General features: G+C 35.0%; 5 protein-coding genes across 8 annotated transcripts in view; 2 read left to right on the top strand and 3 right to left on the bottom strand.

The window, feature by feature from the left end:
• LOC125059618 (peroxisomal membrane protein PEX13) overlaps nt 1–1,287 on the top strand; it is a 5,396-nt gene extending 4,109 nt beyond the window's left edge. The window contains exon 6 of the mRNA XM_047664113.1: nt 1,008–1,287. Coding sequence (XP_047520069.1) covers nt 1,008–1,157 — 150 coding nt within the window. The 3' untranslated portion in view covers nt 1,158–1,287. The remainder of the gene's footprint in view (nt 1–1,007) is intronic.
• A 2,695-nt stretch (nt 1,288–3,982) lies between these two features.
• LOC125059620 (40S ribosomal protein S7) lies at nt 3,983–6,683 on the bottom strand. Of its 2 annotated transcripts, none has more exons than XM_047664114.1 (5): nt 6,571–6,683; nt 6,033–6,194; nt 5,594–5,778; nt 4,647–4,794; nt 3,983–4,086 (listed from the first exon to the last, which is right to left on the bottom strand). In XM_047664114.1, exons 2-5 carry the CDS (start codon nt 6,192–6,194, stop codon nt 4,009–4,011), a joined length of 573 nt encoding a protein of 190 aa, XP_047520070.1. In that variant the 5' UTR covers nt 6,571–6,683; the 3' UTR covers nt 3,983–4,008. The 2 variants fall into 2 exon arrangements, with proteins under 2 accessions (XP_047520070.1, XP_047520071.1); XM_047664115.1 differs by lacking the exon at nt 6,571–6,683 and adding an exon at nt 6,516–6,540.
• A 1,707-nt stretch (nt 6,684–8,390) lies between these two features.
• On the top strand, nt 8,391–24,247 carry LOC125059654 (UDP-glucose 4-epimerase). Of its 2 annotated transcripts, none has more exons than XM_047664169.1 (8): nt 8,391–8,567; nt 18,885–19,007; nt 19,703–19,823; nt 20,296–20,409; nt 21,573–21,752; nt 22,694–22,807; nt 23,129–23,300; nt 23,658–24,247. In XM_047664169.1, the coding sequence occupies exons 2-8, from the start codon at nt 18,889–18,891 to the stop codon at nt 23,888–23,890; spliced, it is 1,053 nt and encodes a 350-aa protein (XP_047520125.1). In that variant the 5' UTR covers nt 8,391–8,567; nt 18,885–18,888; the 3' UTR covers nt 23,891–24,247. The 2 variants fall into 2 exon arrangements, with proteins under 2 accessions (XP_047520125.1, XP_047520124.1); XM_047664168.1 differs by lacking the exon at nt 8,391–8,567 and adding an exon at nt 14,365–14,493.
• A 7,102-nt stretch (nt 24,248–31,349) lies between these two features.
• Nucleotides 31,350–36,810, bottom strand: LOC125059735 (longitudinals lacking protein-like). Its single transcript, XM_047664280.1, has 5 exons — nt 36,641–36,810; nt 36,283–36,402; nt 35,402–35,488; nt 33,885–34,031; nt 31,350–32,485 (listed from the first exon to the last, which is right to left on the bottom strand). The coding sequence occupies exons 2-5, from the start codon at nt 36,376–36,378 to the stop codon at nt 32,429–32,431; spliced, it is 387 nt and encodes a 128-aa protein (XP_047520236.1). The 5' UTR covers nt 36,379–36,402; nt 36,641–36,810; the 3' UTR covers nt 31,350–32,428.
• A 2,593-nt stretch (nt 36,811–39,403) lies between these two features.
• Nucleotides 39,404–72,859, bottom strand: LOC125059631. Of its 2 annotated transcripts, XM_047664136.1 has the most exons (6): nt 72,643–72,859; nt 64,109–64,182; nt 42,764–45,404; nt 42,026–42,653; nt 41,295–41,512; nt 39,404–40,989 (listed from the first exon to the last, which is right to left on the bottom strand). In XM_047664136.1, exons 2-6 carry the CDS (start codon nt 64,164–64,166, stop codon nt 40,734–40,736), a joined length of 3,801 nt encoding a protein of 1,266 aa, XP_047520092.1. In that variant the 5' UTR covers nt 64,167–64,182; nt 72,643–72,859; the 3' UTR covers nt 39,404–40,733. The 2 variants fall into 2 exon arrangements, with proteins under 2 accessions (XP_047520092.1, XP_047520093.1); XM_047664137.1 differs by lacking the exon at nt 64,109–64,182 and having other exon boundaries at nt 72,643–72,858.
• Nucleotides 72,860–129,751: the final 56,892 nt, after the last annotated feature.

The raw sequence follows: 129,751 nt of genomic DNA, 5'->3' as shown, positions 1-129,751 counted from the left end.
TAACTCCATACCTACCTAAGCGCTCAACATTTCAATTATTTAGTTTTTGAGCTCTTCGAGCTCAATAGTACGAATTCTGTGTTATTTTGAGTTCTCCGAGCTCAAAAAGATAGCTTCTTACGCGTTTACGTAAGAAACCCACATTTTGAAAAATCTCACGTGAGATTGGGGGTTGGGGGAGGGGGTTGAATAAAATCTCACGACATCTCACCAGGGGGGAGGGAGGTACAGAAAATTTAAAAAAACACCTCACGTAATTTATGGACGCCCCCTAATGGCTTGAGTACAGATTATTAATATATCAAAACGCATGCATTTCTACTAGCAAATACAATAGAAATTTGTAGTTAATTTTTATCAAAATCAGTTTAAAAAAACTGAAATCATCCAAATTATCAAAACCCCAAATTTCATCTGCATCACCTGGATGGCTGGAAGTCTTCCACAATCCGCGTCACTAGACATTTTTTTTAGAACTAGCGAACTGTGGAATCGACTCCCGGTGGTGGTCTACCCTGGAAGATACGATCTGCATTTGTTTAAAGAAATAGTTATTATACTAAGGCCGGCCGACCCTCTAAAATGGGTGTCTATGGGCTGCGATGACTGCCCTTTTTGGGTGTCCGGTAGCTTTGTTTGCCCCCAATTCTTTTTTTTTTTTTTTTGATTGGACAATTCACACCAATTGACCTAGTGCCATGCTAAGCTGGTGAAGTTTGTGTTATGGGTACTAGGCAACGGATATATGTACATACATATAAATACATATTTAAACACCTAAGACCGAAGAACAACACCAAATGCTCATCACATCGATGTTCGTCTCAGCCGGGGATCGAACCCGGGACCCATGGATTCGCAATCAGGGGTACTAACCACTAGACCAATGACCCGTCGCCGTTTTTTAAAGAGTAATTTCTTTTAAAAAATTATAGAAGACATAAATAATTTAAAACTAACTTGTAATGTCAAAAATTGATGTTTACCTTATTTAAATTCACCAACAGGGCCACCTATGGAATTCCGGTTGGTTAATGGCAACCACAGACAAACAGTTCGCAGGCCTTGTACCAGTGAATTATATCAAAGTTATCAAACCGACTGAAAATACTGAGCCCAAGGAGGATTTGGAGAAATGTTACAAGCAAGAATTGTAGTTTGTAAGCAATATTGTTAATTGTGATAGATTTTTACATTTACAACGGACCTAATGAGACTCTAAGTGAGGAAACTGAGTCCACCAACCACTAACCATCTGACACGACGCAATCAAATGAGTTCTATTTTTACACGCTTTATATTAGCTTCACCTGTATGTATGTATGTAACCGACTCCTTCGGACTTGATTTTGACCCACTTTTAACGGACAGATTTAATTCAAACTTTGCGCACCTGTCAAAGATCGATGACAATGCAATAATCCGAAAAAAATATAGTTTAAAAAAGTAAGTTTGCTCGATAGACGAAAAATATGGCACAGAGCGCCCCACGCTTTTTCACAATAATACCAGTGTTTTTTGTTCATTACCATTTTCAGCCTAAATTAGGAATTATTTTTCACTTATTAGTTTGATGTGCTTTAAAAGCGTGTTTTTTAGTTTTTTTAAACTATATTTATTAAAAAACAAAAGAGGATTGATTATTATATTATTATTCTATATAACGTCTGGGCTATGCTAGTATTTTTTTTTTCAAGAAGAATGAATACATTATGACTATTAACTATTCTAACGACTAAGGGAGAGTTCAAGTATTACGTAACGAATTTTGGGAAGGGGGGGGGGGGGCATTTGTAAAACGTTACGATGCGGAGCGGGGATTGAACTACACGTTATTGTTAATATTATTTTCGACTTACACCACATAATAACTGGAGAGTCACTAGGTGGTCACGAAATGTTTTACTATACTTGGGTACTGAAAAACGTTACGGCAAGTTACATGGGGGAGGGGGGGTCAATAATCTCCAAAAATTGCGTTACGTAATACTTGAACGCTCTCTAAGTATTGGGGTCAATTTATGTTTGGATTGTAAAACACCTTTTGTTTGTGTGATTTATATTATCGGTCGCAGGTCTCGATAAAATTAGATGATAATATTTAAAGTGCATTTCTTTCATGTAGATCTTACATGAATTATAATATTGTCCAAAACGCACGCGCCCGACATAACTATAAGTGTATCTCGTCTTGAACACTGTCAAAGATATCAATCTTCCAAAGTACACTGTTATTTTTTTACTATTATTGTTACATTATTTTTCTTTTTTTGCGTCTGAGGCGCAAACTAACTGTTGTGGTCTCTGGCAGAATGACTAGCGCTGTGGAACACGTCTGCTCCACAGCATAATGCTGAGCCAGGGCCAGTTACAACACACACACACATTACACACTCGAAATGGACCTTATTCCTTTTCTTTCTTTCCGTAATGTTTAGTTATTTTTCTTTTTGATTATTATTATTTTGTGTGTTCCGTTAGGAATGTTGTCTGTCTGTAATTAGATTTGTTTGAATTACAATCTACAATAGGAATTTGAACTTAAATATGTGGAAGAAAATTATATTATATAGCGACACCTACAATTTTTAACTACAACCGGTATGGTTATTCTTACCGCTAAGGATATATACAACATCTTGACACTAGTCACTGGGGCCAGGCTTTGCTCGCCATAACAGCCAAAGCTGTCAAAGCCCTTCAGGCTAAGCCAAGATTTTATTAAGAAATAGGCGAATTTCATGACAATTTGTGTAGATCTATTTGCTGTACTGAGTAAAATTGGACCTTCCCTTTGAGGGATGAGAAAAATTACCTTTCTCCATCTATAAACTATCTATCTAAGGCCAAGACAAACAGCCTCTATATTCATATATAATAACAATAGCCTTTATTTCCAAAACATAATTATGAACATTGAAGTTTTATTTATGTGGATGCTAAAAAAATTACTTTTAACAGTAGGTAAAATACCATGCAACTTAGGGACATGCTTGCATTGTCAGGTTTTGGTTTGTCCACTATTGGACAAAGGTCTTCTCTATCCGGTTCCTCTCGTATTTATTAGTGTCCCAATGAGTAGAATGGGCTAGGAGTGTAAACTTAATGTACTCACCCAATTCGCTAATGTCACAAACCTGGGATTACGTGGTACGAATACTAAGGTTCCAACATTGTGCAAAAGCATATAATACTTATCTATGGAAATAATTATTCTGGCGAATCTGGAAACTAGCAATACATATTATGTAAATAAGGTGTTTAATAAACAAGTAAAATAAAAATAGTTCAATATATTGTTTGGACTAAATAAGTAGATAAGAAAATATATTTAAATGTAATATGGGGAAACCATTAAAGGCGCGATTATGTTATTGTGATACTTTAAATTTTTTGTTAAATGGTGTAATGGTTTTTACAATAAGTTATTCTACTAGTTTTTACATGTTATCTATGGAATTTATTTCGCATTTCCTCACCATCAGTGAGCTCTCTAAAGGGAATGGACTGAAGTTATTAAATAATTTGATATATTGATTTGTTTTATTTTACCAAGTAATTATTTGTTTACCTAAATAGCGGTAGACCAAAAAACCAATCAAAGATACCATCTAGGCATCTAAGCTGAACAGTCTCAGTAAATGTGGCAATTATAAATATGAACATACTATATTTAATTTAATGTGCATATATAGGCTTTGGTTGTATTTTGATTCTTACACAAAAATATCAGAATCAGATGAATTGTCATGTATCATTCTTAAATTTTTAAGATAGAAATGATGGCAATAATTTTAAATACATGTCCAAGAAATTCCATCTTGTTTTCATCAAACTTTCTTATGTATGTAGGGTAAAGTTCGAACTTTTTTCCCCTGGACGCAAACGTCCTTGCATAAACGGTCCACAATTTCTCAAAAAAGATAGTGAAATAAAATGTTAATGTAGTACTTATATATTTATGGGGAAAATAATAAAAATATAGGTTTTAATATTTAATGTAAAAGTTTACAAGTAGGGTTCAGGGAATTCGAATGTTACTTCACGCCCCGTCAGCTTCTTGTATACTGATTGGAAGGTGTCCACCTGTTGGCAAAAAATAAATGTCATTTTCATATAAACTTAACTTAATTTATGTGAATGTTCAAGGTGACGAAGTGTAAATAAATAAATGCCTCCAATATTTATAGAATGTTATGGCACTATTATTCGTATTCAGTGATGACTTTTATTTCCATAATAATAAATTTCGTAATTATGAATTACACATAACATAATAAAGACACTTCATTTACCATGCACGGCAAGAGTCAGCAAATAATGTTCATTAACCAAATATAGACACAAACGAAGGTGAGTTTCAGTTTAATATTTCATTTTAAAAACTGTCTGGAAGAGTGGACTGAGGGTACTATTTATAGCAGTGATGGGTTTTATCAACAAAATTGGCTAAGGGGAGACTGTATCAAGTTGCAATACCAATAAAATAAATTTTTTTCTTGAGACAGGAATATATATATTTAAAGAGGTTTGCTACTAGGCACCTACAATAAAATTTTACATCTAAACACAAAAGACTCAATTAAACACATTAAATGTGCTTACTAACAAATACTAACAAATTTGAATATATGGTTAATACAAACCTTGTGCTCAATGGTGGTCTGCTGGTTTTTGTCTAAGTGCACCTTGATGACTTGAGAGCCGTCCAGCTTGATCCGGATCCTCTTGCCAACAATCTCAGCGGGGAACACTAGATCCTCTAGGATAGCATCATATACTGATGTTAGTGTTCTGAAAAATAATAGTATTCTACTTAATAACAAAGTCACATTTTTTTTCTCCACTTTGTGGCTTAATGGGTAGATGTTAAGAGCATCTAAAATGGTCATGCTTATGAAGAAAATGTACCAATAAAGCAAACAACATATTGTGTATGTCTTGATAAAGTTCATGAGCCTATAAATTCAGTTTTCCTGCCGTTTGGTTTCATATTTCACATAAAATGTATTTTATTTATTAAGAGACTTTCAAATTATAAATAGTAATGTTTTCAATAATAATAATATTCACATGGAACACACAAGACAAGTCTTTATTTTTTTTTAATTTATGTTATTATTATTAATTACTTGATATGTCATGTGGAACATGGTGTCATGGTTGCAGCTCCTTATAAACATTGTGTAAAAAAAAAAGACAATTAAAAAGAGTGGAGGAGAGTTTATTGCCAGTTCTTCTCTCCCATTCTACACCCATGATTTGAAAACTGACAGTAAATGTAAAATTAGAAGCATTAATATGTATTTCTTTGTACTGACGACTCATAAGTGTACATTATGTTACCTATATGATTAAATGATTTTTTTACTTTAGTTTACACAAATTAGTGTAATTACAAATATAATAACAATAAATTAATAATATAATATTAAATAGTGGTTATGCAATGTTACATTTTATATACAGGCTAATTCAAAACGGCAACAGATAAATCTAGCTGGTAAATTACTATAAAAATAATGAATATTGACATGGCATTGAAACTAGACAAAATAAAAATTCTATAGTAGTGTTTTAAAGCTAAACTGACCTAGATCTCGGCCTCTTCTGCTTGTGAGCAACACGAGTCTTGTGGCTGGGCTTGGGCAGGATTTTTCTGTCACCAATGAACACAACATGTTTGCCACTGAATTTCTTTTCAAGCTCACGGACTAAACGGATCTGGATCTTTTGGAAATGCTTCAGCTTGGGCATGGGCACATAGATGATGATTGACTGAAATTTTTAGTTTTTAATTAGCTAGAGAATTAAAAAACAATATTAAATTGATACTATTGTATTCATCATAACGAAAATTGTCATAGTTATTAAATTTAAATAATATACAACTATAAAGCAAATATTTATACCAGGGCAAAGAAACAACTATTATGAATTGTTTACTGTACTGAGATGAAATGAAAATGTACTGTATACTAGACTTTATTTTAGAAACCATTACTTAAGCTTTATAAATGAATGTTACTTACTTTTTTATTGTGTAGTTCAATTTCTTTAGCCTTAGTTATGTGTAACTCCCTAAGTTGAGCCTTGAGGTCCGAATTGGTCTCAAGTTCAACCAGCGCCTGAGAGATCGAAGTCTCAAAGTTGTCGGCTTCGACGCCGCCAGGCTTGATAATCTTCGTACTCATCTGTAAAATTAACCACCATTTAACTATAGCACTCAACACCAGTTTTGAGGTTAAGGTATATATCACTCAGTAAATATTAACACTTGTAAAATTATGTATATTTTACAGCACATAAGATCCAAACCAGAATAACACTAGTTAATTTAATTTAAACTTTTAAATATTGTCACATATTTCTTAACCAAAACAACGTTGAAGGCGACATGAACAGATAGAATTTTATTAGCAAAAGTTATCGGCATAATCTTTACCCTAAATAATAAAATTAATATTTTCAACGACGTTTCAAGAAATTAAGTTAAGAAATTAAGCAATATTTACAATAATTATTCACTAATTTATTATTTTCGTAGAAAATTTGTACAAAAATATCCACCTTGAAGACTGAGCAGGAGTAAAAGAGACAGAAAAACAAAAGTGACAATCTGTCTAAAACAGTAAACTTGTTTTGACATTACGAGGCATACTGCGAACATAGATAAAAAATTTATAAAGAAACTATTTATCGAAGCGATTTCGTTTTTTTTTTAATTTTATGGCGAGCGATTACGTTAAAATATAATATATATCAACATAGATAAAAATTAAAATAAACTTTATAGTGCTTTTCATGAAAGAAGTCCCGCGGTGATTTTTGGAACTAAATTTGACAGGTCGGCAATGTTGTCATTCGTCGATGTTATCAAGTTCGTTTGTTGTGGTAGATTTTTGTGAATTTTTAACAAGCTTAGTGCATTTTAAAGATTGATTACAATGCCAAAAGTTGTAAAAAGTTCGGCTCGAGAAATGATATTAAAGGTGAAAGAGTTCTGTGAAGCGGAACATAAGAATCAAGGTGTTTAAATACCACTAAACAATGTTCGGAAGAGAGTTACCGCCATAACAGGTACTTTTTGGAGTTGCCATTTAATAATTTTTTGCTGTATTGATGGGACTTTGATGATATAAATTCGTTTTTGCGACAAAATTGAACAAATACATAACGTTATTAAACTAGGTAACTGAAATTAAAACATATATTACATAAGCATTATAAACTTAAAGTTATTATTGTTTTTAATTGTTCATAATTTGATTGCAGGTGTGTCGGAGAAAACTGTAACAAGAATTACAAACGAAGGTATAACAGCGGCGTGTACTTCGAAAAAAATTATTACCCAACAATTATGCAATAAAACTCTGAATAAAAAATTGTATTGCTTTTCTTTACCCTATTTTCTCATATTTTCCCTGTAAGTAGGTAGAACACCGCTAATATAAGTAAATAAAAATATACTTTTTACATAACAGAAATATTGTTTCATCGAAGTATGCAGAAAATAATATTATTTGATAAATTACGTCTCCTAAATGTAAATAAAATAGGTAAATTTTTTACTCATAAATGGCAACATTACGTCATGCGATTGCAGCGCCGCGTCTGGGGGACTTCTTTCATGAAAAGGACTATACGTGTGAAATTTACAGTAAAATAAATATTAAAAAAAATGTTCACTCTCTTAATTATCTCTAATAATTGTTGGTTTTTTTTACTTGAGGAGAATACTTAAAGTTTCCACATTGTAACTTTTTGGAAACGAAAGTTAGTAAAAATGCAGTTGTTTGAAAATAATATAATAAGAACATGGGTTTATCTTTTAACTAATTTAATGTGTCTAATATTTAGTCTTATATAAAATAAACTGAGAATTGATAGAATAAACCAAAACTCGTGAGAACATATTTTTACGAAATATAACAATATTCACCATTTTAGCTTACAAGAACTTTTAGCTTGCATAAAATTATTTTATTTCATCCTAATTATAGGATAACTTATATAATATAGTCAATATATGTTAAAACGTGACTAATTCATCTATTGCTATTTATTAAATATGTCTTTGTCTTTAATTAGTTGAGACCTATTGTGAACAGTATGCACTTGTTCTGACTACTATTGTATTCAAGAAGCAAGAAAATTTATACTTCTACTAGCAGTCGACTAGTCTTTGTTTATCCTGGCTAAATTATTTGTTAAGCATGGTAAACCATTGCAAAAGCTGGGAAAACAATAAATTTGCGTTATTACTTGTTGGCATTGACTCTATGATAAGTATAGACTATAGAAGTATAGAGGACTAGAGCTAATTGTCTAATGTCTTGTAGTTTGTCTTAAAAACATATCGCGCACCGGTAAACAAATAATATAATTAATTTATAAATAATACTAAGAATCTCATATTATCTAACACGGTTATCAAGTGTGCAAACCGTTATTTTATTAGTTTGTGATATTATATTTTTGTTCCTCTCAGCCGTTATTTAGCCAATATGTATGCCCTTAAATAGTTAAAAACAGGAATTATATATAGATGAGATCATTATCATTGAGTAAGTAACTGTATATTTTAATTTACCAAGTATTTTATGAATGTACTACAAGAATGGGCTACTAGAATGTTGAGTCCAAATTAATCTATTTGGTGACATCATTTTATTGGTAAAATATTTCTTAAAAATTCCCTAATACTTTTCTGTAGACTTCCCTTATTTTTTATAAAAACCACTTAGGGTACTTTTATTTAATATTCTGTTTTACACCTAATGCTGATTTTCAATATATTGAAGTAGTATGTTTGAGTTTATTTCGAAACTTTATATTTTTCTCTCTATAAGAATTCATTTAAAAAGTTGTCAGTTTTAAACAACATTTTCCTATACAAAATAATTATTAGTATTCTTGAAATATAATCTAGAATGTCAAAGTCACTATGTGCATTTTACAAACTAAATTTTACTTTTTATTTATTAACTTTTTTTTTTTTTTTTTTTAATGAAGCGCATCGTGCAATCAGTCTTCTGACTATGAGCAGATGAGTTGTAGGATGGTTTGCGGGTGGAGATATTCCTCATTAGGAATATCTACCATAATAATATTAGCTCAGTCAATGCGGCTGAGCTCCAAGGTTCTTCGTCTTTTGAGTCGGTTTATATACTCCGGTAGGGTGAGTTGAACAGCTAGGTGGTTAGGATGATATTCCAGCCTAGTCTTGTACTTCTGAGCGTATACTTTTATTTCCTCCTTGACTGTAGGTATGCCTAGGTGTTCATGTACTTCAGCGTTTCTTATGAACCAAGGCGAGTTGCTTATTTGTTTAAGGATGTAGTTTTGTGTTCTTTGAATTTTAGTTTTGTTAGAGTCACATGTAGCTCCCCACAGTTGTATCCCGTAGGTCCACACCGGTTTTATAACAGAATTGTAAATAAGGAGTTTGTTGTCGATGGACAATTTCGAGTTTCTACCCAGTAACCAGTACAGCCTCTTATATTTAATGTTGATCTCACGCCGTTTTGTTTCGATGTGTTTTTGCCATGTCAATCTACGGTCCAAGTGCAGTCCAAGATATTTAACTGTGTCACTCTGAGGCAGTTCCTTTCCTCCTAGGTTTACAGGGGGGCATGTCTTTCTTCGCAGTGTGAATGTCACCTGTACTGATTTGCTAGTGTTTACCCTAATTCTCCACCTATCGAACCAGTTGCTTATTTCATTTAGGCTTCGCTGCAGCTTTAACGTGGCTTCTTCGGGTTGTTTACTTGAAGCTAGGATTGCCGTATCGTCTGCATAGGTTGCAATGTTGACTTCAGAGGTACGCGGTAGATCTGAGGTATATATGGTGTACAGCACTGGGCCAAGTACAGAGCCTTGAGGTACCCCTGCAAGTATATCATGAAAACCTGATGTACAATCCATCTCTTTCACTTGGAATATTCTATCGGTGATATAAGACTCTAGGATTCCATAGAAAGTATGAGGCAGAAGTGACTTGATCTTGCATAAGAGCCCCTTGTGCCATACGCGATCGAATGCTTGTTGAACGTCCAGAAAAGCTGAGGAGCAGTACTCTTTTAGCTCAAGGCTATTGCTTATGAATTTACACACCCTGTGAGTTTGTTCGATAGTGCCATGTTGTGCTCTAAACCCGAATTGGTGATCTGGAATTATAGAATTTTCATGAATAGCTTGCGAGAGCCGTCGTAGTAGTACCTTCTCCAGTACTTTAGAGACGATCGGGAGAAGACTTATAGGTCGGTAAGATGAGACGTCATGTGGCGATTTTCCGGGCTTATGGACCATAATCACCTGAGAGACCTTCCATAGCGCTGGAAAGTATCCAACACTTATAATCCGGTTGAATAGGGTCGTCAAGTAAGTTATAGCCTTACGAGGTAATTCGGAGAGAACCTTTTTGTCAATGAGGTCAAAACCTGGTGCCTTCCTATTCTCCATTTGTAGTATGGTTCTTTGTACCTCCCTTGGTGTTACTATCTTCAAGGGCAAATGCAATTGGAAATCCTGCTGGAGAATGTCATCTATTTCTGCCTCATCCGACCCAGGAGTGGCTTCATTTGGAACAAATACTTTAGCCAAATGGTCAGCAAAAGCATTTGCTTTTTCTAGTTTAGATCTAGCCCACTTGTTTCTATCTAGTCTTATAGGTGGTTTAGGGTTTGTGGGTTGATTCAGATTTTTGCATGCCTTCCAGAGAGAGTAGTCGGTGTCTGTTGTAGCTGTTAACGACATCAGGTTTTCCTCAATAGTAGCATCTAGATTTTCTTTTATAGCCTGTTTAAGGTGTTTAGCGTAGCGGTTTAGTGCTGTTTTATCATCGGGATGACGACTATTATGCCACACTCTACGTAATCTTCTCTTCTCCAGGATCATGTCATGAATTTCGTGGGGTACAGAAAGCTGTCTGGTCTTTTTCTGAGCCATTCCCTCAGAACTCCTCCAGCATGCGTCCTGCACCACTCTCGTAAATGCCAAGACTGCACTATCTATTTCCTCCTTACTCTTTAGTGAAATCCGTAATTGTAGGGCGTCCTCTACGAGGTCACGAAACATTTGCCAATTTGTTCTCCTGTTATACAGTTTTGGTTTCCGTTGGCACTCCAGAATATTGGTACTAATAGTTAATATCACCGGGATGTGAGCTGAAGAACCATCGAGAAAGCCATCAATGTGATAAAACAGTCGTGAGAGACCCTTCATTAAAAAGAAGTCCAGGACATCAGGCAATCTTTCAGGGTCGCTTGGCCAGTGAGTTGGCTCGGGGGTGGAGATTGTTGTTAAGTGGTTTTTATCAACGCATTTTTTAAGTTCTCTACCACGCGTGGTAATCAATCTCGACCCCCACTGCAGATGCTTTGAATTCCAATCTCCACCTGCTATAAAGCGTGGACCCAGACTGTTAATATATGTGGTGAAGTGTTCCTCAGTTATAACGTGCTTTGGAGGACAATAAACCGAGGAGATACAGAAATTCCCATTTTCATCCTGGATATTTATTGAGGTGGCTTGAATGGATTCCGATCGAAATTGTGGAAGTTCATAGTGTTCAATGGAGGATCTAATTATAATAGCTGTGCCTCCATGTGCAGTGCCATCGGGATGATTTGTTGTGTACACATTGTAGTTTTGTACATGTATTTGGCTGTTGGATGTAAGGTGCGCCTCAGAAATAAGCAAGGCATCCAGATTATGCATTTTTAGCAGGATTTCAGCTTCATTTTTCTTAGGCGATAGACCATCTATGTTCCATGTAGCAATTTTGAGTTTATTCATTTTTATGGTAATTTGTTAACTAGTGTAGTCAAGAGCCCCAGAATGGTGCTCATTTGTTGTAGGATTGTATCAATTTTTTGCGATTGTTTTATAAATATTTCCTCAATTCTATTATTCAGTGATTGTTGACTGGCTTCTGGTACAGATTGTTGGTTTGTACCTTGGACTAAATGATTACTTTTAGCCACTTCATTATATCCCTTAGGCGTATTTATTGTGGGTGGGTTCGGGGGTTGGTTTGTAGGTTGGGGGTTTGGGCTTATACCACTATTGGGAGAGCTTGACGTAGGAGCTTTTCTTGCGCTTAGAGACGAGCGCTGTGTTTTTCTGGCTAGAATTTCTTTATATACCTCGCAACCTTTATAATTCGCAGGGTGAGGGCCGAGACATAAGGCACATTTTGCTGGGGTACTGCGGTCCACTTTAGGACAATCTTTGGTTAAGTGTGATTCTGCGCATTTGAGGCATCGACCTGGTCTCATGCAGTAGTTTTTGGTGTGACCATACTGCTGGCATCTTTGACACTGTACTATAGTGGTCCTCTTTTTTGGGTCTTCTATAGTAACAATTTGGTGGAAAATATGTCTGATTTCCTTGGCTGCTTTATTATGCTGACTAGGTTGCAGGTTTACAAAAAAAGTTGAGGTAGGTTTTTTATCAGGCCCAAATCTGGCATTGATAATCTCTCCAACTACTATGTTTCCCGTTTTCTCAAATTCAGCTTTTATAACATGAAGTGGAGTAGTGTGGTGCAAGTTTCTTACTACCAGTCTGTAGTTTCTGTCTTCTTTTCGATTGAATGTATGGCCAATGAGACCCTTCTCTCTTACAGCTGTAATAAGTTTTTTGTAAACATCTATGTCTGCACTCATAATTCTTATTTGTGTTTTGTTTACTATCTTAAACTTGAATGTGGTTCTTTCAGTTGCAGATTCAAGAAATTCCGTCAGTTTATTGACATCTTGGATTCCATATAGTATGATTGGAGGTGGATTGCTGGGCTTCTTTCCTTTGGTTTGGGTAGGTTCTTCAACGAGAGTTAGTCCATCGAACATGTTCGAAGTAGCTACACTTTCGGGGGACTGATTTGAGAGTTTCCTTTTTTTATTCGGCTTTCTATTTACTGGAGCCGTTTGCCATTCAGGCAAGTTGGTGTCGCAGGCTACTTCTTGAGAGCTTTGTGGTTCCTTCTCCTCATTTCTGGTAGGCAGTAAACTCCCAACCGATACACTTCTCTGTCTTATAAACAGGCTTGGATGGAAGGCTTGTTGTACATATTTCTTACTTTGACCAGTAGCATTCACTGTCACGGGGGCCTGGGTACCCACCCTCGTGGGGTCTACGGTAGCCAATTTCACACTTTCAGCTACCTCCATTCTGCATCTTGATGAATTAAACTAGTTAATATTCATTTTAATTAATAATGCAAAATTTGCGGGTAGATTCAAAAGTGTTCACTTTAATGTTCGACTAATATCTTGCGTTTAGACGTATAACAATAGATTATTTTAATAACTTAATAACGAACTCGTAGTGTACAATCACTGATTACAAGATTATGAGCAATTACACACGTAATTCTATAATAAAAGTTTATTGTTGACGGACGCGACGCGACGTTGTTCGTGCGAGTTGTAAGCACGAATACTAATATTTATTTACTAGATATCATATAATCTTTAATTTAATTGTAATAATATAAGTAGGTATGTTATACTACTCTGCTATATCAATTCTATCAGATTACCTAATAGGATTATACTAGCATGATATAAATTTATCTATACTACAAGATTACATTGTAAAGATCATTGACATACACTTGATTAATTAAATTGTGTATTTAGTTTTTTTTATTATTTATTAGTAATAAATAATAATTTATTAAATTATTACTTAAGATGTCATGTGGAACATGGTGTAATGATTGCAGCTCCTTTTGTTGCTCCTCAGCACAAACATTGTGTAAAACAAAAAACTTGGGTATTTAAAAGAGTGGCGGAGAGTTTATTGCCAGTTCTTCTCTTCCGTTCTATGCCCTTGATTTGAGAACTGGGAGTAAAAGTAAAATTATAAGCATTTTATATATATTTCTTTTTTTTGACATTCATAAGTGTACATTGTGTTACCTATATGAATAAAAGTGATTTTTTTACTTTTGACTCATTGCAGCTTATATTTCACGGACAATGAATAATTTTTTACCTATGATCAATTCTGACTTGTAAGCCTAGGGAATCTTCAGGGTTTGTATGTAAAAAGAAAAAATACACAAAGAAACTGGCCAACATGAGTCACTGTGGCTTTGTATGGAAATGATAATCGGACAAACTCACACTTATAAAGTATAGGTTAGTCTCATTTGAAAATGTCTTTAAGGCCATCATAAATAGGAAAATATATTATTATTAAATTTTTATAATTAATCAATGAATATAACTATTCTATTGCATTGAAAATAATGGGATTTCTCTAGAAATACTGATCAGAAAGCTTAATTCCATGCATACAATGTCAGATGCTAGTTCTGATGTATAGGATAGATAGGAAAATGTTATCTTGTATTGCTCGAAACAATACTCAACAACTTGATAACAATAATCTACAAATTATTAGGCTATTAATGGGATAAGGCGATAGCAGTTACACGACGTAAGTCGCCGCCGTCGCTTGTCATTCTGTGGTTAATAAAAAGTTAGTATTTTTTCCTCTATTTAATTTTTTTTTGTGGAAAGTGTCTGTTGTCTACAGCTTTAATTTTTGAGTGAGAAACTTCCATTTTTAAAATTCCATATTTAAATTTTTTAATTTATTGTTAATGAAATAGAGTCTACAGGATAAGGTTATCTCTATGTTTTATGACCCACTATAACAAAAATTTTAATACCTATTTAGCCGATCCGTTTTTCAAGGTCAACACAATATCAATTGACGTAGAAAACTATAACGAAGTGGTTATATGAGATAAACGGGTTATTATTTACAATATATGTACTTTTTTATATGTTTGAATATCAGTTACGGGTTTCATAATATTCATTTCATCTATAATGGCGTTAGTATTATATAATGGGTATATAAAAATTGGATAATTTAATCATTTAGGTAACTTCAGTATCAATTGTGTTAACAAAAATCTTCAGGTAAACGTTGTGTACGTAGCAAGAAACTCGACACTGATGAAATGTTTATTTTATTATTCTTTGTAATACAAGGTTAGCGGTGTTTTAAAAATATATATATATCGTATTACAGTGTAACTAATAATTGTCAAACTATACATTGATAAGTTTTTCCTCTGTCATTCATAGCGAGTTTATTACTCTCGTAGTTAAAGAGTTAACGAATAGTTTACGTTACTAGTACAATAATGTTATTCAAAACTAAACAATATATGTATCTTACAAACGCTAATATTAGATATCTATACGTATATTCTTTTAAACAAGACTAAACGGCGCCGTTTAACTAGCGACCTGAAAGATGTTTAGCCGTAGCGTTTATAATATTATTAAACTGGTTTATAATTATTAACTGGTACAGTCAAAATAAACAAAGTTAAAATAGCTGTTTCTAAATTTGTAAAAATATTAAATTAAATTCATTCACACACCCCTACATATAGTCACACACCCTTACATAAAATCACACTCCCCAACATATTTTCACAACCCTTTACATATAGTCACACACCCACAACCACTCATGCTTTAGTAATATTTTGTTTTGTTTGTTACTTTAGTCATAGTAGTCATCTCTTTGTATATTTTCTATCCGCGATTGAAGGCTGGTGACCTTACCACAGGACTTCTATTGTACCTTTATAGTCATCAGCCTCTGATAAAGAATGTCAATACCTGCAGTGTATAAACCTGTAAAATGCAATATTGTGAAGAGGCAAATAAAGTTTATTATTTTTATATTCAGAAACGAAATTTATCAGTAATCACTCCCGTATGTCGTGGAATCAATGTTCGAGATTTTATAACGTATATGAATTTTTATAACTAGTAGGATTAATATTTATGATGTATATAAATGACGTTTAATCTTTTATCGGTATGGATATCACGTTTTCAATTGAAAATAAACGTAGGTTCGAGTTTCTAGTGAATAAAATACAAGCGCATTTGTTTTGAGGTTTCCTAGTTTGAATTTGACGTTTTTGACATTAGTACAATAGTAAGTCAAAAATAACGTCTGCAAGAATTATGACAGCCGTGGGTCGGAATCTTATCGTAATAGGTTTTTAGGTAATGCCTTTTAAGTATTAAAAGAATTGAATATAGAGAAATTAGTACTTCATTGAAGTAGTTAGTTTGTTTTAAAGTATAAAAGCAGTTTTATATTGAATGTCGACGCTTCAGTGGACGCCGAAATTGTGGCCAATTTATATTATACATTTTTGTTAAATATATAAAATAATTTATTTATTTACAACAATCTTGTCCTAGCGTGTGATTTCACTTATTAGAAATTATTGGGAATACCAGACTAAAGACTATTTACAAAATTAAAAAAAATATATTATAGGGACTAATAGTGCAACCTTCGTCAGTTCAAAGGAAAATAAAAAAGGTTCGTTAACCTATGTAATTCCTTGACTAACGTAATACAGCGAATAATATGTCCCCTCTAAGTTTCTATAGATCAGTGATGCCAACTACATATTGTTCCTCCTAGGACTAACCTCAAATACCCCGAAATATCGATTTTACGAGGTAATATCAAACGTGTGCGTGAAAAATACGTCCACGTAGTATAAAATAGCTGTTATTTCGATCTTGGAGTATTATAGGTTTTTGATATTTCAGTTATATTGTATGGTATGTTTTATTTTAAAGAAAAAACATTTTTTTCTTAAATAAAGTACCCCCTAAAATCCCCTGATTCCGTCTAAATTTGCACTGCACTGCTGTTGTAGTAAGGTCAAAAGATGTATACTAGTTCTATTACTACTAATAGTAGTTATTGTAGAAACATTGGAATACGAAATTATAATGAAAACAAAAGACGCAATGGTTGCAGGCCAACGTTTAATGTGACAAGCACTAGGCAAACAACTATGATAAAGAAATACATCGATTCATCTAATATACAAAATTCTCGTGTCACAATGTTCGTTCCCATACTCCTCCGAAACGGCTCGGCCGATTCTTATGAAATTTTTTATGCATATTCATAAAATCATCCCCTTAAAAGTTAAGTGTGGTCTACCCCTAAATTTTTATTATTTAGACAAAGCTTTGTTTTTATTATTTTATGATACAACATACAACCCTTGATTGGAATCCTTCTACGATCATCAACCCCTATTTTTTATTACAGTAGATAGTTATTTTTTTTGAAATAAAAAAAAAATCCTAGAAAAAGTTTCCATTTTACGGTCCATTTTTAGAACGGATTTTGATAACGTAACACGACCTTTGTAACGATATTTGGTACATGCAGAGATCGGTGAACTGGATTGATAGTTTTAATATCTAATTACAATTATGTAACGAAGTATTCAGGAACGAATCATTTGAATAATCAGGTTTTAATCTTAGCATTAGCTTTTTTTCTGTCTGGTAAGTTTATTAGTTGCCTTTATAGATTTTTTTATGTTATAAATTAGCCCCCGCGAACTTTTATTTCGCTTCAATACTTAGCCTACCCATAGCAACATATTTTACAATTCATTTATATTTATATATAGATTAGGTTACGAATTCTTGCATTTCTTCACTGTTTTTAAAGTTTATTAACATTTGTTCAATAAGTGTTTATATAACATATCAAGTTTCAACATTGATGATTAATATAAAAGAATTGCCAATTCGTAAATATTGTATGTTCAAGTGCAACGCAAGTACATACCAATGTTTATAATACATGTATGTGTAGATAACATAACTCGTAACTTACGAAAATTTATCAATTACGACAAATTTGTAATAATTTGGTATTTTATCGCAGGTTCAATGGAATTTAAACCGTAGGTATTAAATGAGAAGGTTGATTTTTCTATATTTGTTCTATATATCGAATGGGCTTACGTGACACGATCTGAATCAAAGGTACCCTCTATATACACCAGGCAACCCATCATCCCATTTGTCTTTCCTTTCAGCGAACGCGTTTTAACCAAAACTCACCTCTGATAAACGAGCGAGGTCTGGATATCCATAGCTACCCTCACACTGAAATAAATTTTCCTTTAGTTTTTGTAATTTATGATCTCTTCGTGTTTGTTATTAGCCTATAAGTGTTATTAAATCTTCTATTTTAATTTTTCTAATGTACCTATGTATCAGTGTGCTGAGCGTTGGCAAGCTTTTATAATAAGGGGTCGCTTCGTCATAATTTCGTCTTTTGTTTTCATTATAATCTCGTATTTTTCTACTAGCCTATAACTACTCTTAGTAATAATAGAACTAGTATACGTCTTTTGATTCTAATCCCTGAGGTCGTAGGTTCGATCCCCGATTGTACACCAATGGACTTTCTTTCTATGTGCGCATTTAACATTCGCTCGAACGGTGAAGGAAAACATTGTGAGGTAACCGGCTTGCCAAAAAGTCGACAGCGTGTGTCGGGCACAGAGGCTGATCCTACTTACCTAATAGATTGACGAATGATGATACGGAAATCTGAGGCCTAAACTTAACCTAAAGAAAAGTGGTAGCGCTACTGATTTATTTTATACTACTTTTGACCTTACTAAATCGGCAGGGTTGTCACCGCATGGTCAGTCTCGGTGACCGCGAGTACATAGTCTCATTAAACTGGACATTTCTTTTGTTTTAATTAAAAGAAAGCAAAAAACTTTATTACGCATAATAAAAAAGGATGTATATTTAAAAGAGATAACTAGGATTCCGTGTCGTGTGCAGGTATTTTCTTCCATTTGACAATATTAATGATTTAATTGTATGTACTTGCAATTTTATAATTAAACTACTGTTGCATAATAATACTTTCCGTTTCAGCATAGGTTGAGATTGTTAGTGAATGTATAAGGTTTTGAAACGATAGTGAAAATTTTGTTTTAAAGAAAGCGGTTAAAGAAAATAAATGTTTCTAAGTATGAAATTTCGTTTCAGTAAAATGCCAGCGATTCTAGTGACGGGCGGGGCTGGGTACGTGGGCTCACACACCGTGGTCACGCTGTTGGAGCAAGAGGACATTGATATCGTCGTGGTGGATAATCTATGTAATAGTTATCGGTGAGTCTAGTCTTGAACTGAGGTCGTTGAAGGAAGATATCTTGAGGAAACCGGCATGCCTTAGACCCAAATCGACGGCGTGTGTCAGGCCTGATTATCTACTGTTAAGAAGATCACAAAATAGGTGGAGAAATCTCCTGGAGGTCTGGTGGAGGGCCTCAGCCCAGACCTAGATTATAGGGCCACGGTTTACGTTTAAAGGAACAGGAGGCACACCTGATGTTAAGTGATACCGCCGCCCATGGACACACTCACATTTATATAAATATTTACTGTATATTTTGATTAAACTGCAAATTTTAAGATTGTTAGTAAAGATGGTTAATATGTATATTTATCTATCATGACCTGGCGAACCTCGTTACGTAACAGTCAATAAAAGAGCAGATTTATGATTATACATTTCAAAATTATTAATTCAATCTGCGGTTTTAATATTGAGGACGAATCCAAAATCACAAAAATCTTAAATATCGTTGTTGTTAAGTAAAACGGTATAAATGATTGGATGGTGTATCACCAAGTTGTATTTTATATGTCAAACCAATGACATTACTGACAGCTGTCATTGTCATTATATGTCACAGAGCAGCGCCTATTATTGAGGCCACGCATTGGTTCTAGTTTGTGTAAATATACACCGCGGTCATTTGCGCTAAATTAAAATAATATTTGAATATAGAATCTCTTTACAGACATGACAGTGACAAGAAACCAGTCGCACTTCGCAGGATTGAAGAGATGACAGGAAGAACATTACATTTCTACCCAATAGATTTAAGTGACGAGAAAGCGCTGGCCAAAGTTTTTGAAAATGTAGGTATTAAAAACTCTAGTCATTTATAAATCGAGAAACATGATTTACATTTTTATTATCTACATATTTACCTACCAGGATTCGAGAATGGATGGAACGGTTAAAATACAAAACATATTTGAATTTTAATTATTATTGAGGCCAGTTCGATTATTTCCAGTTCGTAATCTCGTAAAATTGAAATAATTGTCAAGTCCGATTACCTATAGTCCATTCTGCACTTACTCACCCTTGATCAAACCTGCAAGTCCTTTTATTTCATCTTCCCATCTCTACAGCATTTCTTCCTTTTCCAGTTTTTGGGTACCAGCTCACAATTTTACTCCACTTCAAGGTGTATCCTGTCCATATCCACTTGTCCTAATACTGTTTGTAATGTCCGCTATCCGCTTGTGTTTTTATAACTTCATTAGGATTTTCTGAATTTGTTAAGGCATAAAGTGCGGCAACTAATATTTTTTCTCATTTTAGCACAAAATCGAATGTGTAATTCACTTCGCAGCGCTAAAAGCGGTCGGCGAATCTGTAGACAAACCACTCGAATACTACCAAGCTAATATTACTGGTACTTGTACCTTGATTGAGGTAAGACAAAACACGATTTCTAGTAGTATATAGTCATCTTTTGGTATATTTAATATATTATACACCACACCATATATTGGACCCCACAGACGTTTTCCTGCATGGTATTTCGAGCGATTAGGATATTAAACAAAGTATGAAAGTACCGACTGCAGCGCCATCTGCCGGGCTGATTTGTGAATCCAAACCATCCACCCAAACGCATACAAAAAAATCATTCAAATCGGTCTAGCCGTTTAAGAGGAGTTCAGTGACTTAAACACGTACAGTAGAATTATATATAATATGTAAGCTATCTTTTAAGTTAGATCAAACTGCACACGTTGCAAATTTGATTGAAATCGGTTAAGTAGTTTAGGCGTCCATAGCGGACAAACAACGTGACGCGTAATTTATATATATTAAGATTATATATTTATTATAATGCAAGTCACTATTCTCTCACAAAGATGGTTAATATGTAAAATGTAATATTGCAAATAAAATGTATTATTTTTTGTCTCGTCAGATACCTACATGGGTTTTTTAATCCTTTTATTTGATAAATACCTTAGCAGTGCAAATATTTCTGTGCGTGTTTTTTAAAGTATTTATTTATATCGTGCTCCTACAGATAACTTTTATATAACAAAATGAAATACATAATAAATTCAAACATTTACGAAACTTAAGAAGGAAAAAATCAATAAAAATTGACGAGATGGTGTGTTGTGTGCTTATTTAGCTTAGGATATACTTAGTACTACCTTTAAGCATATTTCGTGATAGCTCAAAGAATTCAAGGCAAAAACAGTGGTCGTTGTATGTCAGGGAATACAAAACTGAGTTTTTTGCGTAGTTGGTGTTAATGTATAAGGTTCGATGTAGGGAATCAAGTAAACACGTCCATTTCGTATAATATATCGTGTATAATTCAACTTAATAATTAGAGTACATTTCTCTTATAGACTAAAGCGTTACATAAACGTATGTTATTGGTATCTTATTTTATACTTATACATATGTGACAAAGGTAAAACAAAGCATGATTATGAGTCTGGTATAGGCAAGTTGGTTCAGGTAAAGGTTTCCCTGAAGTATATGAATACTAGACAATACTTACCAAGCCAATTAACCACCCAAGGAAGTATTTTATCTATCAGCCTAAAGTTAATTTTTTTCAGGTTATGCGTAAATATAACGTATATAAATTGATATACAGTTCATCCTGTACGGTATATGGGGAACCGCAGAAGTTGCCCTTGGATGAGTCTCACCCAACCGGACAGGGTATATCCAGTCCGTACGGAAGGACCAAATATTTCTGTGAGGAGATTATGAAGGATCTATGTAATAGCGATCAGGTTTGTAGACTAAACTGTAAAGAATATATTGTTTGCCCCGGAACAATTCGTGTATGCGGTGATGTTGTTTCGACTATATATTTGCGTGTTGTTCCCACGAGAATGTAAGTGCGTGCTCCTATTTCACCATGCCTCCTGCTGATAGAGGACAAATCTTTGTTTTTAATTTATTGTATTATTATTTATTACTGAGGATGTCATGTGGTACATAGTGTAATGGTTGCAGCTCCTTAGAAACGTTGTGTAAAACAAAAAACTTGGCAATCAAAAAGAGTGGCGGAGAGTTGCCAGTTCTTCTCTTCCGTTCTACGCCCTTGATTTGAGAAAGTAGATGTAAAATTAGAAGCATTTAATGTATATTTCATTTATGATGTTCATAAGTTAACATTGTTTTACCTATATGAATAAATGATTTTTGACTTTGACTTGACTTGTCAAAAAGCAATATTGGGTAAAACTCCAGCGTGCTTCTTGATAAGCGTTGTTTGAAAGGGGATTCTTTCAAATCTTGGGTTTTCAAATCGATTTCTACTTTCGGTAGTGATATCGAAGTAAAATTTTCCTGACTTTTTTATTTCATAGTGTGACCAGGTCTGCAGATTGATATTTTTAGTTGCTTCCTTGGCAAATCTATTAAAACTTCACTCCGCTGGCTTTGCGACCCAACAAGTGTCTCGGTCTCCGAAACGAGATATTTCCAGCGCTGTGATGTGCCACCTCCAATTGCTGGTTTTCAGCTGCAGTATCTTCTATCTTCTCTCTCTTCTGGTCCTCCTATTAAACATTAGTAGAAAATAATGTTCTATAAAATGTTTTTATTTATAAAATAGTTAAAAATTCCGGTAGAATCAACATTTGGACTCGATAACTAAAAAAAATTGCTACTACCCTCATTTTCATTTGTTTTTTTTTCTTATTTTGATTTTGTTTATCTCTTACAGAAATGGCAAATAATATCTCTCAGATATTTCAACCCAGTTGGAGCACACCCGAGTGGTCGGATTGGTGAAGATCCTGCGGGTATACCAAATAATTTGATGCCTTTTATATCACAGGTAAAAGTTTATCTGTTGATGAATTAGATGAAAAGTGCTGAGTTAATTTTGATAAGTTTTTCATTAATTAAAAGTGAAATTATTGATTTTTTATTGTTATTTATTTTATTAATATTCTATAGATTCTATTGCCTCCAAATTAAAACCTATAGGAGCAAACTTAGGTACATGTACTGTATTTTAAACAATTTTTTGCCGGGAATTGAACCTTATATTTGCATTTATAATTTATAAACAATCTCCAAATAATTTTTTTTTAACCGACTTCGAAAAAAAGTTATCATCGATACGTAATAATAAAAATAATATACGTATTTCCAGGTTGCTGTGGGTCGTTTATCCGAATTGATGGTGTTTGGTGATGATTATCCCACTGTTGACGGGTCCGGGGTTCGAGATTATATTCATGTGCAGGATTTGGCTGTAGGCCATGTCAAGGCTATGCAGTTGTTCCAGAAGGATGGCTTCAGCGGATTTCGAGCTGTTAATTTAGGTTAGTTTTTTTTTTAATTATGGGTTGCCAGGTTAAAATAATGGAGTTATATTTTAGATAACGTGCTTCAAATATCCCTAAGATTCAAAAGTTAATTTATATTAAATTTATGAAACACCAAACCATTATTTAACTAAAATTTTGATAATAGTTGCTATGGCAATTACTAACATATTAAAACAATTAATTACCTCTGGATTCAGTTATTATAAAATGTTTTTAAAGTCCCAAAAGCTCTCGAGTCGATTTCCGAGAAAATATTTGTTTGTCTCTGGAACGGAGATAGCATATTAAGAATAATAGCATATTTGGGAAAATATTACCTGTGCAATAAAGTGTTTGAATTAACTTTTTCAGGTACCGGAACCGGATATTCTGTCCTCCAAATGATTTCCGCTTTCGAAGCGGCATCCGGTCGTAAAATTCCGTATAAAATCGTCAATCGACGTGCTGGGGATATAGCTGCAAATTACGCGGATGTCTCGCTCGCACAAAGCCTTTTGGGCTGGAGCGCGACAAAGACAGTCGATGATATGTGTAGGGATACGTGGAATTGGCAGAGTCGTAACCCTCAAGGGTATAAATGTTAAATTAATGCAGACATAGAGAATAGATATTCTTAGCCAAGAGGGCAAACCACTATTTATATATATAATTCATATTACTCGTTTAAAATAGTATCGCTTTCGAAACTACTTTTTATCATTGTAAGAAAATAAGCAAGAATAATAAATTGGCTTTATTTATATCATTATCACTACTTTATAGACTAGAGGTAGACTTTATTTTTTTAGTACAATGTTATTACTGTTTTAATTTGGATTTTAAAAAAATGCCATTGACAGAAACTGGCTGGCAATAATTGTTTCATACAACCAAACTCTTTGGTGATTAAAAAACACACAATATGCTTATTCCAAATTCAAATTTTTTTTAATTACAATTTTTCGATATGATAGGCACGTGAGAAATTTACATCTTTGAAATGACGACTCATATTTTGAATATAGAATCTATCAAACTAAAGTTCTGTTTGTCTTTGCACACTTTATATATAGCCACGTCTCTTTCTTTCAGAAAAAGATAGAAAGAGACCCACATATTTATAAATTCCAGTGTATTCTCTATGTCTGAAATTGGTTTTATATGTACAAGATTAATATAGCTATTTCCATATAATCGAATAATAATGCTCGCTCACTCTCATATAAAAAAAACTAAGTGTCTCTTTCGTGTAGAATTTAAACAGAAACAATTCTTGGCCCGTATTCTGAAATATGACCCACCTCGAATCTAGTTTTAAGGACATTTTGCTAATATTTAAATTAATTTTGACGTATTGAGCGAGACTATACATTATGTATTTTAGAAAATATTTTATTTATGACCAAAGATATCCAAAGATTCATGGAATGTTATTTATTTTGCATTTATTTACTTATAATTATTATTATTATAATTCAAAGATTATATTGAGTTATCGTTCCTATAAGTTGCCATATTTAATTATTATAAGTAATATCGAAACGACTATTACTTATTTATAGCGAACTATAAACATTAATTAACATTTAGTGTTATCATGTTAATGTCATTAAAGATCCCATAAAATTGCCTTTAGTTTTGAGGGTAGTTTGAGATACGATTCTTAGATTACATCATCTAGCTATTTATATATCAAATTTTAAGTCTAATGTTTCTTACTTATTTACTTATTTACTATTTTATAATGTATGTAAACGCGAAAATCTGATTATATAAAAGAGGGTAGTTTGGAAAAATATTTTTTGCCGTTATTAAATAATGAGGTAGTTAGTATATACAAACATTTTTTTGTTAATTGTGTACTTTTCATAAAAAATAACATATTATTTATTCACACATACCACTTACCAGTTCCTTAATAAAAGGCGTGGGACAAAGAACTGGCAATACTACGTTGCTTTATTCTGTAACTTCCAACGTATATAAATTGCAGGTTATTAATAATTTGTAAATATGAAACGTGATACGTAAAATGTATTTCTTAGCATTTATCTATCATTCCTATTATTTCCATTTTCTTGAAATATTTATTTTGTTATTCGAATATTTTGGGTGGCTATTTTCAATAAATATATGTTACAAGTTTTGTGTTTTAATGTATTCCCCGAGTTTAAATAAAATGTATATTGGTAATACCAAAAACTTGTTTTTCCTATAACAGATACTGGTAATTTTACATAAGCTAAAATTAAAATTGAAATATACAAAATAAACGTTATGAACTTGCTGATTTTTTAAAACACAGCCGTTTTCTTAATTCTCCAACAATGCATAACACTTAGGAACTTATTACAAAGAAACCGAAAAATAATGATCACAAATAAAGCAGACGATCAATTAAATTCATGTCAAGTGCGGATTTAGAAGGCGCGTTTTTTTAAATGCTATGGACCCTAGAATCCAAGTTAGTTATAACAAAGAAATATTTAAATAATATCGATTTTCGTATCGGATTTTATTTGAACCGATTGTCTTTTATGTCTTTTTAATATTGGTAAACCAATGTTTAATAATATCTAAATCGGAAAAAAAAATTGATAATGAGTTGATTAAATTCATTTTTACAAATAAACATAATATATTTTCGATACCTTTGGGTTCATTTGTCGTATAAACCATAACTCGATTTTAGAAGAGACAAAAAACGTTTTTGATTTAGAAAAAATTTAACGTTGTTTAAGAATTTCGACAAAAGTAGATACCTATACCTATTACCTAGACATATGGTTACTTTGAAATTTGGAAATATGGTTACGATAATCTTGAGTTCAAATCGCTGCACAACTGACGTTCCGGGAGCACATAACAGACATGTTAAAAAGCATAGATATTATATGAGATTAGGAATTATCCTTTTTTTAACGTAGGGTAGACCGAGGCGAATCGGATCAAAATAAGAAATGTGTTGATAATTCAAATATCACATTCACATAGAACGCACTCAACCGGCGTTTTGTGTCGCTCCATTTACTGAGCACCTCCGGACAAAAGCAGTATTTCGATCGCGCTTCTGGATCAGTGGCAATATCGCTCGTCAGCCACTCGGTTTTTTGTGTGTGTCGCAATTTGGCGCTCATCTAAGGTTACGTACTTACGTTTTCTTTGTGTCGTATGACGGATTTGTCTTAAAATTTAACTACTTTGGTTTATATTGTTAAGCAAGGTGCTAATATTGAAGAACCAATTCGCTTTTAAGTATAATCTTAGAGGTTATCGTCTAAAATATTTATTTCAAAAGTCTTAATTATGGGGCTAATCGGATAATCCTTAGGGGGCGAATTGGATGATACTTTTAAACTGATTTATTACATGTTTGAGGTTATTGATTCATATTTATTTCATGACCACCGGAGAATGGTGTCAAGAAAAATTAAAGAGGCTGTAAATTAAGTCCAGAACAAAGAGTTGACCTTGCGTAAAGCTGCTGAGAAAAAAAGGACCATTATATATATGTGAATTATGTGCCAATAATTATAATGGATCTTATTATTATATATTTTTACTGATTCCAAAGTTATTTAACACTATTCCTTAAAATTTTGTTTTATTTTGTGCACGATCCGATTCACCCCGAAAGTTGGGGCGAATCGGATATTTTCCTTTTTTTAGTTTTTAATAGCTAATTAAGAGAATATTTATGTATGATTTAAGTTTTCAAATATTTATTTCATAGGTAATTGGTACTTCTTACGATTTTATCAATAAAAATAACATTATATAGCACTTTAGTATGATTTACTCAACCTCAAAGAAAAAGTGATCCGATTCGCCTCGGTCTACTATACTAGGAGGCAAACGGGCAGGAGGCTCACCTGATGTTAAGTGATACTGCCGCCCATGGACACTTAGATTGCCGGAAGGCTCGCAATTGCGTTGCGGGTCTTATAAGAATTGGTACGTTATTAAAGGACCCTAAGTCGAATTGGTTCGACAACACTTCAGTGGGCAGCTGGTTCCACATAGTGGTGGTGCATGGCAAAAACTGCCTTAAAAAGCGCTCTTTCGAAGGGCATCAACGTTCATGCTTTGCGTTGATCAGAAGTGCCTATTGTCTTCTGTTAGAGCGTATTCAGAATACATTTACACGATTTTTATACGGATTTATTGTTATACTTATCCTTTAATTACGACGTTGTTTGTGTTGGATATAACAAGCTAGAAACCAGACGGAAAGTACCTACAGCTAGTCAGAGAATTATTAGTAGGTAAACCTAGTGTTCAAGAACTCACTATATTTGAACCGAATGGCCATTTATTACGAGAAAAACTAACCATATTTGCAGTTAGGGGCAGAAAGAATATGACAAGGCCCTCTTAATAAAGTCGTTGCGTTTGCTTTATACCGTCTTAGTAAATATCGACATTTTATTTCGCAAAAGCGGCATTGAAGGTTCTATGTAAAAATGTAGCATATTATGCCTATTACTTCTATTGTAATAACTATTGAGATTTATATTAATAACTTTAGCTTTGATTTTTATAAATTACTAGCTGGCCTGGCGAACATCGTACCGCCTAACAGTCGATTCTTTATTTTTTTTAAATACTTATTCTGCTATTCGGGACACCGGTCTAGCTAGTAAGATAAAAGAAAAAAAGTTGATAATACAACAAATACATAATGTTAAAAAATTAAAATTTACCTTCCCGGGACCACTCCATTAACATTTGAACTTTATGATATGGTATTAAAGTTCAAATTGACTTTTAAGTATTATTACGAATGTTTTGTATGGGAATATAGAAAAGTGTTGTTTTTAGACTTTTCACTCAATTTTTTTAAATTTTTCTCTCCGTAAGAACCATCCTCGTACTTCAAGGAATATTATAAAAAAAGAATCAGACAAATCGGTCAAGCCGTTCTCATGTTATGTCGTGACAACGGAAAACGGGTTTCATTTTTATATTATATAAGATAAGATAACTAAACGCATTAACTTTAAAGTACAATAGTAATTTGCCATAGACCGTAGAAATAGAGCGCCCAGTAAGAAGCGGCTCTTCTATTTCCAATGCCGATACCAACTTTCATATTGAATTTTTAGATTAATAGGTAAACAGATGTAAAGTTTGGATAGCGTGGTACAAGATCTGAATCTTCTTCTTTTAGTGCCTCTTCAGGTTGTCCGTCAGTCTCTTGAAGCGTGTCTTGTCCTGTACCAGATGCAACTCTTCCTTCTACGAACACGCCGTACCCTGGATTGCCCATTATAATTAATTGAAGGTGGTAGGGGTCATGGCGTAACACGTGGCCCATGTACGCAACTTTCCGTTGTTTAATATCTCAATAATGACTGGATCGCTGTCACTTTTGGAACAGCTATATATAGATATTATAAGCGTATAGTTCCACATACTTCGTTTGGCCGGCGGCTGAAATTGGAACTACCGTCGGCATTTTGAAATGTTAGACAAATTTCTAGGTACGTACAATAAATAATTTAAATATCTACCAAAATCTAATAAAAATCCAACTAAAATGTAATTATTTTTATTCATTGTATTATTAATTACAATGACAATGTTTTAATTATCAAACGGTTTTTGCTAGGTATCTTAAAATGAATAGTACAGGTAACATAAATTGTTTCTAAGTTTGTGTCTCATTTATTACGTTTTTTAGATAATATAGGTACATTTTTTTATTAAGACATTTCAATAAATTAAGCCTGCATGTCTATATAATCTCCTTATAATGGTTCATTTTTATTTACTGGCAATACTAATCCATGACAGCCACGCTCTTACCGGCCAAGAAAAGTATGTGGCACTGTAATTTGAGGTGACGTAATGATCTCTATGTATGTAATCTCGTTAACTTTGTGTTTTGTAGTTGAAATCCCAGAATCAGGTAATAAATAAAAACAAACATTATTTTCATTTTATTATAATCTAAAATTACAAATCTTTCATTACAACTATTCGACGTGTTCATAATCGCTTTCATACTCTGTCTAAATTACAGATTTACATTTATACAACAACTATTTTAACAAGGCAAGGGAATGAAATAAAAGCAATAAAATACTAGTGTTAAGAAATCGTTATTACCGATTCCAGTAACTCAAGCCGTTTTATATTGGATACAGGAGAAACTGACCGCCATTCTAAAACGTAAATACACATTGAATGTCATCTGTCATTTTGACAGCTCGAGTGACGAAATTTCGACGTGACGTTTTAGAATACGAGTACTTATGACATTGCACTCTATGGACACGATTTGTACTAAGTAAAAATACAGTTCATCGCAATGACGAGAAGTATAAAAATAAAAACTTAAAGTAAAGACGTAGTTAATATTACATAGTCTATCAAGAACTATAGACAACTGTCAAACACATATTGTATGTGTGTTACGAATAAACAACTCAATCAGGCGATTGCAAATTCATACAGTATTCGTACGAATTAACTAAAATTTATTGATTTCAGGGAGCGTTCAAGTATTACGTAACGAATTTCGAGAGGGGGGGGGGGTTTATTTGTGGTGGGGATTGAATTACGCGTTAATGTTAATATTATTTTCAACTTTCCAGTACTTTACACCACACAATGGTAACTTTTAGGTTTATAAAAAGTCACTGGGTGGTCACGAAATGTTTTACTATTGGCTAGAGAATAAAGTTACGGCGCAACATGGGGGGGGGGGTCACTAATCTCCAAAAATTGCGTGACGTAATACTTGAACGCTCCTTTATATTTAAAGACCATGTGTTGAGTACATGCTACTGTTAGAGTCAAGCTGAAATTAATAAAGCGTACTGCGTATCTTTAAAATTGAATGAGTGATATCAATACCAACGTATTAACTTGCCTTAGCTAAGCATGCGTCCAAATTCTTAGCCTAGAAGGACTTTGGATAGTTCCTTTTTTTAGTTTGGAAGTTCTGAGGCTCAGGGCTCAGTATGACTCAGTATTAACATAGGGGAATCATAAGGCTAAGTCTGGATTTTAAATTACTATAAAAGCGCTTGAACGCTTTATAAATTTCAGCATTTCTAGTTCAGATGGGTTAGAACGCAAAGTTCTGGTTGTATAACGGCCTCTTATTAAGAAATTAACAATTTGAAAACACTAACTACGCCTGAGAAAATAATATCCCGATTGACTTAATCTTAAACAATAACTAAAAGGCACAGACAAGTTAGAGGTAGAATTGTCATCTGTCAGATTTTGACAGATGACTTTGATTTAGTCAGACTCCGCTCCGAAACTTGTCTCTGAATTTTAGATTTAGAAAGGGATTCGTTTAAATCTGACTTAAAAGTTAATAAATTGCTTCCGCAATTATTATGCATGTTGTTGACAACACTTATTCTAAAGCAGAATTAAGGCTCGGTGTAAACTTTTCTGGTTTAATGAAAACGGTCCAATCCTCGGTTTGATTTGTATAAAAAAAGTTAAAAACCGAATCATAACTGCTATTTGGAATACTTCAAAAAATCAATTACCTTTTGCTTAGGTAAGATCAAATTTGCTTAGGTAGGTCAAATTCGATACAATTAGTGTCAATCGCAAATGACATTTTGCCTGATAGTCTATAGCGTATGGCAACATTGCAAATGACAGTGACAGGGCCATGTATTAAACCAGAATAGTGAATTCCACCAAATTAAGGCAACCATCGGTACAGTGTCAGCGCGCCTCACGATGTGAATATTCTACACTTTGGTTGCGGGTAACTCATTCTAAGGCTTCGGCTAACATAGCTCTAGGCAAGTGTTTATGGTTTTTAAACAAACGTTTCATTTAAACCATATTACTTTATTTATTATAGCTGAATTTTATCGGAAAAATTGGTGCAATTACTATGTAGTGTTTGATTTACAAGAATTTATACAATATCTCACCGAAAGATTTGTACTTGCCAATATTCATTGTTTATACCAATGAACTGTCAATATTTGACATTGACGTTGACATTCGATCGGTCCGGAATGAAAACTAGTAACTTCACACTTGCCCACAGACTTTACCAATCATTGAATACAAAAACGGTAATGTTTACGAAAATATTTTTATATTTAAGTTAGCATTGATGGAACGTAATTCGAGACACCTTATTCACAAAAGAAATAATTCGACCAAATTAAAAATTCCTTATTGCTATGGCAATGCGAAATGGTATAATAACTATTCATAGAAAAAAGTGATTTGACAGATTAGGTATTAGATTAATATAGAAACTTTCAAAACAACAAAAATTTGTATTCGTGATCAAAATAGAAGAAAAAAAAAACTATTTAAGAACTGTCAAACCACATTTTCTCTGAAGCCTTGACATATTTGACAGGTTGAAATAGACAAACTGTGGCCAGTATGGAATTGACATTTATATGAGATGGTGTCAACTATGTTTCATACAAATCTATAACGCAACATTTAATACTTGATAGTCATAAAAAGGCTTGTTACTTGCCCATGTACCGCGCTAAACGTTTTTCGTCACTATTTTCACCTAAAAGTCACTCACTATACGGCGTTAAGTGCCGGAGAGTAATATTAAAAACAATAACGCGAAGTTCAAAACCCCCCTACCTGTAACGAATTGTAACGTTTTACAAGACCCCCCTTCTCCAAAATTCATTACGTAATACTTGAACGCTCTACTGTCAAACTTGTTCAGAGAAAACATATTTTGACAGTTCTTAAACTTAATTTCCTTGGCGTTTGCGACTGGATTTTAAATATCTATCTATGGGTAACCTTTCTAGACCCGGCAATGTTTTATACCATCACGCACCACCGATTTAATTAAATATTCACAATAATCTGTGCAAAAATAACTTTTCTATTTAAACATTCTCACAGCTTTATTGCTAGCATGGGAAATATTTGTGGAACATCGATAGACACTTGCTAAATTTCGTTTTTGACACAATTCTATAAAAATATATGTATGTCTTAAAAAATTAAAATTTAATTATCTAAACTCCATGAATGGACTTCACACACATTTCGAATATAGAAATGTCTATATACGGTTTTTTGGTTATATATATCTGAATGAACACAGTACAATTTATGTGGTCAAGAAATTAGCAAGTGTCCACGCACAGATTTGTGTTTATGTGTGTGTGTTAGCCTTCCCGCTTGATGCTGGGCATCTGTGGAGGCGGCTCAGCTAAACCTTTAACCTGTAATGGATTTCAGATAACATTATTTATTTATTTTATTTTTATTTATTTACCCTTCGTTGCAAATGAAAGAAACACAATACATAAAAATTCTATGGGATGCAACGGGCGGCCTTATCGCTAATAAGCGATCTCTTCCAGGCAACCCTAGTTAAGAGAAAAACTTAAAAAAAATAAAAAAGAAACATGCGTGCGAGAAGTGCAGAATCCTTAATCTAAAGTAATACAAACTAAAAACTTAAAAGCTAATCTTACAAATACATGGACAGCGAATAGTGATGTAAAAGGATTTACATAAGAATTATACAAGTCACGATTGATGAGGATAGGATAAGGTTAAGAAATGATTATATAGAAGAGTTTTAAAAGATGACAGAGAGGTAGCCAATCGTACGGAGTCAGGCAGCGTATTCCACAACTTAATGGCGGAGATCGTAAAAGAATTGCCTAAGAAGGATGAAGTGTGGGATGGAATTTCCAATAAACATCTATTAGAAGAGCGTAACATATAGTTAGAAGGACCTAAGAATTTGAAGTGATTTTTGAGATAAGAAGGGGTTTTCGGATTGAAAAGAATTGAGTATAGAAGTTGAAGAAGATGAGCGTGACGTCTGAATCGAATAGGTAGCCAAATTATATTCCCAAAGCCTCTAATGGCTTCAGCGGGCGACTGTTATCGCTGTCGTAGGTTCGAACCCCGGATGTGCACAAAAACAATATTAAAACAGCACCTTTTCAATACTGCACTTAAATTTTTATTTTTGTAATTTGCCAGTCAAAATAGGCTTTCATGTCCAGAGAAAATAAATTATTATTGCGGAATCAAATCTAAATTTAAAAAACATGTCTTAACAGAACTTGCAACCATTGATTTTAGTTCAGAATACGGATTTTAACGCAGTCAGACAATTCTATGGACTGTTAAACTATACCAAAGTGTGTATTGGGCTATTTAACAGTATGAAAAGAGTCATTAATCTGTATAAAAAAATAATTTATTTAAAAAAACATTACTTAAAATATATTCGTCAAAACGGACAAATATTAGTCCGATGGAGTATATTATCATCAGAGACTGTTTTTGATCAAAATATAATGTTAAAAGAGTTAGCCTAGTGGCTTCAAGCGTGAGATTCTCATCCGAGGAGGCTCAAAAAGTCGACGGCGTGTGTCAGGCACAGGAGGCTGATCACCTACTTGCCTATTTCATTGAAAAATGATCATGAAACAGGTACAGAAATCTGTAACCTGAAAAGGCTGTGCAATTTAAGTTGCACACATTTGATAAATTAATGATTTCAATCACGTCATCCATATTTTTATACAGATTCCTTTAAACAGCTTTCATTGAACTTTACGTATTCTTATTAATATAAATAGCAGCTTATATAATGCTTACCTTAAGCCTCGCGGCTGTCTTAAGGAAGGCGGGCAATTGTTCCTGCGACACATTGACCTCACCGGCATACATAAACTCTAGTATCGCTTGGAGATGGAGATACGATACATCCTTCAGTATTATTATTGGATGCTTTGATGGATTCTCCTGGAAATGTTAACAATTCCTAGTTTTAAGATATTTTAACTTGGTTTAACAACGCACCCACTAAAATACAGACAAAACCGTTTACGACGACATCGTTTAGAACAATATACCGGTTATATTGACCAAAATCAAAGGTCCCGGATGAATTCTATTGTATTAGGTTCTTAATAATGTCATCGGCGGTTACAGCTATCGGTTTTTACTACCAAATATGTGTAGTCCCTTCGATGTCGTTATAACAAATTTTGAAGGTATCAATAGGTTGCGATGAGTGCCCTTTTTGGGCGTGCCGTAGGCGTGCCCCCATATGCTATAAAAAAAATATCACACGCAATCCAAAATGTTCTTAAAACAAATGGTGACTTTCACCAGTATAATACTCGAAACAGAACCAACCAGGCTCCAGAAGAAAAACCACTCCTTATATGGAAATTGTATTCGTTTTTACAACAAACTCCCTAGCGAAATTAGAGAATTATTACTAAATAAATTCAAAGCTCTCGTTAAACGTAAATTAACCAATAAATCTTTTTATTAATTTGACGATTATTTAAATGATCCTAATCCTTGGGATTGATTTGCTCCAGTTCAAACAATTTGTATGACTCAAAACTTAGTGATTAAACAGAGAGTCTGAAAGTTTCTTCCCAGTTCTTCTTGCCTGCTCTACGCCCTTGACTTGCGAACTGGTAGTAGTTCATAAGTGTACTTGTTTACCTATATTTGAAAACTATGTAGGAAGGAAGGAATATATCTATTTTTATATGTTTGTAACTAGATTGTTATATTTCAAATATGTGCTGGAAAAATTCATAAGGAATTTTGTTAAGCATTATTAATTAGCAAATATTTCCGCATGGACACATTACATAATTATTCTAAGTATATAATCCGTACAATAAATACATTTAAATTAATACGGCAAAATGTACAAAAACTTCGGAATTTGAATTGTTTAACATATCTGTAATGATTACAAACGCATATCCTTTGTTATTGGTATAATTCACAAAATTATACATTTATTCAAAACAAAAATGATTGTAATAATTTCCCATTATTGATATGAAAACAGATGCATAGTTGAGACGCAAAATGTATGGAAAAACAAATATGTCTTGAATCAAATTAAGGAATTATTGATAAAGCGAGTTACTAGTTTAACTAACCCAACCAAAAATACACACGTCTGACAAGCCTATAGTCTAATTTGGACCCTTATTGCTCATTAATAAACTAGCAAAACTTATCAAAAATTATATATTCATAGTAGATTCAGCTAATCAAACTTTAGTCAGTTTTCTCTTTAGCTATCTCTTTAACTAGTGACTGTAAGCCACATATAATCATAACAATAGTATAATGCTCACCTCTAATAAACTTTTAAAATAAGGACTACACGCAGACAGGACCATTTTGTGGGCTTTGCATGTTTGTCCCTCGCAAGCTAGTGTTACCTAAAACATATTTTAATTTACAATAGACACTTCTATATATTTATGAATTGCCAGTTTTCTGGCACAGAGTCAGGTCAGAAACTTACCTAATTTAATTTTAAACATATACCTGATAAAACAAAAATTGCTCAAAAATAAAAGAATCATTTGCTTGCCTATGGCATTGAGATATCATTATTTTAGAATTTTACCAATCAAACAGGAAATTTCTCATATTTTTCACAAAAGAATTTGTTCTGTATGTAGATGAGATTTTAAATAAATAATAGTACTTTTGAACAATTTCTTCTCAGAGAATATTTAGATTAAACTTAAGGTTTGATTTTAATATGATTTTCTTGGTTTTTACTTTCTACTAAACATATCTTATTATGTTATTATATAATTATATAATTATTTTAATTGCAATCAAACTGAGTATGAATTCCCAGAAACACAATTAAGAAATCAGAGAAATGGGTAAAATTTATGAAAATAGGACAGAAAATGACAGGTTCAATTCTACTGATTGATTACAGAGAATAAAGTTGAAAGAATTCCGTTACAAATCGCAAAATATTAAAGTATTATTATATTTGTATTTTGTTTACCCGGCTATCTTAAATGTAGTGAAATATTAACTGCATGGTAAATAATAATTGCTTTGAGGCAGAGGCCTTGATATGAGTGAATAGCAGCTATGTTGTGTGCATTTTAATGCTAGGACAACAATGAAAGTAAAATAACATTGTGTGAATTCTATTAATAATTTTGAGAGTACAATCTAAGTCAAGGTAAATAAAAAGTTGACTTACATCAGTAAAGCTTTTCTCGTCTCGTAAATGCCTAAACGATGTCACCATATTTGTTTGGAAATCGTTCCATTTTAGGAAAAATTGTTGGTCCCCCATATTGATTTCGTATTTTCTAAATTACTGCAAAATTAGAAATAGTTATAGCTAAAAATAACATTCGCTTTAAGTTTTAACGACTGTTAGGCCGTACACAAATACAGATGTTATTTAATACATTACATATTCAACGGAAACATAAAATGTACATGATAATCGGTGCAGTATTTCTACGTCACTAATAGAAATGCATTTCTGATTTCATAGGAAATAAGTACAGCTTTTCAAAAGATAAATACAAATTTATCACACGTTTCCTTACCGTAAGAATTATTATCTTTGAAATGTTTATAAATCCAAGGGCGACACGTAACCTTTCACAATTACCACCTCAACTTAAACAACATAAACGATTGCATCTGAAAATAAAGACGCCGTCTGGCATAAATTAGCGACTTCTTTCTATTTCTTCAAATTCCTTCAAATCTTCAGTCATCTATTTGGTGTTGCCATTTTATTATTATAAATTTTAAATATTTGTTATAAGCTAGGTTTATTAAAATTGTATTTATTTTTATCTATAATTTTAGAAAATAAATTTAATATTAATATAAGTTAAAATGATTAACTTATTAAAAGAAAGATAAAAAATCATGAAGAAAATACCACAGATATTTTTCAAATGTAGATCTGTATGCTAAATAGCGACATCTAGTGTTCAGTAGCATAATTTTGTAATGTCCCACAAATTGACATTTATCGTTGCTTTTGTGGAAGTTATAGGTACAATTGGATAGAAATCGTATTTAATTCAATACTGATAACAAATACGTAAAATGCCGACTAATAGCTTTAACTACTACTAATTATAGCTATACTAGAAGCGCTTAAGAATAATTTTGCCACTATATTTTAGTCAGTTAAGTTAATGTGGAGTAAGCAAGTTTTTTCTTGAAACTGGCATAAAGTTGAAGCTGTTGCCATAATATTAAAAAAAAAAAATAAGCAAGTTAGAATAATTTATTATTGTCATTTTTTAACGCTTACGTTGAGCGTAATTTACGTGTCAAGTTTTATTTACGTGATTATACCTCATATAAAACAGTAATCTATCTTAACAGTAACATGTAATTAGCAACAATATTAATAAAATTAAACTTATAAACATAAACTAATAATAATAAAATAATATACATTGAAATAAATAACGAAACTTAACATAAACTAAAATATAACATTAAAAGGAGTCCCTTTAGGCAAGGTTCCGAAGATACTGGCAGCGTTCCCCCTTTGAATTGCTAGACTAATTCTTTGTCCGAGGTAGCTGCCAGATCTTTGGTCTCCTGTGATGTCGACTAACCTTTTTGAAATTTCTTTAAAAAGCCTTAAAGCGCTAGGACCCCACGGACCAAGGGTCTCGACACCGAATGGGACAAAATCATATTCAGAGCCCAGACCCCTGTATTTGCATGCTTTATTTTTTTCAGCCGCTTCACAAGCCGCACCAGCTCTGTAGTTGGTTCCATGTAGATGGGAAGGGGCCAGCGTGTCTGAACAGGTTGCATCCCATACCAGTACCCGACCCATCTTCCATGGAATCAAACTCATACCGTCCGGTCTCTTGCCATCGTCTCTTGCAATACCACTTGGCTCAAGAAGACTTGGCACGTTGACGGTGGCAAGGGAACGGCGTATGATATCGTTAAGTGCGGCACGTCTCGAGAAGCGGCCTGCACTTTTTTGGCATGACAGGCCGTGATGTCCTAACTTGTTGACATCACTGCCACAGGGACATATATGAGGAGCGCAGACCGGAACCCCAAGCCGTAGACAGGTTGCGATTCGAAGCGTGTCAGGCTCAAGAAAAGTTCCTGTATTTGACGATGGGTAAGCGTGAAGCCAGTAGCCGGCCTCATGCGTACCCACGGCCAAAAGCCTAGCACGCGCCGAACCTGTACTACGACTCAAAAGATCGTCAAAAGTCAACTTGCAGTGTAAAACTTGAGCGTAATTATTTATAAATAATAGTTTAAAAAAACTAAAAAACACGCTTTTAAAGCACATCAAACTAAAAAGTGAAAAATAATTCTTAATTTAGGCTGAAAATGCTAATGAACAAAAAATACTGGTATTCTTGTGAAAAAGCGTGCTCTATAGACGAAAAATATGGCACAGAGCTTAGTTTTTTTAAACTATTATTTATTTTTTAATTTTTAGTTTTTTTTTTTTTTTGGATTATTGCATTGTCATCGATCTTTGACAGGTGCGCAAAATTTGAATAAAATCTGTCCGTTTAAAGTGGGTCAAAATCGAGTCCGAAGGAGTCGGTTACATACATACATACAGGTGAAGCATTAACAAAGCGTGTAAAAATACGAAACCATCCCTATTTAGTACACGTTACTGTTATTTTGAATATACTAGAGAATTATTTGACTTCGTCTGATTATATTATACTTTTTAAATTATAAAATTAAACGTTAATCTTGTCCAATTAATTTGTAATTAAACTTAGGTCAACTGTGGTCTGTGAATGAATAGTTTTTACAAGGGATCAATTATTATAATGAGAAAATGATACAAACAACTAAAGCAATACATCTTTATTGTATTATAAATCATAATGTATTTCACAAAACGTCTTAAAAACACTCATATTGCATGAAGAAAGAGAGGCAAAGTGAATTATAGTAAATACGCTTACATAATTAAGTATATAATATTGAATATGTCATGCATCTTGTATATCTTTAACTAGCTACATACTAGGTAATAGTAAATATTAAACACACTACTATCCCAAGGCCAAGCGGTGTTGCCAAAATTCCTTAAATTTACCCTTAATATACGAGATTATTCTAACACATAACATTTAATTTTCGGAACATTATCGAATACTAAATTTTACAGAATAAAAATAAATTACATTATCTATAATTGACAGTAAGCAGGATTGTCATTAATTAAAATTAAAGTGACAATTACATAAATGGATATCATTTTGACATTGAATAAGTACACAGATTATTATTGCTTAAATCTTTGAAGCGAAACACAGAAATATATTAATAATTATTCCTCGGAACATTATCGAATACTAAATTTTACAGAATAAAAATAAATTACATTATCTATAATTGACAGTAAGCAGGATTGTCATTAATTAAAATTAAAGTGACAATTACATAAATGGATATCATTTTGACATTGAATAAGTACACAGATTATTATTGCTTAAATCTTTGAAGCGAAACACAGAAATATATTAATAATTATTCCTTAAACACTACGCTCATAGCTTAGATAATTTTCTGTATATTTGGTATATTATATGCGTTTAATATATTACAAAGCATTTTGGACTTAGGTATATTCTAGCGTATGATTCGTCGATCCACGAAGGAGACTGAAATCCCTAAAACTAAATTATAATTTAAAACTATCGAGTTTTTAACCCACCTAATAATATTGCTGCACCAAAATACTTATTTACTATACAAAAATTAAAAAAATAAATCTTTCAATAACAAAGTAACGAAAAGTTAAAAATTGTCAAAAACATTACTGATGGTTTAAAGTCCACCGAAACTTTGGTTACACAATTATAATAAACACGAGATCCTAACTTCTTAAATAGTTTTAGTCTTTGTTTTAAAAGAAATGCCATAAATTTGAGCAAAATAAAGTTTACTTATTATAAACATTACCGGTTCGCGAACAAAAACCCCGCACAATAGAAACCATAGACCACATAGAACTACCACTAAAACACGGCTACATTATATAATAATTATTTACATTCTGAAAGTAAAGAACGTAGAATATTACGGGGTTTTGGTAAATCGCCGTAGGAACTTACGCTAGAATTGAAAAAGATAGAAAATATTATTAATTAAGACTACATTCCTTAACTCTACTCATTGGTAGGTTGGTTGAACTACGCTTATTCGAAACTGTTTGGTAAGCACAATTAATGACTGACTAGACAGATTTGGGCTTGCAGAATAGGATGGGAAATGAAGAGAGACGACTAGATGGAAATGCAAACGTGTTAGTGTTACTTAAATTTTATAATGTACTTCAAAACTGGCACAACTTCATAACCCAAGGCATTGAGGACGGTATAGATTATAATAAGGCATGTAAAGGCACCCGAAGCGATATTTACGCGGTAGATGGCGTTGAATCGATGTCACTCGTTCGTTGTTTAAAGCATAAGAAATCTAAACGTGTATAATACAGAAATCCTCTTATTCTTATCACACTTATTTGCAAATAAATGAACGTGTTTTTTTTATGTTTAAGAGGACACGGTGCCGCTACTCGCCACTAGGTGGCGCTGTACTCAAGTTGATTTTTAGTCCTCGCGGGGCCAGAATGAGCCTGGCTGGTGTGACGAGGACTAAAGCGTACTCTCATTTGTTGACTCCCAGGAATTTTGCAGCTTCGTCGGCGGATGAGAGCAGTTTATTGATGATGGTCTTGTCCGGAATGCCCAGAAGCTTACCGATGAGGTCGCTCCCGTTTTCGCCTTCGTTTTCCTCGGAGGAGTACTTCCGGGACATGTCCAGTTTGATTTTCTTATCGTAGGGCAGGGAAGGGGGTGAGTTGTTGTTGTTCACGTTGTTTGGGATCTCGTTTCCGGAGCCATCGTCGTCTTGGTAACGGTAACTAAAATGAAAATTACTATTAATTGCTAGAAAATTTGAACTCGTATAACTGATTTTATTGTACAGATCACGATGAAGTATGGCATTATTGGCCGAGAATTACGTCAAATAACAATTTCATATTTGCTTTTAAAAATAATTATTACAGCGTATTAGTTAAAACTGGGGAAATCACTATGAAAACACATCTAAATAAACAAAATTTTGAAAAACTAGTATCAATGAGCTTTAATGTATATTTAAAACTACTTTCCGGCCATTTTGTTAGTGTTCTGACGTCCAAATAAATAAAAATACAGTACTTACCCATTAGAGGCATCGATCGGTGTATCAGGTGGGGTGGTCTCTTCGTCGTCGGTCGCCTCTTCGCGATGCTTCTTGCGGTGACGCAGCATGCTGTGCTTGAGGGTGAAGCGGCGCCTACAGAGGTCGCAGGCGAAAGGTCGTTCCCCGGAGTGTGTGCGCATGTGTCTGCGCAAATCCTCAGCAGACCAGAAACGACGCACGCAGAATGCGCATACCACCTGAAATATAGGTATTATATATTGTTAAGATATAATATAAAATTCTCTATCTTCCTTTAAATTTCTTCTGTTCAAACATTACCTGTCCACATTGTATCCCTAACTTTCGTACTAACTACTAACTGACGTGAGACTGATCTTAAATTATTATGATTCATGTGCACTTTTTACTTTTTATTTTTCATGTATCCTTAAAAACTATATTAATATGTAATATGTATATATTTTTGCACTTTTTGCTCCTCATCTAATTTAATTTTTTTTTCTTTTCTCACAGTGGTTGCCTGGAAGTGATCGCTCGAAAGCGATAAGGCCGCCAGTTTATATTTAATTATGTTAAATTTTTATATTGTAATGCAACAAAGAGTAAATAAATAAAATATAAAATAGCTTGAGTTCTATTTATGATATACGTATTTATTTATATATTCACAAATATTTATAAAATTTTAAAGAATAAGGAAGAACTGTCATGTTTTAGTTAATAAAAGCTGTATAGTAACTTCAACATACCTTTCTGTTGGCATGGTCAGGAAACTTTCCCCTATCATCATCATCAGCGCTTTCGCTTCTATCGCTGGCCGCATCCAAAGCACCCTTAGACACCAACTGCTCGTACTCCACCGTGTGGTTCGTTGACAGGTGCCCCAAAGCCCCATTCCGATCACCAAAAGCCGCTTCACATAGGTGGCATTTGAATACCAGCCCGACATCCGATTCTTCCTCTGGCAGTGGTGATGGAGGCGATTCTCCGCTACCATGGCGTGAAGACATATGCTTCTTCAACGTCTCCATGGAGGAAAATGTGCTGGTAGGACAGGTGGCACATTTGAATGGTCTTTCGGGTACTGCTCTGGTGTCATTCGGTGTTGGGAGTGTGACAGGAATTGGTTCTGCCAAAATAGCCTTAGCCGAGCCTCCGTGTTTTCGCAATAAGTGGCGATCGCAGTTGGATTTAGTTGTGAAGAGGAGAGGACAGTGGGGACATTTGAAGGGCTTTTGGCCCGTGTGGGTGAGGACGTGTCGCCGGAGGGAAGATGACCAGGGGAATTTGCGATGGCAGTAGGGACAAGAGACTCGGTTTGGGGCGAGACTGTAGGCTGATTTTTTCTTTGGTGGCAGATTTGTGTCGGACTCCGATCTGGAATTAATAATACATCATTAGTATATCTAGATTATTATGTATTTGATTTATTATTAATGACTTTGTGAGTTGAGAGCTTTTAAGTTGTATCTATAATGAATACTTACTTGTTTTCATCACTTCCAGAGTTATTGCCCTCACTGGTAGAAGCAACCAGACCTTCTTCATCCTCTTCTTCATCAGAACGCGTTGGAACTACAGCCACATCTTGACTTGACGGGATACCATCTGTTTTCTCCGAAGGTATAGGTAAGGGCTTGTTAATAAGGCTTCCAGCTATTTTTAAATCGAAATCTTTGTTAATTTCTTGCTGCCGCGTCGCCATTAGTATTTCAGCTGCAGCACGATGCGCAGCGGAATGTTCATCTGACTTATCATCCGGTTCCTCATCAATAACTAAAGCGTCCTCCTCGTCTTCTTCGTTATCAGCAACTTCGTCGGAGTCTCTTCTTATGGGGGAGCGGTCTAGTTGTGTTGGTCTTTCAAGGTGTCTAGCCAAAAGGGCGTACTTCACGCGATCAGCTAGATTTTCAGAACCAGGATACGGTGGTGGCGCTCTCGGCGTTGGCCGTCTTACACTCCAGTGTTGCGGATGTTGTTGTTTGACGTGACGTTCCATGTTTGAGCGCAATGTGAAACGAGCGGAGCACTGTGAGCATGAGAATGGGCGTTCAGTGCGGTATCTACGTTGTTTTTGCTTAGGCATTAGAATGCCATTCTTTATAACCATTTTAACGGGATCATTTTGTGGCACACTGTTATGTTGCGGAGATTCAGGGTGGGGAGGGGGTGTAGGCGTTGTGGACAGTTGCAAAGGCTTCTGGTCTTCTTCCTCTGGCTCTTGTTTAGGCTGAATTTCTTGCTCCGTCGAAACGAGTCTTCCGCCAGACATGCTTAAGCCACGAATTATCTCTTTTTGAATACGCTGTTTTATTTCGGCAAGTTCTTGTGAATCAGTTGGGTTGGGAAAGATAGAAGATTGAAGAAAATAAGGGTTTAAAGGGAATGATGGTGGCAAAGGTAGTCCAGGCAAGCCGGGTACTGCACCAGCGTATAATTGAGAGAGCTGCGAGGCATAGTAGGCTGGATCTAACTTCGGTAGAGCAGTTTCAAAGAGTCTTTGCTGAGCCAAAAGGAACCTTGTCTTCTCAAAGGCAGCAGCAGTGGCCGCAGCCGTAGAATCAAACGAAGGCCGCGGTTGAACTTTAGGCTCGTCGTCATCAGCATCTCGTTTCTTCTTGCTTAGGTCAAGAACATCGCAACTATTGTTGTCACTTGTACTCAAGTCAACAGGAGTTTCTTCATTGTAAGTTTCTGATTGTATTTCGTTAGCCTTAAATGTAACATCAGGTGTTCTGAATTCCGGTATTTGTGTCAGTTGACCGATACCTTTCACTTTAATTCTTGGCAATGTTTGGTCGCATTCTCTAGGTGTTAGCGTTGGTGTTTCAGGCAGAGATTTGACTAATGAAGTTACCGGGTGCCTGTCAGCGATAAATGTTGGAGAGTAGTGAGTTAAAGGAGTATCACGACCTGTGGATTCGGTGCGCCTTTCAATATCAGGTGTATGGAATGCAAGAGACCTTTTTACTTCTTCACGTGCAAGCTTCGAATTTACTTCGTCATTATTTGGATCTTCTGAAGGGTGGTATATGATAGACCGCTTCACATCTTCGCGTGTAACCTTGGCATGGCGGTTTCGCAGGTGTCTTTCACAATTTGCTTTAGTTGTGAAGGCATAGTTACAGACGGCACATTCATATGGTCTGTCACCGTTATGTGTCCGCATATGGCGCACCAAAGCTGCTTTATCGAGAGACGCATGAGGACACATATTGCACTGATATGGACCAGGACCAGTTCCGCTTAAGTGAACTCTGTTATGACCCTTCAAGGCTCTAAGATTTGGAAACTTAGCAGGACATAAGCGACATGGAAATTCTCCACGAAGTTTCATACGCCTGAACTCAGCGGCAAAATTATCTTGAGTTTCTTCTGGTTCTCGGTCTTTTGATGCGGTATCTGGGGGAGTGAGTACAGAGCTCTCCAACGCCACTCTTGTTCCTGTTAATCTTTCTAAAAGACTACTTGCAGATGTGACATTTAATATGGATTGAATATCAGCCAAATCCCTTGCAGCATCAATGTGTCTAATGCCATTGGCTAAATGTGCGTCTTCGAACTTCGGAGTAAATCTCTCCATAGGCGGTGTTAAGGTTCCAGGAATACCAAAGGATCTATTTCTTAGATCTAACTTAGCAAAAAAGTCCTCCCGACGGTCTCTCTCTGGACTGGGGATTCTGGTAGACAAGCATGTCTTTCGGTGTATATCCAAAACTTGTAAACAAGGGAAATCTCTGGAGCAAAATTCGCATCTATACAAATTGCGCTCACCAATGTTTCTATTAATATCGGAGAACTTTTTATTTGCAAAATCGCCAAAGCTATATTCATCATAGTTCGTCTTGGCTTCGTCGCCATGAGCGGTGAATCGGTGGATGTCAAAGGCGTTCAGGGAATCAAAGCGTTGAACGCATTTTGGGCATTCAAAGCGCGCTGTCCTCTTATCTAGAGGCATGGGCGATGGTGAAGACGAAGCTGCCCTCTTGCGAGCTCTTCGGCAATCCTCTTCATCGCTCCTGTCCGAGCGGTTATCACTGTCTATACTCATGGTTCTCGTGGTCCGTGTTTCGATCTTCATTTCATCAGCATCAAATTTTGCTTCACTGATGACTTCTGCTTTGATTTCTGTAACAACAAACGAGCCTTTTACAATTGATGTTCAATGTTTGAATACCGCGGGCGGCTTTCATTTTCCTATTCCAAGAAAAGTTGACAATAGATGAGTCAGTCGATTCTGACGAATGTATTAGAACAGAGTTTATTGTTATGGTAGTTCCTGTTATCGTTTAATAGATTAAAAATCGACCTGGTAAGAGGTTTGGATCAATAATTATAAATAAGGTTAAATTTAGCGCGTTTAGTTAAGAATGCTTTAAGCGTGAATCATAGGACCTATTGTCACAAATACGGCAAGGGACACGTCGTTTGAAACTCAAATAGCCTAAGATAAGGAATCGCTCTCAAATAAAATAATCGATACAGCTCATACGTGAAGAAGGATTAAAGAGAGATAATGACAGATAAGTTTTTATTATTATTTATCAATTGTGTGGACTTTGATGTTGTGTCCGTTAAGGTAAATTACTATAGATATAGCGCATACCTATATATGTTATGTCACGAAATGACTTATACTCAGTATCATACATATTATACTACCATACTAGTGAAAGCTCGCTTCGCAAATATAAGCGTCTTTCTTCCAACTTCGATTTTTGACTGGAGTAGAGACTCTAATTAAAGGGCGCTAATTAAAGATTTATGTTGGCACCAGAGCTGGTGCATTCCTCGCTCAACGAATAAGTATCGCAATACAGCGAGAAAATACCCAACATTAAACGTACACTGCCACAGGGACCAAGCTTTTTAAATTTATTTTAATTTTCATTTATAATATAGATTTTAGATTCAGAAATACTGTATGTTCAGAATTTAAACTACGCAGAAGAACTCGCAGGTACCTGCTAGTAGATAATATCCGCAAAGGCGCGGTGTATTGAACGCGGGCGGTGGTTGGTCGGAGAAAAATCAATACCGACAAAGTACAACGTCACATGTAGATAACTTCGTGGAACTTGAAAGGTTTCACGATTTTGTTATATTTCAGTTTAAACTGAAATGACAGTTTTAGTTCCAGAATTTTGTGAATCCCCGAAACCAGACTCATGCGAATCTTCATAGTCATGTTTCACCTTAGACCAGATTAAATAGTATTATATATATTTATAAATTGAATATATAAATGAATATAATTTAACAATTGAACTATGAAACGTTATATCTCTGAGAACAATTTTAAAAAGTCGTTTATTAAGTAATTAATTATCAATATGTACTTTAAAAATTTAGCTTATAAGTAAAATTGTAGATCTTAGAGATTTTATTAATCCTCTTTCGACTATGCTTACATGTTTTTACGGATAAAAATCTATACAACAGACACAAAAATATGGAACCACATTTTCTGTTTTGCAGGAATTCTTTGTTTTTACTATGAAATGGGAATTGTACAAGTAATTCTTTGACATATAACATTTTAGGATTTCGTATAGTATAAACCACGTAAAAACGTTACGGCATATTGCAATGGTATAGGTGTAATATGCATACTATCGTAACAGAACAAGGAAAATGTGATTAAGTCAAAACCCTATTTTCTCATACAAACAAATTGATATAAAATAAGTCGATGAATTTAACACCATTGAAAATTCATTCATATTAGAAAAAAACAACGCGACGCGCGTACTAGTTCCGTAAATTTAAAAGAATACCTACGGCCGAGACGTAATACACACAATATTTTTTCAATATAGAGAATAAGTTCCGACAGTTTTTTACGCCGGCTTTTTCCCTCGGCCTACACCCTCTGTCTTTATTGCCGATGAGTAGATGTATGTCTAAGTGATATCTATATCTTATATTCCATAATTTAAATTTTATTTTTTATTATTTTAAGTATTTTATTAATTTTATATTTTCACAATGGACTTTATACACATATTAATCATTCTAATACGCACACATAAATGTTGTGTGCATTATCAGCTTTATACTTCATGCATGAAGGTGATAAATCCAGTCGAAAATTATTATTAGCCTGAGTGAGTTTTAAATTAATTGTCCTGTCCTGACCTAAAACCACTGGGTTTTCCCATGAATCATACGGACGTCAAAATAATCTCGGTTTTCATTCATGCACGTAGATTTGTGCGTCGCAATTCATGACGGGTTTTTTAATAGAACTATACCTGCAGACGTTTCACCACAACCCCACCTGATGTCGAATGAGATGCGGCCTATTGGGGCATGTAAAGAATTTATTTACACGACAATATAAACACTATTTTTTTTTTTAAAGACAATTCACACCAATTGACCTAGTCCCATGCTAAGCTGGTGAAGCTTGTGTTATGGGTACTAGGCAACGGATACATATTATAGATAGATATACATATAAATACATATTTAAACACCCAAGACCTAAGAACAACACCAAATGCTCATCACATCGATGTTCGCCTCAGCCGGGGATCGAACCCGGGACCCATGGATTCGCAGTCAGGGGTACTAACCACTAGACCAATGAGTCGTCAAATACTTACAGTACTAAGTAAACACGATGTCGAAAAAAAAAATATCAATATACATTAGATACAAAATATTGCTACTATGATCACTCTGCGAACAGGAGATGTCGATAGTGTTGGAGACAGAAGGCAACGGGGATTGTGCAACAGACTGGTTCTAGCCCTTGGTATCGCCAACAACCTTCGCCGTTGCACATATCCCCTATTTAGCTATAGCTAGAACCCATGATGTACTGTTAAAGGAAGGTTGAAGAGGGCAAAGTTACAATCTTTAGCTGTTTTACAAGGAACAACGGTCGGGCGTTCCTTGTATTATTTATTACGTTGTACATTGCGTTTATGTACAACGAAGGGGTGAATTAATTAATTTATTATATATATTATAATATAATCAGTGGCGCTACAACCTCTTTAGGTCTTGACCTCAGATTTCTGAATCTGTTTCATGATATTTTTTTAAATCTAATAGGCAAGTAGGTGATCAGCCTCCAGTGCCTGACACACGCCGTCGAGTTTTTGGGTTCATGACATTTCGGTTTCCTCACGATGTTTTCCTTCGTTCGAGCAAATGTTAAATGCGCACATAGAAAGAAAGTACATTGGTGCACAGCCGGGGATCGAAACTACGACCTCAGGTATGAGAGTCGCACGCTGAAGCCACTAGGCCACACTTATTGGCGTTCCATTGTATTGGTCCTTTGATACAAGTAGATGGTCTCCTATGCCTGACACATTAAGGAGAAATATATTGGTGCATCGCATTTAACTTAAGAACTTATATTACTTTTACTATTAAGTTAAAAAAGAGCTGGGAACCCTGACACAGGTATTTTATTACTTTTCTTTCTAAATTTGTTGTAATTCAATAAAATTAACTGATCTCATTTTCTATAACACCTGACCTGAGTGTTATGTCATGATTATATTTCGAATGAATCTAGAATTAAAATAAGCAGTAAAAACCAACTTAATAAACCATGGGTTTAAATTTAGACCATTCCGTACCAACAGTTTTTTTACGTGTTAAATTACGATTTTTTTCATTGTTGTTCGAAAATAGCTGTCAAATGTAAGGTAAGCCTATTCTCGTCACATATTATATAATATATATAGCGGTTTCTGTAGTCATAGCGTAACGTTTTTTGAACTTCTCAATTCAATGATAGCTAGTAGATCTAGGTAGGTTGTTTCTTAAGCGGGTCATAGACGGACGCACGGCGATCTGCAGTTTCCATACTAAATTCATATTCGCAATACACGGACCGCTCGAGCAGATCCTGAACAAACCGCATATTGCAGTCGGTATCGACTGCAACATGCGGTCCGTCTATGGCCACACTTAAATGTAGATTTATGTTTTGTCGTTTACATTGACCTATGTATATAGTTTTCAATACATAAACAGTGTCATATAACATAGGTTAATGTCAGAATCTTATTAATTGAAAAACAGCTTATTCGCGGAATCCATTTTCGTCGTAAAGGCGATTTAGATACAAACATCCGGTCGGTATTATCGTGTTTCATTTAAGAAATTTCATTACCAAATATTTTTTATGTTACAATACAACGAATTTTAAAGATGTCTTTTTGCTTTGTATTGCTGTCTAGTCTTATCCATAATTGTGAGATCATGGGCTCAATTCCCAGCTGTGTTCCATAAAAAAAGATCTCAAAATCGATTAAATATTATGATAAACATATATCAATGAAATGTCCTCATTATATCATTTGATTTATCATATCTGTTAAAATGGATTATTTTGGAAAAAAATAACGAATAGATAAAGATGATTTTATCAAATGATACATAGATTAATGAGAATCATACTTATATGTGTATAAAAATTACATATTATAAGTCATAGTGAGCAGTGGGTTCAAAGAGGAGGTTGTGAGAAGGATACAAAAGGGAATGCTTAGGTCTATAATCTATTGAGAAGCTTACAAGTAGGATATACGAAGTCTGTAGGTATACTTGGACCAACTTGAGAAGGGACAAGTTAAAAGTACAGTACGACAAGTATGCATGGGGAATGTCATGAAAGTACTAAGTTCTAATGAACAAGTATGCGATTAACCATCGTTTAGGGCTGAGGCCGGTTTCCTCACGATGTTTTCTTTCACCGTTCTAGCGAATGTTAAATGCGCACATATATATATAGAAAGTACACTTAAACAAAAAACTTGGCGATTAAAAATAGTGGCGGAGAGTTTATTGCCAGTGCTTTTCTTCCGTTCTACGCCCTTGATTTGGGAACTGGGGGTAAATGTAAAATTAGAAGCATATAATATGTATTTCTTTTTGACGTTAATAAGTATACATTATGTTACCTAAATGACGGCACGGGGGTTCGAACCTACGACCTCAGGAATAAGAGACGCACGCTGAAGCCACTAGGCCAACACTGCTCTCGACTTAAGTCGTAGTAGATTATACAAAATTGATATAATTAAGAAAATTAATAAAAATTGTTAACAAATTCTTACATTTTCTTTGAAAAATATAAACGCAATACGTAATATGAGAAAGGGCGTGTGTTACACCGTATCGTAACACAGTTTCGTAGTCCCCGAAGGCATATACTATGGGTAAGACTTGCCCCTATATAAAACTAAGTCAGTTATGGTACGTGAGTAGTTTCATCTCTTTCTATCAAGTTCTGTTTTCGCTGTGATGAAGAGACATGCGGAAATTAAGTCAAATATATAGTAAGATACGGAAAGTCCCGTTTTCAATGTAGTGTCGTAGATATATAGAATTTCGAGTTTCCTCCTACGACAAATATAGTATTGAATGATGCAGAAAATGCAATATATAAATAAATATAATACATGCGATTCAAATTTTCAAAGTAAAAGGCAGTTTAGAAAAACACTCTGATCTGATCTAAAATACCCACGAACAAAGGCACCACCATCACCTGAATGTCGAGGCTATTTAAACCACGGGCCTAGTGAGAATATTGAAATGGACAAAACCATTCGAATTAGTGTTAGTGCTAAACAAGTAGTAAGTGAAAAAATAGAACACAAGAACAGTGTCTTCACCTTAATATACGTTGTGTTATTGGACACTTTCTTATGTATCCTTATTTGAATTTTCCTTACCTACTTAGAAATAATAAAAATTAATAAAAGAAAATTTAAGCAAATTTAAAAAGTTCGGTCCCTGTGGCAGTGTACCTTCAACGCTGGCAGCATTTCCTCGCTGTATTGCGAAACTTTTTCGTTGAGCGAGGAAAGCACCAGCTCTGGGTAATGATTTAATTAAATATAAATAAATTTAATTTCCTTTTTAGTAAATTAGGTTAGTTTTAAATTACTTATTAGTTAAATTAGTCTGAATTTAAACTTTATTATTACTGAATTTCTACATTATCAAATTCAGCTTAGCCACTAACGGACGTAAAATTAAGATATTTATAGCATTTTCATTGTAATCACTTTATATGTTAAACAGTTCTTGTCTCGGAAACCTGTTTTATGATAGCATTTCTGAATGTCTGCAAAAGCGAATTTTTATCAAATAATTTGTTTCTGTTATGTTTTAATAGATATTTTCAGAACTCAGCTTTTACACCAATACCAATGTACATTGGTGTTGGTTTGAGATTCGTAGTATACGTTTTTGACATACGGGAGTTACATTTCGGAGTTTTATGGGGATTAGAAACGTGCCTTATCACTTGCTGGCAAAAGAACCAGCTTATCAGGCTTCAGATTCAGTTGAAGGAAATGTTTTTTTTTATTAATGTGTATGTAGGATTTGGGTAAGACATTTTAATAAATAAAATGCCACTTAATTTCCAAATAATAATTCTATTTTAATCACTCCTAATTTACACAGAGTAATTAGAGTAATTTGAGTCAGGGATAAGCTCGCAAGATACAACTAGTGCACCGAGCCACGCCAGAGCCGAGACTGCCTGCGTAAGGCCCGCTCCGCCATTTATAACGACAGACTCAGTAGTGGGGAGAGTGGGGAGACTTGAAGAACCGGCTGTGACGTGCGCGATGCAGGTGTTGTTTGCTATAGGCGCGTACGGCGGTACAGGCGCCGACACGGCCATACTGACATGCGTGCGTCCTCGCACGCGCCTCATCCCATATCTCTGTTACATCAGTTACATAAATTAAGGCGCATAATTTTGGTCTGGTTCAAAGCCCTGCAAAACCATAACAGTTAGTCATTTCTGCTAGTCCGGAATTTACATTCCCTGTAGCCATAGCCATTGCATAATTTTGGTCTAGCTCAAAGCTCTGCAAAAATAAAACAATTAGTCATTTCTGCTAGTCCGGAATTTACATTCCCTGTAGCCATAGCCACTGCATAATTTTGGTCTAGCTCAAAGCCCTGCAAAATTAAAACAATCCGTATTTTTTTTTTAACATGTGCCCTGCAACATTATTGGACCGGCATTAGCCCTTCAATAATATTGGACTGGCAACCCCTTTTTTTTTATCATGTGCCCTGCAACACTATTGGACCGGCCTTAAGCCCTTCAATAACGTTGGGCTGGCAACCTCTTCTTTTCTTTTTTTTTTTACTTGTGCCCTGCAACATTATTGGACCGGCCTTAATAAGAAGCCCTTCAACAATGCTGGACTAGCAACCTATTTTTAACATGTGCCCTGCAACATCATTGGACTGGCCTAAGCCCTTCAACAATGTTGGACTGGTAACTTTTTTTTTCCATAAACATAACAAGCGCCTCTAAAAGGACGGAACTTTTTCCGTTCTACTTCAGTCATTGATTTTGCAAAGTTCGAAATTAATATTTCCCGAATGCTCTGCCAGGTCATTTGATTAGGCTGTATAATTGTGAGGCATGTCGCGGCGCGACCTTTACAACAGTGAATACCAGCAATAATCAAATCAACGTCTTCTAAATTCTTCTTGTCAATAATTATGTCATTTAAAGTGCACCAATTGGTTATGTCTCGTCCGGGTCAAATGGCACCAACTTGATAGGTATTGATGAATCCACAGTTGAGAATTTAAACTATCTGCAATTTTCTTAAAAGTGGCTTCCATGCCAGTAGAGAAAAGATACAGTTTGCGGTGGTCGGCCACCACCTCTCCACCCACTCTCGAACCGTACGCAGACCTGACTCAAACGCCATCTCTTAAAGAGACAGCTAATAACGACATCTATGATTGCATAAACGTAATCTCGCCGTCACGGTCACCCTGCCGCATCACACGTCCTCGTGTGCTCTCGAAAAGAAAATCCACAGGTCATCAATTCTCAGACTCGGTCATTCTGACCAAATAAAACGAATCATTAGAAATGTTAATGACACAAATCATCAATCACTAAAGGTCAGTACCTACACACGGTACCGGACTCGAACGTGTGTACGTAACTGCGAGTGGCGCGAGACGAGCGTCAGTCTGGTATTGTTTATTGTAATTCTTCATATAGCTCTGGAGGCATTCTTAAATAATTGTTATAATCTTCAGGACATACACGTAGCTCTTCAATCAAGTTTACGTGGCTGTAATCAGAACGGCGATCTAACCAATGTCTAACACAGTACCTCCTTTTACGTTATTTTCTTTGAATTTTCTTTGATTTTCTTATAAAGCACTGTGAGACTTGCTAAATACAGTCACCGTATCCTTTGTTGCGCAGACATCTTTTGGCTCGAACGCTCCTTTATTGCACAGACATCTTTTGGCTCGAACGGTTCGGTGATACCGAACGGCGCGCTTCACTCGATAGATCAATGCTCAATGTGTGAACGAAAGCCCATGCCATGGTTTCACTCGACAGTTTAGCTCGATCGAACAATACCGCACGCGACCACTGACCCGAGTGACTCAACCTTCCTAGGGGTGCTGCAACTTTGCACAGATCCACGTGACGCAATTTCAGTTGTAAACGCCAAATGTTGAACACGCGTTTCACATTGTGAAAGATGTGCGAGAACACTCGAAACGACTATTTCCTCGGTAGTCATATTTTTTCATCTTGCCATTATTCGCCATCTTTAGGTTTGGCGTTATTTAAATAGAAATGGGGCGGCGGTATCCTGACAGTCGTACCTTAAGATAAAAAGCGCCTTAAATTCGGTCCCCCATTCCAGGAAAAGCCACTCGTGAAAGGCACGCCGATGCTTGACCTTTCAGAGCCTTGCTCAGGGCGATATAAGAGAAGCACCTTGCAATTTTTCGCTCCTCCATGCACATGCTCGCTGTGGTAATCCATGTGCGGATTAAAATCGGGTAAATGCATCGCTTCTTTAGTTGAGGGGTTTTCATGGTCTCCAATAACGCCATGAAATTCTGTTTCTGAGCTTCCAACAATCGCTGTCATTTTTGTTGCCGTCACTGCCATGTGGGTCGTGTGGTTACATCCCACTTCTGATGTAGGATTTGGGTAAGACATTTTAATAAATAAAATGCCACTTAATTTCCAAATAATAATTCTATTTTAATCACTCCTAATTTACACAGAGTAATTAGAGTAATTTGAGTCAGGGATAAGCTCGCAAGATACAACTAGTGCACCGAGCCACGCCAGAGCCGAGACTGCCTGCGTAAGGCCCGCTCCGCCATTTATAACGACAGACTCAGTAGTGGGGAGAGTGGGGAGACTTGAAGAACCGGCTGTGACGTGCGCGATGCAGGTGTTGTTTGCTATAGGCGCGTACGGCGGTACAGGCGCCGACATGTATAACTAATTGATAAGGTTTTTTATTTTGTTTGCTTTGGAGGAGTCTCTTGGAACGCACAAGTGCACAGGCCGTAATTAAAGATTTAAGTTGGCAGATAGTACTTGTGACGTCAGATCTGGTGCATTCCTCGCTCAAAGAATAAGTATCCAATACAGCGAGATAATGCTGCCAGCGTTAAAGCCACAAGATCCAGACTTTTAAATTTGTTTTAATGATCTTTTTATGAATTTACAGTTCTTTTTATTATGTAGGTTAAGAATATTGTGAATAAATATTAAATTGATTTACTGATTTATATTATTACTATCTACTTCCTATTTTTTTACATTAACACCTGTTTAAATGTTTGTATATTTAACTGGATAACGTGATAATTCAAAGCATAAAAACGCCGGACAGTTTTATAATTTAAAAAAATACGTTTTAATACGACATAGTATATTTTAATTTATTTTTTTTCTGACAGCAACGAATTGTAAAAGTTTCGTATATAATATAAATTCTTTTCTTATTTTATTATAACACTTCTAAAAGTGTTCATTACGGTGTGACAGAAACATTTACGCAATAGCACTTGCGTTATTAAATCTGATGAAACTAATATTTTAATTCCTGGAATTATTTTATGCTTATTTCGAGTGCATTCATTGAATTACACTGCTTATACTTGTTTTATAAGAAATGTCGATTTTATTAGATTTGACATCCGGTCCGATAAAATAATATATATTTTAATTATAGAAAAAGCTTATATACTCGTAAAAATAACTAGGAGGACGTTTCGCGTGCTTTACAGCGTGCGTGGTCCACGTGGTGGTGGAAAAAGTTCTTAAATCTGTTAAATTTAAAATTATGTAAAATAATCGTAAATTTATAATAATACATAACTTCAATCCGGTTAAAATAGGTTTTTCTTTAAACGAGCTTTTATTATTATTACTACATTCAAGAGTTAAGTTAGTATCTCGGACATACAATGAATAATAAAAATATCTATCGAAAAGATCAGGTTCACTCAAGTTCAAGAAAAGGTGTCGGGTAGATGCCGTGACTTCCTCCTTCCCGCTTATTCGAAATTTAAATCGTCCTATCACCAGTAAATTTTTAGACCTTGCAACACCGGCACACATAACGGTGTGACCATAATTTGATATGACTGGGACGTCGTGGTCCGAACGGTCGAGTGACGAGCATAATTCAAAATAGCACTGTTATAATCTCCATGTGCTACATATAACGTGGAATTAAAAAATAGCATTGGTAATTATTTTTAAATATCGAACTCTATCAAAGATTTGGTAGAATAACAAAAATAAATATTTTTTCGATTTGATCATCGTATTGGTTTTTTACTGTAAGGATAATGTATGTATGTTTGTGAATAAATAAATAATATGTATGCTAAATAGCAATAGAACCGATAGATTGTCGAGGTACTGTAACTGATGCCGTATTTATAACAAAATATATATAAATTTGGCTAAATAAAGGCAAAACGCTGTCATTTCAGCTACCTATAGATTTTTTTTATAATACAGAGGGCAAATATGCAAGTGACGGCCGGCCTTTTAAGAATTAGTACGCTCTTATCTTTAAGGACTTTAAGTCGAATTGGTTCGGAAATACTTCAGTGGGTTCTACAAAATGGTGGCGCGTAAAAAGTACTTTAAAACGATCAGTTGTGGAATTTCGTATTCTGCCTCCGTATGTCCGATGATGAAACTTTGCATTTCGAGTATAGGATATACGAAATCACTGTTATAAATAGCAGTCGTAATAGTAAATGATTTTTAGCATGACAATCTGTGACACCCAAGTCAACGGTACTGAATTACTGCGTATCCTAAGTCATCATTTCACTCCATTGACAATTACGTGGTTACAGCAATGGTGTCGTTTGGTTCGCTGGCTTTGGTGGCTATTGTTGATAATTTGCGTAAAACGTTTCATAATGAATTGCTATAGAGAATTGGGTTTCACTTGACTTGACATGTGGATTTCGGTGGCAACTGTCGGATGATTTTCTGCTCTGTGGTCTCATTAAAAATATCTATGCTTAGAGAAATATTAATTTTACTAGATAACATCTAGTCCATCGTTTCTCAAGTGGGGGGTCGCGACCCTTGGGGTCTAAATAATAAATACAACTATCTTTTATACCTACCTGTACGTAAAAATAACGCGCTATGTACATATTATTATAAATTTATAGTGACGGCGTCGCAAGACTTTAACTTAACTTTCTGGCTATTTCGTGGGTCGCGACATAAAAATGGTTGATAAACGATAAAACACTCTCGTTCTTGAGATTCGAAGGCAAGACATCCCATCAAAGATATAGCCATGTTAAGTCTAGCTTCTTCTAGATGGAGGTTGGCCATCAGACTTGAAGCGTATGCCAGATGCAACTCTTCCGTGGACACTCCTTATTATGAAGCCATAATTTTTCCTTCTACCAACACAAGTCAAGCTTAACTTAGTTGATTCATAGCACTCTTACCCTCAATTTAGATATGTCGTCGATTTTTCGAGCCGAACTAAACCATGCCACTCCCAACGATGTGTACAGTATGTGCAAGTGCCATTTTGAATATGGAACTCTCGATAAAGTGCAGAATTTGTCCCCATAACCCATAACAAATCAATAATAGTGCATCAAGACCCGTTATGATATGAACGCGGAAGGCGCGATCCTGACTTGCATTCGTTAACACCGACGCCATTTTGATTTCGTGACCAACTAGATGCTTACCATTTTTGGGAGTGATTTCACCGGTAGGAACGAAGCAGTAAAATATTAGAAATGTTAACATTTAAATGATTTATCGATTTTAATCATAATTTCTGTGAAGTTGTGTTTACTCTGTGATGTGAAAAGAGAGAAATAAATAACAGAAAAACAATAACTATCTAACCTTAAAATATAATAACTAAAATATGTATTAAATGTATTTATATATAATAAAATATATATAAATATGAAGATAATATCTTTCCTTATCATAGAGGATAGAAGGAAATGTTTATTCAGCAGTAACAATTTAGTTTTTTCTTTAAAATATTAAGTATTAAATATCGTTTGTTTAGGTTTGCTTTCTTATTTTTGTCTATAAATGTACAATGTTTTCTGTTTCATATATTTTGTTTATCAATGTAATCTGTTTTGGCTTTGTATATTGTCGAAGTGTTTTGTTACCAACTCGTTCTATTACCAACTACATTAATACCACTTTTGAAAAAATCATTTCATCAAGATGTTGTTTGATTGGTTCGTTTAACTCAGGAACTACATATTTGAAAATCAAGAATTGTTTCTCGTAACTTGCCAACTTGGTCTGCGGTTTGTTTTACCGACAAAAAACTTCATATTTGGGGAATTGTTGTACGGAAAAAGACTCGAAGACTAAACTTTGCGAAAGTCCTCTAATTTTCAAGTATCTGTATCTTTAGTAATACTGAAGTATTGAACCAATTCGACTTAGGGTCCTTCAAGAAAAGAGCGTACCAATTTTTTAAAGCAGCAACGCACTGCGAGCCTTTTGCCAATGTGAGTGTCCATGGGCGGTATCACTTAACACCAGATGAGCCTCCTGCCCGTTTGCCTCCTATTACATAATAATAGTAATTACATATAAGTATTATTAATTCGGATTGGAAAGTTGCGCTACGCTACGACGGCACTAACACGGACGAAACACAGGGCTGAGTTAGAACGAACAGTTAACATGACTCCAAATCGATCACTTTCACAGTAATTAATTCGGTTGGGGCGTAACGATTGATTCTCTCAAGGCCCGAGAGATGGCGGTAGGCGACGCGTGCGCATTTTCAAACACCTGTCGCGAAACTAGGTTACCGTTCGAATATATCAACACTTCTTTGTTTTTTTAGATTGACGTTTTTTGATTAAATGTAGGAAATGCATGTACTTTGTAATTACGTTTTTTATCGAATTTACGGTAAATTTTAACTAAAATTTTAACCTTTTAAAACATTAATAATTATTTTAAAATGTTACAAGAAAATAAACGATTTTGACTATTTATTAATGATCCTAATCCTTGGGATTGATTTGCTCCAGTTCAAATAATTTGTATGACACAAAACTTGGTGATTAAAGAATGGCGGAGAGTTTCTTGCCCGGTCTGCGCCCTTGACTTGCGGACTGGTAGTAAATGTAAATTTTTAATCAATTTAACATCTTTATACGTTCATAAGTACCTACCTATACTTGGTTACCTATATGAATAACGTTATTTTGAGTTTGAATTTGAAACGCATTTGTATTTGAGTGTAATTAGTATTGATTCCTAATTGTTTAAAAGATAGTGTTGGACTTATAATTGTGTATTGTTAAGGAGGGATCCTTAAGGAGATAGATAGAATGACCAATTTCTTATGTAACTAATACAGGTAGGATGCTCATCTGCCCATGGACACTCACATTGCCAGAAGGCTCGCAAGTGCGTTTGGCCTAAGAACTGGATCTATTCTTGAAGGACCCTAAGTCGAATTGTGTCGAAATTCAGTGGGCAGCTGGTTCCACAGCTGGTGCGCGGCAAAAATTGCCTTAAAAACGCTTTGATATAGACCATAGATCCACAGAATATATTTAAAAAGCTGTCACGTAAAATCTTATACGTAGGTTGTTAACCCTTCGTGTTTGGTAAAGTACGCACAGTAGACGTTCCATTTTTAAATTACACTGGACTCTTATGAATAGGTTTACAGATTCACGTTTATAGGTAGATGTCTTCGTAATTTATGATTGAATTAATCGATAAGTATGTTATTTAATTTGAATTCGTCTGATGTCAGTAATATGTACCTAGTGTTGAATTGATTGTTTAATAAAACTATATTAAAATGAAATAAATAAGTGGCGCTACACCCTTTTTAGGTCTTAGCCTCAGATTTCTGTATCATGATCATTTGTAAATAGGCAAGTATGATCAGCCTCCAGCCTGTAGTATATTTTAGTGGTAGTAGCGTTACAAACTCTCAGCGTTGGCCTCTGCGTTTCATGATCACTCTTTAAAGACAAGTAGGTGATCAGCGTCAGACACCGATTTTAGGTCTGATGCCGGTACCTGCTTTTCTTCACCATACGTGTGCTAACTATATAGAAGAGGCAATACAGCTTTGCAGCTGGGTTAAGCGAAACATTAATATCCCGTCGTTTTTTGTAGGACAGATATACATAAATGCTTTCAAATTATCTTATCCACAGGAAGTGCTCATCTCATCAATGTTTTGCCGTTCGCCCAATACGGTGTACAAACAGGTATTGAGTCCATTCTTATCAGATAATGACCTGACGCAATTTAGGCACAATTCTTGATCTTTCCTTTCAAATGTACAATCAACATTTCATACGTATGGAAAGACCATATACGGCAATAACTTAGTAAGATTTAGGACATCATTTCAAATTAATTGCTAACTTCTAGAAAAATTGGACTTCTATAAGGAAACTGAGTTTTATTCGCGCAGCCCGGATATACAAAGACCAATATTTAAGCCTTGACTTGTTTAAGCTATCGCGGAATATGCTTAAATGGAGTAGTAAGAATACCCTTAACTACCTTCATCATGAGCACACCTCAAATACATGAGTACCAATCTAGTGGATATTGTTAAAAAGATACAGGATGTAGATTTTTTCGAATTTTAATAAGAATTAGTAAAAAAAGTCAATTTTCTTATAAAACGCAAAATAAATTATAACTCTGCAGGGGTTGGGCTTAGAGACCTCCCGTAGAACATTTTTTTGCAGCTGATGACCTCATCTATCCCCTATTTGCGTTTGATATACGACTTTTTGACCACTCTGTATATAATGAATGTTAATTGTAGGATTACGAAATAAATAAAGCTTCGTGCTTTAGACTGAACGAAGTACTCATGGAGCTTCGTGCTTTAGACTGAACGAAGTACTCATAGAGCTTCGTGCTTTAGACTGAACGAAGTACTCATAGAGCTTCGTGCTTTAGACTGTACGAAGGAGTCATAGCCCTTCGTTTTGTTCGCGTACAAAAAACGTCAACGTATAAGATTTATAACTAAGAGGATGAATATTATACAGTAGGTAGTGTATTGAAGGCCGGATATTTTGTTTGTCAAAGATCTGTGTATAGGCGATGTGGATACAGGTGGTCCAGTGATCTCGGCTGAACAAACGGTTCTTAATGAACGTTGCGTAAGAGCATCGGAATGTTTAACCCCACATGGTAATATATCTGTATGCCTTAGGACGAACGTCAATCATACTTTAATCTGCAGCTGTCAAACCAATTTAATGCATAAACAATGTCAACCACATATTTGACAGCGCTCAAGACGAGATCGCGACTTGAGATACAAATAAGAATGGACCTTACATGTTTTTTTTAAGTGATATCGCCGTGTACATTGTACACTCACATTCTCACAGAAGGGACAGAAGGCTCGCAAGTGCGTTGCTGGCCTTTTAAGAATTGGTACGCTTTTTTCTTAAAGGACCCCAAGTCGAATTGGTTCGGAAATACTTCAGTAGGCAGTAGGGGAGGGCGGGGCTGGTACTAACAAATTCTGTATTATGATTTATATTTTCGTTGATAATAGACTTTTTCGTTTTATTTTTTATTGAAAACATGCTTTGGTTATTCAGCTATGATATTAATAACAAAAATCATCAGGTATGTAAGTGCTTCCAGAAAGAGAGCCATGAAAACCAAAAAAGTCATTTGTTAATATATACCCCGCATGTGGGGCGAATATTAACGGAGCTGGGGTAAGTATTAACGTAAGGGGCAATTAATAACAGAAACTTGAATTATCTCAAATACTCAAATAAAATGTCACTGAAATTAATGAAAATGTTTTATTTATTGCCTTCAATGTTAAACAAATTAGTACTTTTTATGATAGGAACTGAAAGAATATAACAAATTCTTTTAAATCTACACTTAATAATAATCATTGCTACAGTTTGAATAATTTTAAGCCTAAAAAAAATTAAACACATAGTTTAAACTTAAACTTTTTAGGTTCAACAGTCTTTAAGTTTCTTAATGGAGTAGAAAAAATAGTATTATCTTATAAATCTGTTACGAACATTTTTTTAAATAGTTTAAACATAATAATTAAATAAAAGTCACATAAACTTTTTAGTATCAGTCTAAAAAAATCTCTATGAGTTACCTTAAGCAATACAGTATTTTAAATCTACTTGATATTCATCAACAAATGTCACAGTGTTAATACTTTTTAGTACGAGACAGTCTTTAGGTATATTAATAAGGTAACTAGTTAATCAGTCTTAATCTAATTTGTACTTAAACTTGCCAGCCTTTCCGTCTCTTTTCCAAGATTCTGGAATATTATCTATCTTGTATCGAATGGCAAGCTCGTAAGCTAATTTTTTGACGTCTGGTAGCAATCGTAGTATTTAAATAGTGTTACGTGACAAATATCGTATTCAGTAGCAACATCTCTATATTTCCTGTTCTTTACCAGAACTTCTTCAGCTGCCAGCACAAATACTTCTTGAGATGTAGACCCCCTTGTACTCTTCCTTTTGTAATTTCTCATTCTATAATAAAACGTACTTTTTGTAAAGAACAGTCGTTTAATATCACATGTTAATACTGACCCCACCCAATTTGTTAATTTTAGCCCCAAGGTCACTTTTTATATTTTATCAATTATAGAAAATAAACTAATCAAAATATTTAGAAACAAGTATAATAGTTTTAAAATCAATAAAATACAATTCCATTTAGGATTAACTTTGATTAAATTTAGTGTAAAAATAAATCTTAAATCAATTTATTACGAAGTACAAAAAGTTTGTTTACCTGTCAATTCGAAGGTAGTACGCCCAACTATAACTAGCGTCGGCCGATCGATAACTGACAAGTTAGGACTTGTTCGGCTGTGTATTCTAGTTATTCTAAACCGAGCCTCATTTTTTTATCACTTCACGTTTGGCGGGTATAAGCTCGTTAATTCTTACCTCCGTTAAAACCAGCCCCGCCCTCCCCTAGTAGGGTTGTATTACTAAATTAGTTACTCCATAATATTAATTACACTATTTTAAGTGCATCTCTGTCTTTAGGCTGTGTTGGAAAGAGACAGAACATACTTTATTATCAACAACTATAATACTGCTGTAATGTGTGTGATCACGTGATCTAATTACTAAAAATAATTATTAAAGTATTTTGTGTATTTAATCATACAATAGATCAAAGACTTATAACAAATCCTAAATCTTCAATGTAATGTTACGTATAATGACCTACTCTCGTAACATAGTATGTAATCATTAATATATTTCTACCTAATGTATTGAGAAATCGGTCCATAAAAATGAGTGGCCAAGGATTTTTCTAAACGATGCGTTAAATTCACATTAAAATTAGTTTAATTACGTAATAACTGTCGTAGAAAAGAATTATTACAATACCTCATTTAATATTTCAAGTTTCAGTCGGTATAAAAGAATATATTTCAAGTTGTTTTTGCGCCATCTCACGGAATTATAACAAAAATTAATTTCTAACATCAATTTAAAAATCGAATTGCCATTGGAAATTTGCTATCTCATACTGAGTACCTACCATAAACTAAAGGTATAAACACTTAATATGAACCTTGTGATTCCAAACATAAATTTAAAAATCGAATAGCAAATACTAAACTTTAAAAAATAATTTTATAAAAATGGTAGTCATAAATTCCAAACTTATATTTAAAATTAGAATACCATTCTATTTTTAAATATACTTGAAGTTAGTTAGATTATTGATATTGTTATTTGTTCTTTTTAATGTCGCTTTGAAAGACGTAAAACAATTTAAAATATCTAATTTAATGCATATCGAATTCAGCGCATGGCAATTGCTCATTAGACGTCAAATTACAGCGGTAGTGTTCGCACGCGTCAAGATAATCTTTATAGCTGGTGTCAACCTCTCAAGGTCGATTTACATCAAACGAACATAGAGCTAGAGCTAGAACAAGAGCATTCTTTCGTAATCTTTTAGTGTAAACGAAAACTAGAGGTATCGATTTACATCAAACGAACATAGAGCTAGAGCTAGAACACAAGAACGCTTTGAAAAGACCGCTCAGTGGCGCGAGCACGTCCGAACACGCTAGAACGCTCTAAGCAACTGTTCGCGCGCTCTTGCGCCGTTTACATCAAGCGAACGAGCATTCTTAGAATATTCTATAGAATCTTTGCGAACGCACTAAGAACAACGAAAGAATGCTCTACGCCTGTTTACACTAGAAGAATTTGATGTAGTGGGGATAGAATGAGCATTCGCTCGTTTAATGTAAATCGACCTTCAGATGAAGGAATGCGAAGATTATAGAGACTACGCAAATGTAAATTTAAATTTAGAACGTGTTAATCGAATTTCGAACCAAATACTACTTCCTCTTAATACGGATATCAGACAAATTAAAAATCGAATGCGCACAAATCAAGAATTATACATAGGTACATAGTTAAGCTGCGCATGTCCGCATTTGTGACTAACATCTGAGCCTATATTATGTACTCACGTTGCGAAGCTGGAGGCTCGGCCGCGGAGGGCGCAGGCGCGTTTGCCGCCCCTTGCATCGCCCACTCGAGACGCCTGGTAATAACAAAACATTGAATGGTCGTGTCTAGTAATAAATACGGCTTGAAATACATTTTAATTCTAATATGTACATACACCGTATTTTGTTGTCATTTCGATAATATCGAAAACCTTTTAGATTACAGTACTAATAACGCTATTAAAAACGGGGGTTGGTAGTGGAAATTAAAAGTATTATTAATGTCTAATCATAGACCAACACTTGGGTATATAAAGACCTATACCTACCACAAATATGCGTATATAAGTTGTGTGTGACATGAGTTATGTTTGTTTTATATGCATTCGCACATTTGACAGTAAATAAGTCATATATATAGAATGTGTGCGACTCTAATCCCTGAGGTCGTAGGTTCGATCCCCAGCTGTGCACCAATAGTATTTCTATGTGCGCATTTAACATTCGCTCGAACGGTGAAGGAAAATATCGTGAGCAAACCGGCTAGCAAGGCCCAAGAAGTCGACGGGGTTCAGGCGCAGGAGGCTGACCCACCTTGCCTATTAAATTGAGAAATGATCATGACAGAAATCTGAGGCCTGGACCTAAAAAGGTTGTAGCGCTACTCTGTTAGTTTTAAATAATAAAACGTATCTAGCACAAAGAATCGATTGGACAAAGAAATGAGTCAGAACTCGAAGCCCTCGTAGTTATCAGCACTTCCTATACATCGAGAACTGTATCTATGGCTAGAGGAGCCATGATTTCATAACTTTTAGGATGATATTGTAAATACCATAGAGAATTCTTTATTTGCGTAGCTCGCGTAGTAGACGCGAGTCCTCTAGTTTTGTCTATGGGCGGCATAACTTACATCAGGTACACTTTTAACTTTATCACAGTTACGCCTCTATGATTTTTTATAACTTAGCCCACCTTTTTGGTACATAGCAACATGTAATATTTTGCTATGCTATCCCATAGATACTGTTCGCTTTTCCGGAATAAAATTCTAAGTACAAAGCTGTTTTTTTATTTTTCCAGTTTTTCTCTCCATAAAACAAGTTTCAGAAGACTCAGAGTTCAAGGAATAAATTAAAAAAAAATACTCTCGATTTTGTTTATATCAATTTTCAAAACCAAATTTAATCTGATCTGAAATCCAGGTTATCTGATATAACGTCCATTTTTAACCGGCTTAAATGTAAAGAATATGAATTTTTCACATAATAATCCATACATATTCCATAGAAGTGTCGCATTGTCACCCTGCGCGTGCGCAGTGCACCTCAAGTGACCTATTATATTCAGACAATGCGTGCTAATAACCTGTCGTAGCGCTGGTATGTATGGGTTATGTTAAACTTGATCGACCAAGTTTTTTGATATGTTGATTATAAAAACATAGGATGTACATATACAAAATAAATCAGTGGCTCTTTTTAGGTCTGGGACTCAGATTTCTGTATCTGTTTCATGATCAATCTAATAGGCAAGTAGGTGATCAGCCTCCTGTGCCTGAAACAGATCGTCGCCTCGCGATGTTTTCCTTCACACGTCTTCAGCGTTTTCCTTGACACGTCCTTGATTTTTAAAATCAAACGACAAATAACAAATTTTGACGATGTGAACAATGCTCTGTCTTCGATTGTCCATTGGTTTAGTATGAATAACCTTCTACTTAATGCAAAAAAGACAAAATGCATTAAATTTTGTGCAAAAAATGCAAGGGTTATGGATACTAGACCAATTATAAACGGTGAGGAATTGAATCTGGATGATACAACTGTATTTCTCGGAATCACCATGGATTCAAAACTTCAGTGGTCCCCTCATATTAACGGATTGGCGAAGAGACTTAGTTCTGCAGCCTACGCGGTTAAAAAAATTCGCTCACTAACTGATGTCGATACAGCTAGACTTGTTTATTTTAGTTACTTTCATAGCTTAATGACTTATGGCTTATTATTATGGGGTCATGCTGCTGATGTCGAAACTATTTTCATCCTGCAGAAGAGGGCTATTCGTGCAATCTATAATTTAAAATGTAGGGAATCTCTTAGAGATAAATTCAAGGAAGTTAATATACTCACCTTTCCCTCGCAATATATTTATGAAAATATTATGTCTGTATACAAAAATAGTGATAAGTTTACTAGAATAGAACATACGCACAATGTTAATACACGGAACAAACGCAGGCTGCAATTTCCCCGTACTAGTCTATCTAAAGTTAGTAATTCTTTTTTGGGGAAAGGGATACTCTTCTTTAATAAAATCCCAGAGGCTCTTTTATCACTGCCTTACAATAAATTTAAGAAATGTATAAAAGAAAAGCTGTGTAAAAAGGCTTACTATAAAGTCAACGATTATCTAGTTGATAAAAGGGCCTGGGACTAGTGCTAGACAGGCTACTTCTAATTAATTTGCGATATTTGTTTTAATAAGTGTTGTTTGATGATTTGCTGTTTTAAAAGAGTACCGAGAGTTTTTTACGCCGGCTTTTTCTCTCGGCCTACCCCCTCTGTCTTCTTTGCCGATGAGTAGGGATGCCTTCAAATTTAATGACGTGGAATAAGTGATACATGTATCTTATGTTCCATAATAAACATATTTTATTTTATTTTATTTTATTTTTCACCGTTCGAACGAATGTTAAATGCGCAAAAGAAAGAACATCCATTGGTGCAAAGGGGGGAGCGAACCTACGGCCTCAGGGATGAGAGTCGCACGCTGAAGCCACTAGGCCAAGACTGCTAAACAATGAATTAAATACTTATATACTATATAGTGACCTTATTGACGGATATATTTAGTTGCACACTGGCTGAATTCACAAGAATTTTATTATTTATAATTAGTTATAAAATTGTTTAGGTTTTTAAGTTTTTACTTGTTATGGTTATATTATGTTTTAAGTTAGTTTTCTATTGTATTAGTATTAAGTTACTGTACAAATAGGAAATAAGGAATAAATAAATAAATAAATAAATAAATAAATAAAATAAAACTTATCACTTTAAAGTACAAACAGTTTACGACCTATTTTCCATTACAAAAAAATTAAATCTCTCTCTTTTTAATCGCCAAGTTTTGAGTCATACAAATTGTTTGAACTGGAGCAAATCCCAAAGATTAGGATCATTTAAATATAATAAATTTTGAATTTATTTAGTGATAATAATTCTCTAATTTTATAATTAGTATCAGATAAATTTACGGACATTTTTAGGTAAAGAACCTGGCTTATCTAATTTTAACAATATCATTTAAAATGAGATCACGATATCAATTACAGTTTATCATGAAACACAAGATAATATTATATTACTGTGGTTTCAAGGAATTATCAAAGCGGTGTTTCTTTGTCTGCGAAAACTGATGCCTACGGTTTACTTAAGATGGGCCGGCTTATCAAAGAAAATCGGTCTTTTCTTTGATGTATTTCTCAGGACTTGTAGTGGTCAGATATACCTACCTAGTTATATTATGGAACAGGAGGCAAACGGGCAGGAGGCTCATCTGATGTTAAGTGATATCTACCACCGGCCGTAGACATTGCCAGAGGGCTCGCAAGTGCGTTGCCGGACTTTTTAGAATTGGCAAGGGCATTTCTTAAATGTAGAAATGGTTCGGAAATACTTAAATAAATACAAACTAACAAAAACATTTTTTTTTATATTAACTTGGTTATATATCAATGACTCAAATTGCCAGGAGGCTCGCAAGTGCGTTGCCGGACTTTGACGAATCGGTAAGCTCTTTTCTTAAATGTAGAAATGGTTTTGAAATACTTATATAAACTTAAATAAATACAACTAACTAAAATTTAAACATTTTATTATAAGAACTACTTGGTAATATCAATGACTCAAATTGCCAGGAGGCTCGCAAGTGCGTTGCCGGACCTTTAAGAATCGATACGATTTTTCTTGATGTGTCTTATGTACCAATGTATGAGTGCCGAGTAGCTTTTGTAAAAAAATATATATAATTTTAAGTTTTAATTCATATGTGTAGCACAACCAACAAGTGAAATCAATTACCAGCGTTATCACAGCGATAAGAGACAAGGATTTCACCTGTTATCGTGCAGACGTGATCAGATGACAGAACATAATCATTAATGATTATTTGTCAAGCATCCGCAATCGTGGTGTAATATCTATACGGGCTTGAGGTTATGCACGGCGCAATTGCGCTTATTTTAGCTGCGCTGGTAACTTCAAAACTTCTCTATTTTCTTAGATACCTTTCTAAAATTCGTATGCCCCTTATGTAACATAATTTTTAGCATTAAACAAATTAATTGTTCACTTAAGAAACTTAAATGATAGGTTTTAGGAAGAAATTAGTCGGAAATTGTTAATGAAAAACTAGAATTCCAATTCCAAATAATTTTAATACATTTTCGCGGGGCATGGCCTCACGTTGAAACACTGGTTTAATGGAAGTAAGGAAATGTGCTGTGTGAAAGACCAGCGCTGTGGAACACGTCTGCTCCACAGCATTATGCTGAGCCAGGGCCAGTTACAACCACAATACACACACATTACACAATTAAAATGTTCCTTATTCCTTTTGTTTTCGATAAATTTTTTGTTATATTTCTGTTGTGATTATTATTATTTTTCGTGTTTCTGTGTGTGTTTCGTTAGTAATAAATGTTGTCTGTCTGTCTGTCTTAACGAGTCTTCGGGTTTATAGCTTCGACTGATCTACTTGATAGCGACTTGATCTTGTCTTTAAACTTCTGACAAATTTCTTGACCGTTATAAAGTGGATACTTACAAGAAAAATATGTTTGTAAAGTAATATAGAGAATTTATTAGTTAATATAATTAAAATATCATATCTAGGACGGAGGGAAATGAAACGGATGCTTTTGAATAAAATCCTGCCTTCAGTTCGACTTTTGTATATTTTTGTTTAATTTAAAGAAATTAGTAATTAATTTAAATATATAATTTTGTTTTAAGTACATTATTGTTATGAATGTAGAAAATATGTTAAATTTGTGCAGCACATAAATTTCTTTAAAATAAACAATTCAGTAAAACGATTACAAATATAATAAATGACTACATATGGGTAGCTGAACAATTTAGCATTGAAATTTGTTGGAATACTTTCAATATCAAGTGTAAAAATTCGAGTTATGCAAAATGCCACAGATAATTTATCCGTGCATAGATAATAAATTGTTTTATTGCACAGAGTAATGAAGACATAAAAAAAGCGATAAATACTATCGAGGAATCCGTGACAAAGTTGCAATAACATCTTCATTTTAAGATTGATGGACAATATGCGTGATGTAATTATTTTTTACATTAAACAGGGATAAAATCGTCCATTATTTATACTAGGATATATTTAAAATATAATGCACTATTAGTTAATTAATGAACACCGATAGTGTTAACTGGGACTAGTGCTAGACAGGCTACTTCTAATTAATTTGCGATATTTGTTTTGAAATAAGGGTTGTTTGATGATTTGCTATTATGAAAGAGTACCGAGAGTTTTTTACGCCGGCTTTTTCTCTCGGCCTACACACTCTGTCTTCTTCGCCGATGAGTAGGGATGACTGCAGTTTCAAATTTAATGACGTGGAATAAGTGATACCTGTATCTTATATTCCATAATAAACATATTTTATTTTATTTATTTTATAAGACGATTTTCAGCTTGCGATTGGATCTAGGGTTAACTAACTTTTAAGCACGACTATAAATAAGGCTTCGATTATTTAAACCTAAATTAATCTTAGAATACCGAATTTTTTATAAATCAAATAATGATTAGCTCGCTGGACATTGATAGCTCCCCACGGTATAAAAAACTGTTTAGAGCAGGTGTTCATTGTATCTCTGATAATAAAAGTGTTATACGCGATTAACGGACAAAATTTTTACTTTTTTAATTATACAATTGCATTATTATTTATAAATGTAAATTATGTCTAATGTTTCGAGAAAGATCCTTAAATAGCTAATAAACCTAATAATAATTTAATCAGATAAGATTACGAGTATATAATAACATGAATTACGATTTTCAGATCGTGTTAATTATCTAATTATAACTTAGGTAAGTTTTACGTAATCGGCCACTAGATGGCGCAACGTGTCCATAAATGCCTAAAGCAGGTTTTTCTTGCCTTTGTTATTAAGTGTTATATGTTTAAAAGTTATTGTATAAGATTAATACTGATTTTAAACTGATATTCTTTTTGGAGTTATTGTATATAATTGTTGTTTTTTTCTTCTTTTAATAAATCTATATTATATGGGAACTCTTAATTTTCGTTATAAAATATATTTTTTATTACTTAAAAAGATTTGATAATACCTGTTTTATACTATTATAGTTATTTATGTCTAAAAACAAATCACTATTAGGACCTGTCAAAAGAAACTTCACGAACGATAAATGTCCAGATTGGGTCTGAATATCTATGAAAATGAAAGATCTTTTATCTATAATAGATGTTTTGACATTTCAATCTTACGGCGATTTCAAATTTGGAACAGATTAGATAAAGTCGAGTGTTCGAAGGTAATTACTAGACACGTATGAGTGATATTGAGATGAAATTGAGATTTTATCTCGGTTTGTTGTAATTTATTACGTAATTATTACGAAGGTGTTTTGCAATTTTTATAATCAGGTTGCTTTTTATATTATTAATCAATTGTGGATTTTATATACCTGTTAAGAAAATAGTGTGGGCTAAAATAGGACGTAAAGCTAAGGATACGAAAGGGAATGCTTAGGCAATGTAGACCAATGAGAAACTTACAAGTAGGATACACAAGGGATGGTGAAATCGGGTTGGGTAGGCATTGTGGTACATATGTGGACCAAATCCAGGAGGTACTAGAGAAGGGACCAGTTAAAAGTACCCATAACCATGCATCATGAAAGTGGATGAAGCAAGAGAGCTAGAAGACCGTGGTCTCTACCTACCCCTTAAGGAAATAGGCGTTATAATATAAAAAATAAAGAAAAAGAGGCTGTATACGCTCAGGAAGTACTGGTTCGGGACTAATGCATATCACACTAAATGAATTAGCACGAGAGAAACCGCGGGACACAGCTAGTTATCTGATATAAGATACTTTAGGTATTTTTTATCACAAGGCTACTTAATTATCTCGGATTAAAAAGGTCTCGTGGGCGTGGCTTAATTTAGAGCGTTGGTTGGATTTCTTTTTATTTAAATGCACATCAGACTCACCTCAACAGTAAACCATTATTGGACAAGTCCAAACCATTACCAGAATAATCCTGAATTATTGTTCGCAAAAAGAAAACAAACTAATTTGCATTATTAATTAAATATAATATATACCATAACAAAGTGCGGTTGGTATTTTTTAATTGATTTCCGTGAAATGACGGTTAAAATGGACTTAACTAAAATTACTAACCCTAAAAAAAAATTATAAGTGAACTACGCATTGTAATAAAATAAGTATTATGTATTCTATGTCTTACAATTAATATTCTAACATATATTTTCACGCTAAAAGTATATAAGTTCAAAAATATGTTTTGTTCAGTTATTTTATCCTATCTTTTGCGGTTTCCCGGCGGAAGTAAGAATCCGTTATTTAAAAAAAATATTAACCCAACGTGTCATTCTAACAAGATTCTTTCCGAATAGGAATACAAAACACAAATTAAATAAAAAAAACGTATTAAAAGAATAAAAACAGGTTTTATTGCGAAATATTAAAAAAATCAAACAGAATTAAAAATATTAACAGGCAAATATTTTTAAAGGATGATTTTAAAGTTACATACAAGGAAATATTCCTATTATTATTTAACTGTTAAGTACTTCATTAAAAAACACGTAAATAAGATAGTTTTAAACATTCCCTATTATTAATATATCTAATAATCATTTTACTGTAATTAAAATTAATGAAATTATTAATGCAAAATAATACGTAATATTTTTTAAACCACAAATTATAAATATTTAGGTAGGTACATCTTATTTTATTACCAAATTTAGGCTAGTTACCTACTTGCTTACCTATGCATAAGTTAATGTTTTTATTACGTAATTGTTTTACGTTTTAGTTAATTTTCTACGCTGGACGCACAAAATTTAACTATATTTTTTGCATAATTAAATTACTATAACTCAAACGAAAGCTGATTAAAAATATAACTAATATTTTTTATAAATATAACCCCGATAATCTATTTATTATAAAGACATCCATCCATAAGAAACAAACACATTATTCCTAAAAGGAAGTGTAATTTTACTAAAACACAACATTTGCACTACCACAAGATAATTTAAAACAGAAAAGCTCAACGGAACTTTTACACACTTAACAATATCTATCTTAGATTTGTTTTTTTTATAGTAATATTTATTACCCGACATTTGACGGCACGGCCTACTCGATTTAAATGCTACCTAAAAACAAAACAGGGCGACGCACTTACGATAATTTGCATTGTAATCTAATCGGTGAGTCCTGACTTACCCAATCGTGGATAATTTTCGCGATATCAGCCGGTAGTCGATTAATAGTCCAATTTCCAAGCTTCCCAATCACTTATCACGGTAACTTTGAGCACAGTTTAAAAGTCTTACACTAAGTTCTAAGGCACTTTGGTTAAAATCGCGTCGCGGTGCATGTGCATCTTCCGCGGGAACGACAACCTCGCGCGGCGAGATGTCGTCTCCTTGTGATCGTGATGAGAGCACGCACTGTCGCTCTGCTCTCGGGGGAGCAAGAGATGGCCGCCGATTGGTCGAGACCGACGGACGGGTGCGCGGGGGGAGCGAGAGCGCGCATCTCGGACTGGACGCGAGTGAGTGAGATGGCTAGCGGCATTCGTTTCGTCCTGCTACAGATTGTCCGTGCGACTTCGATCATTGTTTGAGAGCGCGATTATGAAGATGTCAATTGTCATAGCTCCATTTTTTATCAAATTATTTTTTATTTATCACCCTGAATTATCAGCTATATAAAATATGGCGACGTATTATTACATTTGTTTACTTTTAAGCATTTGATAAAGATATGATAATAGTAGGTATATTTATCTGTTCTAAGTATTTAGTGATCCGCGGAAGTTTTTTGCTAATTACCTTTTTGTACGCAATTATAGGCATAGGTAATCACTTCTTAAGGGTGATTAGCATTTTATGAATCACTACGGTACCACCATAGTAACGATTTGTTAGTCAATGGCGATGATTAATGAATGAGAGAAAGTTAATCGGCAGTTTTTCTCCGTACTTATCCTTTTATGGGAGAAGTAAAACGTCTTTAAATATTTAAAACAAAATGAGATTGTACTTTACACGTTGAACTAATTGTGCTCTGATAAGAATAAAAAACTCATTATGTTCGTCAAATGCAAATAAGTACAATAATGACAAATCGTAATCGGGCAGACGATTAGAAAATTAAGAATAACTGGTATTTGTTTTAATGTGTTTTATTCTCGATAACAGTTTAATTACAATTTAGGATAAAAACTCAAGTAATTTCTAATTTATATTATTTTTACTATACATTATATAGAGATGGGCAGGGCATGTAGCAAGGGGATGGGGAAGCCCTATTGGGAAACGATACAGAGGAAGACCGTTCTCGCGATGGGCGGATGAGATTATCAAAACGGCTGGCTCGAGCTGGATGCAACTCACCACGAGAGAGAAACTTGAAGATCCTTGGAGAAAGGCTTCAACTGCGGAGAGGTAAAGTAATTATTAAATAGATATTACTTAGGACGGTTAAAAAATTGTAAAAAATTTAGTTTAATTTGTTTTCTTAAAAAATTATACTTTTAGTCAGAAATAAAAAGGTGTTTTTAAAATTATTATTTCTAATTAATAAGGGTTAAATGATACCCTACGCTCAAATATTGTTTATGTTAATTGTTGACCGTTGGCTAGTAAACCCAAGTATCGCTGGATTGATAGAGTGGAGGAGTACCAGCTGGAACTGACGGGACATGACAGGACAGAGAGTTATGTTACGGAGGCCATTTTGATTCGCAGCGCCAAAGGAGTATTTAATGTGTATATAATAGATCGGGAATTGTCAAATTTGACATACAAAACCTTTGATCCCATACCTCAGTCGCATAATCTATATTATAGTAATGATAACATTTTTACTGGCATTAGAATAAATAAACACAGCCGCTAGGATTTAAAAAAATATATATTAAACTCGTTTATTTTGGATTTTTGTATCTTTGTACACTGTTATTGTTTATGAATCTATTGTTTATGCATTAACAAAAATTCGTAAAAAACTAAAATAAATATGTTTATTTGACCTAAATTGAGCAAGTATATGATAAGGATAATTAAAATAAAGTCAAAATATAGTCATGTATAGAAATGCCCAAAAGACTCACCCGGTGCCAATAAATTGCTAAAAAAATTAATTTGTCAAATCAGACGCACAGTCAAATAATGTCATAAATAGGGTGTTGGTTCCGAGGGGAAATCAAACAGGAGATAAGCAATAAGAGCCATCTCACATTTTGACCTTTAACAATCGGTCACACTGCTTTGAGCAAACAAGTCACCCTCCTATCAATGTTATGCATTTTAATATTTGAAAAAGTGAGCTGGTAGACTCGCGACTATTTGTTTTATGCATCAGGAGGCAAACGGGCAGGAGGCTCGTCTGATGTTAAGTGATACCTCCGCCCATAGTACACTCACATTGCCAGAAGGCTGGCGTTGCGTTGCCGGCCTTTTAAGAATTGGAACGCTCTTTTCTTGTAGGACCCTAAGTCGAATTGGTTCGGAAATACTTCAGTGGGCAGCCAGTTCTAGATATTGCGCGGCAAAAACTGTCTTAAGAAACGCTCAGTTGTGGAATGACGGACGTCAAGGTGATACATATGGTGTTTTGTATTCTGCCTTGACGATGATGAAACTCAGCTCAGGTATTAAAAACAGAGGTGCGTTCTAACCCCAGCTGGTCAAAAATCTATTTGCGCAATTATTACTTCCGTATACCTGAAGGTCGAAGACACAAAACTCAACTTTAGGAAGTCATACAAAGAGTATTTAATCTCCTTCATAATAAACAAGATAGATATTACTTAAGATGTCATGTGGAACATGGTTTAATAGTTGCAGCTCCTTACAAACGTTGTGTAAAAAAAAAAACATGGCGATTAAAAAGAGTGGCGGAGAGTTTATTGCCAGTTCTTCTCTTCCGTTCAACGCCCTTGATTTGAGAACTGGCACTAAATGTAAAATTAGAAGCATTAATATGTATTTCTTTACTGACAAGTCATAAGTGTACAATCTTTAAGATTAAATGATTTTTGATTTTGATTTTGATTTTATTATTACTAAAAGTGTCCCATACCTCATTTATTAGTTTACAAATATATTATGTATAAGTATATGACGAATCCGCTAATAGCACTTATTCGCGCGCGAATTAGGTCGCACAGTTTAAGAGACGTATACGTCAATGTCAATTTTTGAGATTGACGTAAGCTTGCCATTGTATAGATAAATTTTATTTGAACTATGCTTTCTTTCGTGTAGTTCAAAATACGCTTGCTTATTCAGTTTTTCGTACAATTTTTTTTACATATAAATTGGCTGTATAAGTAAAAGTGGAATATAGAATAGAAACGCCTAGGTCTTCACCAAAAAGTGATGAATGAAGCAGTTTAGGCCTGACATGACATATAATAGTTATATTGACATTTAATATATAGTTTATTGTTATCAGAATAATAAGCAATTATTAATAATGTTTAATACAAAAAAAAAAATTAGCTAAGACTTCACGTAATTTTTTTTTTTGGAGTTTATGGCCTGGTATCTCTAGACCTTTAGGCCATCTTCACGTTATATTAGTGTTAAGTGTAGCCATTTTACTAAAGAAAAAAAATATAACTTATAATGAACAGGCGGAAAATAATAAACGGCGCTAATATAGGAGTCTTTCCTCCAACTTTGATTTTGTTCCCTGGAGTAGCCTTTTGGGTCGTGGGGTTCAAGTGCACAGGCTTAAATTAAAGATTTAAGTTGGTTCCTGGTTCCTGGTTGGTACCGGTGGTCAGAGCTGGTGCTTTCATCGCTCAACAAATAAGTATCGCAATACAGCGAGGAATAGCTGCCAGCGTTAAAGGTAAACTGCCACAGGGACCAAAATTTTTAAATTTGTTTTAATTTTCATTTCATTATTACTATGTAGGTTAATAAAATTGTAAATACTGTATATTTGATTGTTACGATTACTATATAAGGAGAGCTACTATTGTAGACTAATAATTAATCTTAAATTCCCCACTTTAAATAGATTTGTTGTCATGACAAACAATTATTATGATAGTATCAAGTGCAATTTATGCGATTAACCATGACTTTTCGTTTAACAATTTTCCGTATTTTCTTAGATTAGATTACTATTCATTAGATTTATTTCAGAAAAATCACGCATAAAAGCAAAATAAAATTCGCTTTTGTTCATGTTTTTTTTTATTTAAACTTGAAAGATGTCTCAACAGGGCCTGGATCTACACAAACATCCTCCGAATTGAATTCGTGTAGTAAACAATGTACGGAAAATCGAGCTACTTAACCAAAAATTGCTTTATCTACTCTGTCTTTTTTTTTTTATAGAACAGGGGGCAAACGGGCAGGAGGCTCACCTGATGTTAAGTGATACCGCCGCCCATGGACACTCTCAATGCCAGAGGGCTCGCGAGTGCGTTGCCGGCCTTTCAAGAATTCGTACGCTCTTTTCTTGAAGGACCCTAAGTCGAATTGGTTCGAAAATACTTCAGTGGGCAGCTGGTTCCACAAAGTGGTGGTGCGCGGCAAAAACTGCCTTGAAAAACGCTCAGATGTGGAACGGCTAAACGTCTAAGTATGTAATTGTATATATTTTATGTAGTTTGCTCAGATGAGCAAATGCATAAATAAAGTTATTTATTTATTTTTCTAAGAGTCGTTGAGATCGATCGATAATTGTACGATACCTTCCTAATTATTTCATTATTTTAATTGTACTGTATTTTTTACACTTCGTAAATAAAATTCTAGAGCGTATAGCCACAAGATGGCGCTGCAAGCTTTGTCTAACAAAAAATGCGCGGTATTTTTCGAGACTAAATTATTTCCTTTATATCGAACATACCGAATCTTTAAACGCAAAATTCTTGTGATATAATAACTATATCTTTTGTTATCATAAATTCCAAAAATATATTAATCAACCTAGATTTGATAGCAACTCATTGGAAATATTTTAATAGTTTTCTTTTTTTTTCTAGCTTGTTCTTTTAACTCGTTAATTGACTTACTAGCTTCTTTAAGTACCAACAATAAACCTATCCACCTGTATGTTGTTTGAATGTGATTTAAGAACCCGGCATTAACCATCTAAATATAACTGTGTTAGTAAACCCATTAGACTTAGGATCCTTCAAGAAAAGAGTGTACCAATTCTTCGACCAAAAGGCAACAACTAGGAAGTTTTTTAAAGGATACGGAAGCAAACAAGTCTACGGGATGCCCAAAATGAGCGTCAGCAGCCCATTGACATCCACTTTCAGGGAAGAGTATACTCAAGTAATAGAAGTAGTTGCAATAGTAGCGCTAATACTTTTCTTCTTCTTCAATCGCACTCTTAAGGTCGTAAGGGGGTGATAAGCGGGACATAAGGAGAAGATAGAAGAAGGGGTCTTCGGCCTGAGTGATGGTAAGTCTTTAAGGGCCTTAACTTGATCGGTCCGCGTTGGGGATTGGCTCGAGGGCGTGGTGTTCTCCACTCTGCCAGTCACCGCATGCTCTGTATAAAATGTCTAAATGATGAAGTTATACTTCTTTTGGCGCGTTAGGGAAAAATGATGAGAGTAAATTTTTACGATGCGCGCGCACACCGTCACGAACAACCGACACCCTGAAGTTAGCTATAGGAAATATTTTAGTTTTTCTAATGTTAGTGCCGTTTTTTACTACAAACGTATAATTTTTTAAGATTTTTATCTTGTTACGCCAAAGCAGTATAACTTCATAGTCTTTATTGCTATTCGTTTTAAAAAGGAGATTCGAGAGTATTGGGATGTTACTAGATTTAAAAAAACGCGGGCGATCAGTTAACATTATGACGCAGTGTAAGAAAACGTTATCTTTCCAGAGCAAAGGACATTTAAGGTGTTGAACGTTTACTCAACGTTGGTAATAATTATCTATTTATTGAACAAACAAACCAGTACTCCAGGAACACTTTATCTTTACTATTTCTCAGTATCTATGAGGGGCTGTTATCAATATCGATTTAAATAAATCTTGATAAATGCAATTAACTCATAATCATCATGGTATTTATAGCTTGGAACTTATAATAATATATACAAATACTTGGTGTGTACTACATGTATGCATTCTCTAGCTCTCTTCACTTATATACCCGGGCAACTCTAGTCCAAACAGCCCCCGCCAGTTTGCAGATCCACCGCCTATTTGTTATATTGTCCTGTATGTAGGTATGTGTGTATGGATTCATGTCTGTGTGGATTGGACAATAGAGATGATATATTGAAGCTTCGAAGTGCGTGTACTATTTTTTAATTGCAACTTAAGGAACAGTCCGAGGTTCAAATCCATTGAGTAGTCTTTGAGATATCCACTATTAGATCCAATAAAGGACCTTTCATTATTATGAACTTGACTGAGACTTATTATGACGGTCTTAGAAGACGCTACCTCCTAATGACTCTTCTTGTAATGAGAGAGACAAAGAAGAAGACAAAGTGAATTAAACAATTGTCAATCTTTAATCCAATTAAAGTTTTCAGTAATTTATAAATCGGGAACTCCTAAAGATGTCAATAAACAAGTAAACATGTAGGAAGCAGCAATCGGAAAACTAAATTCTCGTACGAAAGTGAAAGAAAGTCGAATGACCAATAATCCAATACATCATTTTCATCACGCGAACATGGCGGAAGCGCGATGCTAAAAGAATCTCATTTTTTTCTTACGGCGCGTGAGCGCAACACATTCCTGCCTGCATTTAGGGTTGTCATATCCTGGACTCTTATTAATAATGATCTTCTCTTGAGCGCTGTCAAATATATCAAAGTTCAAATAGAAAAGATTGTCAGCTGTTGAAAGTATATTTAAGTAAGTGACTTTCTAGCTCTTTCTGCTTAAGCTGTGTACCAATCTCTTGCACAAAGAAAGCTCATGAGGAAACTGACTTAGACCCAAAATTATGTGTTAGGGACAGAAGACACCTATTTTATGAAAAAAACATTTTTTACGAAACAAATACAGAAATCTGGCGCTGACGTGGACTGTCGTAGACTTTCATGAGTTCCAAGTGATTTTTATAATAGGTAGGAGCGTCATCTGATGTTAAGTGATACCGCCGCCCATATTACACACACACAACCTACACTCATTGCCAGAGCATTGCCGGCCTTTTAAGAATTGGTATGCTCTTGAAGGACCCTAAGTCGAATTGGTTCGGAAATATATCAGAGGGCAGGTACAAGGGCACATAGTTGGTACCACAAACTGTCAAACAACTCTCAGTTGTGGTACGCTTGTCTATGACAGTCGGAGACAGTTTCGGCGCCAGCGGAGTATAATCATACATGTTTAATTAATAAATATATAATAATTAAATTAATTAAAGTTGATTTTTATTAGATTTTATTGTGAACACCTGTCAACCCTATCGGCCAGTGTCAGTTACCGCGCATAGTCTGTGCTTGTATTAAGAAAAAACTATCGTGCGCACAAGCAGCTGGCAGCGATAATGGACATGCGAGTTTGTTGATTCTATCGGATAATTACATAATGTGCAGATTCACTTTTAAAACACAAAGTAAAAATCTATTCCACAATGTCAAAAAATTCGTTACCTACATTAAAAAAAATTACGAAGCGACACCTATCTTCGGCATCAAATCAATACGATGACGTCATAGCCTGAAACGTGATATCGAAGTAATTCTGACCAAGGATATGTACAACTTCTTGACCTCGCGCGAAAAAGCAATTCAGCTTAGGGTATAAAACAGCCTTCGACCGGGGAAGGGAAGGCGAGGTCTCTTCCAACTTCGCTCACTCCAGTGAACTTCCTACCCTTCAGGCGGTGGACCACCCTGCAACGGCCCAAGCCGAGGTCTGAATCTCGCAGGACGGTGAGTCCTGCGTCTGAGAACGCCCTTGCGCTGGGGCGGAAAAAGAGCCCGAACTTAGCTGTCAAGGCCCTTCATGATCAGGTCAAAAGCGAGAACCCATTCATACAAATAAAAATGGACCTGCCAGTGGTTAGTCTGGTCGAGGATCTCATTAGGTCAGAGGATCACTTCACTTCACACTGATGAAGTCGCGTAACTCTAAGTATTGCGGAGATACATTACTGCATCTGTTTCATAAATTGTATTTCTTTTTAAACTATGACTTCAGCCAGAAGGCTATGACACTGTTGGAGCTCTTTTAGAAAAATCGGTGCACAGTCGGTGTACGAAGACCTCAGTGTTATAGATCTTGCTATACTATTTGGCTAATGCCGATCCTCTGTATCTATGCAAATCAACAAATTACGTGGGTACCACAGTGTTTTGTGGGTAGATACAATATAACTAGCAAATTTATGTTAAGTAATGTTTACAACAATTTAAACAATGTGTGTAACTCTTAGGGTCCTAAGAGATTACCACCAATTCAAGATATCACTTGTTCGTATGGTAAGGGAAGCATCGTAAGAAGATGGTGTAATAGTAATAAGTGACTGTCAAGCAGATCTCTCTAGGTCTATTAAAATCAAAGAAATTGATGCATTCTTGCTGGCATTTTAAGAATTGGGACGCTCTTTTCTTGTGGACTCGAAGTCGAGTTGGTTCGGAAATACTTTAGTACCAGCTGGTTCCATATAGTGGTGGTTGTCGAACGACGGACGTCGAGGTGATACAGGTAAATTTGAAGCTACGTTCACCATTAGAACCCTACGTTATCTCTGATGAACATAGGCTGTAGAATATTTTCAAAAAAGTAAGGTGTGAAAAAGAAAATTCCTAACGCGTTCGTTGCGGAAACTATTGATAATAGAGCAAAGTGATGCACTACAGTTTTATAGAAGACATCAATATCTACAAAAAAGTCGGGGATACCATATGTATAACAGAAATAAAAAGCATTTTTAAGTCTATTTACCGAGAAAAGCTTAAGACGTCGACGTAAGAAGTCGCTACGACAGAATTACGGGAGGAACCACAGAGCACAGCCCTGCGATTCTGTAACTCACTTTTCGAACTCACACAGGGGTTTTCGCATCGGCGGTCGCTCTCAAATCAGTCGTGAAGCAGTTATTTTATGATTAGGCATTCTGATAAACAATAAACTATAAGCTCCCACCTTTTCATGCGAAAACCGCTGTGTGAGTTCGAAAAGTGAGCTATAGAATCGCAAGGCAGTTCATTTATAAATGCCTAGTACTAATTTACAATTTCTAATGTATCAGCCACCCTAGACCGTGTTATGTAAACATAGCTCCAACATCCCGTCGATATATTTTTTCCGTCAACGACACTGTTTGTAAATTACATCAGTTTGTGAATGAATTTGTCGACTTCCGGGATTTAGTTAGTATTCTGTAATTCGGGATTCCGAAATATTTGACATTTAAAGATCTTGCTATTTTAAAGTAAAGTAAAAAATCATTTAATCATATAGGTAACATAATGTACACTTATGACTTGTCAGTAAAGAAATACATATTAATGCTTCAAATTTTACATTTACTGCCAGTTCTTAAATCAAGGGCGTAGAACGGGAGAGAAGAACTGGCAATAAACTCTCCGTCACTCCTTTTAATCGCCACTTTTTTTGTTTTATAAAATGTTTGTAAGGAGCTGCAACCATTACACCATGTCCCATGTGACATTTTTAGTAATTAATAATAATAACATAAATTAAAAACAAAGATTTGTCCTCTATCAGCAGGAGGCATGGTGAAATAGGAGCACGCACTTACATTCTCGTGGGAACAACACGCAAACACATAGTCGAAATAACTAACATCACCGCATACACGAATTCAAGTACGACCAGTCACCACAAGCAGCACCCGTTCACGAGCGTGACGCATGGCCAGCCATGGGCCCCCTCGCCATATTTTAGGGAGAGAGACAACCCGACGCATGGACGCCGCCACAATCAATGACATTTAAAAATCGTATACTATTGGAATAGAAATCTCTTAGTAAATTAGATGAATTTATTTGTTAATAATCAAATATACAGTATTTACAATTTAACCTACATATATAGTAATAATAAAAATGATGAAAAAAAAAATTTAAATAAATTTGGTCCTTTAACGCTGGCAGCATTTCCTCGCTGTATTACGATACTTATTCGTTGAGCGTGGAAAGCACCAGCTCTTAGGTTTCCGGTGCTGTTCACCAGGCGCCAACTTAAATCTATACACTTTTAATTATTATATAGAGCATTTGGCATCTCCCGGCTTTGTACAGCTGGACTTTTACGGTTTGATATATTTCGTTAATAACGTATAAAAGGATAATGTAGCCACGGCAATTTTCGAAATCCGATCGACTGATGTAATAGTAATAATTGAGCCTTATTTTTCCTTGAAACATTTATCCATCTTTACAAAAGGTACACTTCAAATTTTATACACAAATATAATTCATAAAGGACCTCTTAAAGACTATAGGCAACCCCCAACTGGCTCCATATCTTCATATTCAGCATCATTCTCCTAATCTTCAGCACCAACTTCTTCAGCCCACTTACAAGAGGATCGACTGATTTATTAATATGATGATAGCATCATCGTGAGGGTATTCAATTTTTCACAAATGGATGTCTAACAATTACAAAGGTTGATGACTCGATTACAGAGTAAATTATTCAAAGGACATTAATTTTGAATACTTACAGAGTTCAAACACCTCAGATCAATCGTATTTGGATACAATATTTGTATGCTGATATCGGTGCTCTGCGTGTCAATATTGTAGGAGAGTTCGTTGAACTTGTGGTACATCTTATTAGATAAATTCGTTAATAATAATATATATATTCAAGCAGACCATACATATTATTTATTGTGTTTGTCGTTCTAAATATTATATTAGCTAACAGATTGCTGTAACCTCTTATCCTAGCATATAAAAATGTATGTACTATCAAAACTAACTAATCTGCAAGCCAGTTAATTTCTGTTTTACAGCTTGTCCTTGGACATAGGCCTCCTCTAAGAGCTTCCACTCCTCTCGGTGTCCAGCTTTACGTAGCCAGCTGCTCTATATCATCTTCCCATCATTTCATTTGTCTTCCTCGTTTTATTTTGTCATAGCGAAGAAGCCATTCCGTCTTTTTTATCTTTGTCTCCTCTCATCATGTGTCCTGTCTATTTTCATTTCAGTCTTTTACTAGAAGTTTTTACCTTTGTATAAGCTTTAAAGTATATTAAATCATAGAATTAATTCAGTCAATTGCGACCCGTATAAGGGCAATCCAGTATTCCCCACTGTTAGGATACAGATCGCTTGCCCATCGTGGCGTAAAAACAGTAAGGCACCACCATTGGTGCACAGCCGGGGATCGAACCAACGACCTCAAGATGCCGGTGCCGGCACGATATCGAATCGGAACTGAGTGATACGATAGTGAGAATACTCTGATTCTTTCTTATCTAAGAATTTTTTACAAGAACGGACCAAGAGCGGAGCGAGATCAGACCGTGAACTGCATCATAGTGTAGATCGAGCCGAAGTAGTTTTTGTCGTGCTAATAAGGTATTATTTAAAAAATAAAGGTATTATTTACACATAACAATTCGTATCGTTTAATATTGGTTGTAAGCGACATAAATATATATTTTTGGCACGAACCCCAACATCTTCATAACTTGTAATAAATATAATAAATGCTTTTAATTTTCTATTTATCTATTTTTCATTATTATTATTACAATGTAAGTAAGAATTTTGTAAATAGTGTATATTTGTACCTATTTAAACAATACCTACTCATTATTCCTAGAATATACTTTTACAAAACATATCTTCCTGTCATAAAATAATGATAGATTAATAATGTAGGCACCGCAACCGAACCGCAAGAGTACCGCAAGTATAACGCGCAATTAGTGTAAGACAGATCTATCAGATTTCTTTGACATAGGAGAGTCATACTTAGGTTTAAGTCTCGACTCATTTTCCCTTAACAACTTTGGATATCTTGTATAATTTGACAATTAATTTATGATTACTACTAGAAAAATTTTATTTACACAGATTACTATATAAAAGGTGAATATCTTGTATTAAATAAACTTTATTTACACAGCTGTTAATTTTTGATACATAAATGATGCTTCAGCAGTTCAAATAAAAAAAAAACACAACAATGGATGGATGGATGCAAGAATCCTAAGCATCCATCTCCAACGCCACATTTACGTACTGTCCAGGATTCAGCGAAATATTTTCTATGTTAGGTTAAATTGGTACCTATGTTTAACATTAATCTCAATATTTAAGAAATCTTTAGAAGTACGTAATAATCAATGTAATCATTTAAACATAAAATTGCTAAACAGTACGAGATAACTCAAGATGAGATAAGGCGTTGAGAAATAGTTTTAATCATTTTAAAATGATTGCTTATATGTTGTCTACTTAGAGTAAGATTCAAAAACGACGTCTCAGTACGTCAAACAAATATTGTATTTTGCATACAGCCCTGCGATTCCGTAACTCACTTTTCGAACTCACACAGCAGTTTTCGCATCGGCGGTCGCTCTCAAATCAGTCGTGAAGTCAATCAGTCATTTTATGATTTGGCATTCTGAAAAGGTGGGAGCTTGGAGTTTATGGTTTATCAGATTGCCAAATCATGTGAGTTACAGAATCGCAGGGCAGGAGTTTTATACGCGCTAAGTTTCAAATCTGAATCTTGCTTGTCTATCTGGGGGCATGGCAGTGCGGCCGCCGAATCAAGCAAAAAAGCGGCTTTAAGCAATTAGTTAACCTGATAACATCTTATAGTGACCGTATATTACAAATACAATACAAAGTCGAGGGCGTGTTTCAGGCACAGGAGGACACTATTAGATTGTCAAATGATCACTAAACACATTCAGAAATCGGAGGCCCAACCTAAAGAGATTGAAGCGATATTGATTTTTTTTTACTTAACAATCTGATTTAATATAACATCTATCCCTTGTGAGATACATTGTGTTTCCATGTGATGGCCAAGTCAATGTATTAATATAAAACAAAAGATTTGTAATATTGATAATTGATATGGTCAGTATAAGATGTTGTTAAAATAATTACGTAATAACTTTAGACAGAAGGTCCCTAAAGTAGGCACTGAATATTAACCGACTTGGTATTACATGGATCTCACAACTTTTTACGATAGACAAACTATGCTAAAATCTTAAAACAATTAAAGGACTGGCCTATGAACACATACGCAGTGTTGGAGATGCTTCTGAGACGTAATAATATGTAGTTACACATTTCATTCATTCACTCACTTGTACCCACACACTCACACATGCACTGATGCGTGTTGAATACAGTTGAAAAACAAAAATAATTAAAGAAAAAAATGTAATTAAATTATATGTATAATTAAGATTGTTATGGAAGAGCTGGGAACCCTGGCATAGGTATTTTTTTTACTTAAAAGGGTTCCCAAATCTTACACATTATAATGAATTGTTGACAAATGAATCAACACACTTTTATTTATTTATAAGAACTGCGTTGGAACACTTTTTTTAACAAGTTATGTTATTGTTGACTTTATAGAATGCCTAGGAAGAGTTTGAGAATGTTCTTCACTCATTTCATTAAAGGCAACTCTAGTATTCGTTGAATAAAGTGAAGGTCAATATCTCAGTGTATTTTCGCAACATTCTAAATGATTCAATTTCATTGTAACATGACCCTCTTACAGTTAATTATATTTCTTAATTATTTTATTATTGCGTGCATTATTTTGTAATTTAATTCTAAGTCTAAACTTCGTAATTCTGCGAAGTAAGAATATATTGTGATAAAGTGATAATTTAAATTTTTTGTTTGTATATTAGGATTTTGGTTGGTTTATCTTTCACAGCACAGCCTGAGATCATATAGGCTAGGTTGTCTCCAGATCAGATAATTTTCTAGTCGAATAATTTTCTTGTCGAATAATAATATACTGGTGAAGAATAATATTACTATTTACATGTAGATTTAAGTATTTGTGTTTGATTTTAAACTACTAAACTCTTCCACATATCTTATTATACGAAGAAAATGCGAGATTTTTTCGATAATTTCACATGTTTTTGAATTGAGATACTTACTATAAAGAGTCTTTGCATAGAAGAAAGGAGAAAGAAATACACTAAATTCGAGGTTAAATAAAAATATTAATATTTTTTAAAGTTTATTTTGAATCCTTTATTTTTAAATATCTAAAAGACACACACCATTACAACCAGTGGCACTACAACCTTTCAGATGGGCCTCAGATTCCTGTATCTCTTTTGTTTCGATTGAAGGCATGGCGGTTTCCTCTCCACGTGTTCTCTCATCTCTTTCTCACCACAGACTGACAGTCCTGTGGTGCACAGCGAGGGTAGGTTAGGGCATACAGAAGTCTTAAAACCCTTTCTAAGTCGTGATCATATTTAGAAAGCAGACAGATGAAAGCGAAATAAGACTCCTGGGAGAAAAGACGAGGTGAATACTAATAATATTGTGCAACCACACTAATTATTCGAGAGGGCCCGATCATTTTAATTAGAGCGTTAACGCACTCAGTGTTCTATAAAAGCTACCGATAATTTCACTACGAAGACATACATTAAAACAGTAGGTACACAATTCAGCCTAAAAGACTTTTAATTACGACACAAGGAATTTAATCAGAATTATTTATTTAATAGTTAAATGAGCTAGGCTATCTATAGTTGCTCTATTTATTTGTTAAAGTATATTTTTTAAATCAATCAGGGGCAATGAAACCTTTTTAGGTCTGGGCCTCAGATATCTGTATCATCATTTATTGTCATTCTAACAGGCAAGTAGGTGATCAGCCTCCTGTGCCTGACATGTCGGTTTCCTCACAATGTTTTCCTTCACCATTCGAGCGAAATGCGCAGATAGAAAGAAAGTCCATTGGTGCATAGCAGGGGATCGAACCTATGACCTTAGGAATGAGAGTCGCACGCTGAAGCCAATAGCCAACACTCTGTGTGTTGGCACATGCTGTGGAAGGCTTATTTTCTTCGAAAATACGCCTTTGGAGATCGATAATATGGATTACGTGGAGGCTCACCTACTTATTGTATAGTATATAGTACCTACTATTATTTTATAAATTATCTATGATAATACAGACAATGTCAATTGATAAGTGAAATCATTAAAAATATCACAAATCATTATGACCAAAAAGATCATACAATTCTGTTTTATATTCAGCTTGTGTTACTGGTTATTGTTATGACAATATCGTTGCGAATTGAAAGTAGTCTGAATCACCGACCACATAAGCTGCATTAAAGGTATATATATTGCTTTCATAGTGATTAAAGATTTAAGTTGGCGATAGTACCGGTGACCCCAGAGCTGGTGCTTTCCACGCTCAACGAATAAGTATCGCAATACAGCGAGGAAATGCTGCCAGCGTTAAAGGTACACTGCCATATGTACCAAACTTTTTAAATTTAAATTTTCTTTTCGTTCATTATTATTATTGTTATTGCTATTTAGGTCAAGAATACTGTAAATACTGATATTTGTGTAGGTACTTGTTATTTTTAGGTTTCGAATGGGGTAGCTCAAATAGGTAAGTACCTAATAGCTTACACAGCCTTTAGTTACAAAGCAATGTAATATTTAAAATATCACTGTTTTGTAGCTGACACACGCCATCCATTTTTGGGTGAGATTAACGATTGAACGAGTCCTAGCGAATTAACTCGTTTGTCAATTTTTTATGTAAGGGACTCAAACTTGATGTTTTACTTCGGTAGTTGCACATATAGAAAGACAAATTGGTGCTACAGGTTAGAACAGCCCCCCCCCCCATCCCTGACCCCGGGAGCCGATCTATTGTATTATTCATATTAATAAAGATATATGGATTAACACTAACAATCTGTCAACCCTGAAATGACTGATTGAAAATTCCATGGGAGAAAAGTTTGACAGCATTACGCATGCGCACCGCGGCTGGATCCCGTGTACGCGAAACCATTCCGCTTTCCCGCCTTCGACAACCGCCGCATTATCTGTTCTCAATTTGACTACTGATATTTATAATAACCTATTTGCGTAGATTTTATTAAACAAAATCATTTATATTGTCCTGTTCATGTACTATATTGGTTTTATAATGATTATTTTAAGAGCCATTCTACAAGGTTAGTTTTTTTCGTAGAACAGTGGGCAAACAGGCTCACCTGTTGTTACCGCCCATAGACTCTTAATGCCAGAGAGCATGCGAGTGCGCTGCCGGTCTTTAAAGAATTGGTACGGTCTTTTCTTGAAGAACCCTAAGTTGAATTCTTCTTATCACAACATGCTATTGCGTTATATCAGATAACATTACGTAAATTAATTAGAATACAATTGAAATTAAATGCATTTGCCTACTTGCTTATGACAGTACCTATGTACAGTTAGGTATTTTATAATTCACGTAAATAGAATAACGGATGAATGTGATTTAACAAGTAAGATTTTTTTATACAACAAGGGGCAAACGGGCAGGCTTTTCCGATGTTAAGTGATACCGCCCACGGACACTTTTGAAGTCAGAGAGCAAGGTTGCCGGCTTTTTAAGATTACACTCTTTTCTTTAAGGACTCTTAGTCGAATTGGTTCGGAAATACTTCAGTGGGCAGCTGATATACAAGGCAACCGTATATATATAGATACATAGATATATCATTAATAGTAAGCCTTGTGGTTCATACCTGGACCAAATCCAGGGACAAGGGACAAATCAAAAGCACCCATAACAGACGAGCTTTCATGTCATGAAAGTGGATGAAGCGAGAGAGGTAGAGGACCGTGGCAAGTGGAGATCCGTGGTCTCTGCCTACCCCTTCGGGAAAATGGCGTGTTAATAAAAATAAAAGTTTAATGTTTATAAGGCAAAAGTAGATGAATTTAATACTGCAAGTAGTTTTTTAACCGTTCGTTCGAACGTTCTTATTTTGAAATATACATTTTGCTGTACGATTTTTTGAATTGTTCGTTCGAATGTTCGAATTTTGAAATTTGCACTTTGCTGTACGAATTTTTGGTCGTTCGTTCGAACGTTCTAATTTTGAAATTGTACTTTGCTGTACGAGATTTGGAATCGTTCGTTCGATAGTTCTTATTTTGAAAATTGCATTTTGCTGTAGGATTTTTTTTAATTGTTCGTTCGAATGTTCTAATTTTGAAATTGTACTTTGCTGTACGAGTTTTGGAATCGTTCGTTCGATAGTTCTTATTTTGAAAATTGCATTTTGCTGTAGGATTTTTTTTAATTGTTCGTTCGAATGTTCTAATTTTGAAATTGTACTTTGCTGTACGAGATTTGGAATCGTTCGTTCGATAGTTCTTATTTTGAAAATTGCATTTTGCTGTAGGATTTTTTTTAATTGTTCGTTCGAATGTTCTAATTTTGAAATTGTACTTTGCTATACGAGTTTTTCGTTCATTCGAACGTTCTAATTTTGATATTGTACTTTGCTGTATCAATTTTTCCAAAGATTTTTCGATTTTACTACCTCTATAAGCCAACTTTTATTAATATTTTCCATGACATACATGCGTCCTACTAACATATCATATATAATTAATCGGCTTCAAAATAATTGTTGTTTTGAAACAAAACAAGAAAATATTCCATTATATTATGACGTTCTTAAGTACTTGTAGACGTAATAATTGTGAATATTCATCGAAAACTGTTCGATTCACCTTTGACTTGATATCCGCTAAATAACAAAGATTAAAAATACTGTTGCAACCAATAAAACGGATTAACGTTTATAACACTATTTAATCTATAAATTAATTTAAATATTTTTTCAGTGTTACGTTATTTATAAGCATAATCTTTATTCTTTATTGCTTAATTTAGTAAAAGTTCGATACAATATAGCGTAAGCCTTTTCAGCATTGCTGAAAAATATTTCAGATCTTGGTACATACCCCGCTGTTTGAATGGAGCTCACGAACTTTCCTCCGCCAGACACCAATTCCGCGTGTGATTCCTCTGAGTAATTTTTTCCTCTTTTTAAATAGTGATTTAATTTATTAGTAGTTTCAGGCAGTGTGTTTCTGAACGACTTAGGGCCTTTCAAGATCGTATCAATTCCTAAAAGGCCTACAAGCCTTCTGGCATTGTCTGTATGACTATGTGTAAAACAAAGTAAGACAAATACCAATAAAAAATTAAGATCTGATTTTTTAATCTATGTTGATTTTTAAGCAATCGTCACTGACCTCTTTGTATTTATTGACTCTCAGAGGAAATTAACATAACTCTACTGTAACATTGTACTATGTAATTAATTGAACTTGAGAATAAGATATTAATACAAAAGAATACTTTTTGAATATGTAGTGTTTTTAAAATGAAGAGTTTGACAGTAATACACTTATCGAGGTAGGCTATAGTCTATGTAGCATCTGGTGACTATGGTGGGTGAGTCTGTGGACCGTCAAAGAGTGAATAAATCAAGAGCTGTCAAACTATTTGTTCTGTGCATAGTTTTTCCTAGTATTGCAATATGAAATATTGTATATCTTGTGAAACAAATAATACATTTATTCAAATAAACGTTTAGTTGGGAATTATATGCTAAACCTACATCATAACAATGTATTTTCATTGCGAAGTCTAAAGACCATATGCCAAGTGCACATTTCTCATATTGTATGCTAATTAGGTTGAACTAAAAGCATTTCTTTGTTATTCAACTATACCTATGTTAATATGTCTAGGTATACCTATGTCGGTTGAAGTTAAAACTTCTTTGACAGTTTGAAATTCTTTTGTTCACTCACACCTACAATCTATGGCCACATCGCAGATGACGTCATAGCCTGAAACGCGCTAACTAGTTACTTCGTCTAAGGATATATTAGGTCCTTACATATAAAATTGGCGTTTTGTATTGGAGGAACAAAAAACAGATTTGTTTTAAATAGAATATATTCAATTAATCAAAGTATGTACCATTGCTATCTATGCACGTTTGCCATCGTTTATGTAGTTCATTGATCCCTCATTAAAAAACCATTCGGACGGGAATCAATAAAATCTTTGAAGGTAATTTCGATTGCCCCATCCTTACCTTACCTTGCAAGAAGTTATCCAAATTTTGAAGTAAAAGGTAATCTGTTGGAGCAAGGTCTGGAGAGTAGGTTGGGTAACTTAGACCTAATATTATTATTCATTTTTAATGTAAAAGGAGGCAAACGGGCAGGTTTATATACAACATCTTGACTTTAGCCGCCCAAGGTTCAAGTCTTGCAGGAGTTAGTTCTTGGAAAAACCTATTTCAGGCAGAGCTACGCTTGCTAAAACCGCTCTAGCTGACAAGACCCTTCACTCCTTAGAGCAACAGATTACAGTCACCACTGGTCGAGGTTCCTCCTCTTAGGTCAAATAAATAGCAGCAGCACCTTCCTTCTTCCACAAATAAAAAATAAAAAGTATTTCGGAACCCATTCTACTAAGAAAAAGAGTTCGTACCGTAAAAGGAATTTCTTCTTCCGTCTTTTGCCAATTCCAGGGTTAATATGTGGTATGACAATACCAATTTTGCTTTTTAATCTATGTACCTACTTGTGGAAGGCAGGCAGTGTTGGCCTAGTGGCTTCAGCGTGCGACTCTCATCCCAGAGGACGTAGGTTCGATCCCAAGCTGTGTACCAATAGACTTTTTTTTCTATTTGCGCATTTAACATTCGCTCGAATGGTGAAGGAAAACATCTTGAGGAAACTGGCTTGCCTTAGACCCAAAAAGTCTAGGGCGTGCGTCAGGTACAGGCGGCTGATCCTTCTTGCCTATTAAATTGCCAAATCATCATGAAACAGATACAGAAATCTGAGCCACCGATTTTTTGTAGCAATTTTCTCCCATATGCACAATTACGTCTATTATTTTGTGTTAATAATTTATTCACGCCATTTACGTTATAAAATTAGATTACAATGCCTTAATAGTAATGTTATTCGCGTAATGTTTCACGGTGTGATTTTAAAATGGAAAGGTTTTACGCCTTGTTTGTTGAATCGAAAGTGATAATTGTATGTAACATAGTATCGTTTAATTGCTGTACGGGATATTTTTTAGGTTTATTCTAGCTGACCCGGCAAACGTTATTTTGCAATGTATATTAATTCTAAGAAACATTTTTTTAGTTTAATAAAAATAAGTATCTACAATAATAAAAAAAAGGGGTCGATCGTAGAAGGGTGAAAATTAACGGTTATATGTATTTTTGTATGCAAAAAATAATATATATTTGTATGTAAAAAAAACAAAAAAAATTCTGTAAAAAATAAAAATAAAATTTGGGCTGGACACCCCTTATCAGTTAGGGGTTTTAAATATAGATAGTAGCCGATTCTCAGAGTTACTGAATATGCATAAAAAATTTCATAAGAATCGGTCGAGCCGTTCCGGAGGAGTATGGGAACGAACATTGTGACACGAGAATTTTATATATATAGAGATAAAACAATTATAAACTAAAGATATAGTCAAAGATGGAACATTTAGAAAAAAGCTTAAACATCAATAAAAATTATAAAAGTTGGGGCTGCAGAGCGAGCGGAAAATAATAAGTGGCGGTCTTTCCTCCAACTTCGATTTTGTTTCCTAAGGAGTAGAGACCCTTGGACCGTGGGGTTCAAGTGCACAGGCGCTAATTAAAGATTTAAGATGGCGCCTTGTAGTTAAGGGCACCCCAGTGCTTTCCTTAACAAATAAGTATCGCAATACAGCGAGTAAGTACAACCGCGTTAAAGTTACACTGCCAAAGGGACCAAACTTTTTAAATTTGATTAATTTTTTTAAATTAATTTAAAATTATTTTCATTATTACTAATTACTATGTAGGTTAAGAAAATTGTAAATACTGTATATTTGATTAGAATAAACTGGTGTTTATCTAAACAAAAAATAAATTAATAATAGTATATATGTAATTATTATAAACTTGTGTAAAGAGTACCGACTAATAAATTGCATAATTTCTTTCACAGTCTGGCGAATTGTTTGCCTACAATGTAACACAAAATCTAAACAAAAGCCATAATCCGCAGACAACAAAAGGGCAATTACATCTCGACGCGTGCGCATGCGGTAGTATTCAATTTAGATACAAAAATCAACCTTAAGCCATTACAATAGCCATTAATAGATCGTAATTAATCTAGCAAAGATTTCAAACACGCAGTGTCGACCAATGACCGCGCTTTCTCCGTCGTCCATCTTTGATTCGATTTTTGATTTCAAATTTGGAACAAAAGGCCGTTATGAGCATGCATTCGAAATTCGAAAATGGCATTTGGTTTTATTGCTTATTTAGTCTGTTGACGTCTCTTGAATGACAATTGTTATATCGGCTTATTTAAGAACTTTCGATCTTCATGTTGAATAAAACGTTCCTTTTTATGTTTTTAGGATGTCTTTACAAAACATAACAAAGATAACAGTCTACATATATGATATATTATACAGTAATCCCCTTTATCTCGCGGTCCGGGTTTATCGCGTTATAGAAAATCGCGTTGTAAGAGTATTATCGTATAATCGAATTGTGGTACAATTCAAAAACTAGGAACACGAATTTAATAAAGTTACGTTATTTAATTTTATAACAACACAATTGAAACAGGTGCAAAGGTACCCAAAACTAAATATAGACTTGACAAATCATTATAAATTTAACACTAGAGAAATCTCCGCGTTATATGGGGGACTGAAATCGCGTTATAAGAAAACGTGTAATAAGGAGTTTACTGTACATATGTATATATGTAGATATTGATGATTCCGATGCATTTCTCAAGAGATTTTATGTAAACTCAGGTGTTCTCAGTTACTCAATGCATTTAATCAGGGCTGTCAGTTTTATTATTACGTGATAAAAAACGTTTATTCGAATAAAACCAAAAGCCATAATTTCAGCGTCATTATTTTTAATTTGATAATTTTTTTACATGTAAGTTATAACGACACCTACAATTTGCAGCTTCAATTAGTAAAATGACGTCACAATCCACGTGACGTCACTAAGAATTACGCTATCGAAGTCTGATGGCTATGTAACATCCGAAATCAGTGCCTTCAGGCTAGACTTTGTGTGAAAAGAGAACTCGACTAGAAAAAGACTCCTTCCACTTGCCGTATTCAAGGAAGAGCGATTCGAACCGTCGACGACCAATCTCTTTCCGAGCGGCTTGATCCCTTGGAGGTGCGTAGAGATGTGGGGTCTCTCGTCATCCGTATTTACCATAGAGAGTATTCAGAGGAGTTGTTCGGATACCTGCAGCTGAGTTTCATCATCAGACATCCAGGTAGAATACAAAAAAGTTACACCCTCGACTTCCGTCATTCCACAACTGAGCGTTATTTGCAGTTGCCACGCACCACGACTAAATGGAACCCGTTCCCTACTGAAGTATTTCCGAACCTATTCGACTTAAGGTCGTTCAAGAAAAGAGCGTACCAATTTCTTAAAGGCCAGCAACGCACTCGCAAGCCCTCTGGAATTGAGAGTGTTCATATCACTTAACATCAGGTGAGTCTCCTGACCGTATCTCCCCTGTTCTGTAAAAAAAGCTACATACTCTATGTTTCCATACTATCCCTGTCCCTTACAGCATCCCCTTATTGTCAAAAATCTCATTTTAATTACCAAATTAATTTATCTCGTTATTATGTGCGAAGTGCCAACCCTAATAGATTTCTCGTAATTCCGGTAAAGACATCGTGGGAACAATCTTGGTGGCATCCTCGTGTATACAATTCCAATAGGTATATTTTAGTTACAAGAACTCCATGTGAAGTCCAGCCCCTGTGGGGACGACTTCTCTTTCATTGAGGTTAAGTTTGTTCCAGAAACTTTCGGCCCGAAAATTATAAATTAAAAAAAAAAGTGCGTGCGTACAAAGTACACATGTCAGAAGTGAAACTTTGGCAAATTATCTTTTTACTCTTGTTCTTATTTATACAAATCGAAAACTTTAGTTTTCCGAGACTTAGAGGGAGGGATTTTGTTTAATTTAATTCTTCGATAGGTACTAAAAACACGTGGCATTTTAATTTACAATTCATCATTTGAGATTTCAATATATTGTTTAAAAAAATATAAAATACTAATATTTCATAAATTCTCTTTACGAAATTTTAATTTTAAAAATAGAATTTCTATAACGTAATTCGCCCTTCTCACTCTCCCTCAATCGCTCTCTCCCTTTTCTTCGACAAAAACGCTGCACATCTTCGTGACGGTAATATTACTATCATTGCGTTTCATCCGTAAAAAATTTACCCTCATGCGCCTAAAAAAGTTTAACTTCAAAAATTGTGATGTTCGTCTATCTTTTTAGCATACATGTTGTTCTCTCTCTTCAATCGGCAGCTCATGTCTGTCGTGGTCAGGAAGGAAGCATCTGAAGTCTGTTTCCACCAGTTTCAGACCATATCAATATTACAAACCGGAAACCGATATATCTTGTCTGACAGACAGAAATACGGAAATCAAAAGACCATTTACAACGTATATCTAATATATCAAATTCTCGTGTCTCAATGTTCGTTGATCGTTCCCATACTCCTTCGAAACGGCTTGACCGATTCTTATGAAATTTTATATGCATATTCAGTAAGTCTGAGAATCGGCTACTATCTGTCTTTCAAACCCCTCAGTGATAAGGGGTGATCCCTAAATTTTTATTTTTTAGATAACATTTTTGTTTTTAATTTTTATAATACAGAATACAAAAATACATACAATCCTTAATTTTCACCCCTCTACGATCAACCCCTATTTTTTATTTGTTAATTAAAATTTAAAATCTTATTACTTGAACTCTGAGGTTTAGACAGAGAAAAATTCACAGAAAAACCTAAAGAGTTTTCATTGCAGAAAACCGAACAGTCTTTGGGGTAGCATACCAAAATGTTCCATGTTGGTGTGTACTAAAGGTAGGCTAAGTAAAATCACATTAAGGAGAAACGAGGTTCGCGGGGGCGGCTAGTTTTTGTATATACAATACTTACCTAACACCTCCAAAACATAGTTTTAGCTATATCACCCTAAGCGGATACGAAATTTAAGCTTAGATGGAAAATCTCATGTAACCTGCAAGGGAAATGCGTCTTTATGACCCTGAGATAAGGTATTATGATCTCGTGTGGGACAAGGACGAAAGATTTGGTGTTATTCCCGTTAACAGAAGATTTAAAACAGTATATATTTTTATAATTAATACTACCTTTGGTTTATATATGTGTAAATTGGTTGCAAAAACCGATAGTCGTAACAGCCGATGATGTTATTAAGTAGCTAATAAATACCAATTATTGTATGTGTGATATACTCATGTATAAAATAAAACTACATTTTATTTATTTCACATGAAAATTATAATAAAAAGACATAACGTAATTATAGATAATTATCATTATTCAACATTAACAAAATGTGTTATTATTTTTTAAAATGCGGTATAAGTACCTTTGATTTTAGTGTATGTAAATAAATAAATTCCACTGGCGTTACCATGACAACAAATCGATGCGGAAAAAATACTATATCCGCTCTCAAGGTTAGAGTTAAGAGAAATATAAAAATGATGTTATATATCAATTTTATAATTCTCACTCTAATAGAGAAATGGGACAAAAATTCTGTACGATTTAGTTACGATTTTCGTATATGAATAGGCCTTCTGCGAGATTAGAAGCCTCTAGGGTATCGATCGCGCCCGCCTTGGAAGCCATTTCGTTAATCTGTGGGGAACCACAGATGTTCTGAAAAGTACTTTTTGGAAATGACTTGAATACTTCATCTAATAGTGTTTTCATATCATCAATATCTTAGTTGAAAAGGCTGTATATATGAAAATATCTTTAGACGAAAAAATCACTCAAAAACATAGATTTATGTTGATTGACAAATTTTAGTTAGCTTAAACCAATGTTTATGTGTGTAGACAACGTTTCTTTATATATTTCTTACAACAATCTTTGTTTTACTGAAATTACCTGTTATTATAGATATATAATATAAAAGATACGCACACAGAACAAGAGATTTTAGGCACACTCCTTTTAGAAACATGAAAAAACCGTACAAATGTGGAACCAGCTGCCCACTAAAATATTTCCGAACCAATTCAACTTAGGGTTCTTCAAAAAATAGCAAAACAATTCTGAAAAGGCAAGCAACTCGTGGGGCTGATTCCGATTTAATCATATTCTAAAATAAGCGTTTTTAAACCAGTGGCTCTACAACCTTTTAGGTCAGGGCCTCACATTAATAATCAATTTCGTGATGATTTGTTTTCGCTATTAGGTAAGTGATCAGCCTTTGGTGCCAGACACACGTCATCTTTTTGAGTCTAAGTTTTCGTCACGATGTTTTCCTGCACCGTACGAGCGAGTGTTAAAAATTGAAGAAGCTAGAAGAAGAAGACGTTTGGTGCACAGATGCTACGACCTCAGGGATTAGAATCGCACACTGGAGCTACTAGGCCAACACTGTTTTAAAATAATAATATTGATAATTCAGTCAGAATTGACAGTTATAAAGTTTTATATTATAGGTACTTTTGCATGCAAAACTTTTTTGTGTTTAAGGCTCGAGAGAATCTCTAACCATCAGCTGCGGGAACTGTACCATGAGGTGCCAATTGACCGATCTATAAAACGCCGAAAGTGGAAATGGGTGGGCCATACGCTTATGAGAGAGCCAAGTCACATTGCCAAGCAAGCCCTCGACTGGACCTCAAGGCAAAAGGAAGTGGCTGCCCAAAACAGACCTTTCAAAGCAGCATCATTGCAGTGGCGAAGGAAGCTGGAATAAGGTGGAGTGAAATAAAGAGGACCCAGAATCGATCAGGCTGGTTTTCTACGCTGCATGCCCTCTGCCCCATTTGGGTGACAAGGGACTTTAAGTCAAGTTTACGTGGAGAAGTTATACAGTATCGAAAGAGGCCTAAATTACCCCACAACCAATGCAATCTATATACTTTTTACGTACACGCTATCAATAACTAGAACGCGAAACAAGATTGGTTACATAAGCACATAGATGTGCGTCGGACATTGCTAAACCTGTGCCTGAAAAACCGCTCGTGTGGGTTACACATATCCTAAGCGCACGCGCACGCGAGCGTTATTTCGGAACTTTTAACCGTATTCCGCAAAAGGATGCTGGACGCTACTGGAAGCTTGTTGGATTTAGAAAACTGTTTTGTATCGGAACCCGGACATACAACCACTTGCCAGTTGCGTTACTATACCATCTGGGGCCCGTAGCAAATTCTTTTGATGGATATCAGTAAAAATCTTCTGGTTGTACTCTTTAATTTTAATATCTAAACTTCGAGATTTTCAGCGTACTCAATTACGCTTTGTACGTATGTATGTCCCACTAATGGCCATAGACCTTCTCTCTTAGGCGAGAGGGAATGGTCTGTAGTCCCCACGCTAGCCCAATGCGTATTGAAGACTTCACATTCATCCATAGAACATAATATCAGTTGGGCAGGGGCCCTCTTGGGTCGTGGGCCCGAGGCATTTTGCCAGCCCTGCCACCCTATTGTTACGACACTGCCACTTGCTTCAGTATCAAGAATATCCTAAGCTAAATAATGCATAATGAGCACACATATACCCTCTCACACACCATCACACAACACAGCCGAATTAGGTATTACTTAGTTAAAGTATTTAATAATTTTTCCTTTCGTATATGTTTGAACCTTTTTGCATATATTTATTCCATCTTTGACTATATCTTTAGTAAATTGTTTTTTGCTGTAGTATATTTAGGTAAGCTGTATAATTACAAAATAAAGAATCTGGTCCTACAAAGCCTTATCGTACCGCCATAGGACAATGCGGGGCTGGGAACGTTCTATTTGGAATACTGGAGAGCTATACCGGGTCCACTACTGGTGCTTCCATCACGGTCTCAGCTCAATGGGGCAATTTTGATAATATGCTGTTTATATTTATTCTTTATACGTTGGTTCTTGGCTCTTGGAGTTTTCGGGTTATCCCAGATAACCCCACTTGAATAGTTGACCAATAGTTAATACAAACCCAACACAGATTACATTGTTAAAAAAATATTCACAACGTTTTTCTGTCAATTAAGTACATTAATAGATATAAAAGAAAACTGAAATTTAATAATTTAAAGAAGTAATAGTGGCTTAGGCGGGCCTTATACTAAAAGAAATCACACATTGCGTCGTGTGCGCACGATCTAAATCAATAACCAGAACAATTATCACGATCTAATAAGCAGTGATCGAAACTGAATTACACCACGGCCGATAAGAGAACGGCTGTCATTGTGTAACTGGCCGGTTTTTCAGGGAAAATTTGTGAAAAGTTGTTTGATATGAACATTTTATATCATGATCTTATGTACAATACACGTGTCTCAATATGGGTGTCAATGTACTGCCCTTTTTGGACGACCCGTAGCTTTCTTTTCCCCCCTATACTATAAAATGTGTTGTAGTTCAAATTTGTTTAATCTCAGTCAATAAATTTCGATCAATATTCCTTTTATTTATACTGAAAGAATTGTTTTCGTAGTTTTTAATATGGTCTGTATTTTATGATTTTTTGTTGTGTATGTGATATAAATTGTTAGAGTTTATTTCATCAATAAATAACGATTAGACATCGTTTTAACATAAGTTTCATTACGTCCAATATTTATGCTTTGACATGTTTAAGATATCGCGGAATATGTTTGAGTATTAGAAAATCAATAGCGCTAAATCATTTGCATTATGAGCACACCTCACATAAACAACCTCACACAACACAGCCGAATTAGGTATTACTTAGTTAAATGTATTTAATATTTTTTTCCATTTGTAAATGTTTGAACCTTGTTTATTATGTACTAGTAGACTCGGCCAAGCGTTGCTGTGGCTAAGATTTTTGTTATACGAGTATTACATAGTAGTAAACTATTCAAGAGAAACGGCAGGAGAACACCAATCCACCATGCTTTTTTGGTGGTTATGCCATTAAATTGGAGCTTATGTGAAACGTTGGTACTTATTTTGATAAGGATCAATACCTAGATACGAATAAAGAGCCTTTTCCTGAAAAATTGTGATACATCATTTTGTTCTATCATTAATAGTTTTCGCAGCGCACGCGATTGAAGGAAGTTTTTTTTATTTTTTTACACCTTGGGTTAGATTATTCAAGTTTTAGTAAGCATCCCTAATTTTTTTGAAAATGAAACATAGCCTATGTCACTCGAGAATAGTGTAGCTTGCCAACGGTGAAAAATTTTTTGAAATCGGTGCAGTAGTTTCAGAGCCTATTCATTTCAAACAAACAAAAAATCCAATCTTTCTTCTTTATAATATTAGTATAGATTCCATCTTTGGCTACATGTTTGGTATATTTTTTCGTTATATATTTATGACTCCGTAACTCTTTAAAATTGTAAATAAAAATATATAATATTGAACAATTCATTTTTGTAGTCTAAAACAGTTAGAAATAATTTAATAGTTAAATTTTATGCAATGTATAATTAACATCTGCACCTGTCTTGTACACATTTCGGAGATTAATTGATAGTTCTTCTCTTCCGTTCTACACCCTTGGTTTGAGAACTGGCAGTAAATGTAAAATTAGAAGCATTTAATGTTTATTTATTTTTTGACGTTCATAAGAGTATGTACATTGTGTTACCTATATGAATAAATGACTTTTTACTTTTGATTATTAAAAGAAGAGGAATTGTTTTGTTTACAATTACGAGCGTTTCAGCGCTTTCGCGTGTAAAAGCTAGAAGTGTTTGTATATACATCAATTCTCCAAATATTTAAAAGAAATATAGAAGTGCCATTGTGTAGACCAACAAAGACGCTAGGGTGTCGAATATTAATTACTATCACCCCCATTGCCCCCGCTCTCACCGCGCCTGGCACCAAAGTATCCACTGTTTTGTCCACGAATCGAACGGTCATAACGACATGTTGAAATATAGCTTTAACCAAGTGATTCCCAACGTCCCACGCCCCAATTTGACTGTTATTAAAATATAAAACGTATTAAAATTATTTGAATTTCATTATTTTTTGAAAATTTACTTACTGTGTTTCGTTAACCATTTCCTTAAACATTTAAGTTTCTTAAGTGAACATTTCAACTTTTTAATAGAAAAATTATGTAATATCATAATTTATGTAATATGTATCATAAAAAGGGGGAAATACTGCTTTAACCAAACATATATTCTGATTTTTAATACTTCTAGGAGAAATGTGGATTTGTTAGTGTGGGCAAATTGGATAAAATTCACGATTAACTATTATATAAATTGAAAATATCTTAATTTTTTTATGTCCATCTGATGTTAAGTGATGGACACTATCAATGCCAGAGGACTCGCAAGTGCGTTACCGGCCTTTAAAAATTATTACTTAACAAAGTGCAAGGGTTCTCCCATAACTTGGTCTGTCGCGCTTTTATCATAATTAGTTTTTAGATAATTGGGATTGCGTCGATGTCTTTTTTGACAAGATCAAATTAAAAAATATTTTTCAATTAATTATTAATTAAACTATAGAATAAGTAAAATACCAAACCACTTAGAGGTGACATTTGTGGTTTTGTTTCCGTATCCGGAATAGCAAACATTTTATGTATAAAATTACTTTTTTAAAAGAACATTCGGGCAGGAGGCTTTCCGATGTTAAGTGATACCCATGGACACTCTCAATGTCAGAGGACTCGCGAGTGCGTTGCTGGCCTTTAAGAATTGGTTACATTTATTACTTGAGATATATCTTAGTACAGTGATTTTTGTTTTTGACGAATTTTTGGGTAGGTATTAGGGACACAGCTTCCCACTTATTTTATCCCTCCCTAGTACATTATATGGGTAGGTATATAATCCCTCTTGAGTGTGCCCTCAGAAAATCTCAACCAATCGCCATATTAAATACATCTTGAATCTCCTAACAGAGATACTACGTTACTCCCTGTTGTTTCACTATCAATCTAATTTAAATCTTCCACCATTACAATAAAGTTCATTCCAAACTAAACATCACTTATGTCACTTACGCCCTTTACGTTGTGTGGAAGAATTAAGATCGATTCTCTTAAAACAAACCAGTTTAATCTAAAACCAACCCTATGCGTTTAAGCTATGGCAACTTTTCCAATAAATTCAGGGTAATGATAGAGGAATTTAAATATAGAATAGCGAGATTGTTCTGTGGGGAAAATTCAGGACGCTTTCAGACGATTTTCTATTTTATGTTCTAGTGATAAAGTTAAATTTCTATTTACAAGATTGGAGATCGGACGTTTTTGTTATGAACCGTTAAAAAGATCGATTCGCTCAGGAGAAAAGGGATGGAACATTCGAAATTCAAAAGCAGGCTTAGCAAGTAGGTACATAGTTTCCGTGAAAATGCTTTGATAATGTGATTAAGTCTATAGGCGTATCAAATTCAAACAATTTACTACGTGTATTATTGTTTCTGTTGTCATATTGATATATATAATATGGGGCCCAGACCTAAAAAGGTTGTAGCGCCATTGATTTGTTTTAAATTACAGTTGGCCTATATACTCAAAGTCTTGCAGGGGATGGTGAGCAACCAAAGTCTTCTCCAAGAACTCTGCTTCTATGTACCTATGGGATATTTGCGACGGCGATGGCGAAGGCCAAGGTTGTTTGCGATACCAAGGTCCAGAATCTGTTGCCCAGATCCCCGTTATCAAAGACGTTTCCTTCTGAATGCTGTCTCCAACACCATCGACATATTAATTTTTTTTTTTTTTTTTTTTTTTTTTATGTAATAGGAGGCAAACGGGCAGGAGGCTCACCTGATGTTAAGTGATACCGCCGCCCATGGACACTCACAATGCCAGAAGGCTCGCAAGTGCGTTGCCGGCCTTTCAGGAATTGGTACGCTCTTTTCTTGAAGGACCCTAAGTCGAATTGGTTCGGAAATACTTCTGTGGGCAGCTGGTTCCACATAGTGGTGGTGCGCGGCAAAAACTGCCTTAGAAAACGCTCTGTTGTGGAACGACGGACGTCGAGGTGATACGGATGGTATTTTGTATTTTGCCTTGACGTCCGATGATGAAACTCAGCTGCAGGTATTAGACCGAACAACTCCTCTGAACACTCTCCATGGTAAATGCGGTAGAAGATGCAGAGAGATCCCACATCTCTACGCAACGCCAAGGGATCAAGCCGCACTGAAAGTGACTGGTCGTCGACGATTCGAACCGCTCTTCGTTGAATACGGTCAAGTGGAAGGAGCTGGTACTGGGGAGCTCCCGCCCAGAGGTGAGAGCAGTACTCCATATGGGGCCGAATTTGAGCTTTATATAGTTGCAAGCGGTGGCCCGGAGTGAAGTACCGTCTCGCCTTGCTGAGCACACCAAGCTTTTTGGAGGCTAATTTAGCCTTTCCTTCCAGATGACCGCGAAACTGAACGTTATTCGATATGTCAACGCCCAGTATTCCGATGCTAGCTGAGGCTTTAAGGAGAGTGTCTTCAAAGAGGGGAGTAGCGACAAAGGGAGTTTTTTTAGCGGAAAACGCGCATACTTGTGTCTTCTTGGGGTTAAATTGGACTAGATTTAGTCTACCCCAGTCCGAGACTCCACGTAGAAGAGTTTCGACTTCAGACACAAGTTTGTTCCGGTACTCATCGACAACAGCCCGAGAAATACCTGCCCGGCCAGTGTAAAAAGTATCCCCAGTGCTGTCGTCCGCATAGCAATGAATGTTGCTAAGCTGCAACATATCATTGATATGCAGAATAAACAGGGTCGGGGATAGGACACAGCCTTGTGGGACACCAGCATTCACAGGTTTCAGGTCGGAGCATGCTCCGTCGATGACGACTTTGATGCTCCGATCAGCGAGAAAGCTGGAAATCCAGTTGCATAATTTCTCAGGGAGCCCGTAGGCTGGAAGCTTCGAGAGCAGTGCTCTGTGCCACACCCGATCGAAGGCTTTCGCTATGTCCAAACTTACCGCCAGCGCCTCCCCCTTGGACTCAATTGCCTCTGCCCACCTATGTGTAAGGTATACAAGGAGGTCACCAGATGAGCGACCACGACGAAAGCCGTACTGAGAATCGCTAATCAGCTGGTGGCCCTCTAGATACCTCAGGAGCTGGCTGTTAATAATGGTTTCCATTATTTTGGAGAACAAGGAGGTTATAGCTATTGGGCGATAGTTGGACGGATCAGAGCGATCGCCTTTTTTAGGGATCGGATGTATCGAAGCGATCTTCCAGCACTTCGGAACAGTGCCGAGCGTGTAAAGGTACCGGAAAAGGCGCGTTAGGACCGGAGCCAACTCAGGAGCACAAGTACGCAGCACAATTGGAGGGATGCCATCGGGTCCGCTCGACTTATGGATGTCCAAGGAAGACAAAGCTTTACGGATAGCACGTTGCCGGAATATAACTTCGGGCATCGTAGTATCACACCGCAATAATGTCGGTGGTTCCTTCCCTTGATCATCCAAAGTGGAGTTCGACGCAAAGAGACAGCCTAGAAGATCGGCCTTCTCTTTCGCGGTATGGGCCAGTGAGTCATCCTCCCTATGCAGTGGTGGAATTGAGGGCAGACAGAAATTCCCTTGGACAGCTTTGGCAAGAGACCAGAAGGCTCGAGTTCCCGAAGGGAGGTGGGCCAATTTCTCACCAAATCTGGCAATGTGCTCTGACTTTGCTTTAGCGATTTCTCGCTTGAAGGACCTGGAGGCTGAATTGTATGCTTTTTTACGTTCGCCGATAGTCACATCACAGGATGTCACCGCTTCTGCCCAGGCTTTAAAGCATTCACGCTTACGGCGCAAAGCCGCTTTGCAAGAACGCCTAAACCAAGGCTGGGACTTGCCACCGACCGGCACCGCAGAGAATGGAATAAAGAGTTCCATACCCTGCAGGACCACCTCGGCGACAGAGTCAGCGACGGCATCTGGAGTACTCGACGAAAAGCAAATGGGCCCCCAAGGGTAGGACGCAAAAAAAGACCGCATCCCATCCCAATCTGCTGACTTATAGTGCCACACGCGGCGACAGCCAGTGAAGCTAGGCCGAAGAGGGCGCGTGAACGGCACAATGCTCCGGACCACACAATGATCTGATGAACCCAATGGCGGTTCAACAGAGACTTGGTAGTTCTCCGGATGTGAAGTCAGCAGAAGGTCCAACAAAGAGGGTTTATGACCATCCACATCTGGTATTCGCGTAATCGCAGGGACCATTTGCGTCAAGTCGTAAGCCAAAGCAAAGTCGTGAAAGGATCTTCCCGCATGATCGGTGGTTTCTGAGCCGAGCCAATCGGCATGGTGGGCGTTAAAATCGCCAAGTATCACGATTTCAGCGGTAGGAACCCTTTCGAGCAGGGAATCTGTAGCCATTTGGATGTGCTCAATGAGTCGGTCAGTTTCGGTATTTCCGCTATGGGACCTATACAGGCATGCGTAGAATCGCGGATGGTCATCGCAGTCTACGCGCAGCCAGAGGTTAGATAGGTCCCTTCCTTCAAGCGTCCCGAGGCGACGAGAACAGATATCCTCTCTGACGTACACGCAAACTCCCGCCCGCGGCACAAATGAATGTTCCAATTTGTACCCCGGGTAGGAGAGGTAGGAAGTATCAGCCGGGGGGGATATCTGAGTCTCGGTAAGAAAGAGCAAGGCCGGCTTCGCAGTCTCTAAGTGGTAGTGGACAGCGTTGATGTTGGAATTGAGCCCCCTAACATTTGTGAAGTCCACGGCGAGTGTGGACGGGGGTGCCTTTGTTAAATTGCTCCGTTTGCCCCGAGAACGATTAATGTTTTTACCGAGCGCAGAATTGCCCCCCCCAGAATACGAAGGGCAGCCTGTGCGTCCACCACCGGGCGCAGAGTGTCCCGGTGTTGGACGCCCAGAGGGGGATTCTCCACCGCGAGCGCGTGTGGTACCCCCCTGGGGTAGATTCTCTTTTTTCTGCACCTTCATATTTCATGGGGGGGGGGGGAATGGGCTCCGGGAGTCTCTCTCACCGCACGAAACGCGAGTACAATAAGGTGAACTTATTGCATCACTTCACGCCGGTTTTCTGAGAGACAGTGGTACTGCCCCGGTCGTGCCTGCCCATTTGGCCGAAGCCCGAAGGCAACAGCATGGCACTCCCACTAGGAAGGGGTTGACTGATTGCGCTGATGAAATAACCTCTGTCACAGGTTATTTCACCAGTGGGCGATGGGGTCGTCACATCCCGACGCCAACAAAAAAAAATATGTTCGCAGAGGTCACAGTCGCTACTGTAATATCGCTATATTGTGTATATTATGTATTTAACGTTATATGTCTTATTATATTTATTTTTTCGACATTATCGTCTTGGCTTAGTACTGTAGGGATTATGTATATATATATGTGTATATAACCGAAAGCGTACTTAATAGGACGATGACGTACACGCTTTCTGTCAATATCAATGCACAATGGAAATAGCAAGTCTAATAATATTAAAGCCTAGCTGCCCATTTTATATTTATCATTTTCACCTGAACACTTCAAAAATCTCTCGATAGCTTATCTATTAACACACTTTTCCTGTAAGTGAATTTTAATCTCAGATATGATATTTGGAAGTTTAATGTTGCAAGATATAGATAATATGTCTATTTCTGTTAAGTAACATAGTCTATAACATTACAAACATCGTAACACATTCAAAAATGTGGAAATTGGATCATTTTTAAATCTAATAGGCAAGTAGGTGATCAGCCTCCAGTGCCTGACACACTAAAAATAATTTCACCGGGAATAGAATTCTTTTATTTTATATAACAGATGGCAAAGGGACAGGAGGCTCATCTGATGTTATGTGCGCCCATGGACACTCCCAATGCAAGTGCGTCGCCGGTTTTTATAGGAATTGGTACGCTCTATTATTTCTTTCCCTAAGTCAAATTGGTTCGAAAGTACTTCCGTGGGCAGCTGGTTATACATAGTTGCGGGCGGCAAAACCTGGCTTAAAAAACGCTCAATTGTTTTCTGGGCTACTACACAGTTTAGTTCAGGTGCCATAACCATTTACCTCGAAGGCTAATATGCATTCTTCACCTCCAGAACTTAATTGATTTCTCACGAAAATTCCTCGCTAGTGTTTCCTTCATTACAATTACATTGTTGAATCACGAAAACACTCCCGCTGATATTCTCCGAACCATTTGAATGAGCTTCATTCACTTCATCGGGTGTAACGGGACATTTTGTCTATCAACAACCAGTTTTCCTTGACCTCTATCAACAACACTTAACTTCCTAAAGCCTCTTTGTTTTGTACCAAAAAGGGGGTAAGGGCAGGCCCAAGTACAGTGGTTTCTTTCCAGTTGACCAGTTGTTAAAGACCTATGCCATATTAACTAAAGCCGTTATTGAATACGCATTTGTGTGGCACAAAAAGGTCTTGTTAATTTGGTTATGGGAGGATGTTTTAATTCTTGTCTCGTCGAGAGGCTTCCGTGAAGATACGTGTAATAACGAATGAATGGCGTGAGTTTGAATTCAAAGTTTGAGGCGACAGATTATAACTGTACATCTAAGAAAATGCCTTTAGTAGTTTTGGTACAGTGAATATCATAATTATATTGATTAACATATAATAGGTATTGCCATACCCAATACCAACAACTTGCAGGAAACAATCGCTCATAATCGAAATATACAATTAAAGTGGCGGAGAGTTTCTTGCGAGTTCTTCTTGCCTCTACGTCCTTGAATTGCGAATTAGTAGTAAATGTAAATTTAGAATCAATTTAACATCTTTTCTGTTGACGTTCAGAAGTGTCTTTGATTTTATTACTTTGTGATGACGTCAACAGTAATTATTTAATGATCACGACACAGATATAGAAATCTTATACGTATGTCAAATTAGTTATATCGCTACTAGTTTTTTATATAAAAATTTCATGTAAAATGATAAGGATTTATAGAACATTTAAAGGTATAGGTTATATAGTATAGTGCAGTACAGTGCAGTACAGTACAGTACAGTTTAGTATACAATACAAAATATAACCTTTATAGTTATAAAATCCCTTAAATTTACACAGTTTTTAATTATGTAATCCCAACGTTTCGTGTTATCATTTAAAAAACTACCTTACATCTGTGTTTAAAAAACAAAAGCCCAAATCTGCACAAATTGTAATAATGTATCAATAATAAAACAAAACACTCAATTACGATTATTGTTTCAGTTACAGTATCAATAAATACTATTATCATTTCAGATAAATTTAAGCACAAAAGTCGTTTGATTAAAGAGATAAGATTCCTTCTTAATAAATTATCGGATTATTTGTGTCACTTATAACTAAAAACAATAAGACGGTCTTATCCAAATGAGTTTATAAATTCAACGTATCTTTGGGTATATTCTAGCATAGGATAATCTCATTGAAACCTATAAAATTCTCACTGGCCACTATAATGTTCCAGTAATTAAGAAGCTCTTTCTTTTATGTGAAAATACACATTTGAGGGGTAGTTTTTTAAAACTTGAGACCACTCAACATAACACAAATTTCCTAAAGAACTTTCTCCAAACCGAGTAGGGGCCGACTTGAGAGAGAGGCTTGCTTTATGTGGCTTTAATCTTCTACCTGTTTAAATAAATAGGATATTATGATTTCATTATTCAACCACACCCAAACTTATCTTCAAAAATTGGGTTGTGATAATATCTCTATAATTCGTTTATTTATCAGTTATTTGAGCAGCACTCAAGATCGCGCTCAGAGGCCCGAATCTTATCAGATAGGCCGGTAGCTATCAAATATTTATTAAGAATGGCCTAGATTAAATAGTTATTTTGTCATCAAGCTTATCATGATGATTTATAGAATATAAGCAGCAAGTTGAGAGAAATAGGCAAGATTCACTACTGTGCAGCTACTAATAGGCAGCCCCGAGATGGATAGGAGCCCCGTCTCCAAACCACAATGTACACTTATGAAAGTCAAAAAAAGAAATACACATTAAATGCTTCTAATTTTACATTTACTGCCAGTTCTCAAATCAAGGGCGTAGAAGGGAAGAGATGAACTGGCAATAAACTTTCCTTCACTCTCTTTCATTGCCAAGTTTTTTTGTTTTACACAACGTTTGTAAGGAGCTGCAACCATTACACCATGTTCCACATGACATCCTAAGTAATAAATAATAATAAATTAAATTAAAAACAAAGATTTGAGTGTGGACTAAAGTTGCCCGGGAAAGGCCTTCATGTCACAGGACAAACCTCTGTTTGTACAGTACAAATCTCAAGAAACGCTCCCAAAACTTTTAAAATCTTTTTGCGATGCAGCCTTCGTGACAACTTGGAGTCAACCTTGATCTATATTGTATTATTCTGTAAAATAAATAAAACAAAAGTAAAATATGAGTATAGGCAGAAAATAGTAAACGGCACAAATATAAGTCTTTCCTCCAACTTCGATTTTGTTCCGAGGAGTAGACTCTTGGGCCGTGGGGTTCAAGTGCATAACCGCTTATTAAAGATTTAAGATGGCGCCTAGTAGATAGTACCGGTGACCCCAGAGCTGGCACTTTCTTGGCTCAACGAATAAGTATCGCAATACAGCTAGGAAATGCTGCCAGCGTTAAAGGTACACTGCCACAGTGACCAATGTTTTTAAATTTGTTTTGATTTTCTTTTTAATAATTTTTATTATTACTATTTAGGTTAAGAAAATTGTAAATACTGTATACTTGATTGTAAATATGAGTTATATATCAAGTAGATAACATGGAACCTGACTCGAGGAAGCAAAACAAATGACACACTTCCGATACGTGATCCCTTTCGGGGAAATAATCGTATGAATCGATCAAACGTCATACATTCTTCGATTCATTCAGAGTTTACAGAATTTTCTTGATTCAAGCCGATTTTCCTTTACGGAAAAGATAAAAAATATAGGCGCGTCAAGCGTGCGGAAATATTATTCATTTGTAATCAAATTGGCACGGAAATACCTAAAATATTTTGTTTGAAATTGTTGAAAGCCTGCACACGAATTTATATAAATTAAAAATAAATGTGTGTACTTAGGTACACGCGTTAGAAGTTATACTTCTTTGGCGTAACAAGATAAAAATCTTTTCAAAATTTTTATTTTACGTTTGTAGAAAAACGACACTATTAATACAAAAAAGGTATTTAATACATTGTAAGTTCCATTATAACTCATTATCTAGTTAAATAAAGTTTATTTATTTATCACAAAAAAAACTAAAATGTTGACTAACTTCAGGGTGTCGGTTTTTTGTGACTGTAAATATTTAATATCATCGTTATTCCGTAACGCGCCAAAAGAAGTAGGTATAACTTCAAAAACTTAATGTATTAAGGTAAAAATATATAAGGGCTTTAAATTTGTTTGATGCAAATTGACTCTCATTTTGCGATCTGCAGACAAGTATGGAAAACTGCGTCAGCTATGCGAGATAAGCTAAACTAACTTAGCTTAGCTCTTGGTCTGCAACCCGTATAAATGGTCTACCCAGTCAGTTATTAGATAGCCTAACATTAACCTTGTGGAACCAGCTGCCCACTGAAATATTTCCGAACCAATTCGACTTAGGGTACTTCGAGAGCGTACCAATTCTTAAAAGGCCGGCAACGCACTCGCGAGCCCTCTGGCATTGAGAGTGTCCAAGGGCGGCGGTATCACTTAACATCAGGTGAGCCTCCTGCCCGTTTGCCCCCTGTTCTATAAAAAATAAACATAAAAAGTACATTAAAACTAGTTTTATTTGCATTTGTTGCGTTCCTAGACAAGACTGCTATGATTACATTTATAAAAAACCACAGCGGGTTTCTAATATCAATTATGATTTTATTATATTCTGTAAAATAAATTTAAAAAAAAAACGCACTTTCATTTTTAATATTCTTTTTGGTGTTTAATGCCTTTGTGAGCGGGAAAATAATTTCCAAAGCTTTAAAAAATTTAAATGAAAAATCTTACAGCGAATATACGCAGTACTCTTTTTAGATATTTTTACTTTATGGATTAGTAGATTTTGATTTTGTTCCCATAAGAGTAGAGACTTGGGCCGTGGGGTTCAAGTGCGCAGGCGCTTATTAAAGTTTTAAGTTGCCTGACTAGTACCGGTGACCCCAGAAATGGTGCTTTTCTCGATCAACGAATAAATATCGCAATACAGCGAGGAAATGCTGCCAGGGAAAAAACCACAGGATTTTGTTCCTTTTAAATTTGTTTTAATTGTTTATTTCTAAATTTTGGTACATGATAATGTAGGTTAACAAAAAAACATATTTTTCATAATAGTACAATTATTCTTTTACACTTTTAGTACAGGTACGAACGTGTGTTTATAATTTCATCTCATCAATATGTGCGCAGCGCTTTGTGGCAACAACCTCTCCTTCCGCGCTCCCAGATTCAGACTTCCTTGCTATGTTTTCGTAATGTTATTTAACTAAAGAAAAAAGATAGTAAAAAAGCTTGTATAAGTCAAACAACGCCTCCGTGGAAACGGAGGTCCTAGGAAAGTATCGTGGCTTTGATGATCTACTCGTTGTATGAATAGGTTTAGGTTTAAAGAAGTTTATTGTCATTAAAAACATTCATGTACATGAGAAAAAAAAGTGCGTGCGTACAAAGTACACATGTCAGAAGTGAAACTTCTTTGGCAAACTAATTTTTAAGTCTTGTTCGTATTTATACAAATCTTAAACTTTAGATTTCCGAGACCGATTCCCCCTAAGGGAGGGGAAAAAAGAAGATATGTTAGGAATTTATTGAATTTAATTGTCATTAAAATATTAACTGTGTCGAAAATTAGTACAAATTATAAAAAAAAAATTTAATTCATTTCTTCGATAGTAAAAACACGTGGCATTTTAATTTACAATTCGTCTTTGGAGATTTCAAATTATTTGGCATAAAACAAAATATTTATCTTTTACGAAATTTTAATTTTAAAAATAGAATTTCTATAAGTTAATTCGCCCTTCTCACTCTCTCTCAGTCGGTCTCAATCACTCTCTCCCTTTTCTTCGACAAAAACGCTGCACATCTTCGTGACGCTAATATTATTATTATTGCGTTTCATCCGTAAAAATTATACCCTAAAGAACTTTCACTTCAAAAAAATACCGTCGTACGCTGTTGCTGCATTAGAGTCTACCAAAATCTTCGCTGGTGTACGGGTCCACTGCTACTTTCCATATCTCCGGAGGCATGCTGTTAATGAGGTTTAAAGTCAACCTTCTTATTATTTTATTTGCTCAGATTTCTTGCGAGGAAGTTAACTTGTAATAGACGCAAAAAGCACCTAATATTGATTTCATAATATATTTCCGACATTTTTCGAGTGGTGATCATATTGTTTAAACAAAGAGTATACTCCTTCCTAAAAGGTCAGCAACACCACTAAAATTGGTGTTTTGAATAAAATAGAATTGTAAAATGTGGTTTAAGAATCTGAAACTTGACATAGCCCGCATATCATTAAGTGAGTCCATATGTCCAAATACAATAAATTTTTGACATACTATATTAGTAGAGCTTTGTTAGAATAATTACTATGTTGATCCTCACATAATACCGTTTAAATAATTCAAAATCAATTCAGACATTATTCAAGCAGCTTCCTGGGCAATAAAGCTAAGCGAAGAGATTAGATTTATTCATTGCTACTTGACATTACTCTCACACATCTAAATTCCTAAGTGACCGGCGCGGGCGCATGAGTTGTGTAATGAATACGAAAAGTACGACTTTCAATTAGGATTTAGGCTTATTGTGGATTTCCGGGCGTGAAAAGGAGTTCTTTGACTGTCCAATGAAGTATTTTTATTCATTTTCTCGTTTGAGACTACGTAATTGATAATTTATGGTATAATACTCTTGAACATACAGACAATGGTAACTATACCTGATGGGGCCCTATTAGTAAAAATCGTCGCGTCGTACCTACTCAGTTTAATTATAATAAACTTCGAGATTTTCAGCGTACTCAATTAAACGATGTATATATCCCACTAATGGAAATAGGCCTCCTCTTTTAGGCGTGAGGGCGTCCCCACGCTAGCCCAATGCGTATTGGAGACTGCTCATTCATCCATAGAACATTATATCTCTTGGGCCGGGGCCCTCTTGGCTCGGGGGCCCGTGGCATTTTGCCAGCCCTGCCACCCTATTTAAGAATCTACTTCCAAACTCATTAAAAAGTTTTACAGGACTGATTTAAACTGGAACACACAGAAAAAATACACCTCTAATTGGTTCTCTTCGGTTTTTTTTAAAGTCTTCGTCATATAAAAACGTATTTTTTGCGAATATTATGAAATGAGTGAATTCATGTCATAGAATGAACTTTTAATAATAATTTTAACTGAAAGTTTCAAAATCTCCGCTACATTTCTATTCTAAGATCTAGATCTAGAATTCGCAAGCATTGATAAACCAGATAAAAATATTTTTTTTCGAATAAAATAACCTACCATTACAGATTAGGTACTCCAATGCGGTATTTACATTTATATCACATACAAAACATATCGAAAAATACAAAACATTAAACTTTAATAGATTACAATATTTACAAAAAGACTATTTCTTACATACTGACGTAATTAAAAGCGCACATGAACATACATATATAACTAGTAGAAACAGTATTCACCTCAGGCACAAAGATCCTATCTCATATTGACATTATATCGATCGACCTTTTTGATTGTCTTCCAAATAATGAATATTAAATACGTAAGCCTATTATAAATAACGCTTCATTTTATTGAACACTAGCAATGCCCGCGGTTTCACTCGCGTAGATACCGATCTCTTGGTAGTGGAAAGTCTACTAAGTTGGACTATACTTAGATATAAATTTGTTATCATAAAAGTTTTATTTTACTTAGTTTTCTTAGTTTTTAATTACTTCCTTTCAGATTATTAGATACACACTTACATTCATAATTACAACGAATATATATCTAATACATTTTTAAATTCGTAACATATGTAGAATGTCAGCCTTTAGTAAATTTAAAAATACTCTACAGGTATTGAAAAATTCTTGATTTCAAGTAGGCAATGAGAGAATTTTTAAGTTTTTTTTTAAATTGTTATAAATTGTTAGAAATAAAAATTAAATTCAAAACTTTCTTCTATAATATTAAAGAAGAGAATTATTTGTAGAACTTCACTGTCATAGAACTTCCCTATACACAACATTTGACGTATATAGTTTTGTTATGTGGCAGTAAAATAATTTCATGTTTTGGTGTTCCGACTCGATATAGGCCAACATACAACTGCCCATGGGTAAAACATTCTTTTTGTACAATACGTTCTATAATACTGTACAACACTTTTTTATTCTATCATCAATAGTTTCCACAGCGCACGCCCATGACAGATTTTTATAGATAACTTTTTGGGTTGTGTATTACTGCATTTTTGTTATTGATCCCTATAAGATGCAGCTTTCCAATGCTGAAAGAATTTTTGAAAAACCGTCCAGTAGTTTTTGTGTGAAAACATTACAAACATACATACAATAAAAAGTGCGTGTGTACAAAGTACACATGTTAGAAGTGAAACTTCTTTGTAAATTAATTATTGAGTAATTAAGCTGCCCAAATCCCATAATTTCATTTTGCCAGTCTTTCTAAGTATATTAATGAATAATTGAAAACCAGAACTAAAATGAATTGTTGTTATGTATACAGAAATACCACCATAAATATGGTAACAATTACCAAATAATATAACAAATTCATTGTTATTCCACATTCTCTAAAATAGCCAACAGGGTCTTAGCAAAAAAGATCTTGGTTCTGTGCTCTTATAAAATACAAAACCAACAAAAAATGGTAATTTAGTTACTTAATAAAATAATAATGATATTGAATTAAAAACACCTCAATCGCTCAATCGCTCTCTCCCTTTTCTTCGACAAAAACGCTGCACATCTTCGTGACGTTCCGTAAAAACACTTCAAAAACACAAATGTTACCTCTTTATAATATTAGTATAGATAGCACCGATCAGTTACCACGGCGTTCTAAGTAAAGTATAATGCTGTATTGTGTCGATCTCGCCTTATCAATGCGGATCGTAATACAACTCACACGAGATCACACACATCCTAGGAATCGAACAATGCATCTTAAAGTGTATAATATCGTGTAAATTTTACCCGCCATGAGCCTGAGACAGATTCTAAATAGCAGAGGAGCATCAGAGGAAAATGGTTTTGCTCTAATCAACAATAGCACAGTGGGTAACAGCCACCCCAAACAGGGGGTTTCATTTCGCCTATTTCAAAAAAGGGCCTATCTAAAAAGTTTGTGAAATTCCTTAGGTTTAAAAAATATCAATGTTTCGATAGTTATGCAGGTTCTCGCAAATACTTTAATTTAGACTCATTAGAATGTCGGCGAAGTAAGCAAGACTTGCTTTTTTTACACGCTATTCTTAATGGGCGGATAGATAGCCCCTATTTGCTGTCGTTAATATCTCTTTAAATGCGACAAGACACACAATATTGTTCCATGTGCCTCTTACGAACTCGAATTACCTGCATAATTCGCCAATGTTTCGGGTGAAATTTCAGTTTTCTTTAGGTTTTTTTAAATATATTTTTGTCTATTAATGTACTTATTTGTACATTATAATATATGTAATCTTTTTGGTTTTGTTTTATTATATGTATGTTTGCTGTAAGATTACTTATAATTACTTATTTCTAAAATTCTTCGTAACAAATTAAGTAACAAATTATTTTTAATATAGATTAATTTTTAAAAAAGTCAAACATACCACTAGACGCAATACTCGTCGAGAGCGAGTTTGCTTATCTTGCCGAAGCCGCGAACAAGTATTAAAATATTAAAAATTAAATATTAAAATATTAATATTAAATATTGGAAGAAGTCTATTAGGTATGAATGCAATTATTTAATCAATCACCGCCTAAAATTCGTAATATTACGTTTAACCAATTCAAAAGGGCATTAAAGGTAGGTACATATCAGAATGAGAGTAGACTAAAATTGGGACGGCTAATGGCGACGTGTATCTTGTTCGTATATATTAAGTTTCTCATGTAAATAAAATACATTTCTTTTGTAATAAGAAATAAAGTTTTTTAAACATTAATATAAAAAAAATTAAATTGTTCACCTAAGAAACTCTTACTCTCTTGTTAAATGATAGGTTTATAGGACACAGTGAGTAACTTTTCAAAACATAAAAGTAAGTTCAAATTTAAAAAAATTTAAAGAATTTTTCGAATATCCCCTTAAGAATCAAATTGCCCCACTGTGGGGCGTGGGCCCACACTGGCCTAACCCAAAATTACTTGTCATACAAGCCGCTATTTCATTCACGCGACTAAGCAGTCATTATATAAATTCGTTTGACATTAGCGGGACACCCCTATCGCAGATATTGAGTCTTAGAACCAAAATTTTGCTCCCAAGCGAAATGGTTATTGAGGGATCTTCATCAAAAGTGCATACGAATACGCCGGGAAATATTGGAAGTATTAGAAGCCAGCTCAATTTATGTGAGAACCAGCCACGGTCACCCGGGTACGAGATATTGTAATATTTCACAGTGCACATCATTTAGTTTTTTTTATATAGAATAGGGAGGAAAAGAAGCCTACCCGATGTCCAAAAAGAGCAGTCGTTGACACCCATTTTTAGTGCCTTTCAGGGAGGAGTACACTCTTACTTTGAACAGTTGGTGGTAGTGTCTCCCACGGAAGAACCCCACCGGGAGTATATGCCACAGTTCGCTAGTTCGCAAAAGAAATTGTGTATACTGATATTATGGTTACATTTACGTGTATGCATATAACATTACAAATTTTACACACATACACATCAATTATATTAGAAAAAAATTAAACAATAAAACCACAACATAAAACTAAATGTAAAAGTTACGGTAATTTGGAAGATTGTAGTAAAATATATCAATATTTTAAGCTATTTATTAGTACTCGTATTGTAGAAAATTATATCAACATAATATTACTAATTAGCCATAATACTAACACACTTAATTATAAAAATAATTTAACAATAAAAACAATTACTAACCTTAAAATACTATTAAAAGGAGTTCCTTTAGACAAGGTTCCGAAGATACTGGCAGCGTTCCCCCTTTGAATAGCTAGACTAATTCTTTGTCCGAGGTAGCTGCAATATTTTCATCTATGTTAGTATTTAATTAACAATTACGTCCAAAATACAACCATTATAAAATTGTTCAGAACAATATTAGTAGCTCACGTCTCAATTATGTAAAGATGAGTCAAAATTCTTTATTGCATTAGTATTCAAGCGCCAATCTCTACCCAGAATCCGCATACAATGGAAGTGAAATCGATTTATTGTGATACGGATGTCGAGGCGATAATGTTTGGGCTGAGTTTTTAGAAATTTAACAAATATATTATTCTTTCTTAAATCACTTAGTTTTTGACTCTATCCGTTTAGTTAAGAGTTTAAACACTAGGCCCCATTTGAAGTAGAAATTGCTTTTTCATCAAGACAATGCACAGTCGCAAATCAATGTAGACGATGGCAAAATTCCATGCTTTGAATGGCTTCCTCATCCACGGTATTCTTCAGATTTGGCTCCCAGCGACTTTTGCCTCAGACCTCAAGCGAATGCTCGCTGGGCAGAAATTTTGCGCTGATTCAGAGATAATTGCTGAAACTGACTAAGACAAATCATACTAAAAATGGTATTGAAAAATTGACTATCGTTTTTATCGAATGATTGAATAGTCAAATTAAATTCTATTAAAAACAAGATTTTTCTATTTTAGCCTACGAAATTTTTGGCTCACCTAATTTATAGGTATCGTATTTTTAATTACAAATTATAGTGATTCGTGCGGCTTTATTGTACATTTGTCTGTTATTGACAAGTAGATATTATTGTATATTTGTATTCGGATACCCATTGCCTTTCTAAGTTTTAAAATTTTCTGATTATACTTTAGTGTGCAACGAACTTTGTTTTCGTAACGTTATAATTAAGATGTTAATACAAACGTATGTACGTATGTGCATTGGTTATGACGTATAAAAAGAATAATAATCCTTCGTTATTCCGTATCTTATTGATATACAATATACAAAAATAAATATATGTATACAATTATATTTTTGCCGTCATCATCAAATTTTTGCCAGCTACTTTTTAAATCTCTTCTGCCCATCGCTTTAGATCTTCCATTGTTTCTTTTTCCTTTTGGACCAGTTTAGACCTATACGATTACTACATATATGTATCAAGGTTAACAGTAATATATAGACCGCAGACCAATCAATGAATTCAGTTCTTTCATTGAGGAAGTCTGAGGTGACGCGATTTCACGAACAATGTCAATGGAATTACCCAAACGATGACAAAGAAAAGATTAGGTGTACTAGATTCGAATACAGAGAAATGTAATTTTTGGCATGAAATGTTACTTTCGTTTCAGTTCCAAGGTTGCATAGTTTAAAGAAGCATCTTCTTTCGTTGTTTGTTTAACGAAATTAGTTGCAAACAAGTCGACTAGAGTCTCACTTCGTAAACTGATAAGAAGACATAAGAGATCCATACAATCATATATCAAAAGTCCAGGATAGCATGATGAAGTTATTGTCTTATATCCCCTAGGTGGGGCAAATTACGTCCACATTTCAATAGGATAGGAGGGTAAACGAGCCTATGGGACGCCCAAAAAGGACAGTCATCGCAGCCCATGGACATCCATTCTAATGGGTGGGTTGCCGGCCTTTGAAGAAGGAGATAGACTATAAATTTTTTAGGTTGGATGTCCCCACCGGGCGTTGATTCAGCAGTTCGCTAGTTTGCATAAGAAAATGTCTAGTAAAGCTTACTTGTCGGTGTGAAGCCATAGACACACGCACATAGACAGAAAATCCATTCGTGCACAGCCGGGGATCGAACCTACGACCTCAGAGATGAGAGTCGCACGTCTATATTATTAACAAATTGATTGTTCTACGACAACGAGCGTTCATTGAACTAACGCATATATCCTGCATATTAACATCCAGCCAGCACAATCGATTTTTATCTCGAGAATTTCTCAGTACTTGTACTAAATGTCAGTTGAGATGTTTGCTTGCGTTTGCGCATTGGGTGACCATGGTTTACATTTACGGCGATTATACTTTATTCGCGTGATATATACTCCCAGACTCTTGGCTGACCGGGGTGACTTTTTCGATACCAAAAGTACCAATGCTGTGGGTTACTCGATTATGATTAGGTTGCATGGATCTGATTATTTTAGGTTAGACCAGATCTATAAAATCCCTGAGGTCGTAGGTTCCATCCCCGGCTGTGTACCAATGGACTTTCTATATGTGTACACATTTAACATTTGCTCAAATGGTGTAGGAAAACATCGTGAGGAAAAGTTGCCTTAGACACAAAAAGTTGACGTCATTAGATTGACAAATGATCATAAAACAGACCTAAAAAGGTTGTAGAACCTCTGTTTTTTTAAAATATAGTCTCAATAATATCCAACGAGATACTCACCCAACATCGCGCATTGTGCATGACAACGCTATGCACCTACACAATTGTGCATTCACCCCACTGCCCATCACGAGATGAGCAGCTCTCAAATGCTACTCGATTGTTATCGCGTTTCCGTTTTATATAAAAACATTCACTTTAATTCGCTAATACAAATTATTCTGTCTTTAGAATTAAATCTCCAAGGAGCTTCTTACGAATCCAATAGGCGAGCAAAAAACTGCCCTTTTTGACCCCTATAACTTCGTTCTGGATAAAATTAAAAGGCTGAAGTTTGATTGCCAAGTCAATGTATTTATTTAAAACATGTACGATTAAACATATTGAATACATAGCCAAGTCAAGTCAAGTCAAATCATTTATTTCAATTAGACCACTTGGCATTTTTGAACGTCAAATAAAATATAAAGTTGATTCTAGTTGCCCCTTCCAAAAGGTAGTTTCGTCTGGAGAAGAATGGGCAAGTCCACACTTACTCTTTTAAAATAGGTTTACAATATTTTGTTTACATTTGTTAAATAATTATATGTGAAGACAATGTACTCCTAGAATAAAATTACTATACTAAAAAAAGTTAGTATACATGTTCCTCACATATTTACATATATCGAAACCGTAGAATATTATACATTAAACAGTAATAAAAAAAATAAAAAAAAACACAAAAATCATTATGTGAGATAAAAAAAAAAAATTACATTGGGCAAACGGGCAGGAGGCTCATCTGATGTTAAGTGATACCGCTGCCCATGGACACTCTCAATACCAGAGGGCTGCGAGTGCGTTGCCGGCCTTTTAAGAATTGGTACGCTCTTTTCTTGAAGAACCCTAAGTCGAATTGGTTCGGAAATACTTCAGTGGGCAGCTGGTTCCACAAAGTGGTGGTGCGCGGCAAAAACTGCCTTGAAAAACGCTCAGTTGTGGAACGGCGGACGTCGAGGTGATACTGGAAATGGTGGAATGGGTGGAATTTCGTATTCTGCCTCGACGTCCGATGATGAAACTCAGCTGCGGGTATTAATCCGAACAACTCTTCTGAACAATCCCCATGACAAATGCGGTAGAAGATACGCAACACCGATAGATCAAGCCGCTCAGTTAGGGATTGGTCGTCTACGATTCGAACCGCTCTTCGTTGAATACGGTCAAGTGGAAGGTGCTGGTACTGGGGAGCCCCCGCCCAGAGGTGAGAACAGTATTCCATGTGGGGCCGAATTTGCGCTTTATACAGTTGCACGCGGTGGCCCGGAGTGAAGTACCGTCTCGCCTTGCTGAGCACACCAAGCTTTTTGGAGGCTAAACCGAACGTCGTTCGATATGTCAACGTCAAGTATTCCAATGCTGGCTGTGGCTTTAAGAAGAGTCTTCGAAAAAAGGAGTACAGATTCAGGGTATAACATTATAGAACTGATTGTAAATGTTTACGATTGTGTATAAAAGTATGGAATAACACAGAAAACGCAATCTTAATGTCCAATGTTCCTATGTGCTTAACCATATAACAAGATAAACGAGACAGTATCTCAAACGCATTCGAGCGTCATACATCTAAAAACAGAGCCTTTCTCACGAATACTAATATACATGTACACGCTAAAATGATTTCTGTTAACAATACATAAGGTGCACAGTAGCGTGTAGAGATTTTAAAGTATAGCAATTTATTTCATTAAGAAGCACAGGATACATGTCCCTTCTTCACGGGCGAGTGGCTTCAGTATGTCGAGAAAAATGTACATCTTAGTTTTAATGGACTTTGTTGCTCAAAAGACTAACGTTTTTGTATATGATTTAATATGTAAATAAATAGCGTTTTTATTTCCAACACACAAATATACATTAATATGTCTCAAAATTGTGATATATGTTTAAAATATTTTAATTTAAGAAGACATAGACAGTAGATATAGAACAGTGTTTATTAATTTAAAGAACAGAACAGTATTTATTAATTAAAAAAAACATTCAAACAGTTTTTATGTAAATTATATTTGACTGCATGCCCATGATCATGACTTGCATTAATTCGGCCGTAGCACGATATTCCATAGCCTAAAGCTTTTCTTAGTAAAAAGACTTAAATGCGTAATTTTAGTTTTGTTATATATATAGTACCGCGAAAATGATCATGAAACAGATACATAAATCTGAGGCGCTAAAAAGATTGTAGCCCACTGATTTTAAATAACCTCACATGCCGTTACCTACCATCACAAATTTTAGTAAAAAGCTATTCTAAATTAACTGATAACTAAAACCACAAAAGTATCTGCGCATTTAACACTCGCTTTTACTTGACTTAATGTCCTATAACCCCTAGATGGGGCAGAGGGCGTCCACAGTTAGTCTCCATCGCGTTTGGTCTTGAGCCTCGTATTTCCCCTCGCTCCAAGTCTTTCCGGCTCTCTTTGCCTCGTCTGCGACTGTACGGCGCCAGTTTTGCTTGGGAAAGCCATGCTTCCGCTTTCCATGCGCTGGTACCCTGCTTGGGAATATGAATGGGATCCCTTGGATGTGCCACGAACCTATCCAATTCCACTTGCTTCGATATATCTGCTGGCTGATCGGGGTTTCTCAGCTCGCTTGTAAGGTTCAGGAAAACATCGTGAGGAAACAGGCACAGAATGCTGATCACCTACTTGCCTTATAGAACTGATCACGAAACAGATGATGAAATCTGAGGCCCAGACCTGTTGTAGCGTCACTGGCTCTTTTTAATATCGTATATTGTGTTTTGAATATCCTGTCGCAATTGGCTCCCTAACAACGCGAGCTAAGTTTTATCTTTTGCATATTTCCGTTGGAATAAATTAAGCCCAACAAGATATTGTGTCTACTGAAAACCTGTTTTTTATTGATTTGGTTACAGAATATATTAATAAGGTAATCACTTACACGAAACACTTGTTTTTTCAGTGTCTCGAAATTGGAATATATTTGAAATATCTTGTTGTTAACTTAAAAAAACTTAAAAAGTTAATAAACATAGTTTCAATGTTGAAAATATGTTTATTTATTTTAAAAAACATAGAGAAAGTGTTTATTAACTTCAAAAACATAGAAAAGGTTTTATTAACTTAAAAAAGCATTAAAAATATGTTTGATAATTAAAAAAAAACATTGAAAACATGTTTATTAATTTAAAATATGTTTATTAATTTAAAAAATATACAAAAAGTGTTTATTAACTTAAAAAAATCATTTAAAGTAAGTTTATTAATTTAAAAAACATAGAAATAGTGTTTATTAATTTAAAAACATAGAAAAGGTTTTAATAACTTAAAAAACAGAAAAGTGTTGATTAACTTTAAAAAAAACATACAAAAAAGTAATCCACCACACGGACAGTACTTTACACAATATTTGTTCATGTTGACACAATATACAAAAAACAATTTAAAAAATCATAATATTTTTGCTATAAATGTTACTTTATTATACATTTAAACGCTAAATTATTTACCAATAAAGGACTCGAGGAATGGAATCACACGTTCTCAGGACATTTATTCATTATAAGTTGAAGGTTGGGATGTAGGGGTCAATATACAAGATGGCGTCAGGGTCCGCAAGGTGTCCGACACGCTCGGCTGCTGAGGGTCCGTCTTTGTTATTACTCTCAATATAGTACATTATGTAGCCTTTGCCTCGCGAAAGCTATGTGATGAGAATAAATGAAATACCAAAGCGGTGTAAAAAAAAAATACGATTGTATAAACTGTTTTTGTTTGGGGAATAATCTTATAAATAAAATTCTCGTGTCGCGGTGTTTGTAGTTAAACTCCTCCGAAACGGCTTGACCGATTCTCATGAAATTTTGTGTGAGTATGTCCGAGAATCGGACAACATCTATTTTTCATCCCCCTAAATGTTAAGGGTAGTCCATCCCTATTTTTTATTTTATTTTTAGATAATTTTTATTTTTTATCTTTTTATGATACAGCATTAAAAATTACATACAACCCCTAATTTTCACCACTCTACGATCAACCCCTATTTTTTATTATAAATGATATACATGGCAAAACGACGTTTGCCGGGTCAGCTAGTAGGATATATAAAAGATACCAAATATTATAGAAAGTATTATTATTTGAAAAGCCTGTAAAAGTATATAATTTTATATACTTTAGACAAGTATTTTACACATCTCTTATATTTTTTTATTATCTCTTCGTGTAGGTCTTCCTATATGTTTGCCTATAAGTGCTTATCACATTAAAAAATTTATTTTATTTTTCTTGCACCAATGTACCAGTGTGCCGGGCGTTGGCAAGCTTTTATAAACAAAATAAATAAATATTTAATTGTCACTTTGACAAGACGAAACATAATTAATTTTGTCACAACTTTACATATTTATAATTAATCAAAATATAAAATAACACTTTTAACAGTGTAAAAACTAATACGAATTTACTATAGTTTTAATAATGTGGCATAAATTCCTTTATTTATTGTTTGCGTGACATGAAATAAAACTTTTGCGAACACAGAGTATAAGATACCTTTTTTATTAACAAAATATCTAATGAATCTAATATATAAATAAAGGAAAAATTCTACGAAAGACTAGGAGGTATGGTCGAAAGACTATAGCCTGCGCCATGGGCGAAAAAAAAAACATAATATCGTGGATGACTTTGTAGAATTTGCCAAAAATATGTTATCTTCACAATTGACGTCATTACTGTTTTATGCTTAAAAGCGATCTGAAATCTGAATCCAAAACGCACTCTAATATAATATAATGAGCTTAAAATAAAAAGTAAAAACACAAAGTCCGACGATTGGTGGCCGCGGCGTTGCCTCACATTTTCCCGCGCATCGTTTGTCCCTTTCCAACACACAACTCTTTCTACAAATGTTCGCAGGATTGCTTCAATCGAGATAATTTTATCTGTGCTTTGACTTTTGTACGTGACTTTTTTTTTAAATGAACCAATGGAACGAAGCTGCCAGTTCTCAGAGGTGTAAAGAGGTTTTAATGTATCTTCTAAAGGTCAGATAGGTCAAGGTTTTAAAGCTCCAGTATAATTTACGATTTATATAGGTATAATTGTTTCGTAAATACTAATTGATTGTTAATAATTAATATATATAAAATATATGTGGCATACAACAATATGCATGCTTTAGTAATTAAGTCATAAGGTGTATAAGATTTGGGAACCCTTTTACTTGTGTCAGTGTTCCCAGCTCTTCCCAGTCTTGTTTTAACTGTTTAAAAACGCGTGAGTGCAGAAGTGAGTGTGTGGGTGCATGTGAGTGAATGAGTGAGTACATTTAGGTCTCAGGAGAATATCCAACTCTCACTGCGGTTTTTGCAGCGGCGGTCGCGCTCAAATCAGTCGTGAAGCAGTCATTCTACGATTTGACATTCTGATAAGGAGCTTGTAGTTTATTGTTTATCAGAAGTTACAGAATCGCAAGCAGGCCTCAGAGTTCTGTATCTGTTTCATGATCAATTGTCAATTTACTAGGCAAGTGATCATTTTGGGTCTTTTGTTTTCCTCGTGATGTTTTCCTTCTCTGATCCAGCGAATATTAAATTAAAAACATAGAAAGAAAGTCCTTTGGTGCATAGCCGGGACTCAAATCTACGATCTCAGGGATGAGAGTCCCACGCTGAAGCCACTAGCTCACTGCTCATATTAACTTTTATTTTAGTAATATTTTACCATATTTTATAATAAATTTGCCTCAGTTTAAAAAAGCTAAGAAGGTCTTTAGTCACAATATTAATTCCGTATAATAGTTTCAATAAAAGCCGCTCGCGCAGCTTGTATTTCGCATACGGTGTTGACCGTTGACGTAAACATAACGTTAACTAACGGAGTAGCCAACTGTCTTGAAGAAAGGGCCGCGCGTGCGCAACGTAGAGTTGTGAACATTATAGACGGGACTTACATAAGATAAATTATATTATATTTTAGTTAAATGTAAATGAATGGCTCTCTCTCTTCGGTAGATCATGGCGGAACGTCGTGGTCAGCAAGGAAGCATCTGAAGCGGACTATCTGTTTTCACCGGTTTTGGTCCATCGTGGCTCTTATGACAGTGTACAGTTGTGAGGACGATGAGTCTTTCACTTGATCTGTCGGATCAGTTTCCCAATTCTCAGTCCCAAATTCTCAGCTCTTCTGTGCTTTCTATGGAGTGGAGTACATAAATAAATGACGCTGTATTTTAGCCTATTTTTATTTTTTATATAGAAAAGACCAGCCTTCTGTCCCTACACATCGTTTGTCTGATGTAAGTGCCTTGTTAATTGCGTAGAAAATCTGTACCCGACCTCCCCCAACTCTACAAATCAGGACGAATTGGCCGATGTGTGTATGGCACTTGCCATTGTCCATTCGCTCGCGATAGGCTCATGAGTGCGTTGCCGGCCTTTTAAGAATTGGTACCCTCATTTATTGAAGGACTCTAATCTTAATTTAAGTTTCAATAATGTATTTAGTCTAATAGTTTATGAATATTAATTTTTAATTTCCGTTTATTATACGTGTCTATTTGTTTTAAGGTCTATAGCGACAGGTGCGCAGGCGTCACCTTTCTCGATCGACCCTCGCGTATAAGATATGTCTGATTAAGGCCTCACAACTGCTGGGGAGTTGGGGACCCTGGATATCTTTGGAAACACGTATTATTAAAAAGTGGTACAGGAATTAACCAAATATTAAAAAAATGCCTAAATGAAAGACTATATATTATTCAAATTAATTGTTGTTTGGCTAATTTTGATCTTGAAATATTTGTGGAAGTTCAGGGAATTTTTAAACAGTGGGAAATATAACTAATAAGAAAAAAAAATATCAAAATCGACGATTACGTTTCTCAATAAAAACTGTTGGGAATGGGAATGTAGTTGGAAATTTTTGATGTCTTTTAAGAAATAAAATATACGTATAGATGCTTTCAGAAAAATGTGTTTCATAGGTGTAGTATGATGATCTCTTTGGTCTGTTTGAAAAGTTTTGAAAGAAATGTATGTCACCTAGACACGTACGTTTACCATTTAGTAAATTAATATAGGTTTTGTGATGATGAAGACATCGAATTATCTCTTACAACTAATTACAAACATGGTGTGTTTTACTACAGCCCTGCGATTCTGTAACTCACTTTCTGATAAACAATAAACTACAAGGAGGGACCTTATCAGAATGCCAAATCGTAAAATGACTGCTTCACGACTGATTTGAGAGCGACCGCCGCTGTGAAAACCGCTGTGCGAGTTCGAAAAGTGTGTTACAGAATCGCAAGGCTATCTTCCAACTTACCGTAACTTTGTTTATCGTGCTCTTAATGAGGTTTAAGTTTTCATTAAGTTTTAGTTTTAGTTATTATTGTTATTTTATTTTTTATGTTTTTAGTTTTATTCATTTTTAGTTTTTAGCTTTTATTTTGTGGTTGTTTGTTTATTTTTTTTCTTTGATAGATTGCTTATGTTTATGTGTGTTAAATTTGTGATGTCATATGACGTGTGATGAAATATTTCCTTGTATTTTTTAGGCATACACATTGTTTTAGAACTTATAAATAAATAAAAAGAATATATATTTTGTACCAAAACGCGTTATGCGTTTTTTTAACATTTTTACATTTCATTCTCAATTACGTTGAATCAAAGATATCCATTTGACGGTTCCTGGGTCATCGGAATTTAAATAATAGAAGAATGGAAACATACAAAATATTTATTTTGTATGTTTCCATTCTTCACTTATACATCCGGAGCTGGATATATTCGGTAGTGGGCTGATCAATTTAAAAAAAAGCATTAAGTGCCTATCTCGAACCTAATCCGCTGTTTTTTGCTTACTATAAGCAACAAATTATTAGTATTTATATGTAACATTTCTGTTTACCATAATTGTGGTTTAGAAAAGAAAGCTTAATAACAGATACAGCCAAAATCTGTTATAACGATATCAAAGGGACCAAACCGACCGGGACCGAAGACCAAACTCATATTTTGGTCGTAAAAACCGATAATCGTAACAGCCGATGACGTTGTTATTAAGTACCTAATACAATAGAATTCAGCCGGGACCTTTGACTTTGGTCAATATAACAGTTGTTCTAAACGATGTCGTCGTATACGGTTTAGACTGTAGTTATGTATACACTCGCGTACAACAATAGAACATAATATGCGAAATAATTAAATGTTCATTGCTATGTAACGAATGAATGCAATGTAACTGTTGAAAGTGCCTACGTCTATACTCTCGGGGCGTAACTCCAACGATTTAGGATGTCCCCTTGTTAAACTAAGAAAGCCTGATCGTACAGGCTTAATAATAGTTATGACAATCAATAAAACTTATTCTCATTGATCTCTTTCCACATGTGGTGCGAACTTCTAGTTAGGCTAAAAAAAATCATAGTAAAAAATATTTAGTAGTTATTAAACTCTTTCATACCTCTGATGAGCACGTTATGGAATCAAGAGCACACACTTGTGTGTATTTCTTAACAGACCATAGAATTTATTTATGGCCTAGTCTGTTTTCATAGGTCAAACTGTTAGCTGCAAAAACCTACAGTCTTTCATTTTATGGAACAGGGGCAAAACGGGCAGGAGGCTCATCTGATGTTAAGTGATACCGCCTATAGACATTATAAGTGCCAGATGGCTCGCAAGTACCTTAAGAATTGGTACGCTCTTGAAGGACCGTAAGTCGAATTGGTTCGGAATTACTTCAGTAAGTAGCTGGTTCCACATAGTGGTGGTACGCTTAATTCTATTGTACTAACAATCACGTAGTGATATACAGTGCCTACTTTGTGTAGGGTTGCCTAATTTTGTCTAAGAAATAATCCTTTAACTTGAAGTTCACTTTAGTAAGAAACTTTTTTGAACACGACAAATTTATTTAAATAGATGTGCTCAGCATTCCATAGAGTTATCGGTATGACTTTTAAATGCAAAGATAATTGTTTTGTTGATATTGATGTCTTCTATAAAACTGTAGGTCATCACTTTGCTCTGTTGTCAATATTTTCATCAGGTGATTATTTTGCGCACTTAATGCAACTGAGTGTTAACAATATAATATATAAATGTCTGATTAGTTTAAACGAGTTTTTGGTTCAATTTAAACTGCACAGCCTTGCGATTCTGTAACTTACTTTTCGAACTCACACAGCGGTTTTCGCAGTGGCGGTCGCGGTCAAATCAGTCGTAAAGCAGTCATTTTACGATTTGGCGTTCTGATATGCAATCAACTACAAGCTCCCTCCTTATCAGCGATTGATTTGAGCGCGACCGCAGCTGTGAAAACCGCTGTGAGAGTTCGAAAAGTGAGTTACAGAATCGCCAGGCAGGTTTGGCCATTAATTAAGAACTGTGTCATATTTGGGAGTAACAAACTCAGATAATAACAATAAAGCCAGTTTAATTTCAAAATCATTGTTAGTTATCATTTTTTTTCTTGTAATCCTAATATCCTAACTTCCTTCAGTAGGTACTATTGATGGTTATCCCTTCACAGGTAAAGGCCTCCTCCAGATTTTTCCAAATATCCATGGATTTCTTTCTCCATTCGCTTTCTGCTAACGCTTCTATTTCTTCTATCCATCTTTTTTGGGACACCCTCGTCTCCTTCTTCCCCTTAGTCCCGTCCAGTTGTCGTTAAAGTCCACCCTTTATCCTATTTATTTTATTAGGGAATCTATCAAGTTTTTCG

Source organism: Pieris napi, chromosome 20 (assembly GCF_905475465.1).
Source record: "Pieris napi chromosome 20, ilPieNapi1.2, whole genome shotgun sequence".
In the NCBI taxonomy this organism is placed as follows: domain Eukaryota; kingdom Metazoa; phylum Arthropoda; class Insecta; order Lepidoptera; family Pieridae; genus Pieris; species Pieris napi.
This window is presented reverse-complemented; position numbering and strand designations above follow the sequence as displayed.

Excerpts from the sequence above, each read along its gene's own strand:
- LOC125059654 (XM_047664169.1), top strand. The coding sequence starts at position 18,889 with ATGCCAGCGATTCTAGTGACGGGCGGGGCTGGGTACGTGGGCTCACAC. Across the intron at positions 21,753-22,693 it reads ATCTATGTAATAGCGATCAG|AAATGGCAAATAATATCTCT; the intron begins GTTTGTAGACTA and ends TATCTCTTACAG. Across the intron at positions 23,301-23,657 it reads ATTTCGAGCTGTTAATTTAG|GTACCGGAACCGGATATTCT; the intron begins GTTAGTTTTTTT and ends TAACTTTTTCAG.
- LOC125059735 (XM_047664280.1), bottom strand. The coding sequence starts at position 36,378 with ATGGGGGACCAACAATTTTTCCTAAAATGGAACGATTTCCAAACAAAT. Across the intron at positions 34,032-35,401 it reads ATTTTAAAAGTTTATTAGAG|GAGAATCCATCAAAGCATCC; the intron begins GTGAGCATTATA and ends TAACATTTCCAG. Across the intron at positions 32,486-33,884 it reads AGACAGCCGCGAGGCTTAAG|GTTAAAGGTTTAGCTGAGCC; the intron begins GTAAGCATTATA and ends AATCCATTACAG.
- LOC125059631 (XM_047664136.1), bottom strand. The coding sequence starts at position 64,166 with ATGCAAGGGGCGGCAAACGCGCCTGCGCCCTCCGCGGCCGAGCCTCCA. Across the intron at positions 45,405-64,108 it reads CGAGCCTCCAGCTTCGCAAC|AAATCAAAGCAGAAGTCATC; the intron begins GTGAGTACATAA and ends TTGTTGTTACAG. Across the intron at positions 40,990-41,294 it reads CCGATCGATGCCTCTAATGG|TTACCGTTACCAAGACGACG; the intron begins GTAAGTACTGTA and ends TTTTCATTTTAG.
- LOC125059620 (XM_047664114.1), bottom strand. The coding sequence starts at position 6,194 with ATGAGTACGAAGATTATCAAGCCTGGCGGCGTCGAAGCCGACAACTTT. Across the intron at positions 5,779-6,032 it reads TTGAACTACACAATAAAAAA|TCAATCATCATCTATGTGCC; the intron begins GTAAGTAACATT and ends TAAAAATTTCAG. Across the intron at positions 4,795-5,593 it reads CAGAAGAGGCCGAGATCTAG|AACACTAACATCAGTATATG; the intron begins GTCAGTTTAGCT and ends ATTATTTTTCAG.